General features: G+C 40.1%; 2 protein-coding genes across 6 annotated transcripts in view; one reads left to right on the top strand and one right to left on the bottom strand.

Moving 5' to 3' along the window:
- LOC128688516 (Kip1 ubiquitination-promoting complex subunit 1) overlaps nt 1-33,880 on the top strand; it is a 152,971-nt gene extending 119,091 nt beyond the window's left edge. For 3 of the 4 annotated variants that reach the window (XM_070084592.1, XM_070084593.1, XM_070084591.1), the window contains exons 22-25: nt 11,119-11,278; nt 19,653-19,937; nt 26,140-26,320; nt 32,717-33,004. In XM_070084592.1, the coding sequence (XP_069940693.1) occupies nt 11,119-11,278; nt 19,653-19,937; nt 26,140-26,320; nt 32,717-32,861 (771 nt within the window). In that variant the 3' untranslated portion in view covers nt 32,862-33,004. Of the gene's footprint in view, nt 1-11,118; nt 11,279-19,652; nt 19,938-26,139; nt 26,321-32,716 lie in introns of all 4 variants that reach the window. The other variant, XM_070084590.1, reaches the window with a different exon arrangement.
- A 17,437-nt stretch (nt 33,881-51,317) lies between these two features.
- LOC128688709 (myoneurin) lies at nt 51,318-121,346 on the bottom strand. 2 transcript variants are annotated; one of them, XM_070084595.1, is made up of 6 exons: nt 121,018-121,346; nt 117,898-118,111; nt 83,595-84,520; nt 83,304-83,443; nt 53,001-53,247; nt 51,318-52,436 (listed from the first exon to the last, which is right to left on the bottom strand). In XM_070084595.1, the coding sequence occupies exons 1-6, from the start codon at nt 121,060-121,062 to the stop codon at nt 51,375-51,377; spliced, it is 2,634 nt and encodes an 877-aa protein (XP_069940696.1). In that variant the 5' UTR covers nt 121,063-121,346; the 3' UTR covers nt 51,318-51,374. The 2 variants fall into 2 exon arrangements, with proteins under 2 accessions (XP_069940696.1, XP_053632672.1); XM_053776697.2 differs by lacking the exon at nt 121,018-121,346 and adding an exon at nt 84,880-85,012 and having other exon boundaries at nt 117,898-118,033.
- Between the last annotated feature and the right edge of the window lie 18,348 nt (nt 121,347-139,694).

A 139,694-nucleotide genomic window follows, 5' to 3' on the forward strand; every position in this document is an offset into this window, starting at 1 on the left:
GCAGTGCATAATGAGAAAAAAAAAAAGCTGACCATTATTTTAATTAAAATGCCGAATTTGTGGTCTATTTTCGTATAGTATTTATAGTTGTATTCTCGTTTTTTTCGTCGAATTTGATAGAATGGAAAACATATTATAGAAAAAGAGGTGATTTTGATTGGTTTTACTATGAAAAGAACCTTGAAATGGAGCTCAAAGTAGGGGAAATGTTTGATTTTTGCCGATGTTCAAAAGTAAACAAATGATGTCATTTTCCAATAAATGTCCAACTAGCCATTCTAATATACAGTCATGAATGGGTTGACATTATTTATACAATTGTTACAATATTGCAGTAGTCTGCATAACAGTAAATCTTCTATTTTTTTGTTTGAATAAAAAGTCAAAATAGAAAGCATGAGTTATATCAGAGGGGCCTGGAGACGTGACTGATGAACAAAGAAAATGTTATTTTAGAGCCAGAAATGTCTGCATTGTTCGTTCTGGACCCTATTTTGAAACTGTCATATTTTTTAATTTTCGTGAAATTGGCCAAATTGCAAATTTCTGACTACGTTATTAGGTAGTTGAAATTAGTAGATGGGTAGTTTCTTGTACTCAATCAGTAGAAAAAATGGAGTTCTAAAGAAATAGCTATGAGTTTGGCCGACTGGAACAACGGAATTAGCCAAAAACAGGGCTCAAATTGGGCAAAATCGCCAATTCGTAAATATCGCCATGGTCACTAACTTTACGAGAGCGTAATTTCATCAGTTTTCCATCAACTTTTGTTCTTTTGGTGTCATTACAATTGGGAAAAAGTTCTCTGTCATTTCATAAGAAAAACTTTTTTTTTTCTTCTTCTTTTTTTTTTCTTTTTTTTTTTTTCTTTTTTTTTCTTTTTTTTTCTTTTTTTTTTTTTATTTTGTGACACCAGGAGACACCTCAGGATTTAGGGTTGCGATAGTCAAGGGGTTAATGTGCCTCAGAATGAATATTATTGGCTTTTATTACTATTATTATTATTATTATTATTATTATTATTATTATTATTATTATTGACCCTTTCAGGGTCGACAGGCCGTCTCAGAGACTTGTTCTCAGGGTCGGCCAAATTAAAAAAAAAAAATTTTTTTTCTTACAAAAAGATAGAGAATCTTTTCCCGATCATAATGACACTAAAAGTATGAAATTTGCTGGAGAACTTACGGAATTATGCTCTCGCGAATTTAGCAGTCTCAACTATGTTTATGCATCGGCGATTTTGCCCACTTTGAGCCCTATTTTCGACCAATTCCAGTGTACTTGTTGACAAAAATCATAACTATTTCGCTAGAACTCCATTTTTTCTATCGAATGAGTACAAGAAACCACCCATTTACTGATTTCAACTATCCAAGACAGTGGTCAGAATTTAGCAATTTTGCCAATTTCACACAAATTTCAAAATATGCCAATTTCCGAATAGGGTCCAGAATAAACAAGAAAGACATTCCTGGCACTAAAATAACATTTCCTCTGTTCATTAGTCACGACCTCATGCCCCTCTTACATTCTTTTGCTTTCCACTTTGAATTTTTATTCTCACGAAAAAATAGAAGATTTACTGTTATGCAGACTATTGCATTAGTGTAGAAATGGTATAAATAATATCAGCACATTTGTGAAAGAATATTAGACTCACCAGTTGGCGTGTATTGGACGCATAGCATGATTTGTTTACTTTTGAACTTTGGTAAAAATCGAACATTTCTGCTACTTTGAGCTCAATTTCGAGGTACTTTTCTCTGTAAAACCAGTCAAAATCATCTCAATTTCTGTAACATGTCTTCCATTCTATAAAATGAGACCAGGAAAACTAGAATACAATAATAAATACCATAAGAAAATACAGTGCAAAGTCGCTGTTTTAATCCAAAAACACGGTCAAAGTTTTTTTTCTCATTACGCACTGTGTGCTGCAGGATTTTTTTTTATACCGTGCACACTGACCACATAGACCCATTCTTTCATATGTAGGCCTACCAGCTTTCTCTCTAGATTTGAGGGCGCTAGAATTTAGGCGTACTAATACGTCAAAAACCCTGGTGCGTAAGCCGTACTAGTACGGCCGAAACCCTGAAAGGGTTAGTATGGTGTCTACAAGACTAATAATGCACTCTCAGTGATTTTAACATGTACCTACATGCCAGCACAGTGTGTAAATTCACTTAGGTACAGGTATACATATATATATTTATCAGAGTACATATACTATATAAAATATGGAATAAGATGGAGAATAGGATAGCAGATGAACAAGGAGGCTTTAGGAAGGGTAGCAGGTGTGTAGCCCAAGTGTTTGCAGTGAAACATATTTAGATAAGGGTAAAGAGGCTTTCATGGCATTTATGGATTTGGAAAAGGCATATGACAGGGTGGATAGGAGGGCAATGTGGCAAATGTTGCACATGTATGGAATAGGTAGGTTATTGAAAGCAATGAAGAGTTTTTACGAGGATAGTGAGGCTCATGTTAGAGTATGTAGGAGAGAGGGAGATTACTTCCCAATAAAAGTAGGCCTTACACAAGGATGTGTGATGTCACCATGGTTATTCAGTACATTTATAGATGGGATTGTAAGAGAAGTGAACTCTAGGGCTTTGGCAAGAGGTATGGGGTTAAAGATAAAGAATCTAACTCAAAGTAGGAGTTGTCACAGTTGCTCTTTGCTGATGACACTGTGCTTTTGGGAGATTCTAAAGAGAAGTTGCAGAGGTTGGTGAATGAGTTTGATAGGGTATGTAAAAGAACAAAATTAAAAGTGAATATAGGAAAGAGTAAGGATAAAAAAATTAGGTAACAAAAGATTGTATATCAGATTGGAGGGAGAGAGTATGGAGGAGGTGAATGTATTCAGATATTTAAGAGTGGATGTGTCAGCAGATGGGTCTATGAAAGATGAGGTGAATCATAGAATTGATGAGGGGAAAAAGGTAAGTGGTGCATTGAGGAGTCTGTGGAGACAAAGAATACACAAATAACTCACACATAGGGGAGAGGAGCTTACGATGATACTTCAGTCCAACTTGGACCATTTACAAAGTCACACTAACAAAAAGGAGAGAAGGAGGGAGTATATAAGCCAGCAGACAGGGATGGGACAAGAGAGGTACAGTATAAATAAAATAAATAAATAAAAGTTTATTTCTTTGTAAAGGTTACGATGTGTAATTACAATTTTGATTTGCTAAGTACAAAGATAGCCACTACCATGCCGAGACATTTCAGGCAAACTAATCCTAATACATAGTAACTAATTAAAACTAGATATGTAAGATAATAGTACATAGTACTTATACTTAAAACTAAACATGGAATAACACACAAATAACCCACACATAAAAGAGAGAAGCTTACGACGACGTTTCGGACCAAAACGTCGTCATAAGCTTCTCTCTTTTATGTGTGGGTTATTTGTGTGTCGTTCCAGTCACGATATTGTGCCCTTTTTTGTTATTTAACCCTTAAACGGTCCAAACGTATATATACGTTCACGTGCATAGCGTCCCAAACGTATATATAAGTTTTCTTTGTCATTCATTCAACATTGCCACAATAAGCCTGAGTCACCTAGACATGAGAGAATGGGTGTGCGCACTCACTGTGTGCCATATTAAAATAATTGGGGATGCCTGGGTACCATATGCTCTTTTTTCCTTTTAAAAGAAAAGATTTTTTTTTTCCTCAAAAAACTTGGGGCGCTACGCGAGTGAACGTATATATACGTTTGGACCGTTTAAGGGTTAAACATGGAATACAGTGGACCCCCACCTTGCGAACACATCGCGTTACGTTAAATCTGCCATACAAAGCATTTGAATGCAAAAATTTTGCCTCGCCACGTGATAAAAAAACTCGCCTTACATGATTAGTCCGGGACGCGTCCCATGCGTAACCTCAGCTGCTCTGTGGGTGCCAGTGTTTACAACCCAGCCAGTGCAGTCGCATCTAAGCATACATTCGGTACATTTCATATTATCACAGTGTTTTTAGTGCTTGTAGCTGCAAAATAAGTCACCATGGGCTCCAAGAAAGCTTCTAGTGCCAACCCTGTGGTAAAAAGGGTGAAAATTACTATGGAAATGAAGAAAGAGATAATTGCTAAGTATGAAAGTGGAGTGCGTGTCTCGGAGCTGGCCAGGTTGTATACCAAACCCCAGTCAACCATCGCTACTATCTTGGCCAACAAAACGGCAATCAAGAATGCTGTTCTTGCAAAAGGTGCAAGTTTGTTTTCGAAACAGAGATCGCAAGTGATAGAAGATGTTGAGAGACTGTTATTGGTGTGGATAAACGAAAAACAGATAGCAGGAGATAGCATCTATCAAGCGATCATATGTGAAAAGGCTAGGAAGTTGCATGACGATTTAATTAGAAAAATGCCTGCAACTAGTTTTGATGTGAGTGAATTTAAGGCCAGCAAAGGGAAGTAACCCCAGAAAAGGGCTTGCTACCTCAAATCCTAATGGAAGGGGATTCCCCTTCTAAACAATAACAACTTCGACACTCTCCCCTCCTCCCATCCCATCAATCATCACCAGATCTTCAATAAAGGTAAGTGTCATGTATTCTATTCTTAGTATAGTAATTGTGTATGTCTTCTTCAGTTTGTGTGTATTAAAATTAATATTTCATGTGCTAAAAAAAATTTTTTTTTCATACTTTGGGGTGTCAGGAATGGATTAATTTTATTTCCATTATTTCTTATGGGAAAAATTAATTCGCCTTACGATAATTTCGGCTTGTGATGAGCTCTCAGGAACGGATTAATATCATAAGGCAGGGGTCCACTGTAGTGGTTAGCTGTTTTACCATCTTATTTAAACTTTAAATCTTATGTAAACTTAGTACAAAATCTAACTTGCAAGTAATGGTGCAGGTGGTAATATTTTATGGAATGGTAGAATTAAAAGCCAGGAGGTCACATGATAAGACTAATTAGCAGATGTTTAGGCAGGTTAGGTTAATATTGATAAACAAAATGATTTTATGGATTGACAGAATTAAGAGCCTAGAGGTCACATGATAAAGCTAGTTAGCAGATGTTTGGTTGATTTGGTTAATATTGTGAGATAAGATGATTTTTTAGCAAAGTCCTTAATTTATAAGCTGTCCAGGGATCCTTGACCTGTTCCGGTAGTGAGTTCCAGATCTTCGGGCCTTTTATGGCCATAGCGTTCTTGCATAGTGAGTGTCTGACTCGAGGGATGTTGAAAAGTGCCTTATGCCTTGTATTGTGACAGTGCATTCTGTTGTAACTGTCGAGGAGTAGTTTCAGGGGAGGATGTATAGTGGAGTTTAAAGTTATGTATATGTAGTAGGCACAATAATAAGAGTGTATGTCTTGTATATTTAGCAAGTTGAGTCTTTTGAAAAGTGGTGGGGTGTGCTGTCTAGCACAGGAGCTGGTTATCACCTGCACAGCAGCTTTTTGCTGGATTATTAAGGGTCTAAGGTGGTTGGCAGTGGTTGAACTCCGGCACAAATACCATAGGTGAGGTAAGGATATAAGAACATAAGAAAGGAGGAACACTGCAGCAGGCCTGTTGGCCCATACTAGGCAGGTTCTTCACAGATCCATCCCACTAATAGAATATTTGCCCTCATAAGAACATAATCATAAGAAATAACGAACATTGACAGGTCTACTGGGCTATGCGAGGCAGCTCCAATTCTCCCCACCGGCTTAAGCCAATGCCTTGACCTAGTGAGGTCAGACACGTCACTTAAGGGATTAGCACTGTGTCCGACCTAGTAGCTAGAGAGTGGTACAGGGTAAGGAGAGTTGTTTGTGGTACATAGTATCGTATCTTGGAAAGGATTCCTACTGATTTGGAAATTTTCTTGGCTATGTGATGGGTATGGGACTGAAATTTAAGATTACAGTCAAGGAGAAGACCTAGAAATTTGCTCTCCGTGTGTCTTGATATAGGAGAACCATTTAACAGTATGTTGAGTTGAATATTTGAGGCTCTGTTGCCAAACAGCATGAAGTATGTTTTATCAATGTTGAGAGTGAGTTTGTTGGTCATCATCTAAGCATATATCTTCAGCAGTTCATTGTTTACAGTGTTTCCAAGCACAGCTGGGTCTGAATGGGAGTAGACATATGTAGTGTCATCTGCGAATAGAACTGGTTTAAGGAGTTGGGATGCATTGGGGAGATCATTGATGTAGATGAGAAAGAGGAGTGGGCCTAGAACACTACCCTGGGGTACCCCTACAGTAGGAAAGGAAGTAGTGGTAGAGGTAGTAGTAGTGGAGTCAAATACTAAAAAAAGAGCACTGCAAGGGAGCTAGGGGCCCACAAAGGGTAGGAACAAGAACATAGAGGGGGAAAAATAATAATAATGGACCAAATACCCAAGGCAGATGAAAGAAAACCCAAAGGAGAAAGAGGAAAGGGGAAAAGGGAGATGGGGAAAAAAGAATCAGGTTGGGTCACAGGTGTTCTGAAGTTTGGAGCATTTTACAATGTAATGGGAAAGGACGGCATCTACAGAGACAAAGCCAGGACTAAGATTCATACAAGGAAAGTTGTGTATAAGGGAGGATTCAACCAGATGTCAACTGTGTAAGTTACAAATATGGTAGACAGTTTTAACAGAAGACCAGTCAATAGGATGACTGTGATCTCTGACATGAGAGAAAAGAGCATTGTTGGTGTCAGCAAGCCTAACACTACTTTTGTGCTCCTTGAGTCTGTCAGAAAGAAACCTGCCAGTTTCTCCAAAGTACTGAAGGGAATAGGAGGAACAAGAAATAGAGTAGACACCAGGAGCATCCATAGAGGGAGGAGAGGTATGAACTAAATTGGTGCGAAGAGTGTTAGTCTGGCGAAAGTAAGTTTGATGAATAAGGAACGGAGAGAGTTGTTGAGATTGGAAAGACTGGAAATGTAGGGAAGGCAGAGGACAGGAGAGTTCCCAGGAGTAGAAAGTTTGGGGGAGAAGAAGGTCCATTTAGCACATGAGAAGGCAGAGTCTATGAAATGGGAAGGGTAGCAAAGAGGAAAATGAATTATGAAGAGTGGAAATTTCTGATTCAAGGAACTGAGGATCACAAATGCAGAGAGCACAGAGAAAGAGGGAGATAAGAACACTTTTCTTGACAGTGGAAGCACGATGAGAAAAGTAGTGAATGTACGTGCCACTGTGCATAGGCTTGCTGTACACGGAAAAAGCAAAACCTGTATCTGACCAGTAGACATAAACATCAAGGAAAGGAAGCAAGGAATTAGATTCCCATTCAGCTTGAAACTTAATGGAAGGGGCAAGATTATCAAGGGCATCAATAAATGGTTGGAAGAGATCAGAGTAATGAGGCAAAAGAGCAAAGCTGTCATCTACATAGCTGAGCCAGAGTGAAGGGTGCACATCAGTAGTAGGAAGAAGAACAGTCTCGAAGTATTCCATGTAAAGATTATCAAGAACAGGAGATAGAGAGCCCATAGCAACACCGAAGGTTTGGGAATTATTTGCCTTGAAAGGAAAAGAAATTAGAGTCCACATTAAGGCAGATAAGATCAAGAAAGACATCAGTAGATAGAGGGAGATGAAGTAACTCTTCATTGGCCTTCTCTCTGAGAAAATTAAGGACATCATCCAGAGGGACATTAGTGAAGAGGGACTCAACATCAAGACTAAGCATCTTACAGGTCTTGAGAGTGACGAAGGTGGGCAGGAGAAAAAGTACCAAGAAAGGGAGTGAGGGTTGTGGCCACTCAAGAGGCAAGAGAATAAAAGGCAGAACTTCTAGAGGATATGATGGGATGCAGAGGAATATCAGGTTTGTGAGCTTTGGTAAGGCCATAGAAATAGGGCAGAGAGGGACAGATGACATAAAAATGTTGAACAGTGTCAGAGATCGCAGTCATTCTATTGACTGGTCGTCTGCTAAAACTGTCTACCCTACTTCTAACTTTCACAGTTGCCGTCTGGTTGAATCCTCCCTTATACACAACTTTCCTTTTATGAATCTTAGTCTTGACTTTGTCTCTGTACATGCCTTCCTTTCCCATTACACTGTAAAATGCTCCAAGCCTCAAAACACCCATGACCTAACCTGATTCTTTTTTCCCCTTTTTCCTTTTCCCCTTTCCTCTTTCTCCTTTGGGTTTTCTTTCTTCTGCCTCGAGTATTTGGTCCATTGTTATTATTTTTTACCCCCTCTGTGTTCTTGTTCCTACTCTTTGTGGGCCCCTAGCTCCCTTGCAATGCTCCTTTTTTCAGTATTTGACTGACTCCATTACTACTACTAGTACCTCTACCACTACCTCTCTTCCTCCTTTACTACTACCTCTCTTGTCCCATTCCAGTCATGGTATTGTGCCTTTTTTTTTTTATTTGAGACAAAGAACTTTATCCATGAAGCAAAGTGGGGAATGTATGAGAGTATAGTTATTCGAAAACTTCTATATGGATGTGAAGCATGGGTGATAAATGTTGCAACAAGAAGAAGGCTGGAGGTGGTGGAGATGTCGTGTCTGAGGGCAGTGTGTGGTGTGAATATAATGCAGAGAATTTGTAGTTTGGAAATTAGGAGGAAGTGCGGGATTACCAAAACTATTATCCAGAGGGCTGAGGAGTTGTTGTTGAGGTGGTTTGAACGTGTAGAGAGGATGGAACAAAATAGAATTACTTCAACAGTGTATAAATCTGTAGTGGAGGGAAGGCAGGGTCAGTCTAGGAAAGGTTGGAGGGAGGGGGTAAAGGAGGTTTTGTGTGTGAGGGGCTTGGACTTCCAGCAAGCATGCGTGAGCATGTTAGGAGCAAATGGAGACGAATGGTTTTTAGGCTTGATGTGCTGTTGGAGTATGAGCAGGGTAATATTTATGAAGAGATTCAGGGAAACCAGAAGGCCAGACTTGAGTCCTGGAGATGGGAAGTACAGTGCCTACACTCTGAAGGAGGGGTGTTAATGTTGCAGTTTTATAACTGTAGTGTAAGCGTGCCTCTGGCAAGACAGCAATGGAGTGAATGATGGTAAAAGTTTTTTTTTTGGGGGGGCCCACCCTACCTTGGTGGGAGGTGGCCGATGTGTTAATAAAAAAAAATAATGAAATAACTTTAAAACACTTCAAATTTTGAAAAGTTTCCAGACAAAATGGAGAGACACGGAGCTCACAGGCAATGTAAACAAACTGGGTGGTGTGTGTTGGCCATATTAGAAAGTCGGGTGGGGGGAGCCGTATAGCAAGTTTTGGTCATAATTTGAAATGTCCATATTAGCAGAACACTATAAAGCTGGGCCCTACTGTACCGTATAATATTATTTTTTTTTTTATTATCACACTGGCCGATTCCCACCAAGGCAGGGTGGCCCGAAAAAGAAAAACTTTCACCATCATTCACTCCATCACTGTCTTGCCAGAAGGGTGCTTTACGCTACAGTTTTTAAACTGCAACATTAACACCCTTCCTTCAGAGTGCAGGCACTGTACTTCCCATCTCCAGGACTCAAGTCCGGCCTGCCGGTTTCCCTGAACCCCTTCGTAAATGTTACTTTGCTCACACTCCAACAGCACGTCAAGTATTAAAAACCATTTGTCTCCATTCACTCCTATCAAACACGTTCACGCATGCCTGCTGGAAGTCCAAGCCCCTCGCACACAAAACCTCCTTTACCCCCTCCCTCCAACCTTTCCTAGGCCGACCCCTACCCCGCCTTCCTTCCACTACAGACTGATACACTCTTGAAGTCACTCTGTTTCGCTCCATTCTCTCTACATGTCCGAACCACCTCAACAACCCTTCCTCAGCCCTCTGGACAACAGTTTTGGTAATCACGCACCTCCTCCTAACTTCCAAACTACGAATTCTCTGCATTATATTCACACCACACATTGCCCTCAGACATGACATCTCCACTGCCTCCAGCCTTCTCCTTGCTGCAACATTCATCACCCATGCTTCACACCCATATAAGAGCATTGGTAAAACTGTACTCTCATACATTCCCCTCTTTGCCTCCTCCGTATAATGTATCTTTATTTTCATAATAGCTTCTCACCTGTTCATAGCTACTCAGTCACTTAGAAGTCAGAAGAGAAACCTTATGAGGATATTTTGGTCTGTCCTGGACCACTGCCGGCCACAGTAATGTGACTTTTTTTTTCTCTTTTTTTTTTTTTTTTCTTTTTTCTCAATCCACTTTTTTATGCACATTTTACGTTTCTCAATGCAAGCATGTGGAAAATACATGCAAAATTATTTGCAAAAAAAAAAATTCTCTGCCATATTCAACACTACAGTAAAATGAAAGTATATGAAGATAATTTTACAGATAGGATATAAGAATAGTTTGTGTAGATTTGAAACCCAGTGTTGTAAATGGATTTGTTGATCAATCAAGCAGGGCGGTGCTACCATCATGTCATGTGTATAAAACAGAATCCTGTTGAAAATTTTCCACTTCCTGGTCTTTTCTTTTTGTCTCATGAACAATTAAGATGGCAGGTAAATTTTTACATTTGTCTGCTTAAATATAGGGTGTCCTGTAGCTTGAGTGCACTCAGCTCACACACTGAGGTCCATGGTTCAATCCCTGGTACAGGTGGAAACATTAGGATGTGTTTCGTTAAGGCACCTGCTGTTCATGTTCACCTGTCAGTAAAACAGGTACCTGGATGTTAGCTGACTGGTGTGTGTTGCATTTCAGGGGACAGAAGTGACCTAATTTGCCCGAAATGCTCTGCATAACAAGGGGCTTGCTCTATAGTAGTATGTCATTGATGTCACCTAGGCCTGTATATCTTGTACATATACTTGTAGAAATATTTTTGTTTTTAACACTAGCCTTATCCCATCAAAGCAGGGTGACAAAAAAATAGTTTTTGTTTTTAAACATAGTAAATAAAGATTACAGTATTATTATTATTATTAAATTATTATTACTATAATGTTCACTTTGGGTGTAGGATGCTGGTCTGAGACCGGGCTCTGAGGGCTGTGGTTAAGAGAGCAATGATTTCCAGAGCAATAAACATGCAAATACTGGTCATTAGCTTCATCACAATTATATTTTTCATGCATTTAAGAAAGAGCTATTATATTCTGAGTACAGTAGTAATCTTTCACCTTTTTTTTTTTATCACAGTTATTATGTCAAGTTCTTAACCGTGTAAGTGGATGGTCTGGATGCTTTGGACACGTTGTAGGCCTAGAGATACCAGGATTAGAAACTATTCACCAGTACCCCATACTTACAGCAGTGACTGGGATCCTAGTGACTCTCATCAGTCATGATTTTGTACAAGGTAAGAAGACACTTCTTGTTGGCACTGTGAGCCTGAATGAGTATCTTTATAATAATAATAATAATAATAATAATAATAATTTTTATTTTAGCATGATACATGTTTTTACAAAGGAGTAAAGTGAAATCTCTAGTCACAAATGCTTCTGAACACGAATTGGTTTACGACCAAAAAATTTGCCAAATTTTTGCATCTGGTCACAAACATAATTGGGTGCTGAAAAAACACAGCTGCGCCAATTTTCACATTCTGCACCATTTTTTAGGCAGGTGCCAATTTTCCCCACTTCCTGTTGTTTGTGCAGACCTAACTCTGTTATTTATGTACACCTAACTCTGCTATTTGTGTACACCTAACTCTGTTATTTAAGGTTTTTTCTCTATTAAACTGTGCACTATTTTGTATAATTAAGGATTTTTTGAACTTTGATTATCTTTTCTTTGCCTAAAACTCTTAAGAAAAGAACTCTACAGTGAACGGTTCGTAGGGGTCTAGAACGGACTCGTGCAATGTTAGTTTTCTCTGTTGTTCAAGGTTTTCTTAGTGTTATTCAAGGTTTTTTTTCATTTAGTTTACTATTACAGTGTGCATTTTGTGGTATAATTAACTATTTTTATGCTTAAAAATCTAAAAAAAAAAAAAATTACATATTGTTCATAGGGGTCTGGAATGGATTAATCGTATTTAGTACATACAATCCAATGGGGAAAATAGGTTCAGGTCACAACCAAATTGGGTCGCGACCAGATTATAAGGCAATAACAGTGCAAAATTGTACATATGGTCATTAGGCGAGTTATAATGAATACAAGAAAATTGATTATTCTATTAGTTCATGGTATATGGCTTTAATAAGTTTGATAAAGAAGAATTACAGTTTTGATTATTAACCTAAGGTGGACACAATGAAATAATTAACATTATATTTGAGATGATTACAGATATTGAGAGTAAGCATATATTGATTATAATGATTTACCTATGTTCATGATATTGAGTAAATGCATATATAGGTTTTTTACATATTTATTTATGATGGGCTAGGATAGGCTAAGGACAAAAGGGGTTTTCTAACTGTAGTTTTAAAAATGCTAGTTGAGTCAGGGGTTCTGGAGATTTCTAACAGAGAGTTCCAGATTTTGGGTCCTTTAATGTACATTGAGTTTTTGAAAAGATTTAACCTGACCCGGGTAATGTCATAGAGATTTTTGTGTTTAGTATTGTGTCCATGGATCCTATTGCAACTGTCAAGAACACTTAAGGTCAGGATTTATGTGGGAATTGATTGTTCTGTTTTGTATAGTGAGTAGGTTTAGGTGTTTGAAAAGTGGGGGAGGAGGGTTGTCTAGCTGTGGATTGTGTGATCATTCGCACTGCATCTTTTTGTTGGGTTATTATTGGCTTTAGGTGATTTGCCATTGTGGAGCCCCAGGCACAAATTGAAGAGGTGAGGTAGGGATAGATCAGTGAATAGTATAGTGTAAGTAGTGCTGTTTATGGTACATAGTAGCATATCTTTGAAAGGATGCCAACTGTTTTGGATACTTTTTTTGTTATGTGTTGGATATGGGTGTTGAATTTCAGGTTGCTGTCAAGGAGTAAACCCAGGAATTTTCCCTCATTATGTTTACCAATAAGGATGTTGTTAAGCATTATGTTTAATTGGACCTCACTTGCTTTACTCCCAAACATAATGTAAAAGGTTTTGTCTATATTCAGTGTAAGTTTATTGACAGTCATCCAGGTTGCTATTTTTGCAAGCTCTTCATTAACAATAGTACTGAGTGAAGCTAGATTAGCGTGAGAGATGACAACAGTTGTATTGTCAGCAAAGAGAATAGGCATAAGTTGTTGAGATATGCTTGGAAGGTCGTTGATGTATAGAAGGAAAAGGAGGGGCCAAGAATGCTTCCCTGTGGTACACCAGTATCCAGGGGTCTTGTTCAGGAGGCTGTGTAATTGATCGAGATGTATTGCTTTCTGTTAGTAAGGTATGACTTGATATATGTAAGTGTGTGGCCTCTTATACCGTAATGATCAAGCTTGAGGGGTAGGATGCTGTGGTCTACTGTACAAGTAGCATCCAAGCGGGTATTTATTTTTCAAGTGCTGTGTAAAGTAGGTCTAGCATTTTTATTATTGCATCGTTTGTGCTTTTGTTTCTCCTGAAGCCAAACTGGCAGGGGTTGAGGATGCTTTGTGATATTATGAAGGAGTATAATCTTTTTTGTGTGAGCTTCTCGAAGATTTTGGAAAGTAAAATCAAGTTTTATATTGGGCTATAATTGTTTACATCTGTTGGGTTACCATCTTTTTGTATTGGTGTTTTCCTTACTATTTTGAGTAATGCCAGGAATGTGTTGCTTTCTAGTGATTTGTTAAAGAGTAATGCAATGGTAGGTTAAAAGATTTGAGCCACTCGTTTATACAGTAGTGGTGATTTGTTTTTTAGAGAGTTAATAATCATGGTAACCTCAGTGGGCTCAGTTGGTCCAAGATAGAGGGATGTTGGGAAGTTTCCTTCTAGATAATCATTAGCTCAGGCATTGGTAATTGGAATTTTACTGGCAAGATTTGATTCTATGTTTCATAAGTCATTTATCTTGTTAGCTGTATCGGTGGGCTGGAGTTTTGGTTCATTTGGTTTAGTTAGTACAATATTACTAGTTTTGTTTGGTTTGAGGGTGCCCAGGATCTGAGAGAATGTTTTCCAGGTCTTTTTAATATCACCTCTCATTTCAGTGAATCTATTAGAATAGTATAATTGCTTGGACTTTCTGATTAATTTGGTGAGGATTGACATGTAGTTTTTGATGAATTCTTTAGTAATTAAGCCCCTTCTATATTGTTTTTCATGATGATGTTTCATATTGATGGATCTTAGGATGTTGTTAGTAAGCCATGGGCAACTTAGTCTTTTATTATTGATCTGTTTAGTTTTTATGGGACAGTGTTTGTTACATAGTCTATGTATTTTGTTTAGAAATATGTCTACCCATTCTTTCATACCAAAAGCATTGAAGAATTCTGTAGGCCAGTCATTTGAGCTTAGCTCTGCAGTGAAGTTACTTATTGATGTCTCGTCATGGAGTCGAAAAGAGAACTTAGTACATATATTCCATTGGTTGCTTACAAATGTTTGTTAGGAGGAAAGTTGGATAGTGGTCAGTAGTGTTGTCCATGAATATCCCCACTTTAAGGGGGGAAAGTATGTTTGTCCATATACTCTAATGCATAATAAAAAAAATGCATTAGAATATGTTAAAATACATTGTTAGTTGGAAATGCAGTATACTGCTTTCACTATAGTTTTCATCACTGTATTTCTAATTTTGTTATTAGTTTAAATACTCTAAAAGCTAATGCTGTGCAGTTTGGTATATTTGCATATATTGCAAACATACTGGCTGTTCCCTATTTTCTCTTTTAATTTCCTCTTCTTTTACATGCCCTCCCAAATTCTTCCATCAACCTTTGCAACTTCTCTTCAGAGTCTCCTGAAAGAAAAGTGCCATCAGCAAAAATCAACTGTGACAGCTCCCACTTTGCATTAGATTCTATACATTTTTAACCCTTTGACTGTCACAACCCCAAATCCTGAGGTGTCTCCTGGTGTTGAAAAATTTTTGAAAAAAAAAAAAAAAAATCTTATGAAATGATAGAGAACCTTTTCCCGATGGTAATGACACCAAAAGAACGAAATTTGATAGAAAACTTACGGAATTACGCTCTCGCGAAGTTAGCGACCGTGGCGATATTTACGTATCAGCGATTTCGCCCATTTTGAGCCCTATTTTCGGCTAATTCTATTGTTCCAGTCAACCAAACTCATAGCTATTTCTTTAGAACTCCATTTGGTCGATCGATTGAGTACAAGAAACTACCCATTTACTGATTTCAACTACCCAATAACATGGTCAGAAATTTGCAATTTGGCCAGTTTCACACAAATTAAAAAATATGCCAGTTTCAAAATAGGGTCCAGAATGAACAATGCATACATTCCTGGCTCTAAAATAACATTTCCTTTGTTCATCAGTCACATCTCCAGGCCCCTCTGATATTACTCTTGCTTTCTATTTTGAATTTTTATTCAAACAAAAAATAGAAGATTTACTGTTAGGCAGACTACTGCAATATTGTAACAATTGTATAAATAATGTCAGCCCATTCATGACTGCATATTAGAATGGCTAGTTGGACATTTATTAGACAATGACATCATTTGTTTACTTTTGAACATCGGCAAAAATCAAACATTTCCCCTAATTTAAGCTCCAATTCAAAGTTTTTTTTATAGTAAAACCAATCAAAATCACCTCTATTTCTATAATATGTTTTCCATTCTATCAATTGAGACCAAGAAACGAGAATACAATCATAAATACTATATGAAAATACATCACAAATTCGGCGTTTTAATCCAAAAACATGGTCAGTTTTTTTTTTTCTCATTATGCACTGCGTGCTGCAGGATTTTTTTTATATGGTGCACACTGAACACACAGACCCCTTCTCTCACATGTGGGCCTACCAGCTTTCTCCTGCTTGATTTGAAGACGCTAGAATTTTTGAGTATATATACATCAAACACATTGGCTCGTAAAACGTATATATACGACCGAAACAGTCAAAGGGTTAATCCCATGCCTCTTCCCACTTCTTTTACAACCCCATCTATAAATGTGTTAAACAACCATGGTGATAACACACATCCCTGTCTGAGGCCTACTTTTATTGGAAAATAATCTCCCTCTTTCCTACATGCCCTAGCATGAGCCTCACTATTCTCATAAAAACTCTTAACTGCTTTCAGTAACCTACCACCTATTCCATACACTTGCAATATCTGCCACATTGCTCCCCTATCCACCCTATTGTATGCCTTTTCTAAATTCTTAAATGCAACAAAAAATTCTCTACTTTTATCTAAATATTGTTCATTTGCATGCTTCGACGTAAACACTTGGTCTACACATATATCCCCTACCCTTCCTATTATTCATCTGTGATCCTGCTCTCCATCTTACCCTTAACCCTTTCGATGTCGGTCCCGTTGTACTACGGCTTTGAAGTCAGGGTCAGTCCTGTTGTGCTATGCCATGAGCTCAGCTCACTCAGATAAACTGTGAACGGTAAATTTGGGCCTTGATATGAGAGAATGGGTCTATGCAGTAAGTGTGCACAGTATAAAAAAATCCTGTAGCACACAGTGCATAATGAGGAAAAAAAAAGCAACTGTTTTTGGTTTAAAACAGCGACTTTGCAGTGTATTTTCATATGGTTGTATTCTCAATTTCTTGGTCTCATTTGATAGAATGGAAGATATATTACAGAAATAGAGATGATTTTGATTGGTTTCAAGACTGAAAGTAGCTTGAAGTTGAACTATAAGTAGTGGAAATGTTTGATTTTTGCCAGTATTCCAGAGTACACAAATGACATCACTTATCCAATACGCATCCGACTGGCCAGTCTGATATGCATTTAAGAATGCACTGACATTATTTATACATTTATTACAATAATGCAGTAGTCTGCATAACAGCAATTTTTTTTTGTGTGTGAATAAAAATTCAAAATGAAAAGCTAGTGTAATATTAAAGGGCCTTGGAGATGTGACTAAGAAAAGAGGATATTTTTTTTTAGTGCTAGGAATGTCCACATTGTTTATTCTGAACCATATTTTTTAATTAACAATTTTTTAATTTTGTGTGAAATTGGCCAAATTACCGATTTCTGATCGCTTTCTTGGGTAGTTGAAATGGGTAAATGGGCAGTTTTGTGTACTCAATAGAATAGGAGGAATACTAGTGAAATAGCTGTGAGTTTGGTTGCCTGGAACAGTGGAATTGGCCAAAAATAGGGTGCAAAGTGGGCAAAATCACCAATGCATAAATATCGCTGAGACTGCTAAATTTGCGGGTGTAATTCTGTAAGTTTTCCATCAATTTTTGTATTTAAATAACAAAAAAGGCACAATACCGTGACTGGAACGATACACAAATAACCCGCACATAAAAGAGAGAAGCTTACGACGACGTTTCGGTCCGATTTGGACCATTGACAAAGTCACACTAACCAGAGGTGGAGCAGAACGGCTATGTATAGGCAGGAAGAGGTGGTGGTAGTAGTAGTAGTAGTAGTAGTACAAGAGTTGTATATAATACCGACAAGATGAAATTAAGACACATGCACAACACCCCGGTATCCCCATCATAGACGCTTCGCCATCCAGCCAGCCACTGGATGGCGAAACGTCCACAACAAAGACAACCAGACGCCGCACATGTGTCTCAATTTCATCAGTAGTTGTAGTAGTAGTAGAAGAAGAAGAGGTAGTAGTAGTGGTAGTGGTAGAAGTGGGAAATAAAAAGGACGAGCCAGTCAAATACAAAGGAAGGGGAGCACTGCAAGAGAGCTAGATGCCCACAGAGGGAGAGCAAGCGCACAGAGGTGCGTGAAAGGGAAGTGGTGAAATAAATGAAGAAGGAACAGAAACAAGAGACAGGAAAGAGAAAGACAACCCAGAGGAGAAGAGGAAAGGGGAAGAGGAAGAAGAAGAAAAAGAAAAAGAAATGAGGATTCAGGTTAAGTCACGGGTGTTCTGAAGTTTGGAGCATTTTACAATGTAGTGGGAGAGGAAGGCATCTACAGAGACGAAGCCAGGGCTAAGGTTCATACAAGGAAAGTTGTGTATTAGAGAGGATTCAACTAGACGGCGACTGTTCGAGTTGGAAGTAGGGAAGACAGTTTTAGCAGAAGACCAGTCAATAGGATGGCTATGATCTCTGACGTGACAGAAAAGAGCATTGTTAGTGTCGGCAAGCCTAACACTATTTTTGTGCTCCCTAAGTCTGTCAGAAAGAGAAACTGGTCGATCTCTTTCTGACAGACTTAGGGAGCACAAAAATAGTGTTAGGCTTGCCGACAGTAACAATGCTCTTTTCTGTCACGTCAGAGATCATAGCCATCCTATTGACTGGTCTTCTGCTAAAACTGTCTTCCCTACTTACAACTCGAACAGTCGCTGTCTAGTTGAATCCTCTCTAATACACAACTTTCCTTGTATGAACCTTAGCCCTGGCTTCGTCTCTGTAGATGCCTTCCTCTCCCACTACATTGTAAAATGCTCCAAACTTCAGAACACCCGTGACTTAACCTGAATCCTCATTTCTTTTTCTTTTTCTTCTTCTTCCTCTTCCCCTTTCCTCTTTCCATTTCTCCTCTGGGTTGTCTTTCTCTCTCCTGTCTCGTGTTTTTGTTCCTTCTTCATTTATTTCACCACTTCCCTTTCACGCACCTCTGTGCGCTTGCTCTCCCTCTGTGGGCATCTAGCTCTCTTGCAGTGCTCCCCTTCCTTTGTATTTGACTGGCTCGTCCTTTTTATTTCCCACTTCTTCCACTACCACTACTACTACCTCTTCTTCTTCTACTACTACTACAACTACTGATGAAATTGAGACACATGTGCGGCGTCTGGTTGTCTTTGTTGTGGACGTTTCGCCATCCAGTGGCTGGCTGGATGGCGAAGCGTCTATGATGGGGATGCCGGGGTGTTGTGCATGTGTCTTAATTTCATCTTGTCGGTATTATATACAACTCTTGTACTACTACTACTACTACTACTACTACTACTACTACTACTACTACTACCACCACCTCTTCCTGCCTATATATAGCTGTCCTGCTCCACCTCTGGTTAGTGTGACTTTGTCAATGGTCCAAATCGGACCGAAACGTCGTCGTAAGCTTCTCTCTTTTATGTGCGGGTTATTTGTGTAATTTTTGTATTTTTGGTTTCATTACCTTCGGAAAAAGATTCTCTATCAGTTCATTATTTTTTTTTTTTTATATATAACTTTAACCTTGAGAGCAAGCTTGAGATCAGGGTTTCAACCCTGAAAGGACCAGTTGTTTTAATAATAACTGTCATACACATTAGCTGGTATACTCAACAGGCTTATTACCCTATATTTTTTGCACACTCTTTTGTCCCCCTTTCCTTTATACAAAAGAACTATGCATGCTTTCTGCCAGTCCCTAGGTACCTTTCCCTCTTTTGTATGATTTATTGTTAAAAATAGATGTCAACATCATGTGATGTATAGTTAAAATAGACCTCTTCTTTCAACAAACTGGCCGTATCCCACCGAGGCAGGATGGCTCAACAGGAAAAATGAAAATTTCTCCTTTTAAATTTAGTAATATAAACAGGAGAAGGGGTTACTAGCCCCTTGCTCCTAGTTAAAATAGACATCATCATATAATCATCATGTGATTTATGTGTTGTTCAAAGTAAACATCATCATCATCATTAATGTAAATTTCAGTGGTATTTGAAGTTCATATGATTTTCTTCCTATTCCACCAGTAAACCCCAAAGCCCAAGTGGCAACAAGAACATTACTGAATGAACCCAGTTTCCAGTTAAGTTCTGTATATCAACTCCTTGGTGGTCAAGATGTCTTGAAGCCCTCTGCAACCAGTGCATATGCAGGTGCATCTGCCCTATCATCAGCTTCAGCCTCAGACAGAGCGCGTCGGCTAAATGAAGAATGCTCCATTAACTTAGAATGTTTGCAATTTTCAGCACTTGCAAGGGGAGCTAATTCTCATGCAAATAACAGTTCAGGCATCAAATTTTCATTAAGAAATTGTAAGTATACAATTGCCTGTATCATCAAACCTTTGAATTTTTTTTTATACATACACTTATCTTTTGTATATAACCTAGCTGTCTATAATTTTATTACTGTTATGTTTTTTATGTACATAGAAACTATGCACATAGAAACTTTGAAAATAAATCCACAATAATGTCTGTTCTCAAGAAAATATGTTATCTCAGTGATAGACAATAAATTGCCCTACACAACATCCACTGGTGCCTGGCTTCAGGATCAAGTCGGTAGTTTTCCTCCGCCCAGGGATGTCTGAATTTATTGCAAATACATTGCCTATACTGTAATTCTCTAAAATGAAATTATAATCTCGCCATATTATGAAAATAGCAAATTGTAAGGAGTACTGAAAACAAAAGAAATACAGGTACCATCCGACTTACGACCGAGCTTGGTTCCGACCAACCAGTCGTAAGTTGAAATGGACGTAAGTCGAACCTTACTACTGAATATCAACATAACATTTTTGTAATGGCTTTATTTTATTGTTTTATTTTGGTATTTCATTTTTTACTTTACTTTTTATGCTGTTAACACTGTATTTTATACTGTAAGGTTTAGGATAAACACTGTGTACAACACAAACAGTTGTTTATTTCTCAGAAGTTTGGCATACAAAACACGGTTGTAAGTCGAGTGGTCGTATGTTGAGCAGGTCGTAAGTCGGATGGTAGGTTTATATGAAGTAATTATGTCAGCTGACTTTTCTTTTAAAGAAATCAATGAGGCAAATGTCACGACAGTCAGAAAAATGATAGGATGGATAATGAGAGCTTTAAAAACAAGGGAAATAGTGCCAATGGTGACACTATTCAAATCATTTGTGCTCTCATTTATAGTATTGTACAGTGTTGATGGCTCCATTCAGAGCCAGTAAAGCACTGAAAGTGCTAGGAACACCTTGAGGTCCTGAATATGCACTCGCTGGAGGGGAGGCAAAAGAAATTTGTGATAATATGTGTGTGGAAAGTACTTAACCCTTTGAGGGTCCGTCCCGTAGTTCTTCGGCTTTGAAGCCTGGGTCCAAGCCGTAGTTCTACGCCATGAGCTCAGCTTGCTCAGATAAGCTGTGAGTGGTAAATTTGGGCCTAGATATGAGAGAATGCATCTATGTGGTAAGTGTGCACGATATAAAACAAATCCTGCAGCACACAGTGCATAATGAGAAAAAAACTGCAACTGTGTTTTCAGATTAAAACAGCAAATTTGCTGTGTATTTTCATATGTTTTTTACAGTTGTATTCGCGGTTTCTTGGTCTCATTTGATAGAATTGAAGATATATTACAGAAATAGAGATGATTTTGATTGGTTTTAGCACTGAAAAGGGCTTGAAGCTGAGCTCAAATTAGCGGAAATGTTTGATTTTGTCGATGTTCAAGGATAAACACGTCACATCACACGTCCAATATACATCAGCTGGTGGATCTAATGTGCATTCATGAATACACTGATATTATTTATTCAATTATTACAATATTGCATAACAGTAGATCTTCTATTTTATGGTGTGAATAAAAAGTCAAAGTGGAATTCATTTGTAAAGCCTGGAAACATAACTGATAACAGAGGAAATGTTATTTTAGTGCCAGGAATGCCTGCATTGTTTATTCTGGACCTTATTTTGAAATTGGAGTATTTTAAACTTTGTGTGAAATTGGCCAAATTACTGATTTCCTATCACTTTATTGGGTAGTTTAAATAGTTGATTGGGTGATTTCTTGTTCTCAGTCGATAAAATAGAAATTATTATCTATTATTATCACACTGGCCGATTCCCACCAAGGCAGGGTGGCCCGAAAAAGAAAAACTTTCACCATCATTCACTCCATCACTGTTTTGCCAGAAGGGTGCTTTACACTACAGTTTTTAAACTGCAACATTAACACCCCTCCTTCAGAGTGCAGGCACTGTACTTCCCATCTCCAGGACTCAAGTCCGGCCTGCCGGTTTCCCTGAATCCCTTCATAAATGTTACTTTGCTCACACTCCAACAGCACGTCAAGTATTAAAAACCATTTGTCTCCATTCACTCCTATCAAACACGCTCACGTATGCCTGCTGGAAGTCCAAGCCCCTCGCACACAAAACCTCCTTTACCCCCTCCCTCCAACCCTTCCTAGGCCGACCCCTACCCCGCCTTCCTTCCACTACAGACTGATACACTCTTGAAGTCATTCTGTTTCGCTCCATTCTCTCTACATGTCCGAACCACCTCAACAACCCTTCCTCAGCCCTCTGGACAACAGTTTTGGTAATCCCGCACCTCCTCCTAACTTCCAAACTACGAATTCTCTGCATTATATTCACACCACACATTGCCCTCAGACACGACATCTCCACTGCCTTCTCCTCGCTGCAACATTCATCACCCACGCTTCACACCCATATAAGAGCGTTGGTAAAACTATACTCTCATACATTCCCCTCTTTGCCTCCAAGGACAAAGTTCTTTGTCTCCACAGACTCCTAAGTGCACCACTCACTCTTTTTCCCCTCATCAATTCTATGATTCACCTCATCTTTCATAGACCCATCCGCTGACACGTCCACTCCCAAATATCTGAATACGTTCACCTCCTCCATACTCTCTCCCTCCAATCTGATATTCAATCTTTCATCACCTAATCTTTTTGTTATCCTCATAACCTTACTCTTTCCTGTATTCACCTTTAATTTTCTTCTTTTGCACACCCTACCAAATTCATCCACCAATCTCTGCAACTTCTCTTCAGAATCTCCCAAGAGCACAGTGTCATCAGCAAAGAGCAGCTGTGACAACTCCCACTTTGTGTGTGATTCTTTATCTTTTAACTCCACGCCTCTTGCCAAGACCCTCGCATTTACTTCTCTTACAACCCCATCTATAAATATATTAAACAACCACGGTGACATCACACATCCTTGTCTAAGGCCTACTTTTACTGGGAAATAATTTCCCTCTTTCCTACATACTCTAACTTGAGCCTCACTATCCTCGTAAAAACTCTTCACTGCTTTCAGTAACCTACCTCCTACACCATACACTTGCAACATCTGCCACATTGCCCCCCTATCCACCCTGTCATACGCCTTTTCCAAATCCATAAATGCCACAAAGACCTCTTTAGCCTTATCTAAATACTGTTCACTTGTATGTTTCACTGTAAACACCTGGTCCACACACCCCCTACCTTTCCTAAAGCCTCCTTGTTCATCTGCTATCCTATTCTCCGTCTTACTCTTAATTCTTTCAATTATAACTCTACCATACACTTTACCAGGTACACTCAACAGACTTATCCCCCTATAATTTTTGCACTCTCTTTTGTCCCCTTTGCCTTTATACAAAGGAACTATGCATGCTCTCTGCCAATCCCTAGGTACCTTACCCTCTTCCATACATTTATTAAATAATTGCACCAACCACTCCAAAACTATATCCCCACCTGCTTTTAACATTTCTATCTTTATCCCATCAATCCCGGCTGCCTTACCCCCTTTCATTTTACCTACTGCCTCACGAACTTCCCCCACACTCACAACTGGCTCTTCCTCACTCCTACAAGATGTTATTCCTCCTTGCCCTATACACGAAATCACAGCTTCCCTATCTTCATCAACATTTAACAATTCCTCAAAATATTCCCTCCATCTTCCCAATACCTCTAACTCTCCATTTAATAACTCTCCTCTCCTATTTTTAACTGACAAATCCATTTGTTCTCTAGGCTTTCTTAACTTGTTAATCTCACTCCAAAACTTTTTCTTATTTTCAACAAAATTTGTTGATAACATCTCACCCACTCTCTCATTTGCTCTCTTTTTACATTGCTTCACCACTCTCTTAACTTCTCTCTTTTTCTCCATATACTCTTCCCTCCTTGCATCACTTCTACTTTGTAAAAACTTCTCATATGCTAACTTTTTCTCCCTTACTACTCTCTTTACATCATCATTCCACCAATCGCTCCTCTTCCCTCCTGCACCCACTTTCCTGTAACCACAAACTTCTGCTGAACACTCTAACACTACATTTTTAAACCTACCCCATACCTCTTCGACCCCATTGCCTATGCTCTCATTAGCCCATCTATCCTCCAATAGCTGTTTATATCTTACCCTAACTGCCTCCTCTTTTAGTTTATAAACCTTCACCTCTCTCTTCCCTGATGCTTCTATTCTCCTTGTATCCCATCTACCTTTTACTCTCAGTGTAGCTACAACTAGAAAGTGATCTGATATATCTGTGGCCCCTCTATAAACATGTACATCCTGAAGTCTACTCAACAGTCTTTTATCTACCAATACATAATCCAACAAACTACTGTCATTTCGCCCTACATCATATCGTGTATACTTATTTATCCTCTTTTTCTTAAAATATGTATTACCTATAACTAAACCCCTTTCTATACAAAGTTCAATCAAAGGGCTCCCATTATCATTTACACCTGGCACCCCAAACTTACCTACCACACCCTCTCTAAAAGTTTCTCCTACTTTAGCATTCAAGTCCCCTACCACAATTACTCTCTCACTTGGTTCAAAGGCTCCTATACATTCACTTAACATCTCCCAAAATCTCTCTCTCTCCTCTGCATTCCTCTCTTCTCCAGGTGCATACACGCTTATTATGACCCACTTCTCGCATCCAACCTTTACTTTAATCCACATAATTCTTGAATTTACACATTCATATTCTCTTTTCTCCTTCCATAACTGATCATTTAACATTACTGCTACCCCTTCCTTTGCTCTAACTCTCTCAGATACTCCAGATTTAATCCCATTTATTTCCCCCCACTGAAACTCTCCTACCCCCTTCAGCTTTGTTTCGCTTAGGGCCAGGACATCCAACTTCTTTTCATTCATAACATCAGCAATCATCTGTTTCTTGTCATCCGCACTACATCCACGCACATTTAAGCAACCCAGTTTTATAAAGTTTTTCTTCTTCTCTTTTTTAGTAATTGTATACAGGAGAAGGGGTTACTAGCCCATTGCTCCCGGCATTTTAGTCGCCTCATACGACACGCATGGCTTACGGAGGAAAGATTCTTTTCCACTTCCCCATGGACAATAGAAGAAATAAAAAAGAACAAGAGCTATTTAGAAAAAGGAGAAAAACCTAGATGTATGTATATATATATATGCATGTGCGTGTCTGTGAAGTGTGACCAAAGTGTAAGTAGGAGTAGCAAGATATCCCTGTTATCTTAGCGTGTTTATGAGACAGAAATAACTAGTGAAATAACTAAGAATTTGATCGACTGGAAAAATGTAATTGGCCTAAAATGGGAGTCAAAGTGGGCAATATCGCTGATGCGCAAATATCGCTGATGCAGCAAAATTCACAAGAGCATAATTTCGTCAATTTTCCATCAAATTTCGTACTTTTTGTTTTATTACCCACAGAAAAAGATTATCTACCATTTTATAAGAAAAAATAACAAAAGCTTTCTTTGAAAATTCTTGGACCCTGTGGACAAGTTTCACTTTGGGGGTCTGAACCCTCACTGGGTTAAGGTCTTAGTCTCAAATCTGCACACTGCCATAATGACATGCTGGAGTGAGAGATGTGGGAGAATATTCAAAATAAACCCAGTGAAAAGCAGGGGTGTTGTGGGCACAATAAGACAACGTGGTATCAGCATCTATAGTTCCAGACTATTTTTTAACATCATACCAGAAGATATCAGAAACACTGCCAGAACAGTGTAGAAGTCAAGAGCATACTTGACAAGTTCCTACACCAAGTGATAGATCAACCAAGCTGTGATGGATATGCGAGCCAGCAGACTGCAGCAGCATCAGCCTGATTGAGCAGGCAAGCACCAGATAAGCCTGGCCCAGGGCCAAGTTGATAAGAGTAGGAACTCTTGAAATCCATCTATTGTATATCTAAGGTAAAGTATAAGGTAATTAAACTGCCATGCTTGCATAGTTCTCATACATTTCAATGAAGATATTGAGGCAATGAATTTAGTGTACTTGTAATGATTACTATTGACAATCGCTGAACAAAGTACTTCACATGCTTCTAATTAGCTTACTTACTTTGATCTCAGAATTTATTTATACTTTTCTGTAGAAATATGATAAAAAGTACACTAAAGATATTAAATTTGTTTACAGTAAAGAATACTAATTGATTGAACTGCATACAATATTTTAATTTTATTATTTTACCAATTCAGACCTTGATGATGTTACTAGTTCTGAAATAAGCCAAGTGGAGAGGGTCATCATGCATCTTGAAGCTTGTGTTGAGAGCCGTGGAGAACCCACTTCAGGAGATGATGAAGATACTTTATGTACAATTTGTTATGCATATCCTGCCTCTGCAGTGTTTCAACCCTGCACGCATTCGTCCTGCAGGTTAGACTAAATGATTGTGAATCTGCATATTTATTAAGCTGAGTTTGTAGATAATGAAATTATCTGTACGAGTTTATGGGAAGGTTTAGGTGTGAGTTCTAGTGCATGGTGTCTCCTACTGTAATAACTTTCAACCAAATTGCATAAAATAGCCAAATCTTTTTTTTTAACCCTCTTTTGGACATATTCTGCTTCCACTATGCCATTGTTCAGTTCTTTCCACTTATTTACAACATTTATTGTGAAGAAATGTTATCTAATATTCACATGGCTCATGAATATTAAATAACATGAGTGTGCAATTTCAAACAGTGCCCTCTCATTCTTGGTACAGCCCTGGTAAAGAGATTATTCTTTATTCTTGTTTACTTTCTCTGTGCCCTGAGGACTGTACCTGTTTTTCATATCAAGATCATACATACAATGCAATCTTTTGTTGAGCTCATTTCATATCCCCTGAGTCTGCCCCCCTTTTCTCATTGTTATTACTGAAGTCCCTTGTTATTTTCCTTCTGATGTGGCCATGAAATAAATTTTATTCTGTCTTGTACTTACCTGCAATTCCCGTTTTTTTTTTTTTTTTTTTTTTTTTTTTAGCTTCCCTCCTCTGCCTCTTCTCCTAACTTCCCTATTCTCTGACGGAGTGAATGATGGTGAAAGCATTTCTTCTTGTCACTCTGCCTTGATGAAAGATGGTTGGTGTGTTAAAAAAAAATTTCTCTGTGCACTTTAGATGATAAGTTCAGTGTAATATTAACTTCCAGGTATTTTTCTATGAATTCATCCACAGGTGGTACACTATTGGTGTCTTTTTGCCAGTGTCTAGTTTCATTCTTTACACCTGTAATTGAACTGGTAACCACTTGTTTAACTAGTATCCTGTCTAGGGCCTCCTGCAGGTTCCAGGTGTCCTTCTACATGTATGCACGTTTTAAATTGCTTGTTTGAGCTTGCAGGAGTGAATTCTAGTTCTAGGTCCCGTCTCTTAACTTGTATGCTTGTCTGAGTGTGCATAAAAAGGAAGAAGAGAAAAATATTGTAATATAAAATGGAAGTACATCAGGCACATCATTTAGCCTTCCCAGTTATGATTAATTACACTGATCAACAATTTTTTAAAAATTGTATGCTTCTTAAATGATATTAGTTAATTCTTATGTATTTTCATGTCCTGAATCCAAATATCACTTGTAAAATGCTTATTGGCTATAGGTCTAAAGAGACGAGACATAATATTTGATTACAGTGAACCCCGCCGTTCGGTGGCCGCGACTTTCGTGAAATCCGACTTTCGGCAACTTTTTTCGCCAAAACATAGCCTCGCGGTTTGTGATTGGCCTCATAATTCGGCGACCGTCCGTTATGCATCCGCCGTCAGTGCACACACAAAGCCAGTCTCCCGCACCATTCACACTCAGTGTGCCATTGTTTACCAGCGAGTGACCATCACCCCATGGGTTCATACGATACATTTCATAATAATCCATTGTTTTTTGTGTTTGCAACTGCTTAATAAGTCACCAAGGGCCCAAAGAAAGCTAGTACCAGCCCTTTGGTAAAGAAAGTGAGGAACACGATCGAATTCAAGAAAGAAATCATTGAAAATATGAGAGTGGAGTGCGTGTTAACAGCGCTTGCCAGGATGTATGGCAAACCCCATTCAACCATCACTTCGAGCGTGGCGAAGGGAAAAGAAATAAAGTGGACTGTTGTTGCAAAAGGGGTAGATATGCTGACAAAAAAGAGATAGCAAACCCTCGAAGAAGTGGAGAGGTTGTTGTTGGTGTGGATTGCCCAAAAACAGCTAGCAGGAGATAGTATTATGCAGTCAATAATATGTGAAAAGGCAAGGCAGTTGCATGACGACCTCGTAAAGAAAATGCCTGCAATGAGTGGTGATGTTTGTGATTTTAAGGCCAGCAAAGGCTGGTTTGAGAGATTTAAGAAGTGTAGTGGCATACACAGTGTGGTAAGGCATGGTGAGGCTGCCAGTTCACACAAAAGGGCAGCTGAGAAGTTTGTACAGGAGTTTAAGGGGGTATGTAGACACTGAAAAATTCAAACCCCAACAAGTGTTCAATTGTGACAAAACAGGCCTGTTTTGGAAGAAAATGCCAAAGAGGACCTACATCACACAGGAGGAAATGGCACTCCCTGGACACAAGCCTATGGAAGACAGGCTGACTCTCATGTTTTGTAGTAATGCAAGTGGGGATTGCAAAGTGAAGCCTTTACTAATCTCTCACTCTGAAAATCCCAGATTGTTCAAGAAAAACAGTGTCGCCAAGAGTAAATTGTGTGTGATGTGGAAGGCTAAGAGTAAAGCATGGGTCACAAGGGAAATTTTCCTTGATTGGTTTAATGAAGTGTTTGGCCCCAGTGTGAAGAAATACCTCCTGGAAAATAAATTGGAATTTAAGTGCCTCCTGGTAATGGACAATGCTCCTGCTCATCCTCCAGACTTGGAAGAGCAAATGGTGGAGGAGTTTCATTTCATCACAGTGAAGTTCTTGCCCCCTAATACAACTCCTCTCCTCCAGCCCATGGACCAGCATGTCATTTCAAACTTCAAAAAAAACTGTACACCAAAGCAGTGTTTCAAAAGTGCTTTGAAGTGACCTCAGACACTGAATTGACCCTAAGAGAGTTCTGGAAAGATCACTTCAATATCCTCCATTGCATAAACCTTATAGGTAAGACTTGGGAGGGAGTGACTTGCAGGACTTTGAACTCTGCTTGGAGAAAATTGTGGCCTGAATGTGTACAAGAGAGGGACTTTGAAGGGTTTGGGGCTGACCCTGAGGAGCCTATGCCAGTTGTGGAAAGTATTGTGTCACTGGGGAATTCCATGGGGTTGGATGTGAACTTGGAGGATGTGGACGAGTTGGTGGAGGACCACGATGAAGAGCTAACCACTACAGAGCTGCAAGACCTTCATGTGCAACAGCAACAGACCTTAGCTCAGGAAATTGCTTCAAAGGAAGAGGAAGAGAGATGGAGGAAGGTGCCTTCTTCAAAGATTAAGGACATCTGTGCAAAGTGGGCTGAAGTGCAAGCATTTATGGATGAACTTCACCCTGACATAGCTGTTGCAGGCCATGTTGGCAACATGTACAATGACAATGTTGTGTCCCACTTCAGACAAATCTTAAAGAAATGCCAGAAACAGAGGTCTCTGGACAGATATTTTGTATGACAGGGGTCCAGTGACTCTCAAGTTGTTCCCAGTGGCATTAAAAAACAAAGAAGGGAAGTAACCCCAGATAAGGACTTGGTACCTTAAGTCTTTATGGAAGGGGATTCCCCTTCCAAACAATAGTGCACCTTCATCCTCTCCCTTCCCCTTCCATCCACCCAGAAGTCTTCAGTAAAGGTAAGTGTAATGTTATTATTATTTTATATACATATGTACTTGATTTCTCATTGTTTTCTGTATGTAAATCTTTATTTAATTTGATATATATATATATATATATATATATATATATATATATATATATATATATATATATATATATATATATATATATATATACATACATACATATATATATATACATACATACATACATACATACATGAAGAGGTGGGGCCAGGAGCTCGGACTCGACCCCCGCAACCTCAACTAGGTGAGTACAACTAGGTGAGTACATATACATGCAATAAGATCACAGTAAACAGGTGATTTCAAAATATGCAAAACAACCACTCTGAAAGAATAGAGAAATTCCAAGCGCGTTCGTGACTACTCACATTATCAAGGAACTATGAAAGTGAAGCATCCAAGGAAGCTATATAAGGGGTCGGCCAGCACCTCACTATCAGATCCCACAACGGTTAAACACGTGACGCGCGGCGAGCCAACTTGGATAGGTCCTTTGCAAAACTCACCCCCAAGCTATTTATTTGTCCAGTGTATTATTAAATTCTACCCAAATTCTATTAATTATAAATGGATCTAATTTATATAAACCAAAGGAAATATTCATATTATTGTCAAAACTGCTTTTTATGAAACAAGATTCAATTATATTCCTGTCGACCATGGACTTGCTTGATACTACTTTCTCAACTTTTTGAAAATCAATTGGATGGTTAAAATCTCTTACATGAATAAATAGAGCATTGGAATCTTGTCCAGTTCTAATGCTATATTTATGTTGTTTTAATCTTAGTTCGAGATTTTTACCAGTTTGACCGTAATAAACTTTATCGCAAATTTTACAAGGAATCTTATAGACACATCCATCAGCATTTTGGGGGGAATTCTTAATCAAAAGTTTTTTTACTGTATCAAGATTTTTGAATACAACTTTAATATTAAAAGTCTTAAGAAGAGAAGGCATATCAACCAAGTTTTCATGGTAAGGGAGAACCAACATATTTTTAGTTGAATAAGGCTGGTTGCCCTTTTTTGGATTATAAAAAGTGTTCCTAGCAACTTTAAAAGATTTATCAATTACATTTCTTGGGTATTTTAAATCATTACCTATTTCATAAATTTTGGATATTTCCTCATCTATGAACTCAGGACTACAAATTCGTAAAGCTCTCAAAAACATTGATGAGAAAACAGACAGTTTGACTCTATCTTGATGCGAGGAATAATAGTGGACATAGGAACAGTTATTTGTAGGTTTTCTGTACAACTGGACAAGATTCCAATGCTCTATTTATTCATGTAAGAGATTTTAACCATCCACTTGATTTTCAAAAAGTTGAGAAAGTAGTATCAAGCAAGTCCATGGTCGACAGGAATATAATTGAATCTTGTTTCATAAAAAGCAATTTTGACAATAATATGAATATTTCCTTTGGTTTATATAAATTAGATCCATTTATAATTAATAGAATTTGGGTAGAATTTAATAATACACTGGACAAATAAATAGCTTGGGGGTGAGTTTTGCAAAGGACCTATCCAAGTTGGCTCGCCGCGCATCACGTGTTTAACCGTTGTGGGATCTGATAGTGAGGTGCTGGCCGACCCCTTATATAGCTTCCTTGGATGCTTCACTTTCATAGTTCCTTGATAATGTGAGTAGTCACGAAAGCGCTTGGAATTTCTCTATTCTTTCAGAGTGGTTGTTTTGCATATATATACACGTGTGTGTATATATATATATATATATATATATATATATATATATATATATATATATATATATATATATATATATTTATATTTATATTTATATTTATTTATTTTATTTGGGTGTCTGGAACGGATTAATTTTATTTCCATTATTTCTTACGGGGAAAATGGTTTCGCCATTCATCAATTTCGTCCTTCGGCAGACTCTCTGGAATAGATTAATCACGAAACTCAGGGGTCCACTGTATTTTATTATAACATACAATATGTGTCAGTACGTTTTAAACTCTAATCCGTACCTACTCTTCCTTTTTGCTTGATGCTTATAGTGGGCTGAAGAATCATCTCTTGCCAATGTCCAGCAATAGTAAGTGACATGTTACATCTCATGTTCTTGTAAGCCTTGATGACGTTTTCCACCAATTCTTCACAGTTGCCTACCCTTCTGATTCCAAGAAATCCCTTCGCCACTAACTTGAATGCTTCCCAAGCAGCTTTCTCCTCCCCATGAAGGTCTGATTCAAAGTCACCATCTTTAAGAAGCTCTCGAATCTGAGGACCATTGAAGACTCCCTCTCTTATCTTAGCATTGCTCAGTGGGGAATTTTGATGTTAAATACGTGAATCCCTGACCAAATTTGTCCATAGCTTTTACAGAGTTTTTCACGATCCCCAGTTTTATGTGTAGTGGTGGTAGCAAAATTTTGTTCGGTTCAATGAGAGGTGGATGTTGAACATTTTTCATCTCGGGTTCCAATGATTGACGAGGTGGCCAGTCTCTCCTGATGTAGTGGGAACCTCTTGCATGGCTGTCCCATTCACATATTTATTATAAGTTTAAAAAATGTTTGGCTAAGAAAATCACCTACCTTTCACCTCCAAATATAAACTTGTACATCACGACCACCTTCTATGACTGCTGGAACAATAATGAAGGGCATTGAGACTGTGAGTGTGGTAAGAAACACACTGCTGCAAGCCTGTTGGAACCTGTTGTGACACATAGGTATAGGTGTACATTGAAAAGTAGAGCTAACAAACAATTTTAACCATGATATTCATTATCAGTGACCTAAAATTAGTTGAAAATTGCTACTCTGGTCTCAGAAGCATTTTGGTTGTTGACCAGTGTTATTTTTCTGTTGTTTTTATATTGCAGTACATGTATACAAGTTTTATCAGTTTTGCTTGTTTTTTCCTTAAACATTACTTTCTTTTATTAACACCTAAATGTGCCAAATTTAACAAGAAGTCAAACTGTAAATAATAATCCATTTTGACTTTCTTTTTTAATTTTCCAGGGCATGTGTGACACAGCATTTGATGAACAGGTCTGACTGTTTCTTCTGCAAAACAACCATACAGGTAGTAACTGATCAGAGTACCGGAATAATTGTGTATCAGGCCCAAAGTTTGGTTAAAACCTCAGACCAGAAGCCAAAATAGCCATTCTTCAGTGTGTCACAAAAGGCACCTTGGCACATGAGGACATGGACTTTTGAAAACTTAAGTTCCCCATTATTAGCTGGTAACCGATGCAAAAGTTGTTTATTATACCGGTGAATATTTCTGAAGTTACTGTACATCCAATGTGTAAATAGTGTGAAAGAACAGTCATAAAATGTATAGTGTAATAAAAAACTTGATGCTGCAAATAAAGGTCAAGATTATGAATTCCTGTACTTAGCAGCCTTGAGATATGCATAATAGTACTTACCAACATTTTTATAACCTAAAACTTAAAGGATCTACCTCTGTAACAGTGGTTCCAAGACTGAGAAATTGTCATAAATGCACATGCCTGCAACTTTGACATAATTATCTATGTGATTTTTTTATCAATAGTCCCGCCAGAAAATATTTTGCGTGGGCATCTTTTTTAAGTACGAAACAATTCATTATGGTGTATGAGGAAAAAAGAAATTACTTCTCAGAAAAACTATTTGTATGAGTGATATGAGTCAGTCCAGTTGGTAAGTAACTAGTTAAGGGAAAATTTCTCATTCATTAAAACAGTCTGATAAAAATGACATGAAGCTGAAGCACATTAATTGTACTTGAGTAATTGAAACTTTCAGGGTGTGTCGACACTTCATAACAATGTAAATTATGTTTCAGTTACTACTTAAAAATATAAACTTTTACATGTATGCCACCTAGATGTAGTTGAAAATTGGTGAATGTGGTAAATTTTACTAGTTCAGAAAAAGTATTTAGTATTTGAGTTTATTATTTATAGTTTTTCTTTCTTTACAAGTACAGTAGGACCGTCGTATCCTCCAGTTCAGTTTCCACTGTTTGTTATTTATTTTTTTTTTTATTAACATATCGGCCATTTCCCACCAAGGTAGAGTGGCCCAAAAAGGAAAAGCTTTCACCATCATTCACTCCATCAGTCTTGCCAGAGGTGCACTTACACTACAGTTATAAAATTGCAACATTAACACCCCTTCTTCAGAGTGCAGGCACTGTACAGGTCTCCATCAACATTCACGTTTTCAACTATCACGGGCTTCACACATTCGCGAATTCCCAACTGCCAAATTCCCAGCCGCCAAATCATATTTAAGTTTCCCGCCACCTGCGAGTCCCTACTACCCTCCCTCCGACCCCCACAACTGGCAGCCAGCCCTCCCACCACTCAGTGTGGTGAGTGTTTTGTTTGTTCATTATTTGCTATTAAACTACAGTATAAATAATGTAAACCCATTCATGACTGCATATTGGAATGGCTATTCAGACAGGTATTAGACGGTGACATCATGTGTTTACTCTTGAACACTGCAAAGAATTAAACATTTCTGCTACAGCCAATAATAACAATAGTAATAATAATAATAATAATAATAATATGATATAATTGAAGAAGGAAATTGTACAAAAATACGAGGGAGTGGTTGACACATCGTCAGTGTGACTTTGTTTATGCTGGAGTGAGCATTAGTCTCCCTGCTCTTCCAAACATTTCACAATAATTCATTGTTTGGTGCTTGTAGATTGAGTGTGACTGGAGTAGTAGAGGCAGTGATTGAGGCAATGGTATTTAATAACATACATGTTAATAATAATACATGTTATTAATAATATGTACTATTATTATTTATAACATGTTATTAAATACATACATGTTAATAATAATACATGTTATTAATAATAACATGTACTATTATTATTTATAACATTATTATTATATTTTTTTTATTATCACACTGGCTGATTCCCACCAAAGCAGGGTGGCCCGAAAAAGAAAAACTTTCACCATCATTCACTCCATCACTGTCTTGCCAGAAGGGTGCTTTACACTACAGTTTTTAAACTGCAACATTAACACCCCTCCTTCAGAGTGCAGGCACTGTACTTCCCATCTCCAGGACTCAAGTCCGGCCTGCCTGGAGATGGGAAGTACAGTGCCTGCACTCTGAAGGAGGGGTGTTAATGTTGCAGTTTAAAAACTGTAGTGTAAAGCACCCTTCTGTTATTAAATACCACTGCCTCAACTGCTGAATTATTGTGAAATGTTTGGAAGAGCAGGGAGACTAATGTTCACTCCAGCATAAACAAAGTCACACTGACGATGTGTCAACCACTCCCTCATATTTTTGTACAATTTCCTTCTTCAATTATATCGTATTTATTATTATTATTATTATTATTATTATTATTATTACTATTACTATTGTTATTATTAGCAATAGCAGAAATGTTCGATTCTTTGCTGTGTTCAAGAGTAAACACATGATGTCACCGTCTAATACCTGTCCTAATAGCCATTCCAATATGCAGTCATGAATGGGTTTACATTATTTATACTGTAGTTTAATAATAAATAATGAACAAACAAAACACTCACCACACTGAGTGGTGGGAGGGCTGGCTGCCAGTTGCGGGGGTCGGAGGGAGGGTAGTAGGGACTCGCAGTGGTGGAGGCATTGGTGGAGTCTGTGGTATTTAATAACATACATGTTATTAACATACATGTTATTAAATAACATACGTTATTAAAGCATAACATGTATATCTTTAGTACAATTTACGACGTTTTCATGTATTTTATGATTATTCATGGTTCAACAAGTTAAGGAAGCAGTATTGTAATATATTTCCCTACAATATATTGGGGCACCAAACATTCACGGTTTTTCAACATTCGCGAGGCTCTTGATCCCCTAACCCTCGCGAATGTTGAGGGAGACCTGTACTTCCCATATCCAGGTCTCAAGTTCGTCCTGCTGGTTTCCCTGAATCCCTTCACAAATATTACCCTGCTCACAATCCAACAGTACGTCAAGTCCTAGAAACCATTTGTCTCCATTTACTCCTATCTAACACACTCAGGTGTGCTTGCTGGAAGTCCAAGCCCTTCACACACAAAATTTCCTTTACCTCCCCTCCCTCCTGCCTTCCCTAGGCCGACCTCTACCCCGCCTTCCCTACACTACAGATTTATACACTCTTGAAATCAATCTATTTTCTTCCATCCTCTCTACATGTCCGAACCATCTCAACAACCCCTCCTCAGCCCTCTAGATAATAGTTTTGGTAATCCTGCACCTCCTCCTAATTTCCAAACTACAAATTCTCTGCATTATATTCACACCACACAGTGCCCTCAGACATGACATCTCCAGTACCTCCAGCTTTCTCCTTGCTGCAACATTCACCACCCATGCTTCACACCCATATAAGAGCGATGGTATAGCTATACTCTCATACATTCCCCTCTTTGCTTCCATGGATAACGTCCTTTGTCTCCACAGACTCTTCAGTGCACCACTCACCTTTTTCCTCTTGTCAGTTCTGTGATTCACCTTATCTTTCATAGACCCATCTGCTGACATGTCCACTCCTATATATCTGAATACATTCACCACCTCCATACTCTCGCCCTCCAATCTGATATCCAGTCTTTCATTATATTCACTCTTAATTTTCTTCTTTTACATACCCTACCAAACTCATCCACCAACCTTTGCAATTTCTCGTCAGAATCTTCCAGAAGCACAGTGTCATCAGCAAAGAGCAACTGTGACAACTCCCACTTTGTGTTAGATTCTTTATCTTTTAACCCCACACCTCTTGCCAACACCCGAGCATTCACTTTTCTTACAACCCCATCAATATATATATATATATTGAACAACCATGGTGACATCACACATCTTTGTCTAAGGCCTGCTTTTACTGGGAAATAGTCTCCTCCTCTCCTACATACTCTAACCTGATTCTCACTATCCTCATAAAAACTCTTCACTACTTTCAACAACTTACCTCCTGTTCCATACATTTGCAATATCTGCCACATTGCACCCCTATCCACCCTGTCATGCACCTTTTCCAAATCCATAAGTGCCACTAAAACCTCTTTACCTTCATGTAAATACTGTTCACCTATATGTTTCACTATAAACACTTCAGCTACACACCCCCTACCCTTCCTAAAGCTTACTTATTCATTTGCTGTCCTACTCTCCATCTTATTCTTAATTCTTTCAATAATAACTCTACCTAACACTTTACCAGGTATACTCAGCAGACTTCTTCTTTCAACAAACTGGCTGCATCCCACAAAGGCAGGGTGCCCCAAAAGAAAAAACAAAAGTTTCTCATTTAAATTTAGTAATACATACAGGAGAAGGGGTTACTAGCCCCTTGCTCCCAGCATTTTAGTTGCTTCTTACAACACGCATGGCTCACAGAGGAAGTATTCTGTTCCACTTTCACATGGAGATAAGAGGAAATAAACAAAAACAAGAACTAGTAAGGAAATAGAAGAAAACCCAGAGGGGCTTGTGTTTATATATATATGGTTGTCTGTGCATATGTAGTGTCACCTAAGTGTAAATAGAAGTAGCAAGACATACCTGAAATCGTGCATGTTTGAGACAGAAAAAACACAACAGCAATCCTACCATCATGTAAAACAATTACAAGCTTCCATTTCACACTCACTTGGCAGGACGGTAGTATCTCCCTGGGTGGTTCTGTCTACCAACCTACAACCTAGGACTCAACCTTACCCTCTTCCATACATTTATTAAATAAAAGCACCAACCACTCCAAAACTATATCCCCACCTGCTTTTAACATTTCTGTCTTTATCCCATCAATCCCAGCTGCCTTAGCCCCTTTCATTCTACCCACTGCCTCACACACTTTCCCCACACTCACAACTCCCTCTTCCTCACTACTACAAGATGTTATTTCTCCTTGCCCTATACATGAAATCACAGCTTCCCTATCTTCAACATTTAACAATTCCTGAAAATAGTCTCTCTATCTTCCCAATGCATCTAACTTTCCATTTAATAACTCTCCTCTCCAATTTTTAACCATCAAATCCATTCGTTCTTTAAGCTTCCTCAACTTATTAATCTCACTTCAAAACTTTTTCTTGCTTCCAACAAAATTTGTTGATAACATGCCATCCACTCTCTCATTTGCTCTCTTTTTACATTGCTTCACCACTCTCTTAACCTCTCTTTTTCCTCTCCATATACTCCTCCCTCCTTGCATCACTTCTATTTTGTAAAAACCTGTCATATACTAACTTTTTCTCTCTTTACATCATTCCACCAATCACTCTTCTTCCCTCCCGTACCCACTTTCCTGTAACCACAAACTTCTGCTAAATACTCTAACACTACATTTTTAAACCTACCCCATACATCTTCAACCCCATTGCCTATACTCTCACTAGCCCATCTATCCTCCAGTGTTTCAGTCTTCTGCGGTTTACCGTGGCCCAAAAATAACCCTTAAGTTTGCTTAATAATGGCACCAGAGTGCAAAAGTAGTGATGGTGGCAGTTCTTCATAGTCTAAGAGAAGTCGTGAAGTGCTTCTCATCAGTGAAAAAGTGCTAATTCTCGACTTATTGTTCATAATTTATCAATTAAACTTTATCATTGTATGTATGTAAACAAAAAACGACTTGCATATAGGGTTCACTACTATCCGTGGTTACGGGTATCGATGATAGGTCTTGGAATGTATCTCCTGCGGATACTGGGGTCCTACTGTACTCTAATTAAAATTTTGGTGTGGAGAAATATTAGGACAGTGTTTTAGTGAAGCATGTACTGTAACATTTTTAAAAGAATTCAAAGTACAGGTATCAAATTCATGGCATTCAGTAATGAATGGAAAATACAATCAGCATATGTTTTTAAATTCTTGTGCCTCCTTAAGTATGGAGTTTACTTTCAACCATTGTTTGTTATGATTGAAATGTACAAGCTGAGAACATTTCTGGTAATTTTTATCTTATTCTAAGAGATTCATATGAAATATTTCTCACCTTGCTCTGATGCTAACAGACTCAGCAAGTAGCTTAAAGAGCTGAAAGTGAGGAACAGGTCTGATTGGATTTTGCATGAGTGTTTATTGAGAAAAACCACCCCTGCTTCTATCAGCATAATGGCTTTGTAAGAATTTTACATAATTACAGAAACCAAATTTGCGGCTGCACTTTTAATATTACAGGATTTAATACACTGCCGACATGAGACAAAGTACACTGTAATGCTTCTCCATGCACCATGTACATGTTGTGATACTAATGCACTCTAGTGGTCTTTAGCTTCTGCTCCTGCCTTATACTAGTAATAAACTCTTTAAGCAAGACGTCCTTGATTACTAATAGGTAAACCACGTATTCCAGGATTAAACATTACTGTAATACCTGCTTAAGATTTGCTAGAGATGCATCTGCTTTCATTATCTCAAACTGGCCAATATAAATTTTAGAATTAATTGAATTTTAAAGAAAAGTTAAGATGGTGGTAATGTTATTATCCATATTTATTGGCTTTTGCAAGATTCTCAAATTATATAATTGTTATTCATATTATTATTATGATAAAAAAAAGCACTAAACCCACTAGGATCATAGTGTTGCATGTATATTATTCATAAAACTGCAAAAAAATGTGAAATTTTCTTTAGTAATCTCTAATGTTCATAATCCAGTGATGTAAATTGAGAATCAGAAAAAAATGTGCTATATTTATAATATTAATTTAAAGCATAAGAATTGAAGGCTGACAGTTGCCAAGCTGAATTATTTATTTTAATAAATATTTGCTTGCTTCATGAATTGAGTACACTTTCACTTAATTGCATTACCATTCATAATTTTTACATAAGTGTTTTTATATACCTTTGTATAATCAAATTTTCTAACAAAGGTGCTGTATAGTCCTTGTGGCTTAGCGCTTCTTTTTGATTATAATAATAATAATAATCTAACAAAGGTAAATATAAATACTATATTGTTTTTCCCTTTTTCTTGCATTTTTTTTGGGTAGGTAATGTGTGTTAAGTTATAAAGGAAAACTTTGAAATAATAACACATTTTTAAGGAAGGTTATTGTGTTGCATTTAATAAAGAAATTTTTAGTGTGGCTTTCAGGGATTCCTGTGTATAGTGCCATGAAGTTCATATCTTATTGGCTGTCCATGGGAAATTTGCAACACCATTTTTTTTCTGAAATGTTCTCAGAAATGCAAAGTAAATAAATTTGTGAAAGTGGTAGTTCATCAATATATTTGTGTAGAAAGTGTGGGGAAATTCTATGTGCCATTTAGAAAAAATATTTCCCCCCCCTGCAACCTACCATTTTAACTTTTGTAATTTATTCTTATTCATTCTAATGATGCTGCTAGATAATACATGTAGGGCAGCCCTTTAATTTTAGTAACATGACATTTAGCCAAAACATATAGGACATCAAATAGACAAAGGAGTATCCATTACTTTATTCAGTTATTTAAATTCTTCATTTTAAGTTTAATTTATTTTGTGACAGGTTTTCCATGCATTTTTGTTTTTATTATTCTCTGTTGTATTTAAGTGTAAATAAAGCTACAGAATTGTTGTGAACATAATTAAGTCATCCCTGAACATTTTTTACTGGCACCAACATAGGACTCAATCATGTTTTTGTTCTGAGGTTTTTGACCAAAGTCACTATACAGTACAATATCTTTCTGGTTGCAGTTAATTTTTCCACAATTCGTCATTATTATTACATTCAGTGGGGAGTGCTAAACTCGTAGCGATCATACAATATCAGAAATGGAAGGCAATCACATTTAATCAAAGGAAAGGGAGGATAGCTCCAATTCCTTAGATCAAGGCTTTCCAGAAATTTTGAATATACTTCATCTGCCCTAAATATACCCTTCAAGGGAGATTCTTTGACACACGGAATTGGATCTGTGCTCCAGTTCCCTGAATTGAGCCTGAATACCTTCCATCCCCCCCCACATGCGCTGTATAATCTTACGGGTTTAATGTTCCCCCCATGATTATAATTGTATGATTTAAATATGAATAAGTAATTTCAGTAATAAAATTCATTTAGGGCAGGAGTGAAAGTGAACAAAATTTAATTGCAATGGTGTATGACCTTTGCAGATTTAATGCTAAACCTGATTATACAGGGTGTCCACAAAAACACTCCCTTATTTCAATTATTATAAAAAAGAAGCACTAAACCACAAGGGTTATACAGCGCTGCAGGGCAGGAAGGAAGCGAGGGTATCAAGTGGTAAAAGGGAGATGGACGAGTAATAGGTTACGGAGAACAGCAGGGCAGTGGATGGTGAAAGGGTAGAGGGCAGCAAGAGATTGAGGTAGAAAGGCCTGAGGGGAGTGCAAAAGGTATCATCATCAGAGTTTGTGGAGTAAATCAGAAGTCAATGAAAGAGTCAGGATTAAAGGAGGGTCCATCAGCAAGAAGGGAAGGTAAAGAGAGAGTAGTAGAGCGGAGACAACGTTGGAGGTAAATTCTGCGTGCTCGTTGATAGAGAGGGCAGTCTAACAGAATGTGGCTAATCAATACTGGAACTTGACACTTCTCACAGAGAGGAAAAGGGTGCCTCTCCATGAGATACCCATGAGTAAGACGAGTGTGGCCAATGTGAAGGCGGGAGAGAGTAGTCTCCCAACCTCGGCACTGTTGACAAGAAGACAGCCACTGGCCTATGCTCGGTTTAATAGAATGAAGTTCGTTACCGAGTACAGTTGACCAACGTTGTTGCCAATGAGTGTGAAGGTGGGTAGCTATTACAGCAAAATAGTCCGGAAATGGAACACACCTATATGAACATTAAAATGGTATAAAATACCGACAGGTTGTTAGGTAAGACACATATGCAACAGTTAGGTATCTTTATTTCAAAACGTTTCGCCTACACAGTAGGCTTCTTCAGTCGAATACAGAAAAGTTGATAGAAGCAGAAGAGACTTGAAGACGATGTAATCAGTCCATCACCCTTAAAGTTTTGAGGTGGTCAGTCCCTCAGTCTGGAGAAGAGCATTGTTCCGTAGTCTGAAACAATATGGAGTTGAAGTGACAGGATGGAGCCTTATATAGCACCAGAAGGTGAGACATAGGTCACTTTGGGAGGTCAGGTCCCTCTCAAATCCAGCCGTTCTCACTAGTAGAGGTTGCCGAAGTTGATTTTAGGTCTGTACCAAGATACCCTTGTGTTGCAGTGTCTGACAGATTGAACATTAAAATAGTATAAAATACTGACAGGTTGTTAGGTAAGACACATATGCAACAGTTAGGTATCTTTATTTCGAAACGTTTCGCCTACACAGTAGGCTTCTTCAGTCGAATACAGAAAAGTTGATAGAAGCAGAAGAGACTTGAAGACGATATAATCAGTCCATCACCCTTAAAGTTTTGAGGTGGTCAGTCCCTCAGTCTGGAGAAGAGCATTGTTCCGTAGTCTGAAACAATATGGAGTTGAAGTGACAGGATGGAGCCTTATATAGCGCCAGAAGGTGAGACGTAGGTCACTTTGGGAGGTCAGGTCCCTCGGCAACCTCTACTAGTGAGAACGGCTGGATTTGAGAGGGACCTGACCTCCCAAAGTGACCTACGTCTCACCTTCTGGCGCTATATAAGGCTCCATCCTGTCACTTCAACTCCATATTGTTTCAGACCACAGAACAATGCTCTTCTCCAGACTGAGGGACTGACCACCTCAAAACTTTAAGGGTGATGGACTGATTACATCGTCTTCAAGTCTCTTCTGCTTCTATCAACTTTTCTGTATTCGACCGAAGAAGCCTACTGTGTAGGGGAAACGTTTCGAAATAAAGATACCTAACTGTTGCATATGTGTCTTACCTAACACACCTATATGAAATTGGTAGGTCAAGTACTGCTGACCGCGCAGCAGTGTCTGCCTGTTCATTGCCCTGTACGTCAACATGACCAGGGACCCAACAAAAAACAATTATCTTTATGCTTGGTAGAGATACGGCGTAGTCAAAGTTGGATACGGAGAACTAGGGGGTGAGGTGTATCAAATTTCCGTATAGCCTGTAGAGCACTAAGGGAGTCTGAGACAACCACAAATGATGACACAGGCATGGATGCGATATGAATAAGTGCTGCAAGAATGGCATACAATTCAGCAGTAAAAATGCTAGCTGAAGATAGTAAATGCCCTTGCACGACGCTGTCCGGAAACACTGCTGCGAATCCGACGCCGTCAGAAGACTTAGAGCCATCTGTGTACACTGCGATGGCATGAGAATGACAGTGGAAGTGGCCATGAAAAAGAGAGCAGGAAACCACCATAGGCAGCTGGGCTTTCGAACAAGGGAGTGAGAAAGAACAGATCAGAACAGCTGGAACTTGCCAGGGGGGTAGGGAAAAGTGAGATGCTACATGAACACATACAGGTGGTAACTGAAGGGAAGACAAGAGCGAATGTAGGCAAAGAGAGAAGGGATGGAGCAAACAGGGGAGGCGAACAAATAAACAATGTCTACTAATATCAGTGACCATTCTATAAATGGAAGGATTGCGGCGATCGTGAGAGCGTACATAGCAGCGAAGGCAATGGGCATCACAGCGATGAGACAAGGATGGAACATTCGCTTCTGCATAGTGGCTCTCAACAGGGGATGAGCGAAAAGTACCAAGGCATAAACGTAATCCTTGGTGATAGATGGGGTTAAGGATAGAGAGAGTAGCAGGAGAGGCCGCTGAATAGATCTGGTCACCATAATCAAGTTTCGATAAAATGAGGGCTAAATGTAGGCGAAGGAGAGTTCGACGATCAGCTCCCCATGAAAGATGAGCAAGGGTTTTAAGAAGGTTCAGCCGGCTGCAACAAGTTGCCTTCAGAGAGGTAATGTGGGGTTTCCAGGATAACCTACGGTCAAAGAGAAGGCCTAGAAACCTGACTATCACGTTCAGGGATACGGGAGCCATAGAGGTACAAAGGATGATCGGAGATGACAGAGCGTCTAGTGAAAGTAATTTGGCGAGTTTTGGTACTGGAAAATTTAAACCCATGCATGGTGGCCCAATTGGAAACACGGCCAACCGCAAGCTGGAGAGAAACTGTAATGAGGTGACAGTCGGCGCCTGCACAAGCAATAGCGAAGTCATCTACACAGAGTGATGACCAAATATTGGATGGAAGAACAGAGGCCAAATCATTTATAGCAAGGAGAAAAAGTGTTGTGCTCAGAACACATCCCTGGGGGACACCTTCAGCTTGGACAAAGTCCGTGGAGAGCACATTATTAACTCGAACACGGAAATGTCTGTCAGTTAAAAAGTTCTTAAGGAAGGATGGTAGATTGCCTCGGAGGCCTAAGGAGTGGGCTTGGGCCAAAATATTATACCTCCAAGTTGTGTCATATGCCTTCTCAAGGTCAAAAAATATGGCAATAACCGAGTGGTTATTCTCAAAGGCATTATGAACATACGTATCCAAGCGTAGTAAGGGGTCTATGGTAGACCGGCCCTTACAAAAGCCATATTGCCTAGTGGAGAGACTGTTGTGCGTCTCTAAATATCACATTAAACGTCGATTTACCAGACGTACTCTCACTTTGCAAATTGTACTTGTAAGAGCACTGGGACGATAGTGGGAGGCATCATGTCCCGTAGTACCCGGCTTGCAGAAAGGGAGAAGAATGGCAGATTTCCACAGCTGGCGAAGAACTTGTGACCAAATAAGATTGAAGAGGTGTAAGAGGACTACAAGGGCTGACTGATGTAAATGTTGTAACATCCGAATATGAATGTCGTCAGGCCCAGCTGCCGATGATCGGCAAGCTGATAGTGTTGCCTCCAGTTCCCGAAGTGTAAAAGGCACATTATACTGTTCTTCTCTGAGAGAAGAAAAGTCCAAGGGCACTAACTCTCTGGCAGACTTTGAGGAAAGAAACGAGGGGCATAGATGGAGCCCCCGAGAAATACGGACCAGATGAGTGCCAATTTCAATGGCAACGTCAAGAGGGTTTGCTATATCAATACTGGCAACCCATGGAACAGGAGCCGGGTCAGGAGAGTATTTACCACTCAGTTTCCTCACTCTTTTCCAGACTGCACTCATAGAGGAAGCAGAGGTGATGGTGGAAACAATCTCGCCAGCAAGTGCATTTAGCGTCACGGATGACACGGGGAGTGACCGCACGCTTCTGTTTAAAATCACGAAGTCTCTTATCGGTTCTATTGTACCAGTACCTGCCCCATGCAGTGCATTTCAAACGTACTGCACGAGCACAAGCAGGAGACCACCAAGGCACGCACTTCTGAGAATGCCTGCCTGAGGTTTGGGGTATAGAATGAGAAGCTGCGGTTAAAACTGATGTCAAGAAGAGGTGTAGGAGCTCATCAATGGAGGATGAAGAAGGAACCTCACTAAAAGCAGTGAGTTGCAAGTAAAGGTCCCAATTTACCCGATCAAATTGCCAGCGAGGGCTACGGAAAGGTGGTGAATATGAAGGAGAAGTAAGAATGACTGGAAAATGATCGCTGTCATGTAAGTCCAGTAGAACAGATCAGGCGAAGTCTAGTGCAGTGGAGGAAGAGCAGGCCGATAGATCGATGCAAGAGAGAGTATGAGTACGAGGATTAAAATGGGTGGGAGTACCCGTATTTAAAACATGGAGGGGGTGAGAGGCGAGAAAAGCCTCCAACTGGATGCCACTTGAGTCACAATGAAACCCCCCCAGAGGAAATGGTGGGCATTAAAATTGCCAAGTAACAGAAGTGGTGGTGGTAAGGATGAAACAAGAAAGGCAAAATCTGGGATAGAAAATGCCTGAGAAGGAGAGAGATATAAAGAACATATTGTAAACCACTTATTCAAGTGGATACAGGCTGCAGTGTAATGCAGCAAGGTATGGACAAATAGTTGACAGTACGGAATATCATTGCATAGAAGAAGGGCACTTTCATTAAAGGTCCCATCTGAGAAAGGATCCAATGAATACAACAAATTATAGCCTGAGATAGGTTGGAAAACAGCTGAGTGTAATTTTGGTTCTTGTAAGCAAACACCAACAGGGGAAAACCTGGAAAGCAACATCTGAAGCTCACCATGATTACCCGAGGCCGCGGATATTCCATGATTGGCAACGAGGAAAATACCAGGAATCTGTAGGGAAGGGCACCTATGGACTAGAGGGGTTAGAAAAGTACGTGCGGTGGCATCGGAAGACGTTCAAGCAGCGAAGGAATGGAGCGTTGCGAAGAATGAAGATGGAGGAAAGGGAAGAGAAGGAACAGGAGGTGGATCACTGTCCATTGAAGGTTTAGTCTCTGCAATATATTCTGAAATAGCGTCAAGTGTTTCTAAATTCAAAGACGTATGGGAGACAATATTGGAGATAGAAGGAGGAGGGCGAGTAAAGATTGGGACAGTAATGGACTGTGCTAAAGTGGGGGAGGGGGACGAAAGTGTGTTGGGAAGGGGAGGGGAGGGGAGGGGACAGAAAAGGCAGAAACCTGGGAGGTGGCAGAAGAGGGAGAGACTCGGGAGGGGACAGGGGAGGGAGGCAAAGAACGAGGAGGGGGGTGAACCTCCACACTTGTAATCGAGCCAGTGAGAGGGGAAGAACCAGGTACAGAGACTGGAAAGGTAAAATGTGGGGGCAGAAGAAGGGAAGGAGGGGGCAAGGAAGATTTGAGCAAAGGGGATTTTTTGGACTTCTGAGAAGTAGAGGGGCGATTGGTAGAAGGTGTCGTACGAGATCTTGTCGATACCGGGGCTTGTGAGTGAGAACTCGCAGATGTCAGAACAGACTGAGGTGTTGAATAGGGACGTCTGAGCCCAGGACAGCAAAAAGAATTAGATACAGAAGTGACTATGGGAGGGGTAACAACAGAGGAGGCTGCAGAAGATGGGACCCCAGAAGTGGGGGGGACATTTTGAAACACGAGAATAAGAAACACGGGGTAGTCTCCCTTGGAGGCGGAGATGAGAAACTGCCATAGCATAAGGGGGACCTGCTTCTTTGAGGCAACGGATTTCACGCTCATTTAAGTAGACCTGACAACAGTGAGAGTACGAAGGGTGAGCCTCATGACAATTAAGGCAAGAGGGAGGTCTACTGCAAGACGTATTAGAATGGTCGTTGGCACCACAGACTGGGCATTCAGCTATAGATCTGCAATATTTCGCTGGGTGACCAAAACGCCAGCAATTTCTACACTGTTGCGGTGTAGGGATCACCTTTCGAACTTGTAACCGATGTCCCGCGACATAAACAGAGGATGGGAGTTCACGGCTGTCGAAAGTTAATCGAGCCACACTGCAAGGGTATCGTCTCTGCCCGCGGGCAGAAAGGACATAAGTGTCTACTTTGAGGATTGGGAGATCCTGGAGTTCCAGCTGTTCAAGAATGTCATTGCCACATGTCTGGAAATTCTGTTGGACTATGGTATGGGGCAGAATGACAGTACCACTACAAGAATTGAGAGAAAGATGTTTTTCAATAGTGATAGGAGTAGTATCGATATGCGAAAGGAGAGAAAGATCATGAGCTTGGATAGCATTCTGGACAGTAGCGATGCATGTACCACTCTTGAGAGCATGAAATATCTCTACCAGCATGGCATAGGAGTGCTTTGCCAATACTATGGTCGGAAAGATAGGCAATAGAAGAAGTCGGTCTTAAAGTAAAGAATTTAGTCCACTGTGTGGTCCGAAACTGAGTGTGGAGAGGAAGTGCATGATGTGTTGGTCTTTTCCGAGTAGAATGGGAAGGTAATGAAGTAACATCATCAGGAGATTGTCATTGGCGTTTAGAAGTGGGACTAGAGTTGGTCTGACGAGGGACGGGCTGGCGATTTGAAAACTGCTGCACCGTAGAGGGAGAGGCCGGAAGCATAGCCAAAGGAGGGTGGAGGTCAGACAAATCGGAAGAGTCAGTCGAGATCCAGGTACCTGAAGCTGGTGATGAAACAGCACCAGCAAGAGGTACAGGGGCATCAGGAGTGTCCAAAGAGTGGTCAAAAAATGAGGCAGGGTCAGAACAGGGTGCGGTATCAGTGAGGGGCCTGGGGGTAGCAGGTTCATGGATTAGAGCTTCCATGGTTAGGTTGCTTCTTTCTTTTTGTTTTTAAGAAAAAAAAAGAAGAAAATAAAATAAAAACAAAAAAGAAAAAGGGGGAATGGGGAGGAATTGTTCCTAGGAGGAATGAAAGGGCTGGAAATCACCCTCCATGCCCAAGAGGACCTCAACACCGCTAGTAGTGCAGATGCGGCATGGAACCCGTGCCATACCCTGCCCCTCATGCCAGGAAACCGGCAATCCAGGATAGCAACCTCACATCTGCCGATCTAACTCGGTGGACAAAAGAGAGGGCGGCCGGATATCCGCCATAAAGCACACCTCCTTTGGCCACCACCCCCGGAATCTGAAAGGCGGCCTCCAGAGATACACCCGTTGCCCGAAAGACACCCAAAGCCAACCCCCCGGAAAACCGGAGACAGAACGAGATATCCCCAGGCGATCCAGATTCCATAGCAAACTACACCACCGCTAAGAACCTCAACAGAATGGGATTGACCCCGCTACCCTTCCCCCTACCTATGAACCAGTAGGCCTGTGGGAAGAATCCCAAAGGCCAAAAAGAGGAAGGGAATAAGGGAGGGACAGGGGGAAGGAGGAGGAGGAAAGGAAAAAGGGAGGATGGGATAGGGGAAGGGGGGATTGAGGGGTAATTAGGTTCAGTCTGAGGAAGGAGACCAACAGGTCTAATTCCTCAGACCAAGAGTCTCTTCACCACGCCAAGGAGCCCCCCTTGAAGAGGCCCTGATTTCAAACTGATATAACATGTAACCTTATTGTAATAATCTTTCACAGTTAGTAGCTTCAGATGCAGGATTTTATTCAGTTTCATGTGGTATAGGGTAGCATTAAAGGCACTCAGTGTGCACCCCTCTGTTTGCTCGGCAAACATCAATGCAATAGTCCAGTTCGGTCCAGACACTCTGCAGCATATCTGGTGTTATCATGTGAACTGCTTCAGTGATCTAAATTTTCAGCTCCAGGGTTGCAGGTAGTGGCGCTCCGTAAACTGTGCTCTTCACGTACCCCCAAAGAAAGAAGTCACAAACAGTTAGGTCTGGTGACCTCGCAGGCCACTTGCAGAGGAGTGTTTTTATGGATACCCTGTATTACCCTCTATTACAGAGAAGCAATAAACCCATGGGTATCATACAGAGCTGGAGAATAGGGGCAACTGGGTCTAATCCAAGAAAATGAAGAAAAGGCCCATGTCCTCAAGTCAAGGCACTCAATTTGCCTGATTACACTGCTCATAAATACCTTAACTGGAGGGAGAATGCCGGCGAATCTTTAATAATAATAATAATAATAATAATAATAATAATAATAATAATAATAATAATAATAATAATAATAATAATGGAGAAAATTATATTTGAGCTGAAAACTGTTTTTATAAATGTTACCATTTTGCTGTAAAAAATGTGCAACTGGTAAAACAAAATCTGTGGACACACTGAATAAACAGTCCAACTAAGTCCTGAATATTTTGAAATGTCTGTACAGTGGAACCCCGGTTTTCAAACTTAATCGGTTCCAGAAGGTCGTTCTAAACCTGAAATGTGTGAAAACTGAATCAATATTTCTCATAAGAAATAATGTAAATACAATTAATCCGTTTCAACCGCCCAAAAATATTAACAAAAAATAATTTTTTTAAAGATTAACTACAGTGTTGCAGCTCTTCAGTAGTTAGCTCTTCCCTGTAGTCATCCACTAACTCTTCAACATTCATTACTGACCTTAAAATATTGGAAGTCTTAATGTAGGGCGAGAGGTGAGGAGTACTGTTTTGTAGGAAGCCACTGTGTCTTGACTTTTTTTGGGTTATCCTAGGTTCTCTACACATATGCTGCGATGATAATCTATGTAACTGTATTTGTGTGTATACCTGAATAAACTTACTAAGTAGCTGGTAGATGTAGGTAGCCTGGGCTACATACATACACCTACCTACATAGCTACACGATATTTAATACGGCCCAGAGCCATATTATTACCATCAACATACTTTGTTCACTGAGATTATTCGTTTCTAACAACTACCTATAGATGCCATCATAAACAAGGGGAGAAGTAATGAATAATTGATGCCAAGAATTGTAAAGATAAGCCAGACGCAGATTCATAAAGTTTTCTCTAATGCTCGATGAGAGAAAAAGAGAAAACATAATGTTTTCCCTCCACTATCACCCTTCAATGGCATATAAACACTGCATGTTTATACTAAGCTATATAATATATTTCTTGTATATTTTGAAGAAAATATCATAGATGGATTAATGGAAAGATCTATATTAACATAAAATAAGACATTTAAATGCTTGGGCTGTAAATGCAGCAGCGAGGAGGCAGTTGGAGGCAGTGGAGATGTCCTGTCTAAGGGCAATGTGTGGTGTAAATATTATGCAGAAAATTCAGAGTGTGGAAATTAGGAGAAGGTGTGGAGTTAATAATAGTATTAGTCAGAGGGCTGAAGAGGGGTTGTTGAGGTGGTTTGGTCATTTAGAGAGAATGGATCAAAGTAGAATGACATGGAGAGTATAAATCTGTAGGGGAAGGAAGGCGGGGTAGAGGTCGTTCTCGAAAAGGTTGGAAGGGAGGAATAAGGGAGGCTTTGTGGGCGAGGGGCTTGGACTTCCAGCAGGCGTGCGTGAGCGTGTTCGATAGGAGTGAATGGAGACGAATGGTATTTGGGACCTGATGAGCTGTTGGAGTGTGAGCAGGGTAATATTTAGTGAAAGGATTTAGGGAAACCAGTTATGTTTATATAGCCGGACTTGAGTCCTGGAAATGGGAAGTACAATGCCTGCGCTCTAAAGGAGGGGTTTGGGATATTGGCAGTTTAGAGGGATATGTTGTGTATCGTTATACGTATATGCTTCTAAACTGTTGTGTTCTGAGCACCTCTGCAAAAACAGTGATTATGTGTGAGTGAGGTGAAAGTGTTGAATGATGATGAAAGTATTTTCTTTTTGGGGATTTTCTTTCTTTTTGGGTCACCCTGCCTCGTTGGGAGACGGCCAACTTGTTAAAAAAAAAAAAACACATAGCATATAAACATTGCATGTTTATACTATGTTATGTAATGTATTTATATAATTTTGAAGAAAATATCACAGATGGATTAATGAAAATGTCTATATTAACATAAAACAAGATATTTAATGTGCCCAAGAGTGAGTCACGAATGTATGAATGGCCCAGGCAGACGTGTCTGATATGAATGATTTCCGGATCAAGGTCCGATATCTGGAGGAAAATTTTGTACAAAAAACGATTCTAAAACCGAATTGTCCGATAACTAGCGCGTGCGACAACCAGGGTTCCACTGTATTAGTAATGGCACTTGATGAAGGTAATATAGGCAGTGCTCATAGTTTTTAACTTTGAGAGTGAGTGTTAAGAGCTGCATATTAGTTTAATATACACTCAGTAGTCTAAAAAAAATTTACACTGATACCAGAAAACTTGCCAAGTATTAGCTACTTGTACACATTCCCAGAACCAATATTAAGAAAAAAAATACAGTTTTGCTAACTCTAGGTAATAAAATTTCAGTCATTAGAATTTAATACAATATCAAGAAATATCATAGATAAAATGGGAAAATAAAGTAGCTTAGTCTGTTACATTATCTAACATAAATTCCAAAATGTTTAGGGATTCCATACAATGCTCTTGTTTATCATTCTTTTTTTGTAAAGCATGTTGATCCATTAAACTCAAACTTGACCTCTGGCTTGTAGTAGTAGCTATATCTGCAGAAGGGGCCATAACCTCCAATACAACACTATCTTCAGACCTTGAAAAAGTACAATTATCAGAGTAGGCCATTGACTCAACATGGTTACTGGTGACTAAATCCAGATCCCCTTGATCCTGAACTGAATTACTAACTGACAATCTTAATTTATGATCTGGAGTAATAAGATTATTCTGAAGAGAAGTCATTCTATTTCCCGTTTCTAACTGCTGTGGCCCACTCATATCTGAGGAATCTGATTTGCCTAATAGAATACCATGTTCTACTAAGAATCTTGAGGGAAAACTATCTGCAATTTCATTAACAGCTTGATGCTTCACTGACTGCTGTGTATGACTCTCTAAGGTTGGGATATCCTGTAGCTCTACAATATCTGGTGAAGTAACAAGAACTGAAAACGTTTCTTGTTCATTAGATATACCTGTATGACCACTAAGGTGAGAGTCACCAACCTGACTGGTAGTCTGATAATCGACTTCGCTTTCAATAGTAGCATTAGATATTATATTAGATTTTCCTGTTTCTTGGTCTAATTTATTTAAATTTGGCATATTTGATTCCTGCACCATGGATGTAAAATCTGATCCATTTGTGGACTTTTTTATGCTATCAAGTCCTGACAATGTATCTAAAGATGGCTTCTGAACTATACTACCATCACTATTTACTGCAGATGTTGATGTGCATAATAGTTTAGAAAGAGGATTTGAAGAAACAGTATGGCGACTAAGGTTGTGTTTTTTGGCAAGGTGGTCCCTTAACTTGTCAGGGCGTGTAGTTCTAAAGTTGCACTGCAATTTTGACACTATTGTGCATGTAAGTAAGTTGGAGGCAGGTGCATGAAGTCGCATATGACGCCGCATATTCTTCGCATGGGAGAAAGAGTGGCCACATACTTCACACTGATGCACCTTAGTCTGAAGTAGAAAATTAAATATGAGATATAAATTGCCAATTTAGTATAAATAATTTCACGACTGTTCTATACAGACATTTTCCTGCCCCCACATTTCGTGATACTCTTCAAACATATATTCTTTTAAGCTGTCATTTACCTCAGTTTGGCCATCCTCTACATGAACCTATAGCTATTCTTATCCAATAAACCCCTAATGGGAGGTTCCTTGATGCTGGTGAGGGGCTCTTGATCTAGGGAATTGGACCTGTGCTCCAGTTCCCTGAATTGAGCCTGAATATCTTCCATCCCCCTCCCCACAGGTGCTGTATAATCCTACAGGTTTAGTGCTTCCCCTTGATTATAATAATAATTTTCCAATAAAGAATAATAATAAATACAATGCTTATCATGTTTTTCTCATACTGCCAAGTAAAGAATCATAGTGTGGAACCAATTTTCAGCTATTTAAAAGTAACAATGCTAATTCAAATTATGTTTCACATTAAACTTTTAAAAATTGCACAGTATAGGATTGCTTATTAATATCAGTTAATGTTTAAGAAAATATAGAGTAAAGACAAACCTTAGAGTGTGTAGCAAGATGATCATTGAGGTGAGTCTTGCGGCTGGAGGTGAAGGCACATCCTGGGTGAGGACAAGGAAATGCTCTCCCAGAGTGTTGCACTAAATGAGCTTTGAAGCTACTCACATACTTGGAGGAAAAACCACAAATGTCACACAGCAGGCGACTAGTGGGGCTGTGTGTGTACGAGTGAGCCTGGAGGGCATGACGCCATTTGAATCCTCTCCCGCATTCATTGCACACAAACCTAAAAGTGGGGGAATGGGAATCTCCTGTATAGTTGTTAATTATAACTGCAATATAATGTCAATAAATTTTTTGTCACTTTGTGTTTAACCCTTTCAGGGTCCAAGGCCCAAATCTGGAGTCACGCACCAGTGTCCAAGAATTTTCAAAAAAAAATTTTGTTATTTTTTCTTATGAAATCGTAGAGAATCTTTTTGTGAAGGTAATAAAACAAAAAGTACGAAATTTGGTGGAAAATTGACGAAATTATGCTCTCGCGAATTTTGATGTGTCAGCGATATTTACGAATCGGCGATTTTGCCGACTTTGACTCCCATTTTAGGCCAATTACATTATTCCAATCAACCAAATTCTTAGCTATTTCACTAGTATTACTTCTATTCTATCGATTGAACACAAGAAATCGCCAAGTCAACTGTTTCAACTACAAAATAAAGTGATCGGAAATTGTTAATTTGGCCAATTTAACACAAAGTTCAAAATATTCCAATTTCAAAATAGGGTCCAGAATGAACAATGTAGGCATTCCTGGCACTAAACTAACATTTCCTCTGTTCATTAGTTATGTTTTGAGGCTTTACAAATAAATTCCATTTTGATTTTTTATTCACATAATGAATTTTTATTCACACCAAAAAATAGAAGATTTACTGTTATGCAATACTGTAATAATTGTATAAATATCATCACCACATTTGTGAATGTATATTAGACCCACCAGCTGACGTGTATTAGACGTGTGAGGTCGTTTGTTTACTCTTGAATATCGGCAAAAATTTAACATTTCCGCTACTTTGAGCTCAGTTTCAAGCCATTTCCAATGCTAAAACCAATCAAAATCATCTCTATTTCTGTAATATGTCTTCCATTCTATCAAATGAGACCAAGAAATCGCAAATACAACTATAAAAAATATACGAAAAAACACTGCAAATTTGCTGTTTTAATCGAAAAATCATGATTTCATTTTTTTTCTCTCATTATACACAGTGTGCTGCAGGATCTGTTTTATGTGGTGCACACATACCACATAGATGTATTCTCTCATATCTAGGCCCAAATGTACCACTCACAGTTTATCAGAGTGAGCTGAGCTCATGGCGTAGATCTACGGTTTGGACCCTGAATGTAAAGCCGTAGATCTACAGGACGGACCCTGAAAGGGTTAACTATAGTATTGTACTGTACCTTCTTTTTTTTTTTTCAACAAGTTGGCCATCTCCCACTGAGGCAGGGTGATGCAAAAAGAAAGAAAATCCCCAAAAACATTTTTTTTTTATTAACACATCGGCTGATTCCCACCAAGGCAGGGTGGCCCGAAAAAGAAAAACTTTCATCATTATTCACTCCATCACTGTCGTGCCAGAGGGGTGCTTTACACTACAGTTAAAAAACTGCAACATTAACACCCCTCCTTCAGAGTGTAGACACTGTACTTCCCATCTCCATGACTCAAGTCCGGCCTGCTGGTTTCCCTGAATCCCTTCATGAATGTTACTTTGCTCACACTCGAAAAGCACATCAAGTATTAAAAACCATTTGTCTCCATTCACTCCTATCAAATACGCTCATGCACGCTTGCTGGAAGTCAAGCCCCTCGCACACAAAACCTCCTTTACACACTCCCTCCAACCCTTCCTAGGCCGATCCCTACCCCGCCTTCCATCCACTACAGATTTATACACTCTCGAAGTCATTCTGTTTTGTTCCATTCTCTCTACATGTCCAAACCACCTCAACAACCCCTCCTCAGCCCTCTGGATAATAGTTTTGGTAATCCCACACCTTCTCCTAATTTCCGAACTACAAATTCTCTGCATTATATTCACACCACATATTGCCCTCAGACATGACACTACAGATTTATAGTTGGTACAACTATACTCTCATACATTCCCCTCTTTGCTTTCACGGACAAAGTTCTTTGTCTCCACAGACTCCTAAGTGCACCACTCACCCTTTTCCCCTCATCAATTCTGTGATTCACCTCATCCTTCATAGACCCATCTGCTGACACATCCACTCCTAAATATCTGAATACAATCACCTCCTCCATACTCTCTCCTTCCAATCTGATATCCAGTCTTTCGTCACCTAATCTTTTTCTTATCCTCATCACCTTACTCTTTCCTATATTCAACACTTTCACCTCACTCATACATAATCACTGTCTTTGCAGAGGCACCCAAATGCAATAGTTTAGAAGCATAAATAAAGATATATAACATATCCCTCCAAACTGCCAATATCCCAAACCCCTCCTTTAAAGTGCAGGCATTGTACTTCCCATTTCCAGTACTAAAGTCCATCTACATAAAAATAACCGGTTTCCCTGAATACCTTCACTCAATATTACCCTGCTCACATTCCAACAGCTTGTCAGGTCCCAAAAACCATTCGTCTCCACTCCTAACACGTTCATGCATGCTTCTTTTGTCTCTACATATACCTCAATGCACCACTCACCTTTTTTCCTTCATTAATTCTATGGTTAACCTCATCCTTCATAAACCCATCCATTGACACGTCAATTCCCAAATATCTGAAAACATTCACTTCTTCCATACTCCCTCTTTCTAGTGTGATCTCCAATTTTAATCTAAATCATTTCATACCCACATCACCTTACTCTTAGCTATGTTCACTTTCAACTTTCTACCTTTGCACACCCTCCCAAACTCATCCACTAGCCTTTGCAACTTTTCTTTAGAATCTCCCATAAGCATAGTATCATCAGCAAAAAGTAATTGTGTCAACTCCCATTTTGTACTTGATTCCTCAAAATTTAATCCCACCCGTCTCCCCAACACCCAAGCATTTACCTCCTTCACAACCCCATCTATAAATATATTAAACAACCATGGTGACATTACACATCCCTGTCTAAGACCTACTTTTACCAGGAAATAATCTTTCTCTCCTACACACCCTAACCTGAGTCTCACTATCCTTATAAAAAACTTTACAGCATTTAGTAACTTACTACCTATTCCATACACTTGCAACATCTGCCACATTGCTCCCCTATCCATTCTGTCATATGCCTTTTCTAAATCCATAAATGCAATGAAAACTTCCTTACCTTTATCTAAATACTGTTCATATATATGCTTCAATGTAAACACTTGATCTACACATCCCCTACCCACTCTAAAGCCTCCCTGCTCATGTGCAATCCTACTCTCTGTCTCACCTCTAATTTTTTTTTTTTCAACAAACCAGCCGTATCCCACCGAGGCAGGGTGGCCCAAAAAGAAAAACAAAAGTTACTCCTTTTAAATTTAGTAATTTGTACAGGAGGAGGGGTTACTAGCCCCTTGCTCCCGGCATTTTAGTCGCCTCTTACAACACGCATGGCTTACGGAGGAAGAATTCTGTTCCACTTCCCCATGGAGATAAGAGGAAATAAACAAGAACTATAAATAATATACATGTAGAAGAAAACCCAGATGGGTGTGTATATACATGCTTGTACATGTGTAGTGTGACCTAAGTGTAAGCAGAAGTAACAAGACGTACCTGAAATCTTGCATGTTTATGAGACAGAAAAAAGACACCAGCAATCCTACCATCATGTAAAACAATTACAGGTTTCCGTTTTACACTCACTTGTCAGGACAGTAGTACAGTGGACCCCCGGTTAACGATTTTAATCCGTGCAAGAGGGGTAATTGTTATGCGAAATAATCGTTATGTGAATGAATTTTCCCCATAAGAAATAATGGAAATAAAATTAATCCGTGCAAGACACCCAAAAGTATGAAAAAAAAAATTTTTTACCACATGAAATATTAATTTTAATACACACAAACTGAAAAAGGCATGCACACTTACATGACACTTACTTTTATTGAAGATCTGGTGATGATTGATGGGATGGGAGGAGGGGAGAGCATTATCTTCTTACTGTTTAGAAGGGGAATCCCCTTCCATTACGACTTGAGGTAGCAAGTCCTTTTCCGGGGTTACTTCCCTTCTTCTTTTAATGCCACTAGGACCAGCTTGAGAGTCACTGGACCTCTGTCGCACAACAAATCTGTCCATAGAGCTCTGTACCTCCCGTTCCTTTACGATTTGTCTAAAATGGGCCACAACATTGTCATTGAAATAGTCACCAGCACGGCTTGCAACAGCTGTGTCAGGGTGATTTTCATCCATAAAGGTTTGCAGTTCAACCCACTGTGCACACATTTCCTTAATCTTTGAAGTAGGCACAATGGATTCCACAACTGGCATAGGCTTCTCAGGGTTAGCCCCAAACCCTTCAAAATCTTTCTTAATTTCCATACTAATTCTCACCCTTTTTACCACAGGGTTGGCACTAGAAGCTTTCTTGGGGCCCATGGTCACTTATTTTCCACAAACAGCACCGAAAACACTGTAATAATACAAAATATTCCGAGTGTATGCTTGGATGTTACCACTGAGGCTGGCTGGTAAACAATGGGACGGGCGGCACATGTGAGGCTGGCTGAGGGCACATTGGACGCGTCTCGGACGAAAATCGGTGAGCGGGTTTTTAATCGGTATGCGCGGCAAAAATTTTGCGATAAAAGTAAGCGGTATGCGGAAAAATCGCTATGTGATGCCATCGTTATGCGGGGGTCCACTGTACCTCCCTGGGCGGTTGCTGTCTACCAACCTACTACCTAGGTCACCTCTAATTCTCTCAATAATAACCCTACCGCACACTTTTCCTGGTATACTTCGTAAAAATTATAGGGGAATAAATTTACTAAATAGTATTAGAATACCATGTTCTACTAAGAATCTTGAGGAAAAACTACGTATCTGCAATTTCATTAACAGCTTGCTGTTAGGGTAAGGTGATGAGGGTATCAAGTGATTTAGATAAAGAAAAATTGGATATCCATCCAGCGGATGGATGTATGAAGGATGAGGTTAACCATAGAACTGATGAAGGAAAAAAGGCGAGTGTTGCACTGAGGTATATGTGAAGACAAAAAAACATTATCTATGGAGGTAAAGAAGGGAATGTATGAAAGTATAGTGGTACCAACACTCTTATATGGGTGTGAAACTTGGGTTGTAAATGCGGCAGCGAGGAGGCGGTGGAGATGTCCTGTCTAAGGGCAATGTGTGGTGTAAATATTATGCAGAGAATTCGGTGTGTTGAAATTAGGAAAAGGTATGGAGTTAATAAAAGTATCAGTCAGAGGGCTGAAGAGGGGTTGTTGAGGTGGTTTGGTCATTTAGAGAGAATGGATCAAAGTAGAATGGCATGGAGAGCATATAAATCTGTAGGGGAAGGAAGGTGGGGTAGAGGTCGTCCTCGAAAAGGTTGGAGGGAGGGGGTAAAGGAGGTTTTTTGGGCAAGGGGCTTGGACTTCCAGCAAGCATGCATGAGCGTGTTAGATAGGAGTGAATGGAGACGAAATGATATTTGGGACCTGACGAGCTGTTGGAGTGTCAGCAGGGTAATACTTAGTGAAGCGATTCAAGGAAACCAGTTATTTTTATATAGCCGGACTTTAGTACTGGAAATGGGAAGTACAATGCCTGCACTTTAACCCTTAAACTGTCCAAACGTAGATCTACATTTTTTCAACATTTGAAAGTGTGTAAAACAAGCAGATCTTTTTTTTTTTTTTTTTACATTTGAAAACGTGTAAAAACTTTGATCTACTTTTTTTTTATTTGAAAATATGTAAAAAAACGTAAATCTACTTTTGGAGCACTACGCATGTGAACGTAGATCTGCTTGGACAATTTAAGGGTTAAAGGAGGGGTTTGGGATATATTGGCAGTTTGGAGGGATATGTTTATCTTTATATGCATAAGCTTCTAAACTGTTGTGTTCCGGGCACCTCTGCAAAAACAGTGATTATGTATGAGTGAGGTGAAAGTGTTGAATGATGATGAAAGTATTTTCTTTTTGGAGATTTTCTTTCTTTTTTGGGTCACCCTGCCTCGGTGGGAGACGGCCAACTTGTTAAAAAAAAAAAAAACAGAAGTTTACTCTTTTGTCCCCCTTCCCTTTATATAAAGGAACTATACATACTCTCTGCCAATCCCTAGGTACCTTCCCCTCTTTTATACATTTATTAAACAAAAATACCAACCACTCCAACACTATATCCCTATCCGCTTTTAACATTTTTGTCATGATACCATCAGTTCCAGCTGCTTTACCCACTTTCATCCTATATAATGACTCACGCACCTCCCCCACACTCACATCCTGCTCTATTTCACTCCTAAAAGATGATATACCTCCCTGACCATTGCATGAAATTACCACCTCCCCTTCTTCATCGACATTTAACCCTTTGAGGGTCGACAGGCCCTCTCCGAAACTCGTTCTCAGGGTCGGCCAAATTTAAAAAAAAAAAAATTATTTTCTCTTATGAAAAGATAGAGAATCTTTTCCCGATCATAAAGACACCAAAAGTTTGAAATTTGATAGAAAACTTACGGAATTATGCTCTCGCAAAGTTAGTGGTCTCGGCGATGTTTACGCATCGGCGATTTTGCCCACTTTGAGCCCCATTTTCGGCCAATTTCACTGTACTAGTCGACAAAAAACATGAATATTTCGCTAGAACTCCATTTTTTCTATCGAATGGGTGCAAGAAACCACTCATTTATGAAAGTCAACTATCCAGTACAGTGGTCAGAATTTAGCAATTTTGCCAATTTCACACAAATTTCAAAAGATGCCAATTTCCGAATAGGGTCCAGAATAAACAAGAAAGACATTCCTGGCACTAAAATGACATTTCCTCTAGTCATTAGTCATGTCTCAAGGCCCCTCTTATATTCTTTTGCTTTCCACTTTGAATTTTTATTTTCACAAAAAATATAAGATTTACTGTTATGCAGACTACTGCATTAGTGTAAAAAATGGTATAAATATTATTGGTGCACTTGTGAAAGAATATTAGACTCACCAGTTGACGTGTATTGCACGCTTGGCACGATTTGTTTACTTTTGAAGTTTGGTAAAAATCGAACATTTCTGCTACTTTGAGCTCAATTTCAAGGCACCTTTCTTTGTAAAACCAGTCAAAATCATCTCAATTTCTGTAATATGTCTTCCATTCTATAAAATGATACCAAGAAAACTAGAATATAACAATAAATACCATACGAAAATACACTGCAAAGTCGCTGATTTATTAAAAAAAAATGGTCAAAGTTTTTTTTTTCTCATTATGCACTGTGTGCTGCAGGATTTTTTTTAGACTGTGCACACTGACCACATAGACCCATTCTTTCATATGAAGGCCTACCAGCTTTCTCCCACTAGATTTGAGGGCGCTAGAATTTATGAGTACTAGTACGTCAAAAACCCCTACGCGTAAGACGTACTAGTACGACGAAAACCCTCAAAGGGTTAAGAGTTCCTCAAAATATTCCCGCCATCTACCCAATACCTCCAGCTCCCCATCTACTAACTCCCCTACTCTGTTTTTAACTGACAAATCCAGTCGTTCCCTAAGCTTTCTTAACTTGTTTAACTCACTCAAAGATTTTTTCTTATTTTCATAAAAATTTCTTGACAGTGCCTCTCCCGCTCCATCATCTGCTCTCTTTTTGCACTCTCTCACCACTATCTTCACCTTCCTTTTACTCTCCATATACTCTGCTCTTCTTATAACACTTCTGCTTTTTAAAAACGTATCATAAGCTACCTTTTTTTTCCTTTATCACACCCTTTACTTCATCATTCCACCAATCACTCTTCTTTCCTCCTGCACCCACCCTCCTATAGCCACAAATTTCTGCCCCACATTCTAATATACTGCATTTTTAAAACTATTCCAACCCTCTTCAACCCCCCCCCCCAGCCACTACTCATACTTGCACTAGCCCACCTTTATGCCAATAGTTGCTTATATCTCACCCTAACTTCCTCATCCCTTAGTTTATACACTTTCACCTCTCTCTTACTTGCTGTTGTCATTTTCCTTTTGTCCCATCTACCTCTTACTCTAACTGTAGCTAAAACTAAATAATGATTTGATATATCATTTGCCCCCTCTATAAATGTGTACATCCTGAAGCCTACCCATCAACCTTTTATCAACCAATACATAATCCAACAAACTACTTTCATTAAGTGCTATATCATACTTTGTATACTTATTTATCCTCTTTTTCATAAAATATGTATTACTTATTACCAAACCTCTTTCTACACATAGCTCAATTAAAGGCTCCCCATTTATATTTACCCCTGGTACCCCAAATTTATGTACTCCACAATATTTTTACCTATTTTAGCATTGAGATCCTTAACCACAAGTACTCTCTCACGTGGTTCAAAACTCCTCATGCATTCACTCAACATTTCCCAAAATCTCTCTCTCTCTACACTTCTTTCTTCTCCAGGTGCATAAACACTTACTGTAACCCACTTTTCACATCCAACCCTTATTTTACTCCACATAATCCTTGAATTTATTCACTTACATTCCCTCTTTTCCTGCCATAACTTATCCTTCAGCATTATTGCTACTCCTTCTTTAGCTCTACTTCTATTTGAAACCCCTGACCTAATCGCATTTATTTCTCCTCAATGAAACTCTCCCACCCCTTCCGCTTTGTTTCACTTAAAATCAGGACATCCAGCTTCTTCTCATTCATATCATCCACAATCATCTCTTTCTTATCATTGGCACAACAACAAATAACAACAAAGGGGCCCATAACATTTACAAAAGAAATATATATACATGATGACCTCACTACTTATTTATTTATTTATTTTTATTTGGACATGATACATAGTTGTACAAAGAAATATAGTGATTGGGTGTACATGCCAAAAGCCCCTTGTTTGCAGAGCATTATGGGCAGGCTTAAAATTAACTTAAGATTAACTAAGCAATGATATATTCAGTGGTAAAAATTACAGTAAACAAATTACAACATGAAGTATAAATGAGTATTTCAAGTAAGAAGCATTAAAGTTGTACAAATTTGTAGTATAACAATGTATAATATAATCTAATCAAATTCAATAAAATCAATGATTTGTAGTGCAGAAACAGGTCATATGGTCATTAGATGAGTTACTGTGCATTCAAGAGAATGGAGTATTCTATTAGGTAATGGAATTACAAAAAAAAAAACATAGTTTGATAGGGTCACAGGTTATATATTTATGAGAAACAACAGTTATTCAGCATTTATTTAGTTGTGGATGAGTAAGTGGTTTTTAAGAAGAGTCTTGAATTGATAAACAGACAGTGTTTCTTTTATATTCACAGGTAATGAATTCCAGATTTTTGGGCCTTTTATGTGCACTGAGTTTTTACGTAGTGTGAGATGGACACGGGGAACATCATAGAGTGATCTGTGCTTTGTGTTATGGTCTTGTGTTCTGTTGAGGTTGGTAAGAAGTTTGAGGGGAGGGTTTATATCCGAGTTTAGTGTCCTATGTATGTAGTAGGCACAATAATAAGTATGGATGTTTTGTACGGTGAGCAAGTTTAGAGTTTTGAATATTGGTGGAGTATGCTGCCTGGAGTGGGAATTTGTTATCATTCTGACTGCAGCCTTTTGTTGAGTAATTAATGGTTTGAGATGATTTATTGTTGTTGAGCCCCATGCACAAATTCCATAGGTGAGATAGGGGTAAATGAGTGAGTGATATAGGTCTGGGAGGGCTGTTTGTGGAACATAGTACCATATCTTCAATAGTATGCCTACGGTCTTTGGAAATTTTCTTGGAAATTTGTTGTACATATGTTTGAAATTTGAGTCTATTATCAAGGTGGATTCCTAAGAATTTTCCCTCCGTGAGCTTTGTGATAGGTGATCCGTTTATCATTATGTTAAGAGGAACATCTTTAGTTCTGTTCCCAAACTGAATGAAGTAGGTTTTGTTAATATTGAGAGTAAGTTTGTTAATCATCATCCAGGTAGACATTTTCTGTAATTCGGTATTTACAGTATTGGCTAGTATGACTGAGCTTGCGTGAGAGAAGAGGTATGTAGTGTCATCTGCAAATAGTGTGGGTCTGAGTAGTTGCGATGCATTTGGTAGGTCGTTTATGTAAATGAGAAAGAGAAGAGGGCCAAGGACACTTCCCTGTGGGACACCAACTGTAATTGGCTGTGTGGAAGTTTGCTCCATTTTTGTACACATATTGGTTTCTGTTGCTGAGGTATGACTTTAGGTAGTTGAGGGAGTGCCCTCTTATACCATAGTGTGATAATTTTATGTGCAACAAAACATGGTATCAAAAGCTTTACGTAAATCAATGAAGATCCCCAATGGGACTTCTTTTTTCTCGAGTGCAGTGTATATTTGTGAAAGCATGTATATAATAGCATCTTTGTATTTTTATTAGGTCTGAACCCAAACTGACTGGGGTTGAATATGTTATGGGAGATGAGGTAGGAATAGATTCGCTTATGAATTAATTTTTCAAAGATTTTAGAGAGAGGGTGCAAGTTGGATATTGGCCTATAGTTATTCAAATCTGCTTGATTTCCTCCTTTATGTATCAGGGTGACCCTCGCTATTTTGAGAACTGTAGGGAAGGTAGAGGATTCGATGGATTCATTAGTGTTGCAATGATTGGTGACAGTACTTGTGAAGCCTTTTTGTGTATAAAGGGTGGTAAGGTATTTAAATCCTGTCTTGTTCTTTAGTGTGTTGATAATAAGGGAGACTTCTGTTGGGTTAGTCGGAGCTAGGAACAGTGTGTTCGGGTAGGTGCCAGTGAGGTAGTCATTGGGTGGGGTATTTGAGCTTGGGATTTTACCCACAAGGTTTTTTCCTGTGGTGAAGAAGAAAACATTGAGTCTGTTTGCTGTTTCAGTTGGTGGGAGTAGGGGTTCATCTGGTTTTGTTAGTTTGATTGTTCTGTTTCCTGATATCTTTTTTGTTCCTAGAATTTCAGATAGGGTTTTCCAGATCTTTTTTATATCACCTTTTAAGTTGGATAATCTGTTCTCCTAATATAATTTTTTTGCCCTTTTTATCAGGCTGGTTAGGACTGATGAGTAATGTTTTGTTTGGTCTCTGGTTATGTGACCCATTCTGTACTGTTTTTCATATAGGTGCTTTATATTTATGGATTTGAGGATGCTGGGTGTTAGCTAGGGACTGTTCAGTCTCTTAGTTGTGATCTGTTTAGTTTTTTTAGGGCAGTGCTTGTTACAGAGGTATTGGGTCTTTTTTAGAAAATTATTAATACATTCATCTATCTATACAGAATTCTAGCTCAGTTTGCCAGTCGATGTTTGTCACTGCTGTTGTGAAATTATTAATGGCTGCCTCATTATGAAGTCTGAAGGTAACTTTAGTAGTGTCTTGGGTAATTTACCTAGATTGGTTATGAGAAAGGTAGGGTAGTGGTCTATGGTATTATCTGTGGTTATGCCTGATTTTAACCCTTTCAGGGTTTCCAATGTACAGTGGACCCCCGTATACCGTTGGCATTACATAACGTTAAATCCGCATACCGATACATTTTAGCGCTAAGATTTTGCCTCACATACCGCTAAAAAACCCGCTCAATGCTGTTCGTCCGAGATGCGTCTAATGTGCGGCCTGAGCCAGCCTCACATGTTCCGCCGGTGGCATTGTTTACCAGCCAGCCTCCGCGGTAACATCCAAGCATACAATCGGAACATTTCGTATTATTACAGTGTTTTTGGTGATTTTATCTGCAAAATAAGTGACCATGGGCCCCAAGAAAGCTTCTAGTGCCAACCCTACAGCAATAAGGGTGAGAATTACTATAGAGATGAAGAAAGAGATCATTGATAAGTATAAAAGTGGAGTGCGTGTCTCCGAGCTGGCCAGGTTGTATAATAAACCCCAATCAACCATCGCTACTATTGTGGGCAACAAAACGGCAATCAAGGAAGCTGTTCTTGCCAAAGGTTCAACTGTGCTTTTGAAACAGAGATCGCAAGTGATGGAAGATGTTGAGAGACTCTTATTGGTATGGATAAATGAAAAACAGATAGCAGGAGATAGCATCTCTCAAGTGATCATAAGTGAAAAGGCTAGGAAGTTGCATGAGGATTTAATTAAAAAAATGCCTGCAACTAGTGATGATGTGAGTGAATTTAAGGCCAGCAAAGGTTGGTTTGAGAGATTTAAGAAGCGTAGTGGCATACATAGTGTGATAAGGCATGGTGAGGCTGCCAGTTCAGACCACAAAGCAACTGAAAAATATGTGCAGGAATTCAAGGAGTACATAGACAGTGAAGGACTGAAACCTGAACAAGTGTTTAATTGTGATGAAACAGGCCTGTTTTGGAAGAAAATGCCAAGCAGGACCTACATTACTCAGGAGGAAAAGGCACTCCCAGGACATAAGCCTATGAAAGACAGGCTTACTCTGTTGATGTGTTCCAATGCTAGTGGTGATTGCAAAGTGAAGCCTTTATTAGTGTATCACTCAGAAACTCCCAGAGCGTTCAGGCAAAAGAATATCCTCAAGGCTAATTTGTGTGTGCTGTGGAGGGCAAACAGTAAGGCATGGGTCACTACGGACTTTTTCTATGACTGGTTACACCCTGCATTTGCCCCCAATGTGAAAGATAACCTAACTGAAAAGAAATTAGACCTTAAGTGCCTCCTGGTGTTAGACAATGCCCCTGGTCATCCTACAGACGTGGCAGGGCGACTTTATGGGGACATGAGCTTCATTAAGGTGAAGCTTTTGCCTCCTAATACCACTCCTCTCCTGCAGCCCATGGACCAGCAGGTTATTGCAAACTTCAAAAAACTGTACACAAAAGCTCTGTTTGAAAGGTGCTTTGTAGTGACCTCAGAAACTCAATTGACTCTAAGAGAGTTTTGGAGAGAGCACTTTAATATCCTCAATTGTGTAAACCTTATAGGTAAGGCTTGGGAGGGAGTGACTAAGAGGACCTTGAACTCTGCTTGGAAGAAACTGTGGCCAGAATGTGTAGACAAAAGGGATTTTGAAGGGTTTCAGGCTAACCCTGAGAGGAGTATGCCAGTTGAGGAATCCATTGTGGCATTGGGAAAGTCCTTGGGGTTGGAGGTTAGTGGGGATGATGTGGAAGAGTTGGTGGAGGAGGACAATGAAGAACTAACCACTGATGAGCTGCTAGATCAACTTCAGCAGCAAGTGGCCAGACCTGAGGAAACTGGTTCGGAGGAGGGGAGAGAGAAATTGAAGAAGTTGCCTACTTCAAAGATTAAGGAAATGTGTGGAACGTGGCTTAAAGTGCAAACCTTTTTTGATGACAATCACCCTAACACAGCTATTGCAAGCCGTGCTGGTGACTATTACACTGACACTGTTGTGAAACACTTTAGGGAAGTCATAAAGGAATGAGAGGTACAGGCCACTATGGACAGATATGTTGTGCGACAGAAGTCCAGTGACTCTGAAGCTGGTCCTAGTGGCATTAAAAGAAGAAGGGAAGTAACCCCAGAAAAGGACTTGACACCTCAAGTCTTAATGGAAGGGGATTCCCCTTCTAAACACTAAGACTCTCTCCTCCTCCCATCCCATCAATCATCACCAGATCTTCAATAAAGGTAAGTGTCATGTAACTGTGCATGCCTTTTTCAGTTTGTGTGTATTAAAATTATTATTTCATGTGGTAAAAATTTTTTTTTCCATACTTTGGGGTGTCTTGCACGGATTAATTTGATTTCCATTATTTCTTATGGGGAAAATTCATTCGCATAACGATAATTTCGCATAACAATGAGCTCTCAGGAACAGATTAATATCGTTATGCGGGGGTCCACTGTACTAGTATGGCTTATGCACAAGGGTTATTGACGTACTAGAACGCCTAAATTCTAGCACCTTCAAATCTAGTGAGAGAAAACTGGTAGGCTTACATATGAAAAAATGGGTCTATGTGGTTAGTGTGCACAGTATAAAAAAAATCCTGCAGCACACATTGCATAATGAGAAAAAAAAAACTACAACCATGTTTTTGGTTTAAAACAGCAACTTTGTTCTGTATTTTCAAATGGTATTTATGGTTGTATTCTAATTTTCCTGGTCTCATTTTATAGAAAGGAAGACATATTACAGAAATTGAGATAACTTTGATTGGTTTCATAATGAAAAGTACCTTGAAATTGAGCTCAAAGTAGCAGAAATGTTCGATTTTTACTAAATTTCAAAAGTAAACAAATCATGCCAAGCGTCCAATACACATCAACTGGCGAGTCTAATATTCTTTCAAAAGTGCATTGATATTATTTATACCATTTCTACATCATTTTTACACTAATGTAAATCTTCTATTTTTTGTGAGATGTAAGAGGGGCTTGGGTCCGTGACTAATGGACAGAGAAAATGTTATTTTAGTGCCAGGAATGTCTGTCTTCCTTATTCTGGACCCTATTTGGAAATTGGCATCTTCTGAAATTTGTGTGAAATTGGCAAAATTGCCAATTTCTGGCCACTTTATTGGATAGTTGAAATTGGTAAATGGGCGGTTTCTTGTACTCATTCGATAGAAAAATGGAGTTCTAGAAAAATAGATATGATTTTTGTCGACTAGTACACTGAAATTGGCCGAAAACAGGGCTCAAAGTGGGCGAAACCGCCGATGCGTCAACATCGTCGAGACCACTAACTTCGCGAGAGCATAATTCCCTAAGTTTTCCATCAAATTTCATACTTTTGGTGTCATTATGATTGGGAAAAGATTATCATTTCATGAGAAAAAATAATTTTTTTTTTTTCCAAAAAATTTTCAACCCTGAGAACGAGTTTAGGAGAGGGCCTCTCTACCCTGAAAGGGTTAAAGGGGATATGGTGTTGGTCCAGATGTGGTCTAATAGGGAAACACTCGTCTCTGTTATTCTTGTAGGTTTTGTTACTGTTGGTAGCAACAAGCAGTTACTCAGTGTTTGTGAAATCAGTTACATGTGGGTCCTGGTCTTGCAGGAGATTTATATTGAAGTCTTCTGAGAGTAGTAAGTGATTTTTATTCATGTGTTCATCAGTTATCATACTTCCTAGGTTTTCACTATAACGGTTAATATTTGACTGTGGTACACTGTAGATGTTTATCACTGAGAGGTTTTTGTAGGTACAGTGGAACCTCTACTTGCGAGTGTGTCCACATGCGAGTTTTTCCAAATACGAGCAGTTGATGGGTCGATTTTTTGCTTCCACACGCGATCAAAATTTCCACAAGCGAGCAGACCTCAAGGCAGGTTCCTTGACACTGGTGAGGGGCTCTTGCTCTTGATCTCGGGAATTGTATCTCATTTGTTTGTTTGACTATCTTATTGAAACTTCGGCAATGTATGATGGAAAGATGCTTCTTAACATATACCAAAAATGAAAAAAATCTAAGCATAAATAATGGAGTTCACTTCTCAGCAATTAACCACCCCTTAGCGGTAAATTCGAATGGTTTTTGTTTTATTCTCGTTTTTTTTGTGTGTGTGTCATTTGATAGAATGGAAGATATATTACAGAAACAGATATCATTTTGATTGCTTTTACGACGAAAAGTGCCTTGAAATTGAGTTCAACCTAGGAGAAATGGTCCATTGCTTGGCTGTTTCAGAGTAAACAAATGACGTCACTGTCCATTCCAATATGTAGTCGTGAATGGGTTGACATTATTTATACAATTATTGCAATAAGGAATAACAGTAAATCTTATATTTTTTGGTGTGAATAAAAATTACAAATTATTTATATAATAATAATAATAATAATAATAATAACAATAATATGTATATGTATAATAATAATAAGAATAATAATAATATGTATAATAATATAATACAATAATAATATAATATGTATAATAATAATACATATATAATAATAATGTACTACATATAATAATTATAATAATAGACGGCTTCAAAAAGTCGTCACTAGATGGCAATGTTTACCACAACAAACAGGGAGCGGTTGTGGCTGCCTCCACCTGTTACATAATGACATATTTTATTCATTCTAGAGTATATATCACGTTTCTATGTTATTTACATTGTTTGTTATGTCATATTAGATGAACTGTGATATATAAATAAGCAGTATAGAAGATATTAACGAAATTATTCATGAAGTATTTTGCTAGGTCTTCAGACAAGCTCTTGTCCACCGCCAACACCTCCCATACCACTACAAGAATTTTTTTTTTTCAACAAGTTGGCAGTCTCCCACCGAGGCAGGGTGACCCAAAAAGAAAGAAAATCCCCAAAAAAGAAAATACTTTCATCATCATTCAACACTTTCGCCTCACTCACACATAATCACTGTTTTTGCAGAGGTGCTCAGAACACAACAGTTTAGAAGCATATATGCATAAAGATACACAACATATCCCTCCAAACTGCTAATATCCCAAAACCCCTCTTTTAGAGTGAAGGCATTGCACTTCCCATTTCCAAGACTCAAGTCCGGCTATATAAAAATAACCGGTTTCCCTGAATCCCTTCACTAAATATTATCCTGCTCACACTCCAACAGATCGTCAGGTCCCAAATACCATTCGTCTCCATTCACTCCTATTGAACACGCTCATACACGCCAGCTGGAAGTAGTAGGTTGGTAGACAGCAACCACCCAGGGAGGTACTACCGTCCTGCCAAGTGAGTGTAAAACGAAAGCCTGTAATCGTTTTGCATGATGCTAGGATTGCTGGTGTCTTTTGTCTGTCTCATAAATATGCAAGATTACAGGTATGTCTTGCTACTTCTACTTACACTTAGGTCACACTACACATACAGTAGGGCCCCGCTTTACGGCGTTCCCCTAAAACGGTCATTTCAAATTATGACCAAAACTCGCTATACGGCTCCCCCCACCTGACTTTCTAATACGGTCACTGCACCCCACCCGGTTTGTTTACATTCTCTGTGAGATCCGTAAGCATAAAGTTTCTCCATTATGTCTGGAAACTCCAAAATTTCAAGTTTTTTTTAAAAGTTATTTCATATTTTATATATACTCTGATAATTATACTTATGTATACCTGTACTTAAATAAACTTACACACTGTGCTGGCATGCAGGTACACATTGAAATCAGTAAGAGTGTTTTATGTCTCCAGACGTCATATTAGTAATGATAATAATAATCACCGAGTCTCATTTAAATGTCGTATATTACGTTAATACACACATTTTCATTAATCCATCTATGATATTTTTTCAAAATTATATAATAAACACGATGCATAACATATAAAGTTGATAAATACACCCCACAATAGAATAAATAAACATAAATATGAGATGTGGTAGCAGACGAGTTGCACAAGTGACACCATATTAGAGATAATAATAATAATAATCACCGAGTCTCATTAAATGTTGTATATTACGTTAATACGTATACACATTTTCATTAATCCATCCATGATATTTTTTCAAAATTATATAATAAACATGATACATAACATATAAAGATGATAAATACACCCCACAATAGAATAAATAAACATAAATATGAGATGTGGTAGCCAGATAACTTGTACAAGTGATGCCAAGAATAACATTTTCTCTAATCTAACATAAGAGAAAATGTGTTACTGGGGGTAACTGTAGAAAATTATTCCTTTCGTATGTATGTAAGTAAGTTCATTCAGGTATACACAAATACAGTTACATAGATTATCATACATAACAGCATATGTGTAGAGAACCTAGGATAAACCAAAAAAGTCAGAGTGACTTATTTCCATTGCCTTCACTCAGAGCGTCATTTCTTCTCAAAATGATGTTACATGAGAATGGGAGTGTTCTTCTTTATTTATTCTACCATATCAATGTAGAGACAACCTGTACACAATGTAACTTGTACACAAACCAGACGTGTACACTTTGTTTGTTTACAAAACTTACCTTCGCCTGGTTTGTTTACATAGCTCGGCGCCTGTCCTCTCTCATGCACTCATTCTTTCTCTCTCACTTATTCGTTTTATCTCATTTACTTACTCATGACCGTACATTAAGACTACAAATATTTTAAGGTAAGTAATGAGTGAACTGTATATACATTTTACCGCTCTGGGATGCTTAAATATCATAGAATATATGTGTGGGTGGGTTGGCCTGGTATGGTAGCCCGGCTGACTACCATACATACAACACTTGATTTTTTACAATAAATACTACTCATCTCACCCTAGATAAAGACTACAAATATTTTAAGGTAAGTATTGAGTAAACCGTATATGCATTTTATCGCTCTGGGATGCTTAACCCTTTGACTGTTTTCGACGTATAAATACGTCTTACGAGCCAATGTTTCTGACGTATATATACTCAATAATTCTAGCGGCTTCAAATCAAGTGGGAGAAAGCTGGTAGGCCCACATGTGAGAGAATGGGTCTGTGTGGTCAGTGTGCACCACATAAAAAAAATCCTGCAGCACACATTGCGTAATGAGAAAAAAAAAACTCTGATCGTTTTTTTGGAATAAAACGCCGACTTTGAGGTGTATTTTCGTATAGTATTTATCGTTGTATTCGCGTTTTCATGGTCTTAGGTAATAAAATGGAAAACATATTACAGAAATAGAGATGATTTTCATTACTTTTACGATGAAAACGACCTTGAAACTGAGCTCAAAGTAGCGGAAATGTTCGATTTTTACCAATGTTCAAGAGTAAATAAATCACACCACACGTCCAATACACGTCAACTGGGGAGTCTAATATTCTTTCACTAGTGCACTGATATTATTTATACCACTTTTATAATAATGCAGTCGTCTGCATAACAGTAAATTTTGTATTTTTTTGTATGAATAAAAAATCAAAATAGAAAGCAATAATAATATAAGAGGGGCCTAGAGATGTGACTAATGAACAGAGCATATGTTATTTTAGTGCCACGAATGTCTACCATGTTTATTCTGGACCCTATTTTGAAATTGGCATCTTTTTTATTTCGCGTGAAATTGGCCAAATTGCCAATTTCTGACCACCATATTGGGTAGTCCAAATTAGTAAATGGGAGGTTTCTTGTACTCAGCTGATAGATAAAATGGAGTTCTAAAGAAATAGCTATGAGTTTGGTCAACTGGATCAATGGAATTGGCTGAAAATAGGGCTCAAAGTCGGCGAAATCGCCGATACGCATATGTCGCCGAGACCGCTAATTTCGCGGGAGCATAATTCCACGAGTTTTCGACCAAATTTCGAACTTTTGGTGTCATTACCATCGGGAAAAGATTCTCTATCATTTCATAAGAAAAAATAATTTTTTTTTTCAAAAATTGAGCGACATAGAATGACAGTTTCAGAGAGGGGCCTGAAACAGTCTCTCCTCTCCTCCTTCTCCTCCTTCTCCTCCTCTCCTCCTCCTCCTTCTCCTCCTTCTCCTCCTTCTCCTCCTTCTCCTCCTCCTCCTCTTCTCCTTCTCCTCCTTCCTCTCCTTCTCTCCTTCTCCTCCTCTTTCTCCTTCTCTCCTTCTCCTCCTTCTCCTCCTTCTCCTCCTTCTCCTCCTTCTCCTCCTTCTCCTCCTTCTCCTCCTTCTCCTCCTCCTCTCATCTTCCTCTCCTCCTCTCCTCCTCTCCTCCTCCTCCTCTCCTCCTCTCATCTTCCTCTCCTCCTCCTCCTCTCCTCTCTCCTCCTTCTCCTCTTCTCCTCCTTCTCCTCTCCTCCTCCTCCTCCTCCTCCTCCTCTCTCCTCCTCCTCCTTCTCCTCCTTGTGTGCAGTGTGTGGCTTACAATTGTTTTGAGTCAGAAGTCAGGCAGCTGTCAAAGTGACATATTATCTCATTAGTCACTACCCCTACCCCTGTCAAAACAATGGGGTCGGATGCTGCTTCCCCTCCTCCATTCTATCTAATTATCTTTCTCCCTCATTCTATATCTTTCAATCTGTCTCTCTTTCTGTCTGCCTATCTCTCTGTCTCACAGGTACACATAAATACAAGTATACATAGTGTAAATTACCTAGGATAACCCAAGAAATCCAGACAAAGTGCTATACTCTGCTTGAAGATGTGAGTAAACGTGATGGCACAGTCTTGTGGCTCTCTCTGAGACAGAGGCTAGATGGACAGACAGGGAGCTTGACAGACAGACAAATAGACAGACAGAAATGTTTGTGTACCAGCAAAAACAAAGGGAGGCGATGGTCATGTAATATTACCCTCCTTTACGCTCATCAAAAGTCAGCTCTTATCAGATGTTATCTCCCCTTATCTTGTCACTGTCAGGGGTGGACTTTTTTTCTTGCTTCAAGGGAACAATATTGTACATCTTCTTCTTCCTCCTCCTCCTCCTCTTCTCCTCCTCCTCCTCCTCCTCCTCTTCCTCAAAGGGTTAAATGTGATAGAATATTATGTGTAGGTGGGGTGGCCTGGTATGGTAGCCCGGCTGACTACCATACATACCACACTTGATTTCTTACAATAAATACTACTTCTCTCACCCTAGATTAAGACTATAAATATTTTAAGGTAAGTAATGAGTGCACTATATGTGTATTGTACTTTTTTATTGTTTTTTGATGCCTAGTTCTATTGCTAACTTAATATATGTTAGTGTAAACTTGTTATCTAGTATTTGAATGCATTTATAAGTGGAAAAAAAGGGTGTTCCACTTTACGGCAATTTCCGCTTTACGGCGGTAGCCTGGAACCTAACCTGCCGTATAAGTGGGGCCCTACTGTACATGTACACGTTTATTTATACACACTCATCTGAGTTTTCTTTGATTTTATCTTAATTGTTCTTGGTCTTATTACTTTTCCTTTTATATCCATGGGGAAGTGGAATAAGAATCTCTCATCCATAAGCCATGCGTGTTGTAAAGTCAACTAAAATGCCAGGAACAATGGGCTAGTAACCCATTTTCCTGTAAAGATTACTAAAAAGAATAAGAAGAAGAAAATTGTCACTACATGAATGACATATTTTATTCATTCTAGAGTATATATCAGGTTTCTATGTTATTTATATTGTTTATTATGTCATATTAGATGCAGTGAGATAGATAAATAAGCCGTAGAGTTGATATTAGCGAAATTATTGAAGTACAAAATTCCACTGAACGGATTAATTGCATTTCAGTTAATTTAAATAAGGAAAACTGACTCTGCAAATGAACAAATCCAGTTGCGAGGAAGGTCATAGAATGCATTAAACTCGCAAGTAGAGGTTCCACTGTATTTGGATTTGAATTTAGCTATTATATATTTCCTATGTTCATCCCTTGTGCAAGTATTACTGATACATTCTAGTTGGTCTGAGTAGTATATAGCTGTGCCACCCCCTTGTTGATCTGGCCTACAGTTGTGTATGACTGTGTAACCAGGAATGGCACAGACATCTGTAGTATCTGACTTTAGCCAGGTTTCGGTGAGAGTAATGATGGACATACTGGCATGCAGGGAATTTAGTAATGCTGTGAGGTCATCATAATGTTTGCTTAACCCTTTCAGGGTCCAAGGCCAAAATCTGAAGTCACGCACCAGTGTCCAAGAAATTTTGAAAAAAAAAAAAATTATTTTTTCTTACAGAATTAAAGAGCATATTTTTGTGAAGGTAATAAAACAAAAAAAATTAGAATCTGATCAGTACTTACCGAGATACAGTGCCAAGAAGTTTGTAGAAAATGATGTGGTGGCGGCAACATCGACGAATTCCACATACGCGTATTATATTATTTTGTTGTTTTAGTTGTTTTTTCTTTTCTTTTCCAATTTTTTTCTATTCCTACTAACATTTGGGGCCTGAGAGACCAATACTGTATATAATTTATATATATAAACTCACTGTATTGAACACAATAACCGCACTAAAGTTATTATCATATTATTGTTTACCACTGTTGTTTATTACAATAAACATGCACAAATATTGTATAATACTAACGTTCTATCATATATTTACATATTTACAATCACTGGACATGGTTTTAGAACTGCTGGAGCTTGTGGAACTCCTTGAAACAAGGCACCATGCACAGAGGCACCTTACATTCCTCACACATAAACCGAGTGTCTTTGCGTCTTTGTTGCCGTCGTTTTGTTTGTGCACAGACAATGCATCTCTTCTGAGCAAATTTCTTTTGAGTTGAAGGAAGCTGTATTATGAAATGATCACCTTCTCTTCTCAAACGCTTGGGTATATTGTGATGAATTCGAGGACCATGTTGTATTGCAGGTGTTGTTACCTGGTACTTCATTATGAGTTGTCTGACAACAGACAAACAAAATTCACCATACGGTGGTCTGTTACCAGTCTTTATTTGGTACATATTATATGCATTCAGCATTGAAATGTCCATGAGATGGAAGAAAAGTTTCATGTACCACTTGTAACTCTTACGAACACAGTCAACAAAACCAATCTGCATGTCACACTTGTCAACCAAGCGCATGTTTTGTGTATAATCAATCACTGTCACTGGTTTTCGAATACGTTCATTAGTCACTCGATCAACTTTGCCACTGTCTTGCATTTCATTACGGTGAATGGTTGTCAACAATGTGACATCTCGTTTGTCATGCCACCGTAATGCCATGATGTCATTGGCAGTAAACACCTGCACGTCATCACCACGAACACCTGCGTTGAGCCTGGGCATATGTTTACGATTAGAACGCACTGTGCCACACACATCTGTCTTGTTCACTCGCATGAAATCACTGAGTAATGGGCTTGTGTACCAGTTATCGGTATATAATGTATGGCCCTTACCAAGATAAGGTGCCATCATGTTTCTCACTACGTCACCTGATATACCCAATAACATCTTGGTATCTTTCAATGTTTTACTACCCGTGTATACAACAATATCCAACACCAGGCCACTGTCACAATCACAGAGTACAAACAATTTTATACCAAAGCGGTTCCTCTTGCTCGGTATATACTGCTTGAATGACAGTCTACCTTTGAACAAAATCAAAGACTCGTCAATTACAAGATTCTTGAATGGATAAAAGTACATCCTGAACTTTTGTTTGAGATACATGAAAACATTTCTAATCTTGTATAACCTGTCACTTCTGTCAGGCCTGGTTTTGTCAGAGAAGTGCAACATACGTAAGAGTAAGATAAACCTGTTCACTGGTATTATTTCACTGAAGGATGGGGTACAAATTAGCCGATCTGTGGACCAGTATGCTTTTATATTATGCTTATAGACGTGAGGCATAAGCATTATTGTTGCAAAAAGCAAATACATTTCTGCAACAGTCGTCTCTTTCCACCTGTGTAGTCTTGACTGTGGTGATAAGATCGTATTTGCCATGGTGTACTGAAAATACTTATTACTTTCCCTGACAATAGTTTCCATCAATGGCTGGTCAAAGAATAATTCAAAGAATTCCAGTTCATTGGCCGTGGTTCCAAGGGGACAGGTAGGTAGAATTCCACTTTGCGAGTCATCAAAGTGGTGAGGGCTGGGAACAAAATTGGGATTTTGCTGCCAATCCCAGATACGGTTTGCTGGTGGATACTGGACATCATAGGCTGGTTGTACGGGTGGTTGTGGCGGGCTGGTGGGTGACGCTCCGCTTTGTCCTTGAACTGACGAGTCAGCAGCGTGGGTTCCCGCGTGGCACAGCGAGTCACGCATGGCGGTGCCACTACCACCACCAGCCCCACTAACACCATCCACTGATGTCTGTGGCCCATCCATGCCAAGTGTAGCCACATCATCCTCACTATCACTACCTAAAACGGGTGTAGGGCCACGGGATGTACTCCGGGATGTACTCCGGGATGTACTCCGTCCCCTGGGCATAGCATAGGGTACACTACCCGAGCGCATGCGGCGGCGCTCATACCGACGCTTCACTGGTGAATATGTTTCCTCACTATCACTACTCGAATGATCGTCGAGCGCAATAAAATCACAATCCACGTCAGAATCATCGTCATTACTGAAGTCAGAGGCCAGGCCACGGGAAAATATTAGTTTTCTCTTACGTTTAGGAACAACCGACCGTGAGTCACGAGTGCCCACACCAGAGGTAGAAGGTCGAGGATCGTCGGGGTTTTCTGCACTATTATCGATATCCTGGTCATTATTTTCGGTCACTAACTCATCAAAGCCGTAGAATTCGTCTTCATTTCCACTTCCATCAGTGTCAGAACTATCAGACAGGAAGAGGAGAGTCCCAATTTTCCGGGGAGTGAGAGCTGACTTGCGACGAGACATGGTGAACAAGGGTAACTGAGCCGGCGTTCCCACAATGCTATGCAGGCGCCTAGATTTTTTGTTTACGGCGCACACCCACCGCGCAGACCCATTCTCTCATATGTAGGCCTATGAGCGCTTTCGCGCTAAATTTGACGGCGCTAGAATTTTGGCGTAGATCTACGGTTTGGACACTCACCGACCAGCCGTAGATCTACGGGACGGACCCTGAAAGGGTTAAAGATCTGACACTGTAGTTAAAGACAATTGTGTTGTTGTTGGTTCTGAGAAGTGCCTTTGTTTGTTCTGCTATGTAGTAATTATAGTTGCTGTTTGATTCATTTAAGTCATTCAGTAAGAGGTTGGTATCAGGATCAATGCTTGTAATCATAAGATTTATAGTGAATCTATAATTAGACTTAAGTATAAGACAATGTAAATATTCTAAGGCTAAAAAATAGCACCTTAATTATTTTAACAAATGTGAATATATGAACTAAGGTAGTTCTTTAAAGCTAAAATAAAGGAGAAAATATTAAAGGGACTAAAATAAGAAGTGGTAAACAAATAAAGTGGTAATCAAACAAAGGAGCTAGGGAATATAATAGTAAAATAATGAAAGTATTACACTTCAGCACCTGAAAATAGCACCATAATTATTTTAACAAATGTGAATATATGAACTAAGGTGGCTATTTAAAGCTAAAATAAAGGAGAAAAAATATAACAGGGACTAACATAGGTAGTGGTAAACCAAGTTAAATGGACAGATAGTCACTATGATATAATATTAATTTAGGAGTAAGATCTGACATGTAATATGAAGTTTGAGCAACTTTTTTTTTTTTAACAAGTCGGCTGTCTCCCACCAAGGCAGGGTGACCCAAAAAGAAAGAAAATCCCCAAAAAGAAAATACTTTCATCATTCAACACTTTCACCTCACTCACACATAATCACTGTTTTTGCAGAAGTGCTCAGAACACAACAGTTTAGAAGCATATACGTATAAAGATACACAACATATCCCTCCAAACTGCCAATATACCGAAATAATAGATTTCCCTGAATCCCTTCACTAAATATTACCCTGCTCACACTCCAACAGCTCATCAGGTCCCAAATACCATTCATCTCCATTCACTCTGCACGCCTGCTGGAAGTCCAAGCCCCTCGCCCACAAAATCTCCCTTACCCCTTTCTTCCAACCTTTTCGAGGACGACCCCTACCCCGCCTTCTTTCCCCTACAGATTTATACGCTCTCCATGTCATTCTACTTTGATCCATTCTCTCTAAATGACCAAACCACCTCAACAACCCCTCTTCAGCCCTCTGACTAATACTTTTATTAACTCCACACCTTCTCCTAATTTCCACACTCCGAATTTTCTGCATAATATTTATACCACACATTGCCCTTAGACAGGACATCTCCACTGCCTCCAACCACCTCCTCGCTGTTGCATTTACACCCCAAGCTTCACACCCATATAAGAGTGTTGGTACTACTATATTTTCATACATTCCCTTCTTTGCCTCCATAGATAACGGTTTTTTGTCTCCACATATACCTCAAAGCACCACTCGCCTTTTTTCCCTCATCAATTCTATGATTAACCTCATCCTTCATAAATCCATCCACCGACACGTCAACTCCCAAATATCTGAAAACATTCACTTCTTAAATACTCCTCCTCCCCAATTTGATATCCAATTTTTCTTTATTTAAATCATTTGATACCCTCATCACCTTACTCTTTTCTATGTTAACTTTCAACTTTTTACCTTTACACACACTCCCAAACTCGTCCACTAACCTTTGCAATTTTTCTTTAGAATCTCCCATAAGCACAGTATCATCAGCAAAAATCAACTGTGTCAATTCACATTTTGTATTTGATTCCCCATAATTTAATCCCACCCCTCTCCAAAACACCCTAGCATTTACTTCTTTTACAACCCATCTATAAATATACAGTGGACCCCCGCATAACGATTACCTCCGAATGCGACCAATTATGTAAGTGTATTTATGTAAGTGCGTTTGCACGTGTATGTTTGGGGGTCTGAAATGGACTAATCTACTTCACAATATTTCTTATGGGAAAAAACTCGGTCAGTACTGGCACCTGAACATACTTCTGGAGTGAAAAAATATCGTTAACTGGGGGTCCACTGTATTAAACAACTATGGTGACATTACACATCCCTGTCTTAGACCTACTTTTACCGAGAAGTAGTCCCCCTCTCTTCTACACACCCTAACCTGAGCCTCACTATCCTAATAAAAACTCTTTACAGCATTTAGTAACTTACCAACTATTCCATATACAGTGGACCCCCGCATAACGATTACCTCCGAATGCGACCAATTATGTAAGTGTATTTATGTAAGTGCGTTTGTACGTGTATGTTTGGGGGTCTGAAATGGACTAATCTACTTCATAATATTTCTTATGGGAACAAATTCGGTCAGTACTGGCACCTGAACATACTTCTGGAGTGAAAAAATATCGTTAACCAGGGGTCCACTGTACTTGCAACATCTGCCACATTGCTCCTCTATCCACTCTATCATATGCCTTTTCTAAATCCATAAATGCAATAAAAACTTCCCTACCTTTATCTAAATACTGTTCACATATATGCTTCAATGTAAACACCTGATCTACACATCCCCTACCCACTCTAAAACCTCCTTGCTCATCCGCAATCCTACATTCTGTCTTACCTCTAATTCTTTCAATTATAACCCTACTGTACACTATTCCTGGTATACTCAGTAAACTTATTCCTATATAATTTTTTCAATCTCTTTTGTCCCCTTCCCTTTATATAAAGAGACTATACATGCTCTCTGCCAATCCCTAGGTACCTTCCCCTCTTTCATACATTTATTAAACAAAAATATCAACCACTCCAACACTATCCCCCCTGCTTTTAACATTTCTGTCATGATCCCGTCAGTTCCAGCTATTTTACCCCCTTTCATTCTACGTAATACCTCATGCACCTCCCCCACACTCACATCCTGTTCTTCTTCACTCCTAAAAGATGGTATACCTCCCTGGCCAGTGCATGAAATTACAGCTTCACTTTCTTCATCGACATTTAAAAGCTCCTCAAAAATTCTCACCATCTACCCAATACCTCCATCTCCCCATCTACTAACTCCCCTACTCTGTTTTTAACTGACAAATCCATTCATTCCCTAGGCTTTCTTAACTTGTTTAACTCACTACAAAATTTTTTTTTATTTTCATTAAAATTTCTTGACAGTGCCTCTCTCACTATCATCTACTCTCCTTTTGCACTCTCTCACCACTCTCTTCACCTTCTTTTACTCTCCATATACTCTACTTTTCTTATAACACTTCTGCTTTGTAAAAATCTCTCATAAGCTAACTTATTCTCTTTTATCACACCCTTCACTTCATCATTCCACCAATCACTCCTCTTTCCTCCTGCACCCACCCTCATATAACCACAAACTTCTGCCCCACATTCTAATACTGCATTTGTAAAACTATTCCAACCCTCTTTAACCCCCCCCCCACTACTCATACTTGCACCAGCCCACCTTTCTGCCAATAGTTGCTTATATCTCACCCGAACTTCCTTCTCCCTTAGTTTATACACTTTCACCTCCCACTTGCTTGTTGTTGCCATTTTCCTCTTTTCTGATCTACCTCTTACTCTAACTGTAGCTACAACTAAATAATGATCCAATATATTAGTTGCCCCTCTATAAACGTGTACAACCTGGAGCCTACCAATCAACTTTTTATCCACCAATACATAATCTAACAAACTACTTTCATTATGTGCTATATCATACCTTATATATTTATTTATCCTCTTCTTCATAAAATATGCATTACTTATTACCAAACCTCTTTTTACACACAGCTCAATTAAAGGCTCCCCAAATTTACCTACTACTCCCTCCACAATTAATAGCAATTAATAACACTAAAAAAAAGTAAAAAATATGAGGTAGTTGGTACTAGCTAGTAAAAGATAGTACAAGGAATTGCACAATAATATAATAGGAATATACACTAATTGCACCACAATAAAAAAGACTAAAATAAGTAGTGGTAAACAAAATTAAATGGACAGATAGCAACCACAAATAATATTAATTTAGGAGTAAGATTTGACTTGCAACACAAAATTTGAGCAATTAATAGCAATAAAACAGAAGTAAAAAGTATTTGAGGTAGTTGGTATTAGCAAGTAAAAGAGAGTACAAGGAATTGCACAATAATGTAATAGGAACATACACTATATGCACCACACATACATATGTGTTAAGGACACTTATCTAATCTGTTACGGAAATGTCAGCTTTTCTAAGGAAGGTAGAGAAATCACATTCATATGGGATGGCATATTGTTGTCCTGTTGCTGTTTTTCTAACTAGTGTTTTCCCATCTCGAGTGAAGCACTGATGTATTTTGTTTTCCTGTGTAAGTTTTCTCAACCTGAACAGAAAGTTTTGAAGTTTTCTCGTTAGACACTTGTTGATGTACACTCCATTTTTCATTGTAATTGTAGCTTTAATTAGGTCCTTTTTTCTATCATATGAATGAAGTCTGATCATAATATTGTGTTTACTACCTTGTTTTCCTGGCAAACGCATTTCTTTGATTTCATTGCTTTGCAGGATAACTTGTACGTGGTCCTGTCTTATCCTGATAGCAGTTTCTTTGCACTGGGTTTGGGTTATGTCACTAGGATTGTGTGGGCTGTTTATTATAACTGCATCAGACAACTTATCTTGCTCAGTTTTGTCATCTTGGAAATCAAGGTATTCATTCAGTTGAGTGTGCATGTTCTGATTCCAGTCCTTGACTGCTTCTTCAACCTTCATATTTAGGGTTGTTATTTGCTCAGAGTGACTGGCTATAGCCATTTTCAGAGTATTTTCTGTGTCAGCACTTCCCAATGTAATCTTCTCTTCAAGATTTTGGATCTTGTTCTCGAGGATGGTTACCTTGGATTCATATCGCGCAAGTGTTGCTTTAATATCTGTTTTCATTTTCTAGGACGACGATGTATTCCCTAATAGTGCCAGGAATAATCATACCTGGATGTTCCTGAGTGAATCCTTTGAAGGGAGTGGAGTTGGAGGGGTAATCAGTCATGTTTGTTGTTGTTGATGTTCCCAGGGCGGTGGTGAGGGGGGGGGGGGTTGATAATACACCAGCATCCTGCTGGGTAGACATGTTGAGTTGTAGAGTCCTTGGTGTTATTCTTTTGTTACTGCTGTTGTTTCTTCTGTGATTTCCTTTCATAGTATCACTAAAGTAGATACTGTGAAGCTATGGAGGAGAAGGCTTTATTTCCCTGAGCTTGGGTTAAGTGTTTGTCTGGCAGCGGAGGAGGTGTTTGGGTTAGCAGGGCTGTCTTCCTTAGATCATCTATTTTGTCAAGATTTGGGTTGCATTCTTGGTATTCTTGGGTCATTTTGTGGTCTACGTGGGTTCATGCAGTTGTACCTTCAATTAGGCCATCACAAGCTTTGATGAGCAATGGTTTCTTGAAGAATAAGAGTTGGTAGGATGCTGCTGCTGTTACGGCTGTTACCGCCACTTGCTTGTGCCAAAAACTAAGAACATACTGCATATGTATAAGAAATTAGGTTTACCCTCAAGAAGCACACACAGTATAAATGAAAGGAAGAAACTTGAAAGAAAAAGACACACACACATTATAAATCATGGGAAAACAACATTCACTGCAGGGGTAATGTGGAGGTGGGCAAAATGGAAATAAATTATCACATGAAACTGTGGTGAGTCCTCTTGCCAATTAACTAATAAAAAGCCATTATGTATATTTAAAAACAGGCAATAGCATTTTGTATAAAAGTAAGACATCAAAAGTGAAAATCTATCTTTTCACTGATCAAAAATAATTTTTATAATTTCCAGCAGCAATGCAAGACTATGACTCGACCCCTGCAACCACAACTAGGCGAGTACTTACGGTTTAGTGGTGGAATGCTTTGGCGTGTGCATTGTTAAGGCAGCCCGGGTTCGAAACCTGAGATCACAGTACATGCAAAAGAACGGTAGCTCCTGGTCATGAAGAGCAAAGTGAAGTCGTTGTCCTTCCAGATCTCTTATCTAAAGCAAAAATATAGTTCCTATATATTGTACATAATACATGAAATTATCAAAGATTTTTATATCATTACTCCTCTTCATAGCATACACGAAAAACTTAAAATACCATTTTATACCATTCAGTTAAAACAAACTTGTGTATGAAGCTCACTTGAACGAAGCAAAGTGGACACTGTGATGTAAAGTGCTGCATATGTTGCACATGCTTCACCAGGTCTCCACACCGCTGGAAGGAAGATCCACAAACTGTACACACAAGCCCTTTTCCAATAGACCTCTGCTTCTGTTGCTTTTTTTGATGCTGCAGGTGTTGAGTATCATTATAATATACATTAACCTGTTCATCTGCATTTACAACTAACCCTAAAATATCACTTGTACTATCATTTGTATTACGAATATTTCCACCATTTTCTATGTCAGTATGAGTGATGGTTTCCATTTTGATATTTAGTGGCTCCATAGATGCTTCTATGGTGATGTCTCTTACTGCTTCCAAAGATGAATTCTCAAAACTATATGTATTTGTATTGGAGTCTTGAATTTGTGAATTTGATTGTTCATAATTTATAAGTTCTTCTCTAACTGGAACAGGAGTCCAATTATTATTTGTTGAAACATTCATATCTGAAACATCACTACATAACATAGACAATTCCAATATATTATTACATTCAGTTTTCACCACAGTAGAACCAGATAAGGGATACTCTCTTGAATGCTTAGTGTGTAAAGAGACTTCCAATGGGTCTTGCACTGCTTCACTTATGAGACTGATTTCATTCTCTTGATCTCCTTCCATGGCTTCACTCACTTCTTCTCTTTGTTCAGAACTTTTAATCAAAATAGGCTTTCTACTGTGTTTCTTTTTAGCTACATTTTTATCATTACTATTTTCTGGTAGCTCCACTGAATTTTTTTCTTTCCTCATTTCTAGACAGGCACAGATTTGATGTGAAAGGCCAAGCATATGAGCATATTGATTGAGGGTAGCAAGGTATATGGAAGGTATATTAACCATTTCTCCATATAATAGGCCTACCATTGCCTCCATCATATTGATGTCTGGTGTTCCACCTGTAAAAGCAAGATGTAAAACAATATTAATAAGAAATGTAATCAGGTGATTATATTTACCTTAATATTAGTCTCTTATGAATTCTGGCATTAAAAGATACACTAGACCGTCATTTAACATGGTAGTTACGTTCCTGAAAAAGCCGTGTTAGGTAAAACCATGTTAGATGAACTGAAGAACTTATGGAAAAAATAGGGTTACATTCCTGGGTGCCCCCAAAAGCCCAACAGCTTTTTTTTAGACTAACAGATCTTACAAAAATAAAAGTGAATATGCAATTGTGGTTCACTGTCATGATGTATTATGTTTTTTCACTGCTCAAGATTACAAATACAACAGAAATAATAGTATTTCTTACCTTAAATTGTGGGTGCTGGTTTTTGTGGATGATTGTGGAGAGTGGAGAGTTATGCTGTGGCCCTACTGGGCTGAGGTGGATGGTTGAAGTTCTGGTAGTAAAGTCGATGGTTGTACTCAAGTGTGCGTAAATTCTGTAATGGATTCCTGTTCTATGATAAATTAGACACATGCGCAACTCTTGGGTATCTTTATTGAGGAAACGTTTCACCACACAGTGGCTTCATCAGTCCATACATAGGAGAATCTTGAAGAACAGGAGGAGAATGAGGTAATCAGTCCCTCAACCTTGAGTCGATGTGGTCAATCCATCAATCTTGAATAGAATACGGCATATGTGTGGAGAAGCAGCTTATAAACCATAGGCAGGAGAGGTGCAGCAGTCGTAGGTGGTGTCACATTTGTCCAATGTGGAAGTAGGTCGTGCCCAAGAAGGTGGTGTCACATTTGTCCACACTGGACAAATGTGACACCACCTACGACTGCTGCACCTCTCCTGCCTACGTTTATAAGCTGCTTCTCCGCACATATGCCGTATTCTATTCAAGATTGATGGACTGACCACATCAACTCAAGGTTGAGGGACTGATTACCTCATTCTCCTCCTGTTCTTCAAGATTCTCCTTTGTATGGACTGATAAAGCCACTGTGTGGCAAAATGTTTCCTCAATAAAGATACCCAAGAGTTGCACATGTGTCTAATTTATCAACATGTCAATTCTCTGAACCATTCATCTAGAATCCTGTCAGACACTGCAACTTCTTGGGATCCTAATACTTGGGAATTCTTCGCTTGCCTAACCCTTGGGCACGACCTACTTCCATATTGGACAAATGTGACACCACCTACGACTGCTGCACCTCTCCTGCCTATGGTTTATAAGCTGCTTCTCCACACATATGCCATATTCTATTCAAGATTGATGGACTGACCACATCGACTCAAGGTTAAGGGACTGATTACCTCATTCTCCTCCTGTTCTTCAAGATTCTCCTTTGTATAGACTGTTGAAGCCACTGTGTGGCAAAACGTTTCCTCAATAAAGATACCCAAGAGTTGCACATGTGTCTAATTTTACCCCGCAGCACATTATACAACTGATGGTAAGGCACCAGCTGCTCTAGACACCATTTCAGGGTCCTCTTCAGTGAAAAAGTCTAACTTTAAGTCAGTCAGTAAATCAATCAAGTCAGTAAGTCAGTAAGTCAGTTAAGTCAGTCAGTAAGTCAGTCAACTCAGTAAGTCAGTCAGTCAACTCAGTAAGTCAGTCATTCAATTCAGTCAGTAAGTCATTCAATTAAGTCAGTACGTCTGTTAAGTCAGTAATATAGTCAGTCAGTAAGTCAATCAGTAAGTCAGTCAATCAGTAAGTCAGTCAGTCAGTAAGTCAATCAGTAAGTCAATCAGTAAGTCAGTCAGTCACCAAATCAGTCATTCATCACATAAATTTATATTTGCCTCATTCTTATGTGCACAAAGTGAAGCTTCATTATGGCCACAGGCTATCTCTTGTCTAATATCTCTATTTTCTTCATTAATTCTAAGACTTAAATGCTTATACCTTTTCTTGCCACTTTTAGCAACACTGGTATGCCTACTGTGTGCCATGATTGCTTGGCAGATACAAGATATGGTAATTAAAGATGAAAACAATTCACAAACACAGGTATCTTGTAGGAAAGAAGTGGAACTGCACACGTATTCACGAAGGCTAGGATGGTGGTGGTGGGAGTGTCCGGAGTGGCAGATGGCGGGAGGTTCCCCCCGTTGACCCACAACAAGGCGGCAGCTTGAGCTGGGGAAATTTTTTCCTCGCCCACAAACGGAACCGTGTAAAGTTAATTTTGCGAAGTGTTGTACAAAATTGTGCCGCAATTTTCAATCATGCTATAACCAAACCGTGCCAAATAAACTCGTGTTAAATGACAGTCTACTGAACAAAGAAACTTAAACAAGTTAAAATTAAATCTGCAAAGACTTGTGCACTGGTGTGTTCCATAATAAATGTTTTCTGTTTAACTCCTTGACTGTCGCAACCCCAAATCCTGAGGTGTCTCTTGGTGTCGCAAAATTTAAAAAAAAAAAAAAAAAATTTTTCTTAGGAAATGATAGAGAATCTTTTCCCGATTGTAATGACACCAAAAGAACGAAACTTGATGGAAAACTGACGGAATTACGCTCTCGCGAGGTCAGCGACCTCGACGATATTTATGAATCGGCAATTTCGCCCACTTTGAGCCCTATTTTCAGCTAATTCCATTGTTCCAGTCAACCAAACTCATAGCTATTTCTTTAGAACTCCATTTGTTCTATCGATCGAGTACAAGAAACTGACCATTTACCGATTTGAACTACCCAATTTGGCAAATTTCACGAAAATTAAAAAATATGACAATTTCAAAATAGGGTCCAGAATGAACAATGCAGACATTCCTGGCTCTAAAATAACATTTTCTTTGTTCATCAGTCACATCTCCAGGCCCCTCTGATATTACTCTTGCTTTCTATTTTGAATTTTTATTGAACAAAAAATAGAAGATTTACTGTTATGCAGACTACTGCAATATTGTAATAATTGTATAAATAATGTCAACCCATTCATGACTGCATATTAGAATGGCTACTTGGACATTTATTGGAAAATGACATTATTTGTTTACTTTTGAACATCAGCAAAAATCAAACATTTCCCCTACTTTGAGCTCCATTTCAAGGTTCTTTTCATAGTAAACCAATCAAAATCACCTCTATTTCTATAATATGTTTTCCATTCTATCAAATGAGACCAAGAAAACGAGAATACAACCATAAATACTATACAGTGGTCCCTCGATAATCGTAGGGCTCAATAGTTGTAATTTTCGGAAATCGTAACGATATTTTCGTCAAAATATTGGCTCGCTAATTGTAGATTGACTCACGAATAGTCATTCATCCAGGACGCGTATTCACGCTCTGAGCCGCCCCGGCCTCCCTTCCCAGCCAGTGTGGCATTGTTTACCAGTGAGCAATGGTCCCCTCACTTGCTCATACAAAATATTTCATAATATTCCATTCATTTTAGTGCTTGCAACTACTAAATAAGCTACCATGGCTCCAAAGAAAGCTCCTAGTGCCAAGCCTTTGGTAAAGTAGGTGAGAAATACGATTGAATTTAAGAAAAGCATCATTGAACAATATGAAAGTGGCGTACGTATGGCCAAACTGGCCAGGATGTATAACAAACCCCATACAACCATAGCTTCCATTGTGGCCAAGAAAAAGGAAATCAAGGACACTGTTGTTGTAAAGGGGGTAAATATGCTGACAAAAATGAGATCACCAGTACTCGAAGAGGTTGAGAAGTTATTATTGGTGTGGATAAACGAGAAACAATTAGCAGTCGATTATTTGTGAAAAGACTAGGCAGTTGCACGACGATCTGGTAAAGAAATTGCCTGCAACTAGTGGTGATGTGAGTGAATTTAAGGCCAGCAAAGGTTGGTTTGAGAGATTTAAGAACTGTAGTGGCATACACAGTGTGGTAAGGCATGGTGAGGCTGCCAGTTCGGACCACAAAGCGGCTGAAAAATACAGTGAACCCTCAGCTAACGATATTAATCCATTCCTGAAAGCTCATCGTTAGCTGAATTAATTTTCCCCATAAGAAATAATGGAAATCAAATTAATCCGTGCAAGACACCCCAAAGTATGAAAAAAAAAAATTTTTACCACATTAAACATTAATTTTAATACACACAAAATGACACTTACCTTTATTGAAGATCTGGTGATGATTGATGGGATGGGAGGAGGGGAGAGTGTGGAAGTTGTTAATGTTTAGAAGGGGAATCCCCTTCCATTAGGAGTTGAGGTATCAAGTCCTTTTCCGGGGTTACTTCCTCTTATGGGGCTATAGGACCCAACATGTATTTATAAGTAACAGTTACTCTGGAATACCTAATTATATTGAATTGATGGGGACTTAGCTCTAAATGTCATAAGGACTGAATACCCTTAGGACTGAGAGGCAGCTGGGTCAAGCCTTTTTTCTCAATATAATAGATTATACTATAGACACGTAGTTTATGAAGTTGTATTTCTTTTTGTAAAAGTAAAATTAAGGTGTGGTAGAATTGTGGTAACTGGAGAGTTGTGCTTGGCAACAGTCTTTTGTTTTGGTGGGTGTGGGAGGAGCTTAGCTAGGCTCCTCCCCCTCCCTCTCTCTCTCTCTCTTCATTTGTTGACATGGAGGTGGCAGGACCTCTGGGTCCTTTTTTCTATCTTTTTAGGGCATTATGTGTGCTCCAGGGGTGAGTTTTTATAACTTAAGTTGTGGCCACCATACCCAGGGTGACTAAAGTGTGTCAAAACACTGGTTAGCCCAGAGTTAGTCAAGAAGAGAGAAGGACAAAGTTGCTGAGATGCACCATGTGGGAGAACAGCTATGGAGTGTGTAGATTTTTGTTTTGAAAATGTGAGGCTGTAATTGTATATTCTGTACATATCTATTTAGAATAGTTATATTTTTATAGTAGTAGTTTACATAACCTGTGAAGAGGGCTGGTGAAAAGATATCAGACACACTCAAGATGATCAGCCATGATGTAAGTATTACCCCTAGACAGATAAGGCCATTAAGTAAAAAGCTACCCCACACTAGAACATGTAGTGAGAACCTTACTATCAAAGTAATAAGGGACATACCAACGTAACACTTCCCTTCTTCTTTTAATGCCACTAGGACCAGCTTGAGAGTCACTGGACCTCTGTCGCACAACAAATCTGTCTATAGAGGTTTGTACCTCCCGTTCCTTTAAGATTTGCCTAAAATGGGCCACAACATTGTCATTGTAATAGTCACCAGCATGGCTTGCAATAGCTGTGTTAGGGTGATTTTCATCCATAAAGGTTTGCAGTTCAACCCACTTTGCACACATTTCCTTAATCTTTGAAGTAGGCACAATGGATTTCACAACTGGCATAGGTGTCTCAGGGTTAGCCCCAAACCCTTCAAAATCTTTTCTTAATTTCCATACTAATTCTCACCCTTTTTATCACAGGGTTGGCACTAGAAGCTTTCTTGGGGCCCATGGTGACTTATTTTGCAGGTACAATCACTAAAAACGCTGTGATAATATGAAATGTTCCAATTGTATGTGTGGATGCGACCGCACTGGCTGGCTTGTAAACACTGGCACCCACGGGACAACTTAGGCGCGCTCAGGCCACACGTGGACGCGTCTCGAACGAATCGCATTGGGCAAGTTTTTTAGCGTTAGCCGAGGCAAAATTTTTGCGTTAAAATGTATCGTTAGCTGGATTAGCCAAAGTATAAACGTAAGTAACCATTCTACAGAATTCATTACCTTTGTAACTTGTGAGCTCATTACCTTTGTACCTAGTTCAGCTATCAAAACTTTGGGGGCCCAGTCCCTGGACCCATTACGTACCTCTGTAATCTGTAAATACCTTTGTAACTTGTCATGATTGTGACCAGACTTACCTGGAGTTCATTACCTTTGTAAATTGTGAGTTCATTACCTTTGTAAATTGTGAGTTCATTACCTTTGTAAATTGTGAGTTCATTACCTTTGTAAATTGTGAGTTCATTACCTCTGTAACTTGCTCAGCTATCAAAACTTTGGAGTCCAGTCCCTGGACCAATTATGTACCTCTGTAATCTTTTGACTACCGCCCACAGGATGGGTATGGGGTGCATAATAAACATATTAAACTAAAACTAACTAGCTGGATTTAACATTTGCTGATGCCATCATTAGCTAAGGATCCACTGTATCTGCATGAATTCAAGGAGTACATAGAGGCTGAAAGACTGAAACCTGAACAAGTGTTCAGTTGTAACGAGACAGGCCTCTTTTGGAAGAAAATGCCAAAGAAGACCTACATTACTCAGGAGGAAAAGGCACTGCCAGGACACAAGCCTATGAAAGACAGGCTGAAGCTCATGTTGTGCTAATGCTAGTGGGGATTTCAGAGTGAAGCTGTTACTAGTGTACCATTCTGAAAATCCCAATGTGTTCAGGAAAAACAATGTTATGAAGAGTAAATTGTGTGTGTTTTGGAAATCTAATAGTAAGGCATGGGTCACGAGGGAAATTTTCGTTGAGTGGTTAAATGAAGTGTTTGGCGCTAGTGTGAAGAATTACCTCCTGGAAAAGAAATTGGAACTCAAGTGTCTCCTAGTAATGGACAATGCACCTGCTCATCCTCCAAACTTGGATGACCTAATTTTCGAGGAGTTTGGGTTCTTCACAGTAACATTCTTGCCCCCCAAATACCACTCCTCTCCTCCAGCCCATGGACCAGCAGGCCATTGCAAACTTTAAAAAACTCTACACCAAAGCAATGTTTCAAAGGTGCTTGAATGTGACCTCAGACACTCACTTGACCCTAAGAGATTTTTGGAGAGAACATTTCAGCATCCTCCATTGCATAAGCCTTATAGGTAAGGCTTGGAAGGGAGTGACTACCAGGACTTTGAGCTCTGCCTGGAGAAAATTGTGGCCAGATTGTGTCCACAAGAGGAATATTGAAGGGTTTGGGGCTGACCCTGATGAGCCTATGTCAGTTGTTAAATCTATTGTGGCACTGGGGAGTTCCATGGGGGTTGGATGTGAGTTTGGAGGATGTGGAAGAGTTGGTGGAAGACCACAACGAAGAGCTCACCACTGAGGAGCTGCAAGAGCTTCAGCAAGAAGAGCAACAGATCGCAGCTCAGAATCTTGCTGCAGAGGAGGAGGAAGAGAGATGGAAGAAGTAGCCTTCTTTAGAAATTAAGGAGATTTTTGAAATGTGGGGTAAGATGGAAAGATTTATGGAGAAACATCACCCTGACAAGGCTGTTGCAAGCCATGTTGGCAACATGTACAGTGACAAAGTCTTGACCCATTTTAGGGAAGTGCTAAAGAGATGCCAGAAACAGAACTCTCTAGACAGTTATTTTGCGAGACAGGACTCCAGTGACTCTCAAGCTAGTCCTAGAGGCATTATGAAACAGAGAAGAGAAGTAACCCAAGAAAAGCAATTGGTACCTGAGGTGCTGATGGAAGGGGATTCCCCTTCCAAACTGTAAATAATCCAATCTCTCTCCTCCTCCAGTCTCCCATACACTAAGAAGAATTGCCAATAAAGGTAAGTGTTATGCTGTTAATGTTTCATTCATCATGTCCCATTGTATTGTTTATGTATTACATCAATATTTCATGTAAAAATTTTTTTTGTTTTAGTACTTCTGGGTGTCAGGAACGGATTAATTTTTTTTTTTTTTATTATCACACTGGCCTATTCCCACCAAGGCAGGGTGGCCCGAAAAAGAAAAACTTTCACCATCATTCACTCCATCACTGTCTTGCCAGAAGGGTGCTTTACACTACAGTTTTTAAACTGCAACATTAACACCCCTCCTTCAGAGTGCAGGCACTGTACTTCCCATCTCCAGGACTCAAGTCCGGCCTGCCGGTTTCCCTGAACCCCTTCATAAATGTTACTTTGCTCACACTCCAACAGCACGTCAAGTATTAAAAGCCATTCGTCTCCATTCACTATCAAACACGCTCATGCATGCCTGCTGGAAGTCCAAGCCCCTCGCACACAAAACCTCCTTTACCCCCTCCCTCCAACCTTTCCTAGGCCGACCCCTACCCCCCCCTTCCTTCCATTACAGACTGATACACTCTTGAAGTTACTCTGTTTCGCTCCATTCTCTCTACATGTCCGAACCACCTCAACAACCCTTCCTCAGCCCTCTGGACAACAGTTTTGGTAATCCCGCACCTCCTCCTAACTTCCAAACTACAAATTCTCTGCATTATATTCACACCACACATTGCCCTCAGACATGACATCTCCACTGCCTCCAGCCTTCTCCTCGCTGCAACATTCATCACCCATGCTTCACACCCATATAAGAGCGTTGGTAAAACTATACTCTCATACATTCCCCTCTTTGCCTCCAAGGACAAAGTTCTTTGTCTCCACAGACTCCTAAGTGCACCACTCACCCTTTTCCCCTCATCAATTCTATGATTCACCTCATCTTTCATAGACCCATCCGCTGACACGTCCACTCCCAAATATCTGAATACTTTCACCTCCTCCATACTCTCTCCCTCCAATCTGATATCCAATCTTTCATCACCTAATCTTTTTGTTATCCTCATTACCTTACTCTTTCCTGTATTCACTTTTAATTTTCTTCTTTTGCACACCCTACCAAATTCATCCACCAATCTCTGCAGCTTCTCTTCAGAATCTCCCAAGAGCACAGTGTCATCAGCAAAGAGCAACTGTGACAACTCCCACTTTATGTGTGATTCTTTATCTTTTAACTCCATGCCTCTTGCCAAGACCCTCGCATTTACTTCTCTTACAACCCCATCTATAAATACATTAAACAACCACGGGGAAAATTGATTCGAAAATCGTAAATTTCAATAATAGTAACACTTTCAGGAATGGATTAATTACGATAAACGAGGGACCACTGTATGAAAATAGACCACAAATTCGGCATTTTAATTAAAAAAAAGTCGGAGTTTTTTTTTCTCATTATGCACTGCGTGCTGCAGGTTTTTTTTTATATGGTGCACAGTGACCACACAGACCCATTCCCTCATATGTGGACCTACCAGCTTTCTCCTGCTTGATTTGAAGCCGCTAGAATTTATGAGTATATATATACAGGAGGGCCCCACTTATACGGCGGGTTAGGTTCCAGGCTACCGCCATAAAGCAGAAACCGCCGTAAAGTGGAACACCCTTTTTTTCCACTTACAAATGCATACAAACACTAGATAACAAGTTTACACTAACATATATTATGTTAGCAATAGAACCAGGCATCAAAAAACAATAAAAAATTACAATACACACATAGTGCACTCATTACTTACCTTAAAATATTTATAGTCTTAATCTAGGGTGAGACAAGTAGTATTTATTGTAAGAAATCAAGTGTGGTATGTATGGTAGTCAGCCAGGCTACCATACCAGGCCACCCCACCCACACATACTATTCTATGATATTTAAGCATCCCAGAGCGATAAAATGTATATACAGTTCACTCATTACTTACCTTAAAATATAGGGTGAGATGAGTAGTATTTATTGTAAAAAATCAAGTGTGGTATGTATGGTAGTCAGCCAGGCTACCATACCAGAGAGAAAGAATGAGTGCATGAGAGAGGACAGGCACAGAGTTATGTAAACAAACCAGGCGAAGGTAAGTTTTGTAAACAGTGTACACGTCTGGTTTGTGTATAAGTTACATTGTGTACAGGTTGTCTCTACATTGATACGGTAGAATAAATAAAGAAGAACACTCCCATTCTCATGTAACATCATTTTGAGAAGAAATGATGCTCTGAGTGAAGGCAATGGAAGTAAGTCACTCTGACTTTTTTGGGTTATCCTAGGTTCTCTACACATATGTTATGTATTTATGTTATGTATCGTGTTTATTATATAATTTTGAAAAAAATATCACGGATGGATTAATGAAAATGTGTATATTAACGTAATATACAACATTTAATGATACACCGAGCTCAGACAGCGTAAACAAACAAACTGAACAGGTTGTGGACGATTACTCGGTCAGGCGAAATAGACGGTATTAATACGTGTCCAGTTTTAGTTCATTCATGTACATTTGTAAGAGTTTGTGAAACTTTTACCTTATAATATTTTCATTATTATTATAATAATTAAATCACGAAACAAATACTCTTACACTGTGTACAAGTTAGTACAGAATTATAGCTATAAAGTGAAGGCATACGAAAGGAATATTTTTCTACAGTTATCCCTAGTAACAGGTGACGGGCTAGAGAAAACGTAATTCTTCCGACACTTCTACAAACCGTTTGGTAAACATCTCATATATATTTGTATAAATTTTTATACTGTGGGTGCATGTATCATGTTTGTGTGTTACATAATGTGTTTCTTATATAATTTTGAAAAAAATATCATAGATAGATTAAGGGAAATGTCTATATTAACGTAATATGCGACATTAATGCGCCCAAGAGATTATTATTATTATTATTATTATTATTATTATTATTATTATTATTATTAGTATTATTATTGCATCAAGAGTAGAGACTCTTAGTGATTTTAATGTGTACCTACATGCCAGCACAGTGTGTAAGTTTATTTAGGTACAGGTGTACACAAGTTTAATTATCAAGTACAATACAGCAGGGCCCCGCTTTACGGCGTTTCGCTTTACGGCGTTCCGCTAATACGGACATTTCAAATTATGACGAAAACTCGCTATACGGCTCCCCCCACCTGTCTTTCTAATACGGTCACAGCTGCCCACCGAGTTTGTTTACATTCTCCCTGAGCACATCTCCTTATTATGTCTGGAAACTTTCCAAAATTTCAAGTGTTTTAAAGTTATTGTATATTTTATATGTATTGTACTTGATAATTAAACTTGTGTACACCTGTACCTAAATAAACTTACACACTGTGCTGGCATGTAGGTACACATTAAAATTACTAAGTCTCTCTACTCTTCATGCAATAATAATAATAATAATAATAATAATAATAATAATAATAATAATCCCTTGGGCGCATTAATGTCGCATATTACGTTAATATAGACATTTCCCTTAATCTATCTATGATATTTTTTTCAAAATTATATAAGAAACACATTATGTAACACACAAACATGATACATGCACCCACAGTATAAAAATTTATACAAATATATATGAGATGTTTACCAAACGGTTTGTAGAAGTGTCGGAAGAATTACGTTTTCTCTAGCCCGTCACCTGTTACTAGGGATAACTGTAGAAAAATATTCCTTTCGTATGCCTTCACTTTATAGCTATAATTCTGTACTAACTTGTACACAGTGTAAGAGTATTTGTTTCGTGATTTAATTATTATAATAATAATAAAAATATTATAAGGTAAAAGTTTCACAAACTCTTACAAATGTACATGAATGAACTAAAACTGGACACGTATTAATACCGTCTATTTTGCCTGACCGAGTGATCGTCCACAACCTGTTCAGTTTGTTTGTTTACGCTGTCTGAGCTCGGTGTATCATTAAATGTTGTATATTACGTTAATATACACGTTTTCATTAATCCATCCATGATATTTTTTTCAAAATTATATAATAAACACGATACATAACATAAATACATAACAACATATGTGTAGAGAACCTAGGATAACCCAAAAAAGTCAGAGTGACTTACTTCCATTGCCTTCACTCAGAGCATCATTTCTTCTCAAAATGATGTTACATGAGACCGGGAGTGTTCTTTATTTATTCTACCGTATCAATGTAGAGACAACCTGTACACAATGTAACTTGTACACAAACCAGACGTGTACACTGTTTACAAAACTTACCTTCGCCTGGTTTGTTTACATAACTCTGCGCCTGTCCTCTCTCATGCACTCATTCTTTCTCTCTGGTATGGTAGCCCGGCTGACTACCATACATACCACACTTGATTTTTTACAATAAATACTACTCATCTCACCCTATATTTTAAGGTAAGTAATGAGTGAACTGTATATACATTTTATCGCTCTGGGATGCTTAAATATCATAGAATAGTATGTGTGGGTGGGGTGGCCTGGTATGGTAGCCTGGCTGACTACCATACATACCACACTTGATTTCTTACAATAAATACTACTTGTCTCACCCTAGATTAAGACTATAAATATTTTAAGGTAAGTAATGAGTGCACTATGTGTGTATTGTACTTTTTTATTGTTTTTTGATGCCTGGTTCTACTGCTAACATAATATATGTTAGTGTAAACTTGTTATCTAGTGTTTGTATGCATTTGTAAGTGAAAAAAAAGGGTGTTCCACTTTACGGCGGTTTCCGCTTTACGGCGGTAGCCTGGAACCTAACCCGCCGTATAAGTGGGGCCCTCCTGTACATATAAAATATACAATAACTTTAAAACACTTGAAATTTTGGAAAGTTTCCAGACATAATAAGGAGATGTGCTCAGGGAGAATGTAAACAAACTCGGTGGGCCGCTGTGACCGTATTAGAAAGACAGGTGGGGGGAGCCGTATAGCGAGTTTTGGTCATAATTTGAAATGTCCGTATTAGCGGAACGCCGTAAAGCAAAACGCCGTAAAGCAGGGCCCTGCTGTACATCAAAAACGGTGGCTCGTAAGACGTATATATATGACCAAAACAGTCAAAGGGTTAATATGTTCTGACCAAATTAAAATTTTAATAGAAGTTCTCAAGGCATAATACCTAATGATAATAATAACAATGCCACTGCTGCTGCTACTACTACTACTACTACTTCTATTAGTATTGGAGGGAAGGCAGGGTAGGGGTCATCCTAGGAAAGGATGGAGGGAGGGGGGTAAAAGAGGCTTTGGGACATCGACATACAGCAGGCATGTGTGAGAGTGTTAGACAGGAGTGAGTGGAGGTGAATGGTTTTTGGGACATGACGTCCTGTTGGAGTGTGAGCAGGGTAATATTTTGTGAAGGGATTCAGGGAAACCATTTAGCCAGACTTGAGTCATGGAGGTGGGAAGTACAATGCCTACACTTTAAGGGAGAGGTTTGGGATAAATGCTGTTTGAAGTGGCATCTGAACTGCCATATCTGCGAGCCTCTACAAAGACAGTGATATGTGTAAATGATAATCAAAGTGTTTCTTTTTTTTTTGGGTCACCCTGCCTCAGTGGGAGATGGCCAGCGTGTTAAATAATAATAATAATAATAATAATAATAATAATAATAATAATAATAATAATAATAATAATAATAATAATGACAGTAATAATATAAATACAGTGGATCCCACCTTACAATATTAATCCTTTCCTGAGAGCTCATCATAAGTCGAAATTATTGTAAGGCGAATTAATTTTCCCCATAAGAAATAATGGATATCAAATTAATCCATTCCTGACAACCCAAAGTATGAAAAAAAAAAAAAAATTTACCACATGGAATATTAATTTTAATACACACATACTGAAGAAGACATGCACAATTACTACTCTACTAAGAATAGAATACATGACACTTACCTTTATTGAAGATCTGGTGATGATTGATGGGATAGGAGGAGGGGAGAGTGTGGAAGTTGTTACTGTTTAGAGGGGGAATCCCCTTCCATTAGGACTTGAGGTAACAAGTCCTTTTCCGGGGTTACTTCCCTTCTTTTAATGCCACTAGGACCAGCTTGAGAGTTACTGGACCTCTATCGCACAACAAATCTGTCCATAGAGCTCTGTACCTCACATTCCTTTAACCCTTAAACGGTCCGTCCAAACCTATATATACAGTGGACCCCCGGTTAACGATTTTAATCCGTGCAAGAGGGGTAATTGTTATGCGAAATAATCGTTATGTGAATGAATTTTCCCCATAAGAAATAATGGAAATAAAATTAATCCGTGCAAGACACCCAAAAGTATGAAAAAAAAATTTTTTTTACCACATGAAATATTAATTTTAATACACACAAACTGAAAAAGGCATGCACACTTACATGACACTTACTTTTATTGAAGATCTGGTGATGATTGATGGGATGGGAGGAGGGGAGAGCATTATCTTCTTACTGTTTAGAAGGGGAATCCCCTTCCATTAGGACTTGAGGTAGTAAGTCCTTTTCTGGGGTTACTTCCCTTCTTTTTTTAATGCCACTAGGGCCAGCTTCAGAGTCACTGGACTTCTTTCGCACAAGATATCTGTCCATAGTGGCCTGTACCTCTCGTTCCTTTATCACTTCCCTAAAGTGTTTCACAACATTGTCAGTGTACAGGTTGCCAACACGGCTTGCAATAGCTGTGTGAGGGTGATTTTCATCCATGAAGGTTTGCACTTCAAGCCACTTTGCACAGATTTCCTTTATCTTTGTAGTAGGCAACTTCTTCAATTTCTCTCTCCCCTCCTCTGAACCAGTTTCCCCAGGTCTGGCCTCTTGCTCTTGAAGTTGATCTATCAGCTCATCAGTGGTTAGTTCTTCATTGTCCTCCTCCACCAACTCTTCCACATCCTCCCCACTAACCTCCAACCCCAAGGACTTTCCCAATGCCACAATGGATTCCTCAACTGGCACAGGATTCTCAGGGTTAGCCTCAAACCCTTCAAAATCCCTTTTGTCTACACATTCTGGCCACAGTTTCTTCCAAGCAGAGTTCAAGGTCCTCTTAGTCACTTCCTCCCAAGCCTTACCTATAAGGTTTACACAATTGAGGATATTAAAGTGATCTCTCCAAAACTCTCTTAGAGTCAGTTGAGTTTCTGAGGTCATTACAAAGCACCTTTCAAACAGAGCTTTTGTGTACAGTTTCTTGAAGTTGGAAATAACCTGCTGGTCCATGGGCTGCAGGAGAGGAGTGGTATTAGGAGGCAAAAACTTCACCTTAATGAAGCTCATGTCCCCATAAAGTCGCTCTGCCACGTCTGTAGGATGACCAGGGGCATTGTCTAACACCAGGAGGCACTTAAGTTCTAATTTCTTTTCAGTTAGGTAATCTTTCACATTGGGGGCAAATGCATGGTGTAACCAGTTATAGAAAAATTCCCTAGTGACCCATGCCTTACTGTTTGCCCTCCACAGCACACACAAATTATCCTTGAGGACATTCTTTTGCCTGAACGCTCTGGGAGTTTCAGAGTGATACACTAATAAAGGCTTCACTTTGCAATCACCAGTAGCATTGGCACACATGAGAAGAGTAAGCCTGTCTTTCATAGGCTTATGTCCTGGGAGTGCCTTTTCCTCCTGAGTAATGTAGGTCCTGCTTGGCATTTTCTTCCAGAACAGGCCTGTTTCATCACAATTAAACACTTGTTCAGGTTTCAGTCCTTCAGTTTCTATATACTCCTTGAATTCCTGCACATATTTTTCAGCCGCTTTGTGGTCCGAACTGGCAGCCTCACCATGCCTTATCACACTATGGATGCCACTACGCTTCTTAAATCTCTCAAACCAACCTTTGGTGGCCTTAAATTCACTCACATCATCACTAGTTGCAGGCATTTTTTTAATTAAATCCTCATGCAACTTCCTAGCCTTTTCACATATGATCACTTGAGAGATGCTATCTCCTGCTATCTGTTTTTCATTTATCCACACCAATAAGAGTCTCTCAACATCTTCCATCACTTGCGATCTTTGTTTCGAAAACACAGTTAAACCTTTGGCAAGAACAGCTTCCTTGATTGTCTTTTTGGTGCCCACAATAGTAGCGATGGTTGATTGGGGTTTCTTGTACAACTTGACTAGGTCGGCAATATGCACTCCACTTTCATACTTATCAATGATCTCTTTCTTCATTTCAATGGGTATTCTTACCCTTATTGGTGTACGGTTGGCACTAGAAGCTTTCTTGGGGCCCATGGTCACTTATTTTCCAGAAACACCACCGAAAACACTGTAATAATACGAAATATTCCGAGTGTATGCTTGGATGTTAGCGCGGAGGCTGGCTGGTAAACAATGGCACGGGCGGCACATGTGAGGCTGGGTGAGGGCGCACATTGGACGCGTCTCGGACGAAAATCGGTGAGCGGGTTTTTAATCGGTATGCGCGGCAAAAATTTTGCGATTAAAGTAAGCGGTATGCGAAATAATCGCTATGTGATGCCATCGTTATGCGGGGGTCCACTGTACGTTCTTGCGCAGTGCCCCAAATATTTTGAAAAAAAAAAAAATAGAAAAAAAGAGCATGTTTTGGAGAGGAGGAGGAGGAGGAAGATTAAGAGGAAGAGGAAGAGGAGGGAGGAGGGAGGAGGAGGAGGAGGAGGAGGAGGAGGAGAAGGAGGGAGGAGGAGGAAGAGGAAGAGGAAGAGGAAGAGGAGGAGGAGGAGGAGGAGGAGGAAGTGGAAGAGGAGGAGGAGGAGGAAGAGAAAGAGGAGGAGGAGGAAGAGGAGGAGGAGAGGGAGGAGGAGGAGGAGGAGGGAGGAGGAAGGAGGAGGAGGAGGGAGGAGGAGGGAGGAGGAGGAAGGAGGAGGAGGAAGGAGGAGGAGGAGGGAGGAGGAGGGAGGAGGAAGAAGGAGTAGGAGGAGGGAGGAGGAGGGAGAGGAGGGAGGAGGAGGAGGAGGAGGAGGTAGGAGGAGGAGGGAGGAGGAGGAGGGAGGAGGAGGAGGGAGGAGGAGGAGGAGGAGGAGGGAGGAGGAGGAGGGAGGAGGAGGAGGGAGGAGGAGGGAGGAGGAGGGAGGAGGAGGGAGGAGGAGGAGGAGGAGGAGGGAGGAGGAGGGAGGAGGGAGAAGGAGGAGGGAGGAGGAGGAGGGAGGAGGAGGAGAGAGGAGGAGGAGGGAGGAGGAGGAGGGAGGAGGAGGGAGAGGAGGAGGAGGAGGAGGGAGAGGAGGAGGAGGAGGAGGGAGGAGGAGGAGCAGGGAGGAGGAGCAGGGAGGAGGAGGGAGGAGGAGGGAGGAGGAGGAGGAGGGAGGAGAAGGGAGGAGGGGGAGGAGGAGGAGGGAGAGGAGGAGGAGGAGGAGGAAGTGGAAGAGGAGGAGGAGGAAGAGAAAGAGGAGGAGGAGGAGGAAGAGGAGGAGGAGAGGGAGGAGGAGAAGGAGGAGGAGGGAGGAGGAGGAGGGAGGAGGAAGGAGTAGGATGAGGGAAGAGGAGGAAGGAGGAGGAGGAGGAGGGAGGAGGAGGAGGAAGGAGGAGGAGGAGGAAGGAGGAGGAGGGAGGAGGAGGGAGGAGGAGGGAGGAGAAGGAGGGAGAGGAGGGAGGAGGAGGAGGAGGGAGGAGGAGAAGGAGGAGGAGGGAGGAGGATGAGGGAGGAGGGAGGAGGAGGAGGGAGGAGGAGGAGGGAGGAGGAGGAGGGAGGAGGAGGAGGGAGGAGGAGAGGAGGAGGAGGGAGGAGGAGGAGGAGACGGGAGGAAGGAGGAGGAGGGAGGAGCAGGGAGGAGGAGGGAGGATGAGGGAGGAGGAGGGAGGAGGAGGAGGAGGAGGAGGAGGAGGAGGAGGAGGAGGAGGCGGGAGGAGGACGATGGGGGAGGAGGAGGAGGAGGCGGAGGAGGAGGAGCAGGGAGGAGGAGGAGCAGGGAGGAGGAGGGGCAGGGAGGAGGAGCAGGGAGGAGGGAGGAGGAGGAGGAGGGAGGAGGAGGATAATAAGTAATAATAATAATATGTAATAATAAGTTGCCTTGAAGCATGAAAAACAAAGTCCACCCCTGACAGTGACATGATAAGGGGAGATAACATCTGATAAGAGCTGACGTTTGAAGAGCATACAGCTGATAAGAAAAGATTAGATGACCATCCCCCTGCTTTGTTTTTGCTGATACACAAACATTTCTGTCTGTCTATTTGTCTGTCTGTCAAGCTCCCTATCTGTCTATCTGTCTAGCTCTCTGTCTCAGAGAGAGCCACAAGACTGTATCATCACCTTCACTCACATCTTCAAGCAGAGTATAGCACTTTGTCTGGATTTTTGGGTTATCCTAGATAATTTATACTACGTATACTTGTATTTGTGTGTACCTGTGAGACAGACAAAGACAGACTGAAAGAGATAGACAGAGACAGACAAAGCCAGAGACAGACACAGATAGAGAAAGACAGACAGAGACAGAGATAGACAGACCCTAAACTTGGGGTTAACATCACTTTCCTCTTGAAAGAGAGGTGTTAATATGACATTACATCAGTGAATCCTTGGTGTTTGCCACACTGTTTGCTCTAGCTGGCGCTCAATTTAACTGGCACTCCCACAAGGTACTAAGTGGTCCCAGATTTTTTTAATACTGCGCACACTGAGTGTTAAGACCAATTCTATGCTGACCTGGCATCTCAGGCCCATCGTGCCAAATTTGGAGGCAGAAAAAATAAAACGTATATATACATTTGGAGCACTACGCATAAGAACGTATGTATACATTTGGACCATTTAACCCTTTCAGGGTCCGTCCCGTAGATCTACAGCTTTACGTTCAGGGTCCAAACTGTAGATCTACACCATGAGCTCAGCTCACTCTGATAAACTGTGAGTGGTAAATTTGGGCCTAGATATGAGAGAATACATCTATGTGGTATGTGTGCACCACATAAAACACATTATACACAGCACACTGTGTATAATGAGAGAAAAGAAACTGAGACCGTGATTTTCAATTAAAACAGCAACTTTGCAGTGTTTTTTTTTTTGTATGTTTTTTCTAGTTGTATTTGTGATTTCTTGGTCTCATTTGATAGAATGGAAGACATAATATAGAAATAGAGATGATTTTGATTGGTTTTAGCACTGGAAATGGCTTGAAACTGAGCTAAAAGTAGCGGAAATGTTAATTTTTTGCCGATGTTCAAGAGTAAACAACCTCACACGTCTAATATACGCCAGCTGGTGGGTCTAATATACATTCACAAATGTGGTGATGATATTTATACAATTATTACAATATTGCATAACAGTAAATCTTCTATTTTTTGGTGTGAATAAAAATTCATTATGTGAATAAAAAATAAAAATGGAATTTATTTGTAAAGCCTCAAAACATAACTAATGAACAGAGGAAATGTTAGTTTAGTGCCAGGAATACCTACATTGTTTATTCTGGACCCTATTTTGAAACTGGAATACAGTGGACCCCCGCTTAACGATCACCTCCCAATGCAACCAATTATGTAAGTGTATTTATGTAAGTGCGTTTGTACGTGTATGTTTGGGGGTCTGAAATGGACTAATCTACTTCACAATATTCCTTATGGGAACAAATTCGGTCAGTACTGGCACCTGAACATACTTCTGGAATGAAAAAATATCGTTAACCGGGGGTCCACTGTATTTTGAACTTTGTGTTAAATTGGTCAAATTACCAATTGGCAATTTCTTGTGCTCAATCGAGAGAATAGAAGTAATACTAGTGAAATAGCTAAGAATTTGGCCGACTGGAATAATGTAATTGGCCTAAAATGGGAGTCAAAGTCGGCAAAATCGCCGATTCATAAATATCGCTGACACATCAAAATTCACAAGAGCATAACTTCATCAATTTTCCATCAAATTTCATACTTCTTGTTTTATTACCTTCACAAAAAGATTCTCTACCATTTCATAAGAAAAAATAAAAATTTTTTTTTTTTTAAATTCTTGGACACTGGGGCAACACTTCAGATTTTGGCCTTGGACCCTGAAAGGGTTAAGACTTTCCTAAAATGGGCCATAATATTGCCATTGTACAGGTTGCCAACACGGCTTGCAGTAGCTGTGTCAGGGTGATTTTCATCCGTAAAGGTTTGCAGTTCAACCCACTTTGCACTCATTTCCTTAATCTCTTTTTTAAATTCCATACTAATTCTCGCCCTTTTTACCGCAGGGATGGCACTAGAAGCTTCTTGGGGTCCATGGTGACACTGGGATAATGTGAAATGTACCGAATGTATACACAGATGCGACAGCACTGGCTGGCTTGTAAACACTGGTGCTGAGGCCACATGTGGGACACGCCCTGGACGAATCATGTAGGGCGAGTTTTTTATCGTGAGGCGAGGCAAAATTTTTGCGTTCAAATGCTTTGTATGGCAGATTTAACGTAAGGCGATGCATCTGTAAGGCGGGGGGTCAACTGTAATTAATTTTTCAAGATGATATATGTATTTGTGTTAAGAATCCCCCTGCTTGCTGTATTTTACCCTAAATTTATGTTATGCTAAATTAAGTTAACAGCATGCTTATCAAAATAATGCCACAAATTTTCAACTGTGCTATGTCAAAAACATGTAGGAATTCCACAAACAACACAAGGGTTTACTGAATATGCCAAGTACTTCACATGAAGATGCAGAATCTAATGAACATGTTTATCAATTAGGAAAAAACGTGAACATAATAATGGATGTTTTAATAGGTAGGAAAACAGTTACACTACAAAATAAAACATACTGGGCTGCACATAGATAGAATACATACCTGCTACAGTGAACCCTCAAATTAATGGACCAATTGCCATAGATTCCATATTATGAAATTTATTTTTCATGATTGTAACGAACGGGTAAACAGAGGACAGTATACTAATTTCACAGTACAGTGGAACCTCCACTTGGGAGCGCATCCACATGCGAGTTTTCCCAAATACAAGCAGTCAATTGGTTGATTTTTTGCTTCCATATGCAAGTGAAATTTCCATAAGCGAGCGGGCCTCAAGGGAGGTTCCTTGACGCTGGTGAGGGGCTCTTCCTCTTGATCTAGGGAATTGGATCTCATCTGTTTGTTGGACTATCTTATTAAAATTTGGGCAATGTATGATGGAAAGATGCTTCTTAACATACACCAAAAATGAAAGAAATCAAAATATAAATAATGGAGTTCACTTCTAAGCCATAAGCTGCCCCTTAGCGGTATTTTCATATGGATTTTATGGTTGCATTCTCGTTTTTTTTGGACTCATTTGATAGAATGGAAGATATATTACAGAAATAGATACGATTTTGATTGGTTTCATGACGAAAAGTACCTTGAAATTGAGCTCAATGTAGCAGAAATGTTCGATTCTTTGGCAATGTTCAAGAGTAAACAAATGATGTCACTGTCCATTCCAATATGCAGTCATGAATGAGTTGACATTATTTATACAATTATTACAATAATGCAGTAGCCTGCATAACAGTAAATCTTCTATTTTTGTGTGAATAAAAATTACAAATTATTTATACTGTAATAATAATAATAATAATAATAATAATAATAATAATAATAATAAAAATAATACTAAAAACGAGAAGAAAAAAAACTTTATAAAACTGGGATGTTTGAATGTGCGTGGATGTAGTGCGGATGACAAGAAACAGATGATTGCTTATGTTATTAATGAAAAGAAGTTGGATGTCCTGGCCCTAAGCAAAACAAAGCTGAAGGGGGTAGGGGAGTTTCGGTGGGGAGAAATAAATGGGATTAAATCTGGAGTATCTGAAGAGTTAGAGCTAAGGAAGGGGTAGCAATAATGTTGAAGGATCAGTTACGGAAGGAGAAAAGAGAATATGAATGTGTAAATTCAAGGATTATGTGAATTAAAGTAAAGGTTGGATGCGAAAAGTGGGTCATAATAAGCGTGTATGCACCTGGAGAAGAGAGGAATGTAGAGGAGAGAGAGAAATTTTGGGAAATGTTAAGTTAATGTATAGGAACCTTTGAACCAAGTGAGAGAGTAATTGTGGTAGGGGACCTGAATGCTAAAGTAGGAGAAACTTTTAGAGAGGGTGTGGTGCGTAAGTTTGGGGTGCCAGGTGTAAATGATAATGGGAGCCCTTTGATTGAACTTTGTATAGAAAGGGGTTTAGTTATAGGTAATACATATTTTAAGAAAAAGAGGATAAATAAGTATACAAGATATGATGTAGGGCAAAATGACAGTAGTTTGTTGGATTATGTATTGGTAGATAAAAGACTGTTGAGTAGACTTCAGGATGTACATGTTTATAGAGGGGCCACAGATATATCAGATCACTTTCTAGTTGTAGCTACACTGAGAGTAAAAGGTAGATGGGATACAAGGAGAATAGAAGCATCAGGGAAGAGAGAGGTGAAGGTTTATAAACTAAAAGAGGAGGCAGTTAGGGTAAGATATAAACAGCTATTGGAGGATAGATGGGCTAATGAGAGCATAGGCAATGGGGTCAAAGAGGTATGGGGTAGGTTTAAAAATGTAGTGTTAGAGTGTTCAGCAGAACAGTTCCTTTGTTTACATTAAGATATTTTTGGTTGAGATTATGTTGTTGAGGAGATGTATATTACAATACCTGTGCTCAATATTAACCTACATGGAGACAAGATGTACTCCATAATAAAAATAATTATTTAAATCCCAACAAATCATTTGAGAAATATTTAATTTATTTAAACACTGTTTATATCTATATTAATGTGGAGAGATTGTAACTACCTCCGGGTTACATGAAACTACGTCCATGCTAGATGTAACTACACCAAGGCTAGATGTAACTATGTACATCCAGGCTAGATGTAACTACACCAAGGCTAGATGTAACTATGTACGTCCAGGCTATATGTAACTATGTACGTCCAGGCTAGATGTAACTATGTACGTCCAGGCTAGATGTAACTATGTACGTCCAGGCTAGATGTAACTATGCCCAGGCTAGATGTAACTATGCCCAGGCTAGATGTAACTATGCCCAGGCTAGATTTAACTATGCCCAGGCCAGATTTAACTATGCCCAGGCCAGATTTAACTATGCCCAGGCCAGATGTAACTATGCCCAAGCCAGATGTAACTACTCACAGATTAGATTTAACTTCGCTATTATTTAATAAATGTATGGAAGAGGGTAAGGTACCTAGGGATTGGCAGAGAGCATGCATAGTTCCTTTGTATAAAGGCAAAGGGGACAAAAGAGAGTGCAAAAATTATAGGGGGATAAGCCTGTTGAGTATACCTGGTAAAGTGTATGGAAGAGTTATTATTGAAAGAATTAAGAGTAAGACGGAGAATAGGATAGCAGATGAACAAGGAGGCTTTAGGAAAGGTAGGGGGTGTGTGGACCAGGTGTTTACGGTGAAACATATAAGTGAACAGTATTTAGATAAGGCTAAGAGGCTTTTGTTAAATTTATGGATTTGGAAAAGGCGTATGACAGGGTGGATAGGGGGGCAATGTGGCAGATGTTGCAGATGTATGGTGTAGGAGGTAGGTTACTGAAAGCAGTGAAGAGCTTTTACGAGGATAGCGAGGCTCAAGTTAGAGTATGTAGGAAAGAGGGAGATTATTTCCCAGCAAAAGTAGGCCTTAGACAAGGATGTGTGATGTCACCGTGGTTGTTTAATATATTTATAGATGGGGTTGTAAGAGAAGTAAATGCAAGGGTCTTGGCAAGAGGTGTGGAGTTAAAAGATAAAGAATCACAGATAAAGTAGGAGTTGTCACAGTTGCTCTTTGCTGATGACACTGTGCTCTTGGGTGATTCTGAAGAGAAGTTGCAGAGGTTGGTGGATGAATTTGGTAGGGTATGTAAAAGAAGAAAATTGAAAGTGAATACAGGAAAGAGTAAGGTTATGAGGATAACAAAAAGATTAGGTGATGAAAGATTGGATATCAGATTGGAAGGAGAGAGTATGGAGGAGGTGAAGGTATTCAGATATTTGGGAGTGGACGTGTCAGCGGATGGGTCTATGAAAGATGAGGTGAATCATAGAATTGATGAGGGGAAAAGGGTGAGCGGTGCGCTTAGGAGTCTGTGGAGACAAAGAACTCTGTCCTTGGAAGCAAAGAGGGGAATGTATGAGAGTATAGTTTTACCAACGCTCCTGTATGGGTTTAAAGCATGGGTGATGAATGTTGCAGCGAGGAGAAGGCTGGAGGCAGAGGAGATGTCATGTCTGAGGGCAATGTGTAGTGTGAATACAGTGGTCCCTCGTTTTTCGTAATTAATCCGTTCCTGGAGGAGCTACTATAAACGAAATTTACGATTTGGGAATCAATTTTCCCAATAAGAAATAATGTAAATACAACTAATCCGTTCCTGACACCCAGAAGTATTAAAACAAAAAAAAATTTTACATGAAATATACATGTAGTACATAAACAATACAATGGGAAATGATGAATGAAACACTTACATTTATTGGAGATTCTTCTTAGTGTATGGGAGACTGGAGGAGGAGAGAGATTGGATTGTTTACAGTTTGGAAGGGGAATTCCCTTCCAGCAACACCTCAGATACCAATTGCTTCTCTGGGGTTGCTTCTCTTCTCTGTTTCTTAATGCCACTAGGACCACCTTGAGAGTCACTCTAGTCCTGTCTCACAAAGTAACTGTGGAGAGAGCTCTGTTTCTGGCGTCTCTTTAACACTTCCCTAAAATGGCCCAAGACTTTGTCATTGTACATATTTCTCACCTTCTTTACCACAGGCTTGGCACTAGGAGCTTTCTTTGGAGCCATGGTAGCTTATTTAGTACTTGCAAGCACTAAAATGAGTGGAGTATTATGAAATATTTTGTAGGAGCACTTGAGGGGACCTTCACTCACTGGTAAACAATACCAGACTGGCTGGGTAGGGAGGCCTCACCGGCTCACACCGTGCATACGCATCCCGGACGAACTACTTTTTGCGAGTCAATCTATGAAAAGCGAGTCCATGTTTATACGAAAATACCCCTATGATTGGCGAAATTTACGATTGCCAAGAACTAAAAAAAGCGAGGGACCACTGTATAATGCAGAGAATTCGTAGTTTGGAAGTTAGGAGGACGTGCAGGATTGCCAAAACTTTTGTCCAGAGGGCTGAGGAAGGGTTGTTAAGGTGGTTCGGACATGTAGAGAGAATGAAGAGAAATAGAATGACTTCAAGAATGTATCAGTCTGTAGTGGAAGGAAGACGGGGTAGGGGTCGGCCTAGGAAAGGTTGGAGGGAGGGGGTAAAGGAAGTTTTGTGTGCGAGGGGCTTGGACTTCCAGCAGGCATGCGTGAGCGTGTTTGATAGGAGTGAATGGAGACAAATGGTTTTTAACCCTTTGAGGGTTTTGGTCGTACTAGTACGTTTTACACGTAGGGGTTTTTGACGTACTAGTACTCATAAATTCTAGCGGCCTCAAATCTAGTGGGAGAAAGCTGGTAGGCCTTCATGTGAAAGAATGGGTCTATGTGGTCAGTGTGCACAGTCTAAAAAAAATCCTGCAGCACACAGTGCATAATGAGAAAAAAAAAACTTTGACCATTTTTTTTTAATAAATCAGCGACTTTGCAGTGTATTTTCGTATGGTATTTATTGTTGTATTCTAGTTTTCTTGGTCTCATTTTATAGAATGGAAGACATATTACAGAAATTGAGATGATTTTGACTGGTTTTACAATGAAAGGTGCCTTGAAATTGAGCTCAAAGTAGCAGAAATGTTCGATTTTTACCAAACTTCAAAAGTAAACAAATCGTGCCAAGCGTGCAATACACGTCAACTGGTGAGTCTAATATTCTTTTACAAGTGCACCAATAATATTTATACCATTTTTTACACTAATGCAGTAGTCTGCATAACAGTAAATCTTATATTTTTTGTGAGAATAAAAATTCAAAGTGGAAAGCAAAAGGATATAAGAGGGCCCTTGAGACGTGACTAATGACTAGAGGAAATGTCATTTTAGTGCCAGGAATGTCTTTCTTGTTTATTCTGGACCCTATTCGGAAATTGGCATCTTTTGAAATTTGTGTGAAATTGGCAAAATTGCTAAATTCTGACCACTGTACTGGATAGTTGAATTTATAAATGGGTGGTTTCTTGCACCCATTCGATAGAAAAAATGGAGTTCTAGCGAAATATTCATGTTTTTTGTCAACTAGTACAGTGAAATTGGCCGAAAATGGGGCTCAAAGTGGGCAAAATCGCCGATGCGTAAATATCGCCGAGACCGCTAACTTTGCGAGAGCATAATTCCGTAAGTTTTCTATCAAATTTCAAACTTTTGGTGTCTTTATGATCGGGAAAAGATTCTCTATCTTTTCATAAGAGAAAATAATTTTTTTTTTTTTTAAATTTGGCCGACCCTGAGAACGAGTTTCGGAGAGGGCCTGTCGACCCTCAAAGGGTTAATACTTGACGTGCTGTTGGAGTGTGAGCAAAGTAACATTTATGAAGGGATTCAGGGAAACCGGCAGGCCGGACTTGAGTCCTGGAGATGGGAAGTACAGTACCTGCACTCTGAAGGAAGGGTGTTAATGCTGCAGTTTAAAAACTGTAGTGTAAAGCACCCTTCTGGCAAGACAGTGATGGAGTGAATGATGGTGAAAGTTTTTCTTTTTCGGGCCACCCTGCCTTGGTGGGAATCAGCCAGTGTGTTAATAATAATAATAATAATAATAATAATAATAATAATAATAATAATAATAATAATAATAATAATAATAATAATAACAACAGTATAACAATATAATATAATGATAATAATATAATATGTATAAGAATAAATGTATAATAATAATAATGTACTAAAAAACTATATAATATGTATGTACTAAATAATAATAATTAAAATAATAGACAGCTTCAAACGGCCATCACTAGATGGCAGTGTTTACCACAACAAAATGGGAGCAGTTGTAGCCACCTCCACCTGTTACATAATGACATATTTTATTCATTCTAGAGTATATATCAGGTTTCTGTGTTACAGTGGAACCTCAAATATCGAACTTAATCCATTCCAGGAGCTAGTTCCAAATTCAAAAAGTCTGAAAAGCGAAGCAATATTTCCCATAAGAAATAATGGAAATACAATTAATCCGTTCCAGAAACCCAAAAATATTCACAAAAAAAATACATTTTATAGAGATTAATTACAGTCTTACATACACACAACAAATATTGTTCAATTATGTATTAATAAATGTAAATAAACATGTAAGTGAAACATATAAGTGAACAGTATTTAGATAAGGCTAAAGAGGTCTTTGTGGCATTTATGGATTTGGAAAAGGCGCATGACAGGGTGGATAGGGGGGCAATGTGGCAGATGTTGCAGGTGTATGGTGTAGGAGGTAGGTTACTGAAAGCAGTGAAGAGTTTTTACGAGGATAGTGAGGCTCAAGTTAGAGTACATAGGAAAGAGGGAAATTATTTCCCAGTAAAAGTAGGCCTTAGACAAGGATGTGTGATATCACCGTGGTTGTTTAATATATTTATAGATGGGGTTGTAAGAGAAGTAAATGCGAGGGTCTTGACAAGAGGCGTGGAGTTAAAAGATAAAGAATCACACATAAAGTGGGATTTGTCACAGTTGCTCTTTGCTGATGACACTGTGCTCTTGGGAGATTCTGAAGAGAAGTTGCAGAGATTGGTGGATGAATTTGGTAGGGTGTGCAAAAGAAGAAAATTAAAAGTGAATACAGGAAAGAGTAAGGTTATGAGGATAACAAAAATATTAGGTGATGAAAGATTGGATATCAGATTGGAGGGAGAGAGTATGGAGGAGGTGAATGTATTCAGATATTTGGGAGTGGACGTGTCAGCGGATGGGTCTATGAAGGATGAGGTGAATCGTAGAATTGATGAGGGGAAAAGAGTGAGTGGTGCACTCAGGAGTCTGTGGAGACAAAGAACTTTGTCCTTGGAGGCAAAGAGGGGAATGTATGAGAGTATAGTTTTACCAACACTCTTATATGGGTGTGAAGCATGGGTGATGAATATTGCAGCGAGGAGAAGGCTGGAGGCAGTGGAGATGTCATGTCTGAGGGCAATGTGTGGTGTGAATATAATGCAGAGAATTCGTAGTTTGGAAGCCATGAGGAGGTGAGGGATTACCAAAACTGTTGTCCAGAGGGCTGAGGAAGGGTTGTTGAGGTGGTTCGGACATGTAGAGAGAATGGAGCGAAACAGAATGACTTCAAGAGTGTATCAGTCTGTAGTGGAAGGAAGGCGGGGTAGGGGTCGGCCTAGGAAAGGTTGGAGGGAGGGGGTAAAGGAGGTTTTGTGTGCGAGGGGCTTGAACTTCCAGCAGGAGTGCGTGAGCGTGTTTGATAGGAGTGAATGGAGACGAATGGTTTTTAATACTTGACGTGCTGTTGGAGTGTGAGCAAAGTAACATTTATGAAGGGGTTCAGGGAAACCGGCAGGCCGGACTTGAGTCCTGGAGATGGGAAGTACAGTGCCTGCACTCTGAAGGAGGGGTGTTAATGTTGCAGTTTAAAAACTGTAGTGTAAAGCACCCTTCTGGCAAGACAGTGATGGAGTGAATGATGGTGAAAGTTTTTCTTTTTCGGGCCACCCTGCCTTGGTGGGAATCGGCCAGTGTGATAATAAAATCAAATAAAAAAATTACGTAAGTGGCTAGTGGTGGCGGAGGCAGAGAGTTTGTTTGGAGGCAGGACAAAATACTCCTTCAAAATGATACTAACATCAACTCTACCGCTTATTTATCTATCAGAGTTGATCTAATATGACATAATAAACAATATTAATAACACAGAAACATGATAAATACTCTAGAATGAATAAAATATGTCATTACGTATGTAGAGTAGAGGTGGTGGTGGTGGTGGTGTTGGGTTTGTAAGGGCCACTGACAGTATAAGCTGTACATATAATGTTGGTGGTGGCGGTGGCATTGTCAATGACCCTATATACCTCAAACAACAATGGAGGAGTCAGTTTCGTGTTGTCATTTTTCTATCGCTTAATCACTTAACTTACTTGCTACACTGTTAATGCTACACTTTATCAGTGGCTGGCACTATAGCCTTTACTGACTCCTGCTGTTTTAGTATCATACATATTGTAGAATCACTGAAGGCACATTCTCCCCTCTCTCTCAGCCCTTTACCAAAGGGCTGGCTGGCACTAGGAACTTTCTTTAGGCCTATGGTGGCTTATTTCAGAGTCACAATTAATAAACAAGCACCAAAAACAAGGGATCATTACAAAATGTTTTGGAATGCGCGAAGTAACGCTCACTCAACCAGTGACAGCGGCAGACCGAGACACGGAGTGGCGGCGTCCCCAGACAGGCGGACAAGTATAATAAGTCCGATTACCGGATCAAGGTCCGATATTCGGAACAAAATTTCACACAAAAAAATGGTCCTAAAACCGAAGCATTCAATAACTGGAGCGTGCGAAAACTGGGATTCCACTGTATTGCACAATCGAAGTACAGCATGAAAGATAATATACAAAATATATTCAGCTAATGAACTTATGAAGAGAACCAAAAGTAGTGAGGAATATACCTTCACATAAAGTCTAGACAATGTTTTATGAGTAGCATTTGAATTTATTCAGGTTACTCAGTTTTTGGTTTCTTCTGGTAGACCAATCCACATTTTGGGCCCCTTTAATAGAACACTGTTTTCAAAATACTCTACATGCAGGTGAACATGTGGAAAATGAAATACGAATTTATTTCTTGCTTCATGTTCATGGGTTCTGTTGCAGCTCTCTAGGGAGAATCTTAATTCAGATTGGTATTTTGATTTATTGTCCTGAGGATGGAGATAAATGGTATAAAATACCGACATAATGGAAAAATAAACACAAATGCAGTATAATGCAATCCTTTATTGACTACATTTCACACACACACAGTGGCTTTATGAAGTCAAAAAGAGAATATTTATGACTTGACAAAGCATACTGTATGGGTGAAACATAGTCAATAAAGGATTGCATTATACTGCATTTGTGTTTATTTTTGTCCTGGGGATGTAAAGAGAACAATAGAATGCATGAATTGATTCTCCGTTTAGTGAATTTAAAGCTTGGAATAGAGGATGGGTGTTGTCTTAATCTAGCATTTCATGTAACTGCGATGGATGCCTTTAGTTGTATGATGATTGGTTAAAGATGGTTTGCAGTTTTTGATCCTCATATACAGATGCCATGTGTGAAAAATGGAGAGAGTAAGCAGAGCCATGATTGGTACATAACAGTGGACTTTTGAGCATATGTACAATATGTCACTACTTATCCAATTTATACAAGTCTTCTTGAAATCTGCAGTAATCTTTTATTTATGTATTTTGCATCATCAGCAAATCTGTTTATGTAACTTTTAATTTCTTCTGAAAGTCATTGACAAATCAGAACCATATACAAAATAAAGTAGTATAAGCAAAATGTTTCCCTAATAGTATTAGGGAAAATTCCCTTTCTATACCTGGCATAATATATACAGTACAGCCTCTCCTCACTTACCAACGTACTTGTTTATTGACAACTCGGACTTATGACAGGCTCTCTGACCGGTACGCATACCTAAATAATGTATATTAACCCTTTGACTGTCAAAAGGCCCAATCCTGAAGTGTCTCCTGGTGTCGCAAAATATTCGAAAAAAAAAAAAAAATTTTCTTATGAAAATGTTAAGATTATTTTTCTGATTGTTTTAGTCCCCAAAAAAAATTTTCCCATAAGTACTTACCGAGATATAGAGTCCTGAAGTTTGCTGAAATTGATCTGCGAGCAGCAACAGCGGCGACTGCCATTCACCCGGTAAACTTTGATTTACTTGTATTCGATGGTTTCTTGTTTTTTTCACTATTTTATTTTTTCACATAACTTTTGTGGCCTGTGAGACCAAATTATTGTGCAATGTTCAAATATACACTCGTTGAATGTAACACAATTATAGCAAAAACACTCGTATCATTATAATGTTGCTAAAACTTGTTTACACAAACAATGTAAACAAATGTTTATTACAATTGTTTTATAATATATATACATATGTACAATCACTGGACACTTTTCTAGAAGTGCTGCAGCTTGTGGAATTCTTTGAAACATGGGTATAAGCACAATGGTGTCTTACACTCTTCACACATAAAACGAGTGTCTCTGCGTTTTTGTGGGCGTTTTGTGGTATGTCCACAGACAAAACACCTCTTCTGAGCATTTTTCTTGGCAGTAGTAGCAGGCAGTGGTATGGGGTAGTGATCACCAGGCCTCAGACGAGAGGACATGTGTTGATAATTTCGTGGGCGCTGGTCTATTGCAGGTGTTGTTTCTTGGTACTTGATTATTATTTGTCTGATGACTGACAAACAAAATTCACCATATTTGGGTTTCTTCTTGCTCTTTAACTTATACATATTATAAGCATTCAGCATGGAAATGTCAAGAAGATGGAAAAACAGTTTTATGTACCACTTATAACTCTTGCAAACACAGCAAACCCAATCTGCATGTCACATTTGTCCACTAAGCACAAATTGAGGTTGTAATCCATCACAGCTGCAGGTTTTACAATGGGTTCACTGGTCTCTCTATTCTGCTTGCCAGTGTCTACCATTTCGTGTCGGTGAACTGATGTCAGCAGTGTGACATCACGTTTGTCATGCCACCGAAATGCCATGATGTCATTGGCAGCAAACACCCGCACTTCACCTCTACGACTGCCAGCATCGAACCTAGGCATATGTTTACGATTTCCACGCACTGTGCCACACACATCTGTCATGTTCACTCGCAAGAAATCACTGAGTATAGGGCTTGTGTACCAGTTGTCAGTATATAAAATATGCCCCTTACCAAGATATGGCTCCATCATTGTTCTAACCACATCACCAGAGATACCCAGTAACTTTCTGGTATCTTCCATTCTTTTACCGCCAGTGTACACAATTATATCCAAAACCAGACCAGTTTTGCAATCACACAGAACAAATAACTTTATACCAAAGAGTTTCCTCTTGCTTGGTATATACTGCCTGAATGAGAGTCTTCCTTTGAACAAAATCAAAGATTCGTCAAAAACAAGCTTCCTGAAGGGATAAAAATACATACAGCACTTTTGTTTCAGGTACATAAACACACGTCTGATCTTATATAACCTGTCGCTTCTGTCAGGACTGGTTTTGTCTGAAAAGTGTAACATATGTAACAGTAACACAAATCTATTCACTGGTATAATGTCACTGAAAGCAGGGGTTGAAATCAGGCGGTCTGTCGCCCAGTATGTGTTGACACTATGCTTATACACATGTGGCATAAGCATTATTGTGGCAAAGAACAGATACATCTCTGCCACAGTTGTGTCCTTCCACTGGTGTAGGCGTGATCTTGGTGACAGAATAGTGTTTGCCATGGTGTACTCATAGTATGTATTGCTTTCCCTGACAATAATGTCCATCAGGGGTCCATTGAAGAACAACTGAAAGCATTCCAGTTCAGTGGGATTGTTCCCAAGTGTACATGATGGCCGTATTCCACTTTGTCCTCCATCAAAGTCATGGGGATTGGGAACAAAACTCGTCATCTTGCTGCCAATCCCAGATGCGGTCAGCTGGTGCGTTCTGGATATTGTAATGTGGTTGTGGTTGTGCAGGTTGTGGTTGTGGTTGTGGGAGTGTGGGATCGGGTGAGGCTGGTTGTAGTTGTGCAGAGTCAGCAGCACGGGTAGTAGCGTGGCCTGCTGCTGGTGTCACATGACTCATGCCACCATCACTATCACCACCACCACCTGCTGCCTCACTTGCATCATTGATACCCATCGTAACAATATCGTCATCTTCACTATCAGGATGTGATGTAGGGCCACGGGATGTGCTCCAAGATGTACTCCTTCCTCTTGGAAGAGCATATGGCACACTATCAGACCGCATGCGACGTCCTATATACTGCCGCTTCACTGGGGAATATTCACCCTCACTGTCACAACTAGAACTGCTTTCAATAACCTTGAAATCACTATCACTATCACTTGCACTGCTCACATCTGAGTCTTGTACACGGGCAAATAGTTTCCTCTTTCGTCCTGGTACAGGTGAACATGAATGAGCCGGCCCAGCACCAGAGGTGGAAGGTTGTGGGTCATCTGGGTTTTCATCACTAATTATGTTATCCTGGGTAATTTTATCGGTCACACCCGCTTCAAAACCAGGGAATTTACTTTCACTGACACTATCATCACTGTTTGAGCTATCACTTGGGAACAAAAGACCTCCAATCCGCCGAGGAGTGAGGAACTTCTTACAGCGAGGCATGGTGAAAATGGACTACCAAGATGGCGTTCCCACAATGCACCGCTGAGTCCCAGATTTTTTTCACAGGGTGCACACCAACCACTGAGACCCATTCTTTCTCGTGTAGGCCTACCAGCCCTCTCCCGCTTGATTTGAAGCCACTAGAATTTATGAGTATAGATACGTCAAACACGGTATCTCCCATGACGTATATATACGACAGCGACAGTCAAAGGGTTAAGGCTGATTTCCTCTATTCTGTTTATTACAATATACAGTACGCTACTGTATAAACCTTTAAAAATATACCAGAAATGTTATAAATGGTGCAAAGGTGACATTAACAGAATATCAAAGATGGTTGACACAAACCCACTACCATTATAGTATGCTCCTCACTCAGCGATGAATTCGTTTACTGGCGTGGTGTTAGGAACGGAACTCCATCGTTAAGTGAGGAGAGGCTGTAGTTCAAAGGACTGTAGTTTCTTACAATGTTATTTTATTACAGAGCAGTTATTTACCATATACTGATAATCCTTTATGGCACTAGATATAAAAATAATGCATTAATAACAGTAAACACAATACATGTATTGTATTTACATTAACATACTAACCTTCCCGTAGTGAGGAAGGCTTCAAGGTAACATCCTCTATTGAAATAATGAGAGGACGTAAGACAGACCAGTCACGTTGTGCTGCCAAACGTCCTTGCAGAACAGCAGCTATGACTGTAGAGTGAGCAGCAAGCACACAGCTATGTGCAGCTGTCTGCTGACCATTACCACCTATGACTACAACATCGCATAACTCTCCTTTCTCCCGCAACCACTGTTTTTAAAAGAAATACAACAAGTAAAACAATTACATACTATATAACAAAAATTTTAACAAAGATGGATTGAGATATTTCCTCTTAACTTCAGCTAAATAAAGAAGACAAAAAATTTATATGATACACTCAAGTGTACTGGTATTGCATTAGACAATCACTAAAATAAATAACTGTACTACAATGTTTGGTATGGTTTCATGTGATTAGAATGTAATAGTTATTATTAATATTTTCATCATGGAGAAGCAATGAACTCATAGGGGGTCACAGAGCTCTTGGGAAATGGGAGATATTCAAGTTAAATCCTAGTAAGGGAAGGATAAATTCAAGATTATGGATCAAAAGCCACTCACTGACTAGAATGTAATTAAAAAAAATGTTACACAAAGAAATGCATTTCACTCAACTTTCCAACTGGTGTTAAACATCAGGGCCTTATCTAGTTGACAACAATGAACATAAACTCCATAAGCACAGACCTACCAATGTTACTAGAAATAGGTTATTATATTATCACCCACATTATCATATTCACAAATAAATGCTAAAGCCAACTACCAACCACAATGATCATGAATTAACTAAAAAAAAAAAATAACTGATAATCTCTTCTTTTTTTTAAAAAGGTCAATATGTACCTTAATCATGGGTGCATTTTTCTATGTAAATTCTCCAGTGTTAAGTGCACTGTAAAATGGAAATGTATACATATTTATTTCCCAGAAATTTGGCATAAAAAAAAAACACGGTCGTAAGTCGAGTCGTCATATGTTGAGCAGGTCGTAAGTCGGATGGTAGGTGTGTGTGTGTGTGTGTGTGTGTGTGTGTGTGTGTGTGTGTGTGTGTGTGTGTGTGTGTGTGTGTGTGTGTGTGTGTGTGTGTGTGTCTGTCTGTCTGTCTGTCTGTCTGTCTGTCTGTCTGTCTGTCTGTCTGTCTGTCTGTCTGTCTGTCTGTCTGTCTGAAGTTTTTCTTTTTGGGCCACCCTGCCTTGGCAGGATACAGCCAGTTTGTTGAAAAAAAAAAAATTTAGTGTCTATGGGAAAAACATGTTTTAATGTATATAACCTAACCTTACGTTACCTAACCTATACAGACACTTTTACAGCTGGTTTATGTTAGGATAAGTCTGATTGGTTTGGGTTACATTATTAAACTTACTTATCAAAATAAAGCTTCTTTTCAAATTATCTAAAATATAACTGATTCCATTTACCATCAGAATTAGTTAATATCCATCAATACCAATACTGATACTTTGGCATGCACCTATAATAAATGATATTCATATTTTGCCCTTTATCATGTAAACAAACAATTTCCACATCAAATAACTATTTTTTCCTATGCAATAGATGGACAATGAAAATAAGTCGCTTTGACTTTACTGGGTTATATTAAGTAATTTACACATATGTTACTCTGTAAGACAATTTCAAATTATTCAAAAATTGTGTTACTTGTACCTAAATAAACTTATTTAATTACAATACTTACATACTCATAATATAAAATGTTAACAGATCTGTTCAGGAAAAACGTAGTATATAAATAATTTCCTTTAAAACTCTTGGGACTATTCTGGCTTGTCAAATTAATGATGTCTGCAACACTATGCAATTTTTATGTTGAAAAAATACATAATGTCATACTTTGAACAGTGGCAAAGTTAATGTCAAGTGAAGTCCTAAGAAAGAAAATATTGTACATATCTTCTAAAATTAAAAAAAAAAAAAAAACTGTACTCCCTGGAATGCAGGCAGGAGAGATACATGATTACATACACCCGGAAAATCCTAGAGGGACTAGTACCAAACTTGCACACGAAAATCACTTGCTACAAAAGCAAAAGACTCGGCAGACGATGCAACATCCCCCCAATGAAAAGCAGGGGTGCCACTAGCACGTTAAGAGACAACACAATAAGTGTCAGGGGCCCAAGACTGTTCAACTGCCTCCCAGCATACATAAGGGGGATTACCAATAGACCCCTGGCTGTCTTCAAGCAGGCACTGGACAGGCACCTAAAATCAGTACCCGACAAGCCGGACTGTGGCTTGTATGTTGGATTGCGTGCAACCAGCAGTAACAGCCTGGTTGATCAGGCCCTGATCCACCATGAGGCCTGGTCACAGACCGGGCTGCGGGGGCGTTGACCCTTGGAACTCTCTCCAGGTAAACTCTAGGTATATGTGTTATCAAATACACTAGGAGAGTGAGTCATGTCATGGCCCTAATACAATATAAATTCAGGAGTAGAAAACGTCCTCAACATGATAAAACATCACTAGAATATACATATGCTCATAAAAATCTAAAGAAATTCAAAATTATGATTCATCTTTATTTTTCTTTTAATTGGGCAGAAACGTAAAACCCATAGGAGTCATACAGTACCTGGTGAATGGATATTTATTTATTTATTTATTTATTTATTTATTTATTTACCATATCAATCAGGTTTGATCCAAGGATCAATAGCCCTTCATTGACATCAAAGCATCTCCACTATCAGGAAGATTCATCTTCAAAATTATATTTTGATCATAAACACTTCACCTAACACCAATGGAAATAAGTAATTTTATCAAACTTTTTTGGTTTATCCTCGATAATTTATACATATGTAGGATAACTGTAGTTATGTGTACCTATGCCTAAATAAACTTACTAAAGTGACCTTCAAACTCACTACACATACAGTATATTATTACTTACTTAAACCCATGAGAGCCTTCCATCACCAGGGGAATGGAAGGTACTCAGGTTTGATCCGAGGAAGGAGCAAGTTGCTCCGATTCCTCGGAGCTAGAGCCTGTCACCTACATCAAGAAGCTACCCTTGAAGGAAATGTTATCCTTTAAATATTACCCCAGCCTTCAACACTACAAATATAAAATATTACCTGGAGACTTTTCGTCACATTTGTATCACACTGTAAAGTCAACATTGTTTTTGTAAGTTTTCTTTCTCTTCACCAAACATTGTTTTGTCTTTTTTACTGATATATATACGGGTTCCACTTAGCTATTTTCTTATTAATGGTACCATATTTGAAGGCTTCTCCTGGCCAGGCTTGGGTGTGCTCCTCTCACTCAGGTTTCAGGCTTCAGTGTAGGCCTTAGGCTTAGGTCTTACGTTTATGTGTAGATCTCAAAATCAAGTCTTGAACTGCTGCTTTTTTGTTGGTGGTGTTGTTAAGGGCCACCAGTGTACCCCTCAGTAAGTCCTGCACCGGGACTCGCGGAGACATATGGTGACCAAATTTGAGTGCGAATTAGAAAGGAAACAAAAAGTTACAATCATGACAAGTTACAAAGGTATTTACAGATTACAGTAAATTGTGAGTTCATTACCTCTGTAACTTGCTCAGCTATCAAAACTTTGGAGTCCAGTCCCTGGACCAATTATGTACCTCTAATCCTTTGACTACCGCCCACAGGATGGGTATGGGGTGCATAATAAACATATTAAACTAACTAAAAAAAACAAAAAGTTTTCTCTGGAGAGAGAAACAAGGAGTGAAGTTCCAAAGTGTCTCAATGCCCACACCCAACTCAGCCGGCATGGAGGAATATAAGTATTATCATTATAATCAAAAAGAAGCGCTAAGCCACAAGGGCTATACAGCGCTGCAGGGTAGGGAATGAAGCGAGGGTATTGGGCGGCAGAAGGGAGGAGGGATGATCAGTAGGTTACAGAAAACAGCGGGGCAGGGGATAGTACGGTGGTAGAGGGTAGCAAGAGATTGAGGTAGAAAGGGCTGAAGGTATCAGAATTTGTGAAGTAAGTCAGTTGTTGTCAAAAAGTCAATGAGAGCGTCCGGATGAAAGGTGGGTCCATCAGCGAGAAGGGAAGGTAAAGAGAGAGCAGCGGAGCGAAGACGACGACGGAGGTAAATTCTGCATTCTCGTTGATAAAGTGGGCAGTCCAATAGAATGTGGCTGACTGATAATGGAGCCTGGCAATTCTCACAGAGAGGATCAGGGCGCCTCTCCATGAGATATCCATGAGTAAGATGAGTATGGCCAATGTGAAGACGGGTGAGAGTAGTCTCCCAACCTTGACACTGGTGATAAGAAGACGGCCAGTAACCTATACTCGGTTTAATAGATTGAAGTTTGTTACCGAGCATAGTAGACCAACGTTGTTGCCAACGGGTGTGAAGGTGGGAAGATATTGCAGCAAAATAGTCCGTAAATGGAATACTTCTACATGAAACTGGTAGGTCATGTACTGCTGACCGTGCAGCAGTGTCTGCCTGTTCATTGCCCTGTACAACATCACCAGGGACCCAACAAAAAACAATATCTTTATGCTTGGTGAAGATGCGGCGTAGCCAAAGTTGGATACGGAGGACTAAGGGGTGAGGTGTATCAAATTGCTGTATAGCCTGTAAAGCACTAAGGGAGTCTGAGACAACCACAAATAATGACACAGGCATAGATGCAATACGGATAAGTGCTGCAAGGATGGCATACAATTCAGCAGTAAAAATACTAGCCGAAGATAGTAAATGCCCTCGTACGACACTGTCCGGAAACACTGCTGCGAATCCTACGCCTTCAGAAGACTTAGAGCCATCTGTGTACACAGCAATGGCATGAGAATGAGTGTGGAAGTGGTCAAGAAAAAGAGAGCGGGAAGCGACCGTAGACAGTTGGGATTTCGAGCAAGGGAGAGAGAAAGAACAGACTCGAACAGCTGGAACTTCCCAGGGGGGTAGGGGAAAGTGAGATGCTACATGAACATAGAAAGGTGGTAATTGAAGAGAAGACAAGAGCGAATGAAGGCGAAGAGAGAAGGGACGGAGTAAACAGGGGCGGCGAACAAATAAAGAATGTCTACTAATATCAGTGACCATTCTATAAATGGAAGGATTGCGGAGATCATGAGAGCGTACATAGTAGCGAAGGCAATGGGCATCACGGCGATCGGATAAGGATGGAACGTTCGCTTCTGCATAGAGGCTCTCAACAATAAATAACAAAAAGGCACAATACCGTGACAGGAACAATACACAAATAACCCGCACATAAAAGAGAGAAGCTTACGACGACGTTTCGGTCCGACTTGGACCATTGACAAAGTCACACAGGGGAAGAGCGAAAAGCACCAAGGCATAAACGTAATCCTTGGTGATGAATGGGGTTAAGGCTAGAGAGAGTAGCAGGAGATGCCACTGAACAGATCTGGTCACCATAATCAAGTTTCGATAAAATGAGGGTGGAATGCAGGCGAAGGAGGGTTCGACGATCAGCTCCCCATGAAAGATGAGCAAGGGTTTTAAGAAGGTTCAGCCGGCTGTGACAAGTTGCCTTCAGAGAGGTAACCTGGAGTTTACCTGGAGAGAGTTCCGGGGGTCAACGCCCCCGCGGCCCGGTCTGAGACCAGGCCTCCTGGTGGATCAGAGCCTGATCAACCAGGCTGTTGCTGCTGGCTGCACGCAAACCAACGTACGAGCCACAGCCCGGCTGATCCGGAACTGACTTTAGGTGCTTGTCCAGTGCCAGCTTGAAGACTGCCAGGGGTCTGTTGGTAATCCCCCTTATGTGTGCTGGGAGGCAGTTGAACAGTCTCGGGCCCCTGACACTTATTGTATGGTCCCTTAACGTGCTAGTGACACCCCTGCTTTTCATTGGGGGGGATGTTGCATCGTCTGCCAAGTCTTTTGCTTTCGTAGTGAGTGATTTTCGTGTGCAAGTTCGGTACTAGTCCCTCTACGATTTTCCAGGTGTATGTAATCATGTATCTCTCCCTCCTGCATTCCAGGGAATACAGGTTTAGGAACCTCAAGCGCTCCCAATAATTGAGGTGTTTTATCTCCGTTATGCGCGCCGTGAAAGTTCTCTGTACATTTTCTAGGTCGGCAATTTCACCTGCCTTGAAAGGTGTTGTTAGTGTGCAGCAATATTCCAGCCTAGATAGAACAAGTGACCTGAAGAGTGTCATCATGGGCTTGGCCTCCCTAGTTTTGAAGGTTCTCATTATCCATCCTGTCATTTTTCTAGCAGATGCGATTGATACAATGTTATGGTCCTTGAAGGTGAGATCCTCCGACATGATCACTCCCAGGTCTTTGACGTTGGTGTTTCGCTCTATTTTGTGGCCAGAATTTGTTTTGTACTCTGATGAAGATTTAATTTCCTCATGTTTACCATATCTGAGTAATTGAAATTTCTCATCGTTGAACTTCATATTGTTTTCTGCAGCCCACTGAAAGATTTGGTTGATGTCCGCCTGGAGCTTTGCAGTGTCTGCAATGGAAGACACTGTCATGCAGATTCGGGTGTCATCTGCAAAGGAAGACACGGTGCTGTGGCTGACATCCTCGTCTATGTCGGATATGAGGATGAGGAACAAGATGGGAGCGAGTACTGTGCCTTGTGGAACAGAGCTTTTCACCGTAGCTGCCTCGGACTTTACTCTGTTGACGACTACTCTCTGTGTTCTGTTAGTGAGGAAATTATAGATCCATCGACCGACTTTTCCTGTTATTCCTTTAGCACACATTTTGTGCGCTATTACGCCATGGTCACACTTGTCGAAGGCTTTTGCAAAGTCTGTATATATTACATCTGCATTCTTTTTGTTTTCTAGTGCATTTAGGACCTTGTCGTAGTGATCCAATAGTTGAGACAGACAGGAGCGACCTGTTCTAAACCCATGTTGCCCTGGGTTGTGTAACTGATGGGTTTCTAGATGGGTGGTGATCTTGCTTCTTAGGACCCTTTCAAAGATTTTTATGATATGGGATGTTAGTGCTATTGGTCTGTAGTTCTTTGCTGTTGCTTTACTGCCCCCTTTGTGGAGTGGGGCTATGTCTGTTGTTTTTAGTAACTGTGGGACGACCCCCGTGTCCATGCTCCCTCTCCATAGGATGGAAAAGGCTCGTGATAGGGGCTTCTTGCAGTTCTTGATGAACACAGAGTTCCATGAGTCTGGCCCTGGGACAGAGTGCATGGGCATGTCATTTATCGCCTGTTCGAAGTCATTTGGCGTCAGGATAACATCGGATAGGCATGTGTTAATCAAATTTTGTGGCTCTCTCATAAAAAATTCATTTTGATCTTCGACTCTCAGTCTGGTTAGCGGCTTGCTAAAAACTGAGTCATATTGGGACTTGATAACCTACGGTCAAAGAGGAGGCCCAAAAACTTGACTGTATCACGTTCAGGGATACGGGAGCCATAGAGGTACAAAGGATGATCGGAGATGACAGAGCGTCTAGTGAAAGTAATCTGGTGGGTTTTAGTGCTGTAAAATTTAAACCCATGTGTGGTGGCCCAATCGGAAACACGGTCGACCACATGCTGGAGAGAAACTGTAATGCGGTAACAGTCAGTGCCTGCACAGGCAATAGCGAAGTCATCAACATAGAGTGATGACCAAATATTTGATGGAAGACTAGAGGCCAAATCATTAATAGCAAGGAGAAAAAGTGTTGTGCTCAGAACACATCCCTGGGGGACACCTTCAGCTTGGATAAAGTCCGGGGAGAGCACATTATTAACCCGAACAGTTAAAAAGTTCTTAAGGAAGGATGGTAGATTGCCTCGGAGGCCTAAGGAGTGGGCTTGGGCCAAAATATTATACCTCCAAGTTGTGTCGTATGCCTTCTCAAGGTCAAAAAATATGGCAATAACTGAGTGGTTATTCGCAAAGGCATTACGAACATACGTATCCAAGCGTAGTAAGGGGTCTATGGTAGAACGTCCTTTACGAAAGCCATATTGGCGAGTGGAGAGACTGTTGTGTGTCTCTAAATACCACACTAAACGTCTATTTACCAGGCGTTCCATCACTTTGCAAACTACACTGGTAAGAGCAATGGGACGATAGTGGGAGGCTTCATGTCCCTTAGTGCCTGGTTTGCGGAAAGGGAGAACAATGGCAGATTTCCACAGCTGTGGAAGAACTCCTTGTGACCAAATAAGATTGAAAAGGCGTAATAGGACTGCAAGGGCTGACTGATGTAAATGTTGTAGCATACGAATATGAATGTCGTCGGGCCCAGCTGCAGATGATCGGCAAGCTGAGAGTGTTGCCTCCAGTTCTTGAAGTGTAAAAGGCACATTATACTGTTCTTCTCTGAGAGAAGAAAAGTCCAAGGGTGCTAACTCTCTGGCAGACTTTGAGGAAAGAAACAAGGGGCATAGATGGAGCCCATGAGAAATACGGACCAGATGATTGCCAATTTCATGGCAACATCTAGTGGGTTTGCTATATCAACACCGGCAACCCACAGGACAGAAGCCGGGTCAGGAGAATATTTACCACTCAGTTTTCGTACTTTTTTCCAGACTGCACTCATAGAGGAAGCAGAGGTGATGGTGGAGACATAATCTCGCCAGCAAGTGCATTTAGCATCACGGATGACACGGCGAGTGATCGCACGCTTCTGCTTAAAATCAAGAAGTCTCTCCGTGGTTCTATTGTACCGGTACCTGCCCCATGCAGCGCGTTTCAAACGTACTGCACGAGCACAAGCAGGAAACCACCAAGGCACGCATTTCTGAGAATGCCTGCCCGAAGTTTGGGGTATAGAATGAGAAGCTGCGGTTAAAACGGAGGACGAGAAAAGGTGTAAAAGCTCATCAATGGAGGACGAAGAAGGAACCTCACTAAAAACAGTTAGTTGTGTGTAAAGGTCCCAATTTGCCTGATCAAATTGCCAGCGTGGGATACGAAGAGGTGGTGAATATGAAGGGGAAGTAAGAATGATTGGGAAATGATCGCTGTCATGTAAATCCGGGAGAACAGACCAGGTGAAGTCTATTGCGGCGGAGGAAGAGCAGACTGAGAGATCGATGCAAGAGAGAGTGTGAGTCCGAGGATCAAAATGGGTGAGTACCTGCATTTAAAACATGGAGGAGGAGGTGGGCTGGCAAGAACAGCCTCTAACTGAATGCCACGGGAATCACAGTGAGACCCCCACCCCAGAGGAAATGATGGGCATTAAAATCGCCAAGTAACAGAATCGGTGGTGGCAATGACGAAACAAGAAAGGCAATATCCGGAATAGATAATGCCCGAGAAGGAGAGAGATATAAAGAACAGAGTGTATACCACCTATGCAAGTGGATACGGGCTGCTGTGTAATGCAGCGAAGTACGAACAAATAGCTGATGGTACAGAATATCAGTGCGTAGAAGAAGGGCACTTTCATTAAAGGTCCCATCAGGAAAAGGATCTGAAGAACACAATAAATTATAGCCTGAGATGGGAGAGATAACAGCCGGGGACTACCTAGATGGGAATTTCCCAAATTCCTTCTATCTTGCTCCAACTGAGCCCACGGAAGTCACCGAGATTATAAAGTCACTTAAAAATAACTCAGGGAATCTGTCTCATGTCCCACCATTATTGTACAAGAGAGCGGCCCATGTCCTCTCGCATATTATCTCATTACTTTTTAACAAGTCACTAGAAACTAGCACCTTCCCGAAACTACTCAAGATGGCAAGGGTTACACCAATACATAAAGGTGGTGACCCTACAGATTTAAACAACTATAGGCCAATATCAAACTTACCATTGCTATCCAAAATCTTTGAGAAACTCGTGCACAGGAGACTATATTCATTTATAACGGCACAAAACATACTCAACCCCTGCCAATTTGGATTCAGGAAAAATAAAAGCACTAACGATGCAATCATAAAAATGCTAGATGTGCTTTACACAGCATTGGAAAATAGGAATATCCACTAGGAATTTTTGACCTAAGAAAAGCTTTTGACACAGTAGACCACGCCATCCTTAGTTTAATATGTTTATTATGCACCCCATACCCATCCTGTGGGCGGTAGTCAAAAGATTACAGAGGTACATAATTGGTCCAGGGACTGGACTCCAAAGTTTTGATAGCTGAGCAAGTTACAAAGGTAATGAACTAGATCTGGTCATAATCATGACCAAGTTACAAAGGTAATGAGCTCCAGGTTGAGCTGGTCACACTCATGAATAATTGCAAAGGTAATGAATCATAAACACATTAATCATGAGAATTTACAAAGGTAATGAGCTCCAGGTAGAGCTGGTCAAAATCATGACAAGTTTCAAAGGTAATGAATGATAAACATGTTATGACATGATTACAATCATAGACAAATTACAGAGTAATGAGCAGTTAACAAACATAGTAGGGAATTCATCCATTGCCCCAACAACAGATGTTGCTAGGTGCCTGTCTCTTCTCGGTAGACAGCCATTGGAAACAGCAGCAAGTTGCCCCGGGATCTGCTGCTTGCACGAGCACCATCGACCCTCCCCAAGAGGTCCAAGAAGCCAGTGACTCCGTTAGCAGCCCGATGGAGAGCTGTCCTAGGGACATGTCAGCGTCCTGGTGGACGCCAAGTTGATTGAAGATCCCAGGCCCTCGTGTGCACGGATGTTGAAGCTTGAGGAACTGAGTACACACTGCCTGTGGCACACCTGGCAGCTGCCTCGCGGTCGAACTCCACGATGCTGTCCCTGTAGTGGAAGTTCCTGTGAGCCCGGCACTCCCTGCAGTGTCATCGCGGGTTAGGGGAGAAGTACCCTCTACAGATGGGGTGGCGCTGGGAATTGGGTGGGTGAGGCGGAGGAGACGCGCAGGGGTGAGGCGTTATGAGAGGGTCACTGTTTACTACACACGCCCCCCCTCCCCCCCAGCGGAGAGGGGGGGAGGCGCTGACTGGTCCTGACTCTACGACACCAAACCCTCTAAAACTGCACAACACTTCATCTATTTACGCTGAAACGATGCACTGGGATGTCCATTCGCTGCTCTGGTATCTTCTCAAAGCATTCACACTGAGTTCTGTTAAGTAGGGACCTGGTCAGCCTCTTTGACCAGGAGCTATCCTTGAAAATCCCGCAGCTAGCCCGCTACACAACCCGCCGCGTCGGCCATGCCAACAGCTGTGCCACGCCATCATATTCCACAAACTTGACCATTATGGTATAAGAGGCCATGCGCTTGCATATTTCAAATCTTACCTTATTAATAGGTATCAGTATGTCACCATTAAAGATACAGCATCAACAACACAGCCACTTGATACTGGAGTTCTGTAGGGAAGTGTCCTTGGTCCCCTGCTCTTCCTCATACACATCAATGATCTTCCAAATGTATCTCAACACCTGAACCCCATTCTCTTTGCTGACGACACGACTTATGTCATCTCTCACCCTAATCTTGCCACCCTCAACACCATTGTTAATGAGAAGCTGATCAAAATATCGACTTGGATGACAGCCAATAAACTTACGCTTAACGCTGACAAAACCTACTACATTATGTTTGGTAGCAGAGCAGGAGATGCACAAATTAACATTAAGATCGACAACACTCTAATTGCCAGGCATAATGAGGGCAAATTCCTAGGCCTATACCTCGACAACAACCTGAACTTCAGCACCCATATCCAACACATAACCAAAAAAGTATCCAAAACGGTTGGGATCCTCTCCAAGATACGATACTACATGCCGCAAACTGCCCTTCTCACACTATACCATTCACTTATATATCCATACCTCACCTATGCTATCTGTGCTTGGGGTTCAACTGCAGCAACATACCTAAAGCCAATAATAACCCAACAAAAAGCCGCAGTAAGGATAATCACTAAATCCCATCCCTGGCAAAACCCCCCTCCCCACTCTTCATAGATCTAAACTTACTCCCTGTTCAGTACATCCACACTTACTACTGTGCAATCTACATCTACAGGACCTTAAATTCCAATATTAACCTTGACCTAAAACGCTTTCTTGATAGTTGTGACAGAACCCACAGGCACAACACCAGACACAAACATCTCTATGACATTCCCCGTGTCCGACTAAACCTTTACAAAAATTCAGTGTATGTCAAAGGCCCTAAAATCTGGAACACCCTACCTGAAAATTCTAAAACTGCAGACACATTCATCACCTTCAAAACTACCATCAGAAAACATCTTATCTCCCTGATACACCCTGTCAACCAATTATACGAATACCACCTGGTGGTTCACACTCACACTCACTCACCCATTTGACCATAAACAGAAATATCAATCTCAATCTCAAAATAATGAATCTTAACTAGTCATAAGTTGGCTTGTGATACTCCAATACTGAAACTATGTATAGTGCCAAAACAAAAGCATTCACATTGCTAAACTCACAAACTAGTATTTAGTCACTTAGCCATAATACCAACTTACCTCATAATTTTGTAATATTTTAAACTTAAGATTTAATCTAAGTCTGCCCGAAATGCTTAGCCATGCTAGGTGTTCTAGTGGTACACTCTGTAATTATTATTTTACTACATGTAAACCACACAATAACCAAATTCTGTAAACTCAGCATTGTAATCCTTATAGAGAATAAACTTTGACTTTTGAATTTGAATTTGAGTGTAATTTTGGTTCCTGTAAGCAAACACCAACAGGGGAAAACTGGGAGAGTAACATCTGAAGCTCACCCCGATTACCCCTGAGGCCGCGTATATTCCACTGTAAATAGGCCATGATTGGCCATGATAAAGATACTTGAAATCCGCAGGTAAGGGTTCTTACAGACTAGAGGTGTTAGAAAAGTCCACATGCGGAGGCAGCAGAAAACGTTCAAGCAGCGATGGAAAGGTGCGCTGTGAAGAAAGGAGTTGCGCAGATGGAGGAGAGGAGAGAGAAGGAACAGAAGGTGGATCAGTGTCCATTGATGGCTTGGTCTCTGCAATATATTCAGAGATTGCTTCAAGTGTTTTGGAATTCAGAGACGTCGTATGGGAGACAATATTGGAGATGGTAGGGGAGGATGAGTAAAGATTGGAACTGTAATGGACTGTACCAAGGTAGGGGGAAGCGAAAGGGTGGAGGGAACTGGAGAAGAAGCGTGGAAGGGGACAGAAGAGGCAGAAACCTGGGAGGTGGCAGAAGAGGAAGAAACTTGGGAGGGAACAGGGGAGGTAGGTATAGTACGAGGAGGAGGGTGAACCTCTACACTTGTAACAGAGCCAGTGAGAGGGGAAGAACCCGGTACAGAGACAGGGAAGGTAAAATGAGGAGGTGGAAGAAGGGAAGGAGGGGTTAAAGGACCTTTTTTAGACTTCTGAGAAGTAGAGGGACGATTGGAAGGAGGTGTCGTACGAGGTCTCGTCGATACTGAGGCTTGTGAGTGAGAACACGAAGAAGCGAGAACAGACTGAGGCTTTGAAGTAGGGACGTCTGAGCCTAGGACAGCAAAAGAATTAGATACAGGAGTGACTATGGGAGAGGTAACCACAGAGGAGGTTGCAGAAGATGGGACCCCAGAAGTGGGGGGACATTTTGAAACACGGGAATAAGAAACACGAGGTAGTCTCCCTTGGAGGCGGAGATGAGAAACTGCCATGGCATAAGGGAGACCTTCTGCCTCTTTGAGGTAATGGATTTCCCGCTCATTTAAGTAGACTGGCAACGGCGAGAGTACGAAGGGTGAGCCTCATGACAATTAAGGCAAGAGGGAGGTCGATTGCAAGACGTATTAGAATGGTCATCGGCACCACAGACTGGGCATTCGGCTATGGATCTGCAATATTTCGCTGGATGGCCAAATCGCCAGCAATTTCTACATTGTTGCGGTGTAGGGATCACCTTTTGAACTTGTAACCGATGTCCTGCTACATAAACAGAGGATGGGAGTTCACGGCTGTCAAAAGTTAAACGAGCCACATTGCTAGGGTATCATCTCTGCCCGCGGGCAGGAAGAACATAAGTGTCTACCTTGAGGATTGGGAGATCTTGGAGTTCCAGCTGTTTAAGAATGTCTTTGCCACATGTCTGGAAATTTTGTTGAACTATGGTATGGGGCAGAATGACAGTACCACTACAAGAATTGAGGGAATGATGTTTTTCAATAGTGACAGGAACAGTATCTATATGGGAAAGAAGAGAAAGATCATGAGCTTGGGTAGCATTCTGTACAGTGATGATGTGCGTACTGCTCTTAAGAGCATGAAAAGAAATATCTTTACCAACATGGCGTAGGAGTGCCTTGCCAATACTGTGGTCGGAAAGATAGGTGGTAGAGGAAGTCGGTCGTAAAGTGAAGAATTTAGTCCATTGTGCAGCTTGAAACTGAGCGTGGAAAGGGAGTGCAGGACGAGTCGATCTTTTCTGAGAAGAACGAGAAGGTGGAGAAGTATCATCAGCAGGTAATTGTCGTTGGTGTTTAGGCGTGGGACCAGAGTTAGTCAGACGTGGAATGGGCCGGCGATTCAAAAATTGCCGCACCATAGAGGGAGAGGCCGGAAACATAGTCAAAGGAGAGCGGAGGTCAAATAAATCAAAGGAGTCAGTCGAGACCTCAGTACCTGAAGCAGGCGAGGAAACAGCACCGGCAAGAGGTACAGAGGCATGAGGAGTGTCTGAAGAGTGGTCCAAAGACGAGGCGGGGTCAGAATAGGGTGCTGTTTCAAGAAGGGGCCCCGGGGTACCAGGTTCATGGATTGAGTTCTCCATGGTTAGGTTACTTCTTTCTTTTTGTTTTTAAGAAAAAAAAGAAAGAAGAAAAGAAAATAAAAATAAAAAAAGAATAAAAAAAAGGGGGGACCGGGGAGGGATAGTTCCTAGGAGGAATGAAAGGGCCAGAAATCACCCTCTGTGCCCAAGAGGACCTCAGCACCGCAAGTAGCATAGATGCAGCATGGAACCCGTGCCATACCCTACCCATCATGCCAGTAAACCAGCAATCTGGGATAGCAACCTCACATCTGCCGAGCTACCTCGGTGGACAAAAGAGAGGGCGGCCGGATATCCGCCACAAAGCATACCTCCTTCGGCCACCCCCCCCCCAGAATCCGAAAGGTGGCTTCCAGAGATACACCCGTCGCCCGAAAGACACCCAAAGCCACTCTCCGGGATACCGGAGAGGGATCGGGACATCCCCAGGCGATCCAGATTCCATGGCAAACTACGCCACCGCCAAGAACCTCAATGGAATGGGATGAGCCCCGGTACCCTTTCCCCTACCTAGGAACTAGCGTGCCTGTGGGAAAAATCCCAAAGGTCAAAAAGAGGAAGGGCAAAAGGGAGGGGTGGGGAGGGGGAGGAGGAAAGGGAAAAGGGGAGGATGGGGAGGATGGGATAGGGAAGGGGGGATTGGGGGGTACCATGGCGTAATAGCGCACAAAATGCGTGCTAAAGGAATAACAGGAAAAGTCGGTTGATGGATCTATAATTTCCTCACTAACAGAACACAGAGTGTAGTCGTCAACAGAGTAAAGTCCGAGGCAGCTACGGTGAAAAGCTCTGTTCCACAAGGCACAGTACTCGCTCCCATCTTGTTCCTCATCCTCATATCCGACATAGACAAGGATGTCAGCCACAGCACCGTGTCTTCCTTTGCAGATGACACCCGAATCTGCATGACAGTGTCTTCCATTGCAGACACTGCAAGGCTCCAGGCGGACATCAACCAAATCTTTCAGTGGGCTGCAGAAAACAATATGAAGTTCAACGATGAGAAATTTCAATTACTCAGATATGGTAAACACGAGGAAATTAAATCTTCATCAGAGTACAAAACAAATTCTGGCCACAAAATAGAGCGAAACACCAATGTCAAAGACCTGGGAGTAATCATGTTGGAGGATCTCACCTTCAAGGACCATAACATTGTATCAATAGCATCTGCTAAATAAATGACAGGATGTATAATGAGAACCTTCAAAACTAGGGAGGCCAAGCCCATGATGACACTCTTCAGGTCACTTGTTCTATCTAGGCTGGAATATTGCTGCACACTAACAGCACCTTTCAAGGCAGGTGAAATTGCTGACCTAGAAAATGTACAGAGAACCTTCACGGCACGCATAACGGAGATAAAACACCTCAATTACTGGGAGCGCTTGAGGTTCTTAAACCTGTATTCCCTGGAACGCAGGCGGGAGAGATACATGATTATATACACCTGGAAAATCGTAGAGGGACTAGTACCGAACTTGCACACGAAAATCACTCACTACAAAAGCAAAAGACTTGGCAGAAGATGCAACATCCCCCAAATGAAAAGCAGGGGTGTCACTAGCACGTTAAGAGACCATACAATAAGTGTCAGGGGCCCGAGACTGTTCAACTGCCTCCCAGCATACATAAGGGGGATTACCAACAGACCCCTGGCAGTCTTCAAGCTGGAAAATGCCATGCCCATATGACAACAGGAAAATGCAAACTCCCTTCCTGTAAGCTTTTTCACCCTGAAATGTGTACCTCTTCAGTGCAGGAAAGACTGTGCTATAACTTAAATTGTCAGGCATACCATCTAAAGGGGACAAAAAGATACAAAACATCCAGGCCATGGGAAAACCTGGGTAGCCACAGCCACTCAAGAGGGAGAGGTTTTTTAGTGCCAGGAAGGAAAAAAAACTGGCAGGAAATGGCAGAAATCGTACACCAAATCCAGTCATTCCTGGAGTGGAACCACAGTCGATGGCCTCCACTCCAAACCAACAGATACAGATACTAATGCCGGAAAAAAAATCCCCCCCCAGTACCAACAATACCACCAGTCCGATAACATTCTTCTTTGCAAATATACAGGGTCTAAAGCCAGCAACAAACAACAAAATACCTTTCATCCGTGGACTGCTTGCAGAGGCAAAGGCAATGTTCGCGGCTTTCACTGAGACCCACATAAAGGATCACTTGGACAACGAAATATGGATCCCAGGTTACAACCTATACAGATGTGACAGAGTGAACAGGCAAAAGGGAGGGGGGGGGTTGGCCTGTACATTGCAGAGTCACTTGTTTGCACAGAACTGCTTAATGCCTCAAATGACGTAGTGGAAGTTTTAGCAGTAAAGGTCGAGAACCAAAACCTAGTCATTGTGGTAGTCTACAAGCCTCCGGATGCAACATCCCAGCAATTCCAGAAACAGCTGTTAAAAATTGACCACTGTCTGGAAAATCTTCCAGCTCCTGCACCCAACATCTTGCTCCTGGGGGATTTCAACTTAAGGCACCTAAAATGGAGGAATATAGCAAATAATATTGTTGCAGTAATAACACCAGGAGGCAGCTCTGATGAAAACTCACACTCACACGAGCTTTTAAATCTCTGCACAAAATTCAATTTAAACCAGCAAATAATAGAGCCTACTAGACTGGAGAATACACTAGACCTCATCTTCACTAACAATGATGATCTGATAAGAAATGTCACCATATCAAAAACAATATTCTCAGATCACAACATAATTGAGGTTCAGACATGTATGCGTGGAGCCCCAGACCGACAAAATGAGACTAGTCACGAGGGAGCATTCACCAAATTCAACTTCAATAACAAAAACATAAAGTGGGACCAAGTAAACCAAGTCCTAACCGATATAAGCTGGGAAGATATACTAAGCAACACAGACCCAAACTTATGCCTAGAACAGATTAACTCGGTGGCACTCGATGTATGCACAAGGCTTATTCCTCTAAGAAAAAGGAGGAGTAGATGTAAAATAGAAAGAGACAGGCGCTCCCTTTACAGGCGACGGAAAAGAATAACAGAGCGGCTAAAAGAGGTCAATATATCTGAAATGCGCAGGGAGACACTGGTCAGAGAAATAGCAAGCATCGAACTTAAGCTAAAAGAATCCTTTAGGAGTCAGGAATCTCGGGAAGAACTAAAAGCCATAAATGAAATCGAAAGAAACCCAAAGTATTTCTTCTCCTATGCCAAATCAAAATCGAGAACAACGTCCAGTATTGGGCCCCTACTTAAACAAGATGGGTCCTACACAGATGACAACAAGGAAATGAGTGAGCTACTCAAGTCCCAATATGACTCAGTTTTTAGCAAGCCGCTAACCAGACTGAGAGTCGAAGATCAAAATGAATTTTTTATGAGAGAGCCACAAAATTTGATTAACACAAGCCTATCCGATGTTATCCTGACGCCAAATGACTTCGAACAGGCGATAAATGACATGCCCATGCACTCTGCCCCAGGGCCAGACTCATGGAACTCTGTGTTCATCAAGAACTGCAAGAAGCCCCTATCACGAGCCTTTTCCATCCTATGGAGAGGGAGCATGGACACGGGGGTCGTCCCACAGTTACTAAAAACAACAGACATAGCCCCACTCCACAAAGGGGGCAGTAAAGCAACAGCAAAGAACTACAGACCAATAGCACTAACATCCCATATCATAAAAATCTTTGAAAGGGTCCTAAGAAGCAAGATCACCACCCATCTAGAAACCCATCAGTTACACAACCCAGGGCAACATGGGTTTAGAACAGGTCGCTCCTGTCTGTCTCAACTACTGGATCACTACGACAAGGTCCTAAATGCACTAGAAGACAAAAAGAATGCAGATGTAATATATACAGACTTTGCAAAAGCCTTCGACAAGTGTGACCATGGCGTAATAGCGCACAAAATGCGCGCTAAAGGAATAACAGGAAAAGTCGGTCGATGGATCTATAATTTCCTCACTAACAGAACACAGAGAGTAGTCGTCAACAGAGTAAAGTCCGAGGCAGCTACGGTGAAAAGCTCTGTTCCACAAGGCACAGTACTAGCTCCCATCTTGTTCCTAATCCTCATATCCGACATAGACAAGGATGTCAGCCACAGCACCGTGTCTTCCTTTGCAGATGACACCCGAATCTGCATGACAGTGTCTTCCATTGCAGACACTGCAAGGCTCCAGGCGGACATCAACCAAATCTTTCAGTGGGCTGCAGAAAACAATATGAAGTTCAACGATGAGAAATTTCAATTACTCAGATATGGTAAACATGAGGAAATTAAATCTTCATCAGAGTACAAAACAAATTCTGGCCACAAAATAGAGCGAAACACCAACGTCAAAGACCTGGGAGTGATTATGTCGGAGGATCTCACCTTCAAGGACCATAACATTGTATCAATCGCATCTGCTAGAAAAATGACAGGATGTATAATGAGAACCTTCAAAACTAGGGAGGCCAAGCCCATGATGACACTCTTCAGGTCACTTGTTCTGTCTAGGCTGGAATATTGCTGCACTCTAACAGCACCTTTCAAGGCAGGTGAAATTGCCGACCTAGAAAATGTACAGAGAACTTTCACGGCGCGCATAACGGAGATAAAACACCTTAATTACTGGGAGCGCTTGAGGTTTCTAAACCTGTATTCCCTGGAACGCAGGAGGGAGAGATACATGATTATATACACCTGGAAAATCCTAGAGGGACTAGTACCGAACTTGCACACGAAAATCACTCACTACGAAAGCAAAAGACTTGGCAGACGATGCACCATCCCCCCAATGAAAAGCAGGGGTGTCACTAGCACGTTAAGAGACCATACAATAAGTGTCAGGGGCCCGAGACTGTTCAACTGCCTCCCAGCACACATAAGGGGGATTACCAACAGACCCCTGGCAGTCTTCAAGCTGGCACTGGACAAGCACCTAAAGTCAGTTCCTGATCAGCCGGGCTGTGGCTCGTACGTTGGTTTGCGTGCAGCGAGCAGCAACAGCCTGGTTGATCAGGCTCTGATCCACCAGGAGGCCTGGTCACAGACCGGGCCGCGGGGGCGTTGACCCCCGAAACTCTCCCCAGGTAAACTCCAGGCACTGGACAAGCACCTAAAGTCGGTTCCTGACCAGCCGGGCTGTGGCTCTCACGTTGGTTTGCGTGCAGCTAGCAGTAACAGCCTGGTTGATCAGGCTCTGATCCACCAGGAGGCCTGGTCACAGACCGGGCCGCGGGGGCATTGACCCCCGGAACTCTCTCCAGGTAAACTCCAGGTCTGAGGAAGGAGACCGACAGGTCTAATTCCTCAGGAAGATAACTGTAACATTCCTTTTACTAACTTTGAGCTCGAATCAACACTAAGGTCAACTCCATGTCGCCTGGGAAGGATGGTATTTCTTATAACATACTCAGATTGTTATGCCGAGTACTTGAATTATACAACATGAGCTATGTAAACAATAAAATGGTATAAAATACCAACAGGTTGTTTAGGTAAGACACATATGCAACATTTAGGTATCTTTATTTCAAAACGTTTCGCCTACACAGTAGGCTTCTTCAGTCGAGTACAGCAAAGTTGATAGAATGTAATAAAGTTGGTAGAATTACCGACAATATGTAAAGTAAAAGGACACAAGTGCAACTAATGTGACATTTTATTGTGGCAACGTTTCGCTCTCCAGGAGCTTTATCAAGCCATTACAAACAATACATGGACACAGAGGGTATATATAGGCTCAGAGTGAGGTGCAATACTAGTGATGTACCATTTCGATGTTCACTAGTGGTGGTAGTAGTAGTAGTAGTAGTAGAAGTGACAAAGCTCCTGGAGAGCGAAACGTTGCCACAATAAAATGTCACATTAGTTGCACTTGTGTCCTTTTACTTTACAAAGTTGATAGAAGCAGAAGAGACTTGAAGACGATGTAATCAGTCCATCACCTTTAAAGTTTTGAGGTGGTCAGTCCCTTATTATAGATTATCATAGCGTGTCAGCGTGCCTCGTTGTGCTCCCGGTTTTTCTGGTGTTTTCACGGTCGCTCTTACGTGCTAGAACTTTAATTTGTGTCATCAATCCTATACGATACATCCCTCTAGCGCCTGGAACCAATCTTGGGCGGAAAACATTATATACTGAGTAAAAAAAGGAGAATTAGTGTGCACTTCCTAGCAGAGTTTACTGCCAGAGGGGAATCATAGGCCTGTCCCGTGTGGAAAAATAATAATATTGAACTTTGTGTCAGAGGAAAGAAAGTCTCCCTGAAAGCATTGAGTATACATAGTGTATAGTGTATACTACAGTGGCTCCCTAGTATATTGATGATAAAGGCTAAAGTGTCATTTGAAAACAGGTGAATTTGTAAATGAAGTGATAAGCCTATAGAGGCAGGTGCCAGAAGTCGCCAGAAACTTACCACAGGTCAGCTGTTTTTAATAATCTTCCTGGCCTGCTAGTGTACTCGCATATAATCTAGTGATACCAGTGAATAGCAGAATACAGTGTTGTAGTAGCAACTAACCAGTATTATAATGGTACTTAGTGAAGTGGAGTGACTTTCATTAGTTTCTTTTTCTTGAAATACCAGACGTTACTGTGAATTTCATATAACCTGTAGTCACCAGCGGTCGCAATATACACAATGAGAAGCAATTATTACTACAGAAAAAGCGCCCTTCCTCCAAAATTTGCACCAGTCAACTATAGTGATAATATAGCATTTATTGTGGTGGAGACGGAAAAAAAAAATAGAGAAGCTAGATACAGCGATTGATAAACAAAGGTGGAGGCTCGACCGTTCGTCATTGTAGGAGTGCCAGCAGTCACCGGCTCTTCAACACGCAAGTTATACTTTTGTATCAATCAAATCACATATTACTCGGGTAGATAATTTCCAGTAGATCCTTCATGTGTTAGCTCAAATCACCGACCAGTATGGTTTAAATAAGTGACCCACTGATCAGATCAGATAGACTGGTCCGAACCCTTGACTGGTCCGAACCCTTGACTGGTCCGAACCCTTGACTGGTCCGAACCCTGGACTGGTTTCAAACGGTTTCGTTGTGCACCACCTAGCAGGTTATTAATAGAATATTCAAGAGGTTG

This window comes from Cherax quadricarinatus, chromosome 13, assembly GCF_038502225.1.
Source record: "Cherax quadricarinatus isolate ZL_2023a chromosome 13, ASM3850222v1, whole genome shotgun sequence".
Classification (NCBI taxonomy): Eukaryota; Metazoa; Arthropoda; class Malacostraca; order Decapoda; family Parastacidae; genus Cherax; species Cherax quadricarinatus.

Bases quoted from the DNA above. Each gene is read 5' to 3' on its own strand.
- LOC128688709 (XM_070084595.1), bottom strand. From the start codon at position 121,062: ATGTTGACTTTACAGTGTGATACAAATGTGACGAAAAGTCTCCAG. The intron at 118,112-121,017 runs GTAATATTTTAT...TTTTAAAAACAG, and splicing joins ATGTGACGAAAAGTCTCCAG to TGGTTGCGGGAGAAAGGAGA. The intron at 53,248-83,303 runs GTAAGTACTCGC...CCCCACTTTTAG, and splicing joins AAGCATTCCACCACTAAACC to GTTTGTGTGCAATGAATGCG.